Below are 134,315 nucleotides of genomic sequence, written 5' to 3' on the forward strand. Positions count from 1 at the left end.
ACAAATTGAAATTCATGAAAATTTTAAATTTTTTGTCGAGACATTATTCACAGAGTAAAAAGGCAACCCACAGATTGGAAGAAAATATTTGCAAATCATATGTCTGATAAGGGATAATTATCCAGAATACACAGAGAACTCCTAAAACTCAACAACAAAAACAAACAACCTGCTTCAAAAATGGGTAAAAGACTTTAATAGATATTTCTCTAAAGAAGCTATGCAAAAGGCCAATAAGCACATGAAAAGATGATGAAAAGATGATCAACTTCACTAATCCTTCAGGAAACGCAAGTGAAAACTGCAATGAGATATGACCCTACACCAATTTAGATGGCTACAATCTAAAACAACAGTAACAAAACAATGTGTTGGTGGTGAAGTGGAGAGATTGGAACCCAGTGCAGTGTTGGTGGGAATACAATATGATATAGTCACTGTGGAAAACACTATGAGGTTCCTTGAAAATTAAAAATAGAATTAGCATATGATCCAACAATTCCATGTTTGGGTATATATCCAAATGAAATGAAAGCAGGGTCTCAAGGAATATCTTCACACCCATGTACATAGAAGCATTATTCACTATAGCTAAAATATGGAAGCAACCCAACTGTCCATCACCAACGAATAGATAAGCAAAATGTGGTACATACATACAGTGGAAGATTTTTCAACCTTAAAAAAGAAGGAAATTCTGCAATATCCTACAACATGGATGAGCCCTAAAGACATTATCCTAAGTGAAATAAGCCAGTCACAGAAAAACAAATATTATATGATTCCATCTATATGAGGTACTTAGAGTAGTCAAAATCATAAAGAGAGAAAGTAAGATAGTGGTATTCAGGGGCTAGAGGGAAGGGAGAAAGGGGAGTTATTATTTAATAGGTAACAGAGTTTCAGATTTGCAAGATTTGTTGGAGGGGATGATGGTGATGGTTATATATCAATGTGAAAGTATTTAATACCATTACACTTAAACATAGTTAAGAAGGTAAATTTTACATTATGTGTATTTTAACACAATTTTTAAGAAGGAGGAAAAAGTCTGGCAGTTCCTCAAAAGGTTAAACTTAGAAATACCATATGATCCATCAGATGGTGGATCTACTAGACAAAGACAACTCTCTTTGAAATAACTGTCTTAAGGATGTTCAAAGAACTCAAGGAAGATATGGCTAAAGTCAAGAAAACAATGTACAGGGCTTCCCTGGTGACGCAGTGGTTGAGAGTCTGCCTGCCGATGCAGGGGACATGGGTTCGTGCCCCAGTCCAGGAAGATCCCACATGCCACGGAGCGGCTGGGCCCGTGAGCCATGGCCACTGAGCCTGAGCGTCCAGAGCCTGTGCTCCACAAACAGAAAGGTCACAACAGTGAGAGGCCCGCATATGGCAAAAAAAAAAAAAAAGAAAGAAAACAATGTACAAACAACATGGAAAATGTCAATAAAGAGATAGAAAACATTAAAAAAAAGAACCAAAAAGAAATCGTAGAGCTGAAAATTACGACTGGCAAAAAAAAAAAAATCACTAAAGGAATTCAAAGGCAGATTTAAGCAGGCAGAATAAAGAATTTGTGAACTTGAAGAAAAGAAATTATTGAAGCTGATGAACAGAAAAAGACTGAAGAAAAGTGAAAAATGCCTATGGGACTTATGGGGTACTATCAAACAGATCAACATACCTATAGTTGGAGTCCTAGGAGGAAAGTAAAGAGACAGAGAAATTATCTTAAATAATGGCTGAAAACTTACCAAGTTTGATGAAAGATATGAATAAAAACATCCCCAAAGCTAAACAAATTCAAACTAAGATGAGATCAAAGAAATCCACACCAAGACACATTATAATTAAACTTTCAAAAGACAAAGACAGAGAGAATCTTGAAAGCAGCAAGAATGAAGCAACTTGTCACATACAAAGGATCCTAAGATTATCAGTAGATTTTTTCATCATAAACTTTGGAGGCCAGAAAACAGTGGGCTGATACATTCCTAACTGCTAAAAGAAAAAAAAATTAACAACTAACAATCCTATAACCAACAAAACTGTCTTTCAAAAGTGAGAAAGTAATTAAGACATTTCAGGTAAACAAAAAATAACGTAGTTTGTGCCACTAGAGCTGCCTTGCAAGAAATTCTAAAGGGAGTCCTACAGGTTGAAATGTAAGGACATAAGACAGTAGTTTAAAGCTGCATGAAGAAATAAATCCTCAAGAAGTGGAAATATATGGGCAATTATAAAAGCTAGTATTATTCTAACAACAGTTTGTAACTCCACTTTCTGTTTCCTCCATGATTTACGAAACTAATACATAAAACGTTATTAGTCTAAATGCTAACATTATTCTAACTTTGGTTTGTAACTCCACATTTTGTTTTCTACATAATTTAAGAGATAAATGCATTTTTAAAAATTATTAGTTCATGTTTTTGGACACACAATGTATAGATGTAATTTCATGACATCAGTAACTGAAAGGAGTGGGGACAGAGCTGAAAAGGAACAGAGTTGCTTTATGTTATTGAATTTAAGCTGTTATAAATTCAAATTAGAGTGATTTCACATGAGGATGTTAAATGTAATCCCCAAGGTAACCACAAATAACATAGTTAAAACATGAAAGCAACCCAAGCGTCCATCGATAGATGAATGGATAAACAAAATATGGTGTATGAATACAATGGAACATCTTTCAGCCTTAAAAAGGAAGGAAATGCTGACACAGGCTACAACATAGAGGAACATTGAGGACATTATGCTAAGTGAAATAAGCCAGTCACAAAAAGACAAATTCTGTGTGACTCCACTCATATGAAGTGCCTGGGGTAGTCAAATTCATAGAAACAGACAGTAGAATGCTGGGGGCCTGGGGAAAAGGAGGAATGAGGAGTTATTATTTAATGGGTAGAGAGTTTCAGTTTTGCAAGATGAAAAGAATTCTGGAGATGCATGGTGGGGATGGTTGCACAACAATATGAATCTATTTAATGTCACTGAACAGTACACTTGAAAATGGTTAAGATGACAAAAATTATGTTACGTGTATTTTACCATAATAAAAAAGAGCAACGGAGTGGCTGAGTTCCTGAAAACAGGTGTGTGGGTGAGGGGACTGCTCAAACCTTCGGAGCTTGGAAGTATGAGCTCTGGAGTGTAGTCTTCCATGTGCTTTCATGTTGATGATTTTGCTTGGACCTCACAGTCATCTGTGCAGAAGGCAGACCCTTACTTCCCCATTTTAAAGATCAGAAACCTGAAAAAAAAAATGACCTCCACAGTGATTTTTCAAACTGAAGCCAAAATGGACCAAAGAATGTTCTGTGCCCACTGGCATAAAGAGTTTATGGCACATTTAGCAGTATTTTCAGCCTTTCCTTAGAGAGTGCACATAACAGAAACTGAGGCAAACCTTTGTTAGGACAAGAACAGCTCGGGACCCAGGCCAAGCATTGGCTGGAGCAGTGGAACATACAGAAGCCCTGGGCTAAGAGCCAAGGGTTATTGAGCACGTATGATGTTCCAGGAAATGCTTTACAAGGTTAGTTTTGTTCTATCCCCACAGCAACCCTGGGTAGTAGAACATACAGACTCCCCGGTTCTGCTAAGAGACAGAGTTAATTAGCTCACCACATTCGCTCATCTAGAAAGAGGTGGAATCAGGACCTGAGCTTATACAGGCCACTCGGGAGCCTGCATTCATAGTCTCCTCCCCAAAATGCCCTGAGCTGGCCACATGGGGGAGGCCAGGACCCTGATTTTGACATACATAACATGGCAGGATGAGCCAGAGGACCAGATCTCTGGAACGCAAAAATGTGAGTGTGAGCTGTGATTTATACATTTATATAAATATATATATATAAAACTATAAACTTCAGTTCACAGCCTGGTTTCACACTTCATCTGTGATAGCTGACTCCTGTTTCTTTCTATCATGTGTTTAGTATAAGTCTTTGGTTATATATGTAGCCTCGAAAAGTACATCCTGTTATTTTATCTGTAAGAATTTTTTATTTATACAAATAGCATGGACTTTAAAATCTCATTTTGTTCCCTACTTTTCTCGCCTGGTACTCAGTTTTAAAGCTGTATCAATGTTGATAAGCGTGTGTGTGCGTGCACTTATATGTCAGCAGCTATGTCAGATTCCATTGTATGCATCTGTCTTATTCAGGACACCTGCGAGGGAGACCCTGAGATGTGAGTGCATCTCAGAATGTGGATACAAGTGGTTCATTTGGGACATGACCCCTAGAAACTCCTGAGTGCTGTGGGAAAGTGGAGCAGGGAGAGAAGGAAATCAGTTTCTTCTCTAGCACTTCTGGCCTGCCTTGAACACAGGCAAAGGTGACTCCAGCCACCAGATGGAGCCCCTGGCAAAGAGGTGCAGGTACTGGCAGAGAAATTGTAAGTGCTGGGGGCATTGTGGGGCGGGGAGGAGGTACAAACAGCCTCTGCTACAGCATCATTCATGATCGTTCTGCTTTAGACAGACCTTAGCTTTCTGCTACCACATATAGTGCTGTATTGAATATCCTTGGCTCCTGCCCCCTTATGATGCTGTGTGGGAGGGTTCCTGAATATACGGCCCAAGAGTAGAATTACTGGGTCTAAGGGACATGTGTGCTGAGTTTCCCCAGCTCAACCAGACTGCTCTTCCCAGGCGCAGCCCTGTCTGACAGCCTCGCCAGCAGTGCATCGAGTTCCAGCCACACCATCACAGGATTAAAAACCATTTCTAGTCCTTTCCACCCATGGGGTCTCACCCACACTACCACCAGCACATGACAGAATCTCTTTCTAGTCCTGTACATCAGAGAGCTGGAAAGTGGTCTCCCACTCTGAAAACGAGTTAATTTCTTATGTTTATTAACTGTTTAGGTTTTTGCAGGACAAAGGAAAAGGTGGGTACTTCCTCCACACTACACACCAAAATAAAATGCAGTTATATCATTAAAAACAAATTATTAAAATTGTAAAAATATTTGAAGAGAACAATTTTTTTAAATGTGAGTTGAAAGTTGAAGTGTATATTTGAAAATTGCTAAGAGAGTAGATCTTCAAAGTTCTCTTCACAAGGAAAAAAATGTGTATGTGACAGATGTTAACTTTTTGTGGTGATCATTTTGCAATATACACATATATCAAATCACCTTAAACTAATACAATGTTATATGTATATCTCAATAAGACTGGGAAAAAAAGGTAAGTTTGAAGACCTTTCTGCACAAGACACAAAACCCAAGGGATGAAAACAGAAAAGAATGGCGAATTTGACCACAAAAAAACTGTTTAATTCTGTACAATAAAAGATACCTAAACAAAGTTTTTTTTAAAACACTGAGAGATGCAATGTAGGGAAATAGGTACAACGTACATAAAAGGAGATAAACATAAAAAATACATCAAATCATATAGAAAAAGAAAAAGAACCTTATGGGAAAATGGGTAAAATTATGAACAAACGATGCCCTGAAGAAGTTTTACAAATGGGCAGTGAGCAGCACAAAACACCTCATTGGAAATGAGGGACCATCAGTCAAATCCACTAAGACTCATTCATTTCTCCATTGTCAGACTCACAAGTGCTGCGTGGGCACGAAGCAGGGTTACAGGCTCTTGCCAGTTCTGTGGGTGGCAGTATAGATCCAGCCAGTCTTGGCCAAGGCACCAGGCTCTTGGGTCACACACAGGAGCTACATGCAGAGGGGAGACAGCCACACAGGAAGTCCCAGATGTACTCATTTCTCTCCTGAGAGCTTAGCAGAGTTTGAGCTCAAAGTCCCTTTACTGGTGTCATGCTCTAGCCTTCTGGAGGCTTCTAAGAGCTCCCCCCACCCTGAATTGGAGGACGGGCAGAGGAGCAATGAGGAGGTGGTCTCTAACTTGAGTGTCAGACCCCTGGCAGCTCTTACAGCACAGATTGCTGGGTGCGTTCCTGGAGTTTCTGATTCAGAGTGAGATGGGCTCAGAAATCAGGAGGTGTGGACACTATATTAAAGTATGAACAAAACATGGTTTTAATGACCGTATTAGTCTGCTTGGGCTGCCATGACAAAGTACCACAGACTGGGTTGTCTCACAGTTCCAGAGGCCAGAAGTCCAAGATCACTTGCCAGGATTAATTTCTCCTGAAGCCTCTCTCCTGACTTGTAGATGTCTGTCTCCTCTCTGCGTCCTCACATGGTCATCCCTCTGTGAATGTCTGTGTCCTAATCTCCTCTTTTCGTATCCTTATAAGAAGTCAGATTTGTATATACCAGTCAGATCACACTAGGACTCACCTAGTGACCTCATTTTAACTTAATTACTTCTTTAAAGGCTCTTTCTCCAAATACAATCAGATTCTGACGTGTTGGGGTTTAGGACTTCAACATATGAATTTTGGGGGAACATAATTCAGCTCATAACAGTGACCTCATCCAGAATTTCTTAGTCAGATCTTGGACTTCTTTTGCTCCCCTTGGCCAGCATATCCACTTACCTCTTTTCCTCAGGTCATATTTGAGTTACAAAAGAAAAAAATTTCAGAAACCTTGTGGGAATAGAGTCACCTCCAACACTACTTCTTTTTCTTTTTTCTTTTTTTTTTTTTTTTTTTTTGTGGTACGTGGGCCTCTCACTGTTGTGGCCTCTCCCGTTGCGGAGCACAGGCTCCGGACGCGCAGGCTCAGCAGCCATGGCTCATGGGCCCAGCTGCTCTGTGCCATGTGGGATCTTCCCGGACCGGGGCACGAACCCGTGTCCCGTGCACTGGCAGGCGGACTCTCAACCACTGCGCCAACCAGGGAAGCCCCTCCAATCAGATTTGATGTTTTGTTCCGACAAAATATAAAACTGTCCTGAAAACCATGCTTCTCTGGAGCATTTCCTCAGAGCTATTTGAGAAGCTGTCTTCTGGGCTATAGTCCCCAGTCTGGCTTGAATAAAACTCTCCTCTATTCTTGTTATAGATTGGTTTATTCATTGTTTCCAGTGACATCAGCAATCTTAGTGGGCACCCTGTCAAACCCCTTCATGTACAGATCAGGAAACTGAGGTTAGGAAAGGTGGAATGACTCACCTGAGGACACCAAGCAAATAAGCAGCAAGCACAGAAGGGAGGTCAGTCACCAATAGGTTAGCCTTGTTCACTGTGCTCAGATGAACTGTGCCAACTCTCTGACTCCTCCCTTTAAACCTTGCTGATTGAGGTGGGAGGAAGAAAGGAGGTGAAATATAAACATGACACGGAGAGTCCTTTTGCCTTATTCTCTGATCATATTTTGGTTCAGGGTACCTATGAATGCTTTCTTCAACTTAGATGACCCAGATGAAGCCACAGGTGTGCATGTCTGGTCCATCTCTGCTGGGGATCTGGGCGAGTCACCTAGTAACTCCCTAAATGGGCTCTGAACACATCCTCCAACTTCCAGGTAATGGGTCCCTGTCCTTCTGTCACCACTGAAACGGGAACTTCTCCAATGATTATAATCACTGCCAGTTATTACTGTCTATTACTGTGCTAGGTGCTTCATATTTATTAAACCATTTTATCTTCATGATAATCCAAGAGGGAATTACCATTTCCATGGTACAGATGAGAAAACTAAGAAAGCAGAGGGATTCTTTTAAATGTGCTGAGAGTGTTAAAGCTAAGACAGGAGGCCAGACCCATTCAACTGGGCCTGGACTACACTCATTCCCCCGCTCTGGGGACTGTGGCCTCCTGTCCCCACTCCAGCTGCCAGACATGGGCCTGCAGCCTTCCCAAAAGAATCAAACTTAAATCTTTTTTTTTAATTCCATGAACACATCACACCTGGAATCCAAACTAGACCCAGAGCCTGGGGCTCCTTGACTATCTAATAAAGAAGATTGATGTGATGACTTTGTTTCAGGGTCTTCATCTAATAAAGAAATGTAATAGATGGAAAAATAGAGAGAAGGAAGGAGAAGTGAGGAAGGGAGAGAGAAAGATACTGAAGCAAACCTCCCTCTACCAGCTTATCTCACTACCCTGGGGGTATTCATAGTAGTGCAAAGCAGTGCATCAATACATACATGCATACACATACATACACACATGCATACACATACAAACACATGAATGCATGTATATATGCAGGAGTGTGTAGACATGAATATATATGTAATGTATATATTTGACTCTAATGTATAAAACTAGTAAGGATTGGTTGTACATGATTGTGAGTCATTGAAATGGAAATGCTAAATGCATGTGAAAAGATGCTTCCTGAATGACAAATGCAAGTCATCCGTCTCAACCAGTGGAACAGGAAGAGGGGACACTTGGGCATCCCACGATCACCTGGTGGGATCTGAGTAGCTCCGGCTTCTCTTTTTCCCTGTCACTGGGGAAGGTCGTTAACTGTGCTGGGTGGAAAGTGCCCCACCCCGCCTCTGTGCCTTTGCATATGCTGTTCCTGTCTCCTGAAAACCTCATCCCCAACTCCCTACTCAACCCCTCAGTTCATCCTCTTCCTCCTTAAATGGCCCAGCTTAAGTCTTCCTATTCCAGGAAACTTTTTCCTGATCAACACAAGCTCACAATTCTTTTCTTGTCTGAAACCCTATACAATGAGTTCTTCTTTACTGTTATTTATTGTTGAGATTGTCATGAGGAGTTAGGGAGATAAGTTACATAAAAGCGCCTAGCACTAAGGCTAAAACATGATAGGTACTCAACAATGAAGACTGCTATGACTATGCTGGAAATAACATAGAACAGGAAGCAAAATAAAAGCAAAAATGTAAGTTTCTTGTAGAAATGTTTCATTTTAAAACATCTGGTTTTTTTTTCCCACACAATAGTAGTAAGGGTCTGGGTGAATGTAGGTTACGTGCTAGGCACAGTTCTGAGCACTTAGCATGTGCTGTCTTGTTCTGTCTTGTTTATTCCCCCACAGTCATCCTTGGAAATGAGTTCCACCATCATCCCTGCTTGACAGATGAGGGAACGAGGCACACAACTAGGAAGAGGGTGTATGGGGCTTAACCCATCCTCCAGACCACTCTGCACCCCCTTGCTCTCCCCAACACTAAGCACAGATCTTGTAAGGTCAGAAGGTTCACCTTCAAAATAGCATTTCCTTTTTAAAAATTTTTTTTTAATTTTATTGAAGTATAGTTGATTTAAAATGTTGTGTTAGTTTCTGCTGCACAGAAAAGTGACTCAGTTATATATATATATATATATATATATATATATATATCCTTTTCATATTCTTTTCCTTTATGGTTTATCACAGGATATTAAATATAGTTCCCTGTGCTATACAGTAGGACCTTATTGTTTATCCTATATATAATAGTTTGCATCTAAAATAGCATTTCCTTTGGTCCAAGCCCAAAGCCCAAAGCCCCTGGTGATTTTAAGTTCATGGTTCTGTTTGTATGACCAGCACAATTGAGAATTGCAGTGTGCCTGGGATTTCCCTTTAAACAGCATGCTTCCCACTGCCTAGCACAAAAGCACAACACCGGAGAACAACAAACATTATCAACAGCATTTTTTCTCTTGAGCGTATTCATTTTAGCAGTTCAAATTCATTTTTCAAGTTTCCTATAAGCAGTTTTAACACTTTTAAGCAGGTAAAATTCTATTCTTCTCAGAAAGTGGAGAAAAGTTCACCGGCAGAACCCAGGGAAGATCTGGGCTGATTCCAGGCTGGCGTTGGGTTAGCTGCAGTGCCTGATTCAGGGGCAACCACACTGGGCAACCGTCCATCTGAGAGATGAAAATCCCTCAACTGCTGCTGGGGTGAGTCTCCTTGGTGGCCCAGATGCATTTCAGGGCCCAGCGCTCACTCCTGGCAGAAGCACTGCCCTGCAGTGGGCCCAGGAGCTGCCTCCAGTTCAGACACGGCCAGCTCACTCAGGGATCAAGCAGGGGCCATTCTGGGCCCCCCCATTTAGCTCGATGAACCTTCAAGAGAAGGTAGGCCACTAGGATCATTTTCTACATTCCAGATATTTATCTGATATGACCTTTGAGCCCTTTATAAAGATATTCTCTATAGGTGCATAGTAGTAGTATTAAAGATCACCAATTAAGAGAAGACATTTTAATTAAAAACTAATATAGTCATTAGAAAGAATGTTTATATTTTGCTCATTAGAGGGAACAGAGATAGAGTTTGCTAAGGACCTAAGGACTCCTGGCCCTTGGTCCTCTCAGTGGCTTCAGAACCAAGATGGCCTCTGCCACAGTGTTCCCCAGAGCTGCTCCAATCCATCGACTCCTATTCAGAGGAGCGCAGAAAACCTGTCTATAACAGGTCTCCTAAAAGACAGTGAGGGGTTAAGGGGTCCCAGCTCATGCAACTAACTTATTCCTGCTTCTCTGTACCTTGATGGGTAATGGCCGGACCACAGGAAGTATTTGCAATGCCTAGAAAAGAAAGGGATTACAAATTAACACAATGTAAATATAATAAAATAAAATGTTATCCTAAAACAGAGAGGTGCACAACTGTTTCTCTTTTACAACGTGTCTCTGTCTCTAACTAGCTAGGTGACTTTTAACAAGTCACTTTATCCCCTCTCCTTCCGCCCCTGAGTTGTTCCCTCTGAAAAATGACTGAATTTGAACTTGATGGCTCCTGCATGCCCTTCAGTCCCCGCACTCCAGGGCACTCTGGGCTGCCCTGTGGGGATGATGGCTTCTTGGTGGCTGAGGCATCAAGTGAGAGCAGCATGGTGTGCCAGGTACTTGCAGCCACAACTTGATTTCATGTATTTCATGTATTTCATGTATTCAACTGTATTTCATGAGGTAGATATTAATATCCCCATTACAGATGAGAATACAGAGGTTTAGAGAGAATAAATGATTTACCAAGGTTCCTAGAGCTGGTTAAGTGGTAGAGCCTGGATTCAAACCTTGAAAACCCATGCTTTTGGCAGCTCTGCATTGAGATCCTGCCTCTATGCTAGACATTGGAGTAACAACCCCAGGTACACAGCACTTACCAGGAGCCAGACACAGTTCTAAGTACTTTGCATATACTAACTCGCCTAATCCTCACAACGGTCTCATGCCATTTCACAATTGAGGAAACTGGGGCACAGAGAGATTAAACAACTTGCGCAAGGTCACAGAGCTGATATGTATAGGAGGGATATTCATAAGCACAAACGATAACTTAGAACTGGGTTTCTCCTTTAAAATAAAGTATGGAAATACTATTTTTTTTACAACTACCTATAGAATATTGGCACGGAAATTTTTCCAATACCAAATCATCTACCTTTCAAAACTTCCTCCAATACTAAGATTCTGTTCCCCAAGAAACCTAGTCACAGCATCACCCCAGGACCCTCAGGTTGGGTATACTATAAAATACATTCGTTTCTAGAACAATTAATTTATCCTTCTTTAAGAGGGCTCTCCTAATTACGTTAATCTGCACTTTTTAAAAAAATGTGTAACGTACTTATCCAAAACTTGAAAGATGAATAGGATTCTATGACATTATAAATTGTTTATTTGTAGTATCCTGAACTGAAACTTAATAATTTCACCAAGCATAAAATAAGCTCTTGGGGCTTCCCTGGTGGTGCAGTGGTTGAGAGTCCGCCTGCCGATGCAGGGGACACGGGTTCGTGCCCCGGTCTGGGAAGATCCCACATGCGGCGGAGCGGCTGGGCCCGTGAGCCATGGCTGCTGAGCCTGTGTGTCCAGAGCCTGTGCTCCGCAACGGGAGAGGCCACAACAGTGAGAGGCCCGCGTACCACAAAAAAAAAAGCTCTTGTTTAAGTAAAATGCTGGGCAATCATTGCTTGGACAATCTAAGATCACCCTTTTGAAGTTTTTCAGGATTTAGGATTCAGAATAACATTTTTAAATGACTCAGTGTTTATACAATACCAGCCTAGGGAGGTGTGGGTAAAGGTGAGAGAGCAAAACACAGTGTTCATATATTTTATAATTATCTATTGAGTATGTACTAGATACTTGTGAATACAGTGATGAAAATATTGTCACAGCTCCTATCTTTGGTCAATGGAGGAGGCAGACATTAATTCATACATACACAACTACATACTTAGGTTGTATTACGTGAAACCAAGAAGTGCAGAGTCCTGAAAAAAAAAAAAAGTGCAGAGTCCTAAGAGAGCTTATAACTCAGGGAGGGGAGAGCTCCCTGAGAAAGTAGTGTTTGAGCTGAGATCTGAAGGATATATATCTCAGATCTTGGCTGGGAGATGAGAGCATTCTAGGCACAAAGTGTGCATTCCAGGTACATGTGCCAAGATGCACAGAAGAAGAAAGGAAGGGCTAGTGGGGATGGGACACAGAAGGAAGGATGGTTAAGGATGGGGCTTTAAGTAATGGTGTGGCTGGCACAGTGGCACATCCAATTCTACTCCCTCTTTCCTGAAAACAGAACCCCACTTTATTCAGGCAGTCATCCTGGAATCTCCTTCCCTTCTTTTCTGTGTGAGGTGTCCCATGACATCTTCTTTCTTGTTTTGTTACTCATTTGGGTGTGGCATATCTCCCAGGAGTTTCTTGAGAAAGAGTACCAAGGTGGATCGGTTATTAAGAACTTGTGTGCGGGCATCAGTGCTGTTCTGTTTTCCAGACATGGACTAACATCACATCTCCTTGCCACATGAGTAGAAGTGGCATGTCACCTTCATGCCACAGCACTAACTGCTAGTGTTAAACTGGCACTAACACAATGATAGGTGATGTCCAGGATGGTGGTTGTTGTGTTGGCCTGGATCATGAAAAAGGGCAGTGTTGCAGAATCTCCCCTACTCTCAGATTTACAAAAGGGTGTAGCATAAGCAAGAAATAAACTTGTTATAATAAGCCACAAAGATTTGGGGGATGGCTGCTACTGTAGCATCACCTAACTGATCCTAATTGATATAGACTGTATGTCTTCATTCTACTTTTATTATTGCATAATAGTTAATGATAGACTCCTTTGTTGGAAATCATTTCCTTCAGAAGTTTGAAGGCATTGGGGACTTCCCTGGTGGCGCAGTGGTTAAGAATCTGCCTGCCAATGCAGGGGACAGGCGTTCAACCCCTGGTCTGGGATGATCCCACATGCTGCGGAGCAACTAAGCTCATGTGCCCAACTGTTGAGCCTGCGCTCTAGAGCCAGTGAGCCACAGCTACTGAGACTGTGTGCCAACACTACTGAAGCCTGCAGGCCTGGAGCTGGTGCTCCGCAACAAGGGAAGCCACTGAAATGAGAAGCCTGCACACCACAAGGAAGAGTAGCCCCTGCTCGCAGCAGTGAAGACCCAACACAGCCAAAAATAAATAAAATTAATTAATTAAAATAAAATGTTTGAAGGCATTGGTCTATGCTGTCTGGCTTCTAATATTGCTAATGAGAAGTCTGACCCTATATTTACACTTGATCCTTTTTATATGACCTGTCCTCCTATCCCCCCTTTTAGAAGATTTAGGAGCTTTCTTTATTTTCATTTTTCTTTAACTTTACAATGGTATAAGTAGTTGTGGGACTTCTTATAATCAGTATGTTGGGCACTTGAGGGAGCCTTTCAATCTGGAAACTCATGTCCTTTGGGGAATTTTCTTCTATTATGTCTTAGATTGTTTCCTCTCCATCTTTTCCTATGTGCTGTCTTTCTGGAACTCCAGTATATGAATCTTGCATTTCCTAAAGTGTTTCTCTCATCTGTGTGTCTTTTGTCCCTAATTTCTATCTCTTTGTTTTTTTGTTATATTTTCTGGGACCTTTCTTTAATTTTATCTTTCAAGACTTTTAACACATCCTTTCATTTCTGCTTCCATGTTTTTAATTCCCAAGAGCTCTTCCTTATTACCTAGATGTTCCTTTTTATGACATATGGCTCTTGCCCCATGGTTGCATTATATTCTTCTTCTTTCCATGAAACTATATTTTTTCCTTCTTCATTTCACATTAACCCTGTTTCCCCAAGTTCCTTTTTTTTAAATAAGCTTTTTATTTTACAATAGTTTTAGATTTACAGAAAAAATTGTGAAGATAGTAGAGTTCCTATATAACTCACAACTAGGTCCCCTGTTATTAAACAGCTTATACTAGTATGGTGCATTTGTCACAATTGCAAGGCCAATTGTGCCAAGCTCTTTTTATTCTTTGTTTTGGTATTTTTCTTTCATGTTAAATTATTTTTTCAACTCTGCGGTGACTCTTGGATGACCATTAATACTTAAGAGTTAGGAAAATCCTGATATATAAAGTAAATGGGATTTTACTGGGCTTTAATAAATAAAGTCTTTTCAGTGACTAGGGTAAAGTCTGTCACTATATTAACATTCACTTTATTCAGTCTCTTAGTGGGCAGCAGTCCAAGGTAGGAAAAAATTAAAATTTTAGAAAAATTTTTTAAATTTTAGAAATGTTTTTCAAATGTACTGGAAACTAATACCTAATATGAACAAATAGAAGTAATATCTGAGGAAATATGGTTAATAGGGAAAACAAGAGGTCATTTTAAAGTAAATGTAGTTAATATACCCAGAAAGTGGTGCTTTAAGGCAGAGCCTTTATACCTCTTTTCTCCTATATCTACACTCATTTCCACTTCTATTCCTTACCTCTCTTTTTAACTTCAGATCCAAACATCCACTTGCCTATGGGACATCTCCACGTAGATGTCTAACATCTGCTTTCAAACTTTCTCACCTTCAGTCTTCCCCATCTCAGAAAATGGTAATGCCATTCACTCAGAAATTCAGGCTAAAGACCTTGGAGAATCCTTGATCTACCTTCCTCTCCCATCCCACAGTGGCAAACCCTATCAGTTCTATCTTCAAACTGTCTCTGGTAGGATGACGACTTCTCACCTCATCCAACTCTACCGCCAGCGTCTAACTAAGTCAGGACCTTTACAGTAGCTCCCCTCACCATACACCAGCCACACACTCATCTTTGGTATTTCTTGAACTCCCAAAATACTTTCTCATCGCTTGGTCTTTCCCCTACCTATAACAGTCTTTCACTGAACATTCATAAATTTCATTCCTTTATTAAAAGTTCTATCCAAACAACAACTCTTTAGAGAGGCTTCCCTGTCCACTTTCTGTAATTCTTTATCTGTATACATACTTTCCCTTTCTTCATAGCATTTCATGACATTAAGCCATATATTTTGTTGTTTATCTATTTATTACCTGTCTACCCACTAGAGTGTAAGCACCAGGAGGGCAGGGATGTGACATTTTTTGTGCATTTCTATGCTCCAGTGCCATAGGAAGTAAGTGCTCAATAAATAAATGTTGATGAATTCCACATCTAGAATTTTAAATACTTAACATGTCTAGAAATTAAAAATGATCACTGAAGTTAGATTTTAAATCAATGATCTGATGGGCTGAATAGGCCCAACTAAAGACAAAATGGTGGACTGGAATATTGACACCAGGAATTTTACCAAAATGAAGCTTAAAAGGACAAAAATTGGAAATTTTGGAAAAAAGTTAATCTATATAAAATTTAAATACATACATATAAAGAAAAAGGAGCTCTTTATTGTAGTAAAACATTCATACATAACAAAATTTACCATTTTAACCACTTTTAAGTGTATAATTCAGCACCATTAAGCATCCTTTTATGTGCTTAGTGACTATTTGTATACCTTCTTTGGTGAAATATCTGTTCAAATCCTTTGCTCATTTTTTAACTTGGTTGTTTGTTTTGTTGTTTTTGTTCAGTTGCAGGAGTTCTTTATACATTCTGGATATTAATCTCTTATCAGTTATGTAGTTTGCAAATATTTTCTCCCATAAATAAAAAACTGTTTTAAAGGTAACATAAATAATGAGGTAGAAATATTCAAAAAATTGTTCTAGAACTGAAGAAAGACATAATGCTTCAGCTTGAAAGAAACCACCTAGTACCCAGCAAAATAAATGAAAAATGTTTAACATTACTATATATAATACTTGTGTGTGTGTGTTGTGTTAGTCTCAGACTCTTGATAGTGATGCTCATGGTTAGGAATGCCTGAGACACTTGCCCAGGGCCTATATTACAAGCAGTCAGTCCCCACAGACATTTCCCTGACCTGAGCCAATGTTGTGGCTGGTCTGGTCCTTGTAGTTCTTATTATGATTGCAGGATGCACTTCAGCAAAAACCAACAGGGAACTTTAAGGAACAAGGTTTATTACTCACAGGTCTTGGAAGGTACACAGCAAGCTCCAGGACCACACTGTGAGGTCATGGAGAGAGAGGGAGGGAGGGATGGGGGGGGAGAGATAGAGGGAGAGAGAGAACCTAGCAAGAATCAGGGGCTCTGCCTTTGTTAGGGTCCAAGGTTGGGATGTGTAGGGTTTTGCAGATTCACTCTGTCAGAAGGAAGAAATCTTTCTCTACCCTTCTATGTTCTTCTGGCTGGTCTAAGAATTAAATTGACATAAAACAGATTAACAGGAGAAAATCACACAAAATTTTAATAACATGTATACATTGGAGAGACCCAGGAAAACCGGATAACTCACCAAAATGGCAGAAACCCTCACCTTACATATCATCTTCAGCTAAAGACAAAATAGGATGTTGGGGATAGCAGTTTGGGACTCCAAAGAGGGGGAAGGCAATTTACATGGAGTTGGAAAAGCAACTGTTTGGTAAACAAATGTTTGCTGGCCATGCAGAGACAGTGAGACAGAGAGGAATTTTAAAAAACACACTACTAGGGGCTTCCCTGGTGGCGCAGTGGTTGAGAGACCCCCTGCCGATGCAGGGGATACGGGTTCGTGCCCCAGTCCGGGAAGATCCCACGTGCCACGGAGCGGCTGGGCCAGTGAGCCATGGCCGCTGAGCCTGAGCGTCCGGAGCCTGTGCTCCGCAACGGAAGAGACCACAACAGTGAGAGGCCCGCGTACGGCAAAACAAAACAAAACAAAACAAAACAAAACAAAACAAAAACACACTGCTAGGTTCCTCCCTGTGTACACACCCAGTTCATACCATAGTTATCTATGGTGATAGCTCCCTTCCTGAAACAGGTCCTCTATCTACATTCTTTAGGCAGTTAGGAGGAAGGTCAAAGGTTCTCCCTGAGTCTTTTGGGCTTTGATTTTTTTCAGTTCAAAATAATCTGCATGCCAAAGAAACATTTTGGGGTGAGAAATCTTGCTCCTCTGTAGTCCCGCTTTTGAAACTTCTCTTAACTTTCACAGTCCAGAAGTTAAGTTGATAGACTGCTTTATATCTCATTGAACCAGTATCTTAGTCCTGATAATAGGTCAGTTCAGTTACTCATTTCAGGAAGCAGAGATGCAGGTGGGCTCCCAAAGCTAGGCCTATAGGGTGTGAGAAGTTGGGTATTTAATAAGAGGCATTTCTATGGAGACAAAAGAAAAACACTGGTTAATGATTGGAGCAAGTTATAAACTCACTGTCTGAGTGCGTTCTGATTGCTGCCAGTCCAGAAGATTTCTCAATGTCAGGGTTGAAGCATCTTTTGCAGTTTGAAATGTCTCTGAGGATGTCATCAGGTGTTCAGGTAAACTTTCTGAGTGCCTTACACAGCAATAAGCACAAAGATTGTCTAAACATGGGTTATTGAGGTAAGCTCTCTTAAGTTTATATCAAGTTGTTCAGTTTCAGTTCACAGGGCTTCAGGAAAAGGGCAGTTTTAGTTCTCAATGATTCCACGTCCAAAGTGGGAGAAAAACTGGAAACATTAGTTTGAAAAGTTGTAGTAAAAGATTTGAGTAAACTAGAAGAATTCAGGATCCAGACCAGCTAACAAGTGGAAAAGCAAAACCTTGAAGACAATTAACAGAACTAGAATCTAATATCCATGACTGTGTATTAAAGTTGTACTGAAAAACAACTTTTTTCTCTAAAGTCACCCTTTTTTCTAACAAAGGTAGCTGAATTAACATTTAATTTGTTTGCCAAATAAATTTAGTTTCATTAGACCTAGCCTGATTACTTAAATCAAGAAAGAATAGTGATTGACCATAAAGACTATTTTAAATTTGCTTTGCTGGAATTTTTCACAAGGAATTCCAGATTAAATTTTTTTTAGCCTATGGAGGCCAGGAAGCCATGAAGCCACACCAAGGACTTGCCATCTGACTTGCCTGTAATACTTATATATTTGGGTGAATTCCTCCTTCTTGTGGTCCCCAAAATATTCTGAGATTCTTGTGCTAGCCAGGAAGTGACCTTCCTTACTCACCTGGTAAGGCCACTGAGAACCTGTTAGCAGGGCACCAGGTTAACTTTCCAAGGGATTTTATGGCTCCCTGAAGTCAACCTCAGTTCCTTAAAGCTGTCTGGTTTTATCTGATTCTATGCACATTCTTAAATCTGACTTTCCAGCCAAAGCCATAGCCAAAGTTTCCAATTGGGTCCTGTTATAAGGGGAACATATTCTTAGTGAACTTATACAAATAACTATATTGCCATGAAAATAAGAATACTCACTAAGAGTCTCCAAATTCTGGAGCAATCAGGTAGGGAGAAAAAAAGATAAATGTTTCAATTCTACTTACAAATGTATAATTTACCAAGTAGCTATAATATTGTTAGCTTCAGAGGAAAGATTTCCTTATATCTGGAAAGCAAAGATTAAAAAGTCTGTAATAGTTCAGATGAAAAATCATAAAAATTATGATCATGTTCATCAGTTCATTCAGTTTGGTATAATTAGTTCTTATTGATCCTGATCTTTGTTAGCAGTTTTATGAAGCCATCAGGGTTTTCATTAGAGTTCTGTAATTTCTTACTCATTTAAGTATATGATTGAAAGTTATCAGAAATGTATATATGTAAAAAAATCCTTTCTATAAATCTTCTTGAATGTGAAGCATTTTTGTAAAAGCATCAGAGTAAAACAGTAACTCTCTATAAATGACAAAATACTTAAAATGGTATGGTTAAAGACCTTATTATAATGCAATTGACAAGGAAATTTGGTTATTTCTGTGACATACAACATTATAAAATAATAACTAGAATTGTGATTGATATTACACCAGGACATATTTGAGTTTTAAGAATTTTATATAATTTCTATAACATTTATATTAGTAACACTCATTCATACAATATAACCTAAGGTTTTTCTCAAATTATCACTCATTGGACAATGCTTTCCATGTAATTTAACATACCAAATAAGCCTAATAAGTTTAATAGCTCTCTTTGAGATTTTTTCAGGGGCTCTCTGAAAACCTCAAAGTTACCTAGAGGTCAAAAAGACTTCATCTAGAATTTGCTTTGGGGAAATTTGTCAAAGATATCAAAAGGTTTAAAACGGTCAAATAGGATCATAGGTCACTGTGAAAGAATACTTATTCACTTAACCAAAGTGACAATAAAATATTTCAAAGGCAAATACAGAAAATTACAACAGATTATTTAAAAGGTAAAGAAATTTTACAATCTGCTATCAAAAACAGATCAATATTGCAAGATAACTGTCCATTTAACAGAGAGAAAAATTCAAATTCTAGTTTTGCAACAGCTTAGTTTTAATATTAAAATTCATTCACTCAATTAAATTTATTATATTTATTCTAAATTTATTCTATTTTATTCTTAGCCAGTCTTAACCATGCGCAAAAATTTTTCTCAGGGTTTCTTTTCCATAAAGCTCTATAACACCTTTCTTTTGTATATTCAAATTTTGTCCTATGCTTTCCCTTTCTCTCTCTCTCTCCTTTTTCTTTTAACTTCTTTTTAGGACAAAATTATTTGTTTTCCCCTTAACAAAATGCATTTCCATTCCTTATACTTTTTTTCCCCTTACATATAAAGATGTTTTCCTTATTAATTTTAATAATTTTAATTATTTATATTAATTAGAGTTCTTAACCCTTAGAAGCCTTAATTTCTAGTGAAAACTAAGGAGTAAGCAGTTGTGACCTGTTTGTTATACCAATATTTTTTGGTTGGCAAACATGTGAATACATTTCATAATTTCTAGAAACATACATTTCCTCATAACATAATAATTTTTTAATATGGTACATGACATGTTTCTAATAAATCTAAACATATTTAGTTTTTCTGTAATAAGAAGACAAAAAGTAAGTATATTACTACTCATTTAGCAATTAATATTTCAGCAATTTATCATATTTGGAAATGATCTAGACATTCGATGAATTTTCATCATTTAATTTAACTTAGCAAAACTGTACAGTTTTGTTACCAAATTATTTTGGAAGCTGTTTTTAAGTTTTAGCTTATTTACATTTATCTACATCACTGTTCCCAAAAATTATGTTTAGATCACCCTTGAAAACTTCAGGAGACATTAAGACAAAGTCGATCAACATCCCAAGCTATTTTTCTTGCTGACAAATTTTGTATCAGAGATAACATAAACTTATTTGACTTTTGATAAACCTAAGTTGAATAAAAGTTTTACATTTAATGCTGACAACTCTATAAACACATGTCTATTTTTTTTTTGGGGGGGGGCCTCTCACTGCTGTGGCCTCTCCCGTTGCGGAGCACAGGCTCCGGACACACTGGCTCCGCGGCCATGGCTCGCGGGCCCAGCCGCTCCGCGGCATGTGGGATCTTCCGGGATCGGGGCACGAACCCGTGTCCCCTGCATCGGCAGGCGGACTCTCAACCACTGCGCCACCAGGGAAGCCCCCACATGTCTATTTTAATTGAACTGATAACCTTAAATTTACTTTTATTTGTTAAAGGTTAATCCTGGATCACATGAACTTGAAAAATATTTGGGTTTGTTTCTATTACATTTAAAAATATTTAATTTGTAAGCACTTTTAAGCAAAGTAAACAGAGGTCTTTTACAAATTAATTTCAATATTACTATCAGAGGTAGAAAAAAAATACCGTATCTCCAACACACACCACAGACATACAGACGCAACCAGTGATCTCATAGCTTCATTTTAAAACTTTAGTCATGAATCAGGTATTACAATATAAAACTCACTAGTTTATAAATAACAGTTGGAATAAGTTAAGTTTATCTGCTCAGAAGACTAAGGTTTTTTACTATTTGTGGAAGAGACTTAAGATTTGCATTTGTCCTTGAAAAATCTTTACAGAGACTATGAATTAGATTTGGGGGCAAGGAAGTCTTTCCAGCAGGTTGCACTTTTTTAAAGCTCTCTTTCCCTCTTTTTTCCCCCTTTGGATTCAGGTACTACCTGACTGAGGTAACAGGGCCCAGTCTCAGGCAATAGTGAGCTGTGTTTACATTTCTGATTAGGTAGAGATTACAAGACAATGTTTTCAATTTCCCCAAAGAACTGGGTTGCCACCTAAATGATATGAAAAGGCTGACTTGCTGGTTCAATTACATTTTCTTTCACTTGCTTCTTTATATCAAGGAGATTTCCAACAACTAAAATGGAAATCAAAATATTTCTATGTTCTAGAATTTCGGGGTTTATGTACCACATCTTTAAAAAATCTGCACAAGGCATTCAACAAAGGCCCTCTATCTGAGTGCATAAGTCAACCCTAAACCAGTTCACACTAGGGACAAAAATCCTCCGCCCCTGCTCCTGTCAATCCCCAGTTTTCACCTTACACTACGTGGGATCAGGCAACCCTATTGATTTCTTTTAGTATGTTCAATTCACGTACTACGTTGCCCAAAAGTGGATTTATATGGCCTGTCTTACAATACCAGGCAGGGGAAGCATTCCACAGTGAGACACAGAGTTCACTCCCACAAAACAATCAGGCAAAAGAGACATAAGCATTTTACATAAAGCCCATTCAAATATTCCCATTTTCTCCAAACTGAGGTAAATAGAACAGACTTGTTTGGGACCCTTTAATGTTGGGGGGATGAGTAGGGGAGTAAGTAACCACATCAGTGTTTGTTTTATATATCCCACTTCTTAATAATTATCAAATGATTTTCATCCCTCTGTGATGAATCCTATGATTCTTCCTTTTCTGATTCCACTTTATTCTGCCTCTAGCAATATTTGCTAGACATAGGTGTTGTGAGGTTGCCCCTGAGCAGAGCTATTTGCTTAGGTGGCAGCTGCCATTAAAAGTGCTAAAGAACTTCAGGCAGGGAAAACTTGACTCAGAGCAAAGTGTCAGGTTTGCTTTCTCACCACTCAAGTGGTTTGTTTTTCCTTGTTAGACCCTAGCTGATACATTGCTTCTAAAATGATCCCATCAATCAATTTTCAAAGAGCTGGCAGAGAAATCCTGGCAAATGCAAGCCAGAGCACGTCCCTCTTCTGTTCAGAACCCTCCAACAGCCCCCACGTCATCTGGGAAATGGCAGAGTCCTGAGAGCGACCTACAATCCCCATAAGACCAGGTTTCTTCCTCACTCCTAACCTCACCTCCTACTCTTCTGCCTTCTGGCTCAATCCAATCCAGCCAGATGGGCCCCTCATTCTGCCTTGAGCACTCTGAGAATGCTCCAACCTTAGGGCCTTGCACCTGTTAGTCTCTCTACCTGCAAAGTTCATAGGAGCTGAGAAATTTTTGTTGTGTGTAGCACAAAGGAAAATAGTATCAACTAGGTATCTGCATGGCTAGCTCTTTCATTTGCAACTAGTATTTAAGTCAAAACTTAACTTCTCAATAAGCTTTCCCTGGTCATACTATCTAAAATATCAACCTCTCAAACAATTTATGTCCCCCTTCCCTGCTTTATTATTTTCTCTCTAGCATTTATCACTATCTAAGACACTATATATTTTCCTTGTCTGTCTTGTTTCTTTCTGGTTCCCTTAGTAGGATATAAGCTCCAGGAAGAAAAAGATCTTTGACTATTTTGTTCACTTCTTTGTCCCTATCTCCTTAGGCTTATAGTGGGTAGTTAAAAATCAGTTGAAAGAGTAAATGAAGAGAAAATGTAACCTCATGAAAGAAGAACTGACTTATGAATAAGAAACAATGAGCCAACTGAATTGCTACATTCACCAAGAACAAAATACCACAAAACTACAGTGAATTAAAAAAAAAACATGGTGCAAACCACTTAATGGCAAAGGAATAGTATCTAGATTACACAAAGAACTCTTAAAACCGAACAGTTAACATAAAATCCAATTGGAAAATGGGCAAAAGACATAAATAGACATTTTACCAAAGAGGATATACAGACCTCTCTCATCCTTATTTGATAACAAATAAACATATGAACATTGGAAAATTCAAATAAAAACTACAGTGAGATATAATTACATACCTATCAGAATAGCCAAAGTAAAAAATTGTGACAACACCTGGTGAGGATGCAGAGAAACTAGATCACTGATATGTTGCTGATGGGAAAGCAAAATGGTACGGGCACTCTGAAAAATAGTTTGGCAGGTTTTGTAAAACTAAACATAAAATTACCATATGACCCACCAATTTCACTCCTGGGTATGAATCCCAGAGAAATGAAAGTTGATGTTCACACAAAAATCTGTACACAAATCTTCATAGGAGCTCTATTCTTAATAGCCTAAAACTGGAAACTACTCAAGTGTCCTTCAACATGTGAATGGCCTAACAATGACCTAACATCCATACCACAGAACACCACTCAGAAATGAAAAGGGAAACACTTTTGTTACATGCAACTTCCTGGATGAATCTTCAGGGAATTATACTGAATTTTAAATGCCAATCTTAAAATTTCCCCTATGGTATGATTCAATTTATATAAAATTCTAAAAATGCAAAATTATAGAAATAGAGAACAGGTTAGGGGGTGTCAGGGGACAGAGACTGAGGAGGGAGAAGGGGAAGTGGGTGTAGCCTTAAAAAGGCAAAATGAGGGATCCTTGTGGCAAGGGAATGCTTCTGTATCCTGACTGTATCAATGTCAGTATTCTGGTTTTAATATTGTACCATAGTTTTGCAAGATGTTATGATTGAAGAAAACTGGGTAAAGGGGACATGAGATCTCTCTGATTTATTTCTTACAATGCCATATGGACCTGAAAATATTTCAAAATAAGTAATCTATTTTTTTAAGTAATATTGTATCAGAATGGGCACAAATAAAATAGATTAATGGAATCAAATAGATGCTCCAGATACAAGCTCTATCAGGTTTGGTTTTCCAGAAGCAGACTACGAGACAAGGATATGTGTGAAAATGATTTGTTAAGAAGCATTCTTGGGAAAAACTGGTGAGAGAGATTGGTGGTAGGATCAGAAAACAAAGGAGGTGGTAGTAAGTTGAATAGTGACCCCCAAAGACATGGTCTTATCCCAATCCTAATCCTACATTGTAAATGTCACCTTATTTGGAAAAAGGGCTATAACAGGTGTAATTAAGGATTCTAAGATGAGATCATCCTGGATTATCCAGTTGGGTCCTAAATCCAGTGACAGTATCTTTATAAGAAACACAGAGGAGACATACACAGAGAAAGAGGAGAAGACCATGTGAAGATGGAGATAGAAATTAGAGTGAGGCAGCCACAAAAATATAATTTCCAGAATAATTAAAGAGCTAACTATAAACAACAAACTGAAGCATGGGAGGAAAACCTAAGTGTGGTGAAGATGGTCTTTCTAAGTAAGATACAAACCCACAGGCAATAAAGGAACAGACTGACACATTACATAAAAATTAAAAATATAGGTATGACAAAAGACAATGTAAACAACTAGACAGGAATTGGGCAAAAATAATTGTCACATATGAAATAGGAAAATATAAGATATTCAGAATGCATAAAGAGCTTCCATACATCCATTAGAAAGTGAAAAATAACTAATAGAAAACTGGGCAAAGAATATGAATTGATGATTCACGAACGGACTACAAATGCCAATAAACATATAAGAATAACCATGAATAACCAGCAGCATGGAAAGTAAAATTCAGTGAAGAGACATTTTATCTCCATTAAATTAAATTGGCCAGAAATTTCAAAAGATTGATAATATCCATCATGAGATAGAGTGTGGATACACTTTCAAACGTTTAAAATTGGTTGAGCCATTCTGGAGAGCAGTATGGCAGTATTTATCAACATTAACACGCATATTGAGTAAAATTCGACTTTGAGGAAACTTGTCAGATATACCCCAACACGCACAGAAAGACAATAGGGCACATCGATGTTTACTGTAACATTGTTTGTAATAGGTGAAAAAGTAGAAAAAACCTAAGTGTTCATCAATAGGAAAATGTTTAAATAAAATGGAAAGAGAAATATACATAACAAATTATTCCAATAAATAGGCTTCTTCGTTTATTAAAAACACAAGATTTATAGCCAGAAAAAGAATGGAAGAAAAGCAAATTGTAGAACAATATTGTCCCTATGCTCCTGGTTATATTTAAGAAATCCAACTGAAGTGTGTGTGCACACCACGTTGGGATACATAGGCTCTTGAAGGTGCCACACCAAGCTCCTATATGGCTTAATACCTGCAAAGCCTTAGGCTAGGCTTTATACACGATAAGTGCTATATAAGAGTTGTCTTTTTTTTTTTTTTACGATAATGCATTCCTGCATTCCTTATGTAATTTAAAAGTAAAGAATATGTTTGCGATTGCATTAATAACTCCCTGCACCCAACTGCCTGCCAAGCGCGAGGGCCATTTATTAAAATCTCTCCATCCTGAGAGCCCAGCACGGGGTCTGGCACATAATGGCCGCGTTGTGAACACCTGCTGTCGGGACCAGCCTGCCGCTTCCCACTCCTCCCCGCACCCAAGCAGACCCCAACTTGACCTTTCACCCCTAAACCTTCCTCAGCCAGCGCAGCCACCGGCCGCCCAGTACGCAGGCGCAAGAAGGCGGTGCCCAACACACGGCAGCCCCGCCTTCCGGGCGTGTAGACGTCACTGGGCCGCGCCGCGCAATATCTGACGTGCCTGTGGCCCGCTTTCCGGAAGGAAACCCTGGCGGCTAACTATGGCGACGGTCGCGGAGCAGTGGGTGCTGGTGGAGATGGTACAGGCGCTCTACGAGGTGAGCTTGGCGGCCCCAGGGGTCCACGACCACACCCAGCCCTGGGGAAGTGGGACGTTTTGTGTGGATTTTTGGTCTGAGGCCTGGGCGGGGCTGGCCCGGTTACGACCGGACCCCCGGCGTCCCTCGCTGGAAAGGCTCATAGGCGCACACATTTCCCAGTGGCAGAATGTTAGGGAGGCACGGGCGGGAGTCGGAGCCGGAGGACTCGTATTGCGCTGCTGCGAGCGCGGAGCCCTTTCCAGGTGCTGCTCGGATACAGGAGAGAGGCTAGTCAAAAACAAGAGTTGGGACTGATGGTAAAACGGAGTGATGAAAGTAGAGTGCATAATCAGTCTGGAGAGGTCCTAGGGAAGACAGGTTCTCGGAACTGTGGAGCAGGGAATAGGGGAAAGAATTGTAATAAGGTGGACTTTGTTTTTGTTGGGACGTGGGGTTAGAAAGGAAGCCGAATGATTTCGTTAGGTATGTGAAATAGTTTGTCATTCTTCCGCCTACTTCCCATTTTCTGTCTTGTAAAGATACAACTATTTTAGTAAAATTTTAAATAAAGACCAGTTAGGAGCTTTTTTGAAAGGCCAGCTATTTCAGGTAGGTAAAATAATACGAAATTTAAATGTCAGTCTTGGAGAATGTTCATTCTTTAGACATTTAGTGAGTTTCCATACACTGTGCAATGGAACTTTCTGCGTGTTCTCTGAGCTGTTCAGTACAGTAGCCCACTAACCACATGTGGCTCTTAAGCACTTGAAACGTGGCTAGTGCAACTGAGGGGCTATATTTTTCGTTTAATTTAATTTAGATGTGTATTTAAGTAGTTGAATGGTGCTAGTGACCATAGTATGGGACAGCAGAGATCTAGATGCTAGGAATGGTGCAAATGAGGGAACAGGTAAAAGCTCCTGTGCTTACAGAGCTTACATTCACTTAAAGTGAATCTGTTTTCTTTTCATAATTTTCTTAAAACTTAATATAGCACTTACTGGTAAGGGTGATGATGCAAGATGTATTATTGCAAAACCCATCAGGACTTTTTGAAAAAAAAAACAGTTAAGAGAGCAAATAGAGCTTAGGTGATGTCCAGCCTTAGGTAGATTATAGTGACTAAGAAGAACCACTAAAATTTAAGATATCTTTTTTTCTTTTTTAGAAATGAATAATTTCTACTATATATTGTTGCTGCCTTTTTGAAGACTGCCCTGTAACTATGTAACTTCTCATACCTTGGTATTGACCTTGAGTGAGATTTGAGAGAAGGTTTCCTTGATGTAACATTTCCTAGGGAAGAAAAGAAGCCACATTTGTGATTTTTATTAATTCAGTAAACATTTCACCTTTTTTTAGGATTTCTTTGTGGAGTGGAATGTTTAGTAACTTGGACTTATGTTTGTCAACTATAATCCAATTATTGATAAAACCAAAAGGATTTTTTTAGTAGAGTCTTCATTCTTAAATGAATTATAGTCAGGAGGGATCAGCAAATTTTAAAAATAGTCTTAGGTTTCTGGTTTTGCTTCTAATTTCTGTGCACAGTGTGTGCATAATTTGAGGAGTCTTGCTGTGTACCCATACATATGTAACATGTATGTAGTTTTAAAGTTATTTGTCCAATGACCTGAAAGTTTATTATGAAATAGTCAGCAGTTTCCCTGGTCCCCCCTTCTGAACTTTTTTAACTATTGTGAATCATCATTGCTTTCTTTTTGTCTAATGTTTGAAAATAATGTGTATTTACGTTTCTAAATACCTCTTTTTTTTAACATCTTTATTGGAGTATAATTGCTTTACAATGGTGTGTTAGTTTCTGCTTTATAACAAAGTGAATCAGCTGTACATGTACATATATCCCCATATCTCTTCCCTTTTGCATAAATACCTCTTTTAAATGACTTTCCGATGACAACCTATTATAATGTAGCACCCCATAACTGACCTATGGAGGTTTAGTTGATATCTGGAATCTTTTATATGCACTTACTGTATCTAGTTGTGTAAGACATGAAAATCAGCCTGGCTTTTATCCTGGAAATGTACAGTTGAAAAGAAGACCTGATGTGGATAATTTCATTAAGGTACCTTTATGGATGTTGACATGGAAAACACTACATACTTTTGGGGAACTGTGGTAGAAAAGAGACCTGCTATTTCTTTAAGTACTTATAAAGTCTTTTTTTCTCTTCCACGTTCCAAGGAGAATTTAAAGAGGCCTATTGGGGATACAGGAAATATAATAAGTTGTGCAAAAGTCTTTGAGAATTACGGAAACTGGTGTCCAAATAATTCTCAATCTATCCATGGTATGTGGGGGTTGTAGAAGGCTTGTGAAGCTGCGAAATGTTTGTTACAGTCACTTCCCACCAGTAAAAATATAAATTACCTGAAGGATCTGATAGTTGATATTGTTTGACTATTGGAATTCTGTGTCAGATTTAATTTTAAAAATTAATTTTTATTCCTAAAGATGTTTTTATTCCTAACGCTGCAGTTTTAGAGATTTTTCATGTAGGAGAAATTGCCTTCTGTTAGAAATGGGAAAAGGAATGAGTAGAAATGAAGTGAGCTTTGAAATTAAATTTTAAGAAGTAATAAATAGGTTAAAGGTCATGGGAGCAGTATATGCAGGTGAATTACATTTTATGTGCAGGTTTTGGAAATGTTTATTTCACTTCTTTTGCTTTTGTTTTTGACTCACTCCTAGGCTCCTGCTTATCATCTTATTTTGGAAGGAATTTTAATACTCTGGATAATCAGACTTCTTTTTTCTAAAACTTACAAGTTACAAGAACGATCTGATCTTACAATCAAGGTAAGAAGTTAAATCTCTGTTTTATTATTCGGTGTATGATTATAGTTGCTACATCTTTCAAAACAGGACTTGTGGTGGCTCAACTATAAATGTTAAAATATTTTCTGGAATGTAAGGAGATCAGGGTAAGTAAAATATGGGGAAGCCAGGGATAAAGTGAATACACAAAGGAGTACCATGTTACAGACCTTTATACTTTTCTAGGAGTGAACAGCAGTCTGGGAACGTACTAGATGCTGGACGGGAAGCATGGATGCATGCTGGATTTCAAATGTCCGTATACAAGAAAGACTACATGAGTTGCTCGGGAAAAGCACCACCATTTCTGAAGGCTGAATGAAAGTTTCCCCTGTGGTCTTTATAAAGGAAATTCAGAGTTAGAAAGAATCCTCCCCATCCCACTGCTCTCCACCTTCCCACCCCAAATCAAATTTTGATGTGTTCTGTATGGTAAGGGACCCAGCTCAAGCCCAAGCTAGGCAAACCTTAGGAAGCAGAAGTGTCGAGAGGACTTGCAGTCCTGCCCACTTCGAGTCTGTTAGTATGAGGGACCAAGGAGTTTGTGGAATCCCCTACCTTCTCACGCAGGTAGGAACACTTAGTAACTGTGCCCCAGGTGTGAGAGGAAGAGCAGTTTTGACTGCAGTGTGGTTTCTGTAACTTGGATTGTTTCCTTATCCAGCCTCTGTAGCAATGTGCCAGAATACTACTTAGGGATACAGAGACGGTGAGAGATGTTTTCCCACAAAAATGCCTGAAACTTTGGTTCACAAGGCAGCATTGAGTGTGGCACAGCGATGGAGCACTGCTCTTTTCTGGAGCATTCACAGAAGGAAGTACAAGTGGAATGGAATTACAGCAATGTGGCGATTGTTCCCCTGGTTTCACTGGCTGCCCCTGCTTTCCTGATCATTAATATTTGTCATGAGATGGTCAGGCAGTATCCCCCCTAGGGGATAGGGGATATGCAGCAAATGGTTCTTAGGGCAAATAAGTTTTGGAAACCTGGGTAAAGAAGACTAAAGAGGTGTCTCATTGCATGATTTCTTGTAACCTTTAATATGCCAGTGGAAATTTGAACCGCTGTTTGGAGAACTGCCCTAAACTTGACCATAGATCCCCACCCCCACCTTTTTTTTTATGAATACCTTGTGGGATTAGTGTGCCATAGAACACTCTTTTGATAGCATTGCAGTAAGATTGGGCGGTCTGGGCCAGAAATCCTGGCCAGAAATCTACTTTTTCCCCTTGGTATTTAGGAACTCCACGTGAATGATTATGAGGCTGTGGAATAGATTTATAGCCCAACTTTTTAAGGGGTTGATCATTCCTAATATTCTTAGTTTAAGTTTAGACAAGTCAATCCACACAAATATGCATTTTAAAAGAAGGATACTGAAACATAATTTTAGGGTAACCGTCTAAAAGCAGAACTTACCTAGAGCAAGATTCAGTAATCGCTGACATCTTACCCTAAAAGCTGTGGAAGAAAAAAAAACTATATGAGTGTTTCTAAAGCTTAACTTATGGCAGCAAAGAAGAAATGCCCTTCTCAGTTTTATAGGTCTGCAGAGTCTCTTTTTTTATTATTAATTAATTAATTAATTAATTTTTGGCTGCATTGGGTCTTCGTTGCTGCGCATGGGCTTGCTCTAGTTGCAGCGAGTGGGGGCTCCTCTTCGTCGAAGTGCGCAGGCTTCTCGTTATGGTGGCTTCCATTGTTGCGGAGCACGGGCTCTAGGTGTGCGGGCTTCAGTAGCTGTGGCTCGCGCGCTGTAGAGTACAGCCTCAGTAGTTGTGGTGCACGGGCTTAGTTCTTCCGCAGCATGTGGAATCTTCCCAGACCAGGGCTTGAACCCATATCCCCTGCATTGGCAAGCAGATTCTTTTTTTTTTTGGCGGTACGTGGGCCTCTCACTGTTGTGGCCTCTCCCGTTGCGGAGCACAGGCTCCAGACGCGCAGGCCCAGCGGCCATGGCTCACGGGCCCAGCCGCTCCGCGGCATGTGGGATCCTCCCGGACTGGGGCACGAACCTGTGTCCCCTGCATCGGCAGGCGGACTCTCAACCACTGCGCCACCAGGGAAGCCCCAGGCAAGTGGATTCTTAACCACTGCACCACCAAGGAAGTTCCCTGCAGAGACTCTTGACTACCAGGCAATCTTGAGTTGATTCTCAAATCTGTCTCTGTGGTAGCAAGTGGACAGTGTGCGTGATTCATACTTCAGGCTTGTTCAGGCTGCTGTTCAGTCATTGGCAGAAATAGATGAAGAATTTATTGGCTGATTTATTCAGCCAGCATTTTTCAGTGCCTGAGCATCAGGTGAATATGCTCCTAGCCATGCCCTATAATTGCCTATTAGGAAAAAATGCACAGAAGCATTTAACAGGAGTGTGAAAATAGAAGTATTGAGAGTGGGCCTATGTAAGGCAAAAATTGCTGTGGCTGTCATGTTCATCAGGTGCCTCATCTCATCCTGTACATCCAGACTACATTTTCAAAATTACATTGTTTTCTAGTTCAAGAAAGGATAAGAAACTCAAAATAGTCAAAATACTTGGAATGCGTGAAATAACAGCTAAAAGGAATAAAGTGATTTTTTATGAGAAATTTCCAAACAATTAAATCCTATTACAATAATTATTATGAGAGTCTTTTGGTATATTTCAGTTACTTCTGAATCCTTGCCAATGGCCTGTAGAAGCAGTGCTTTGTAGTCTAGTTGATCCCTTCCTGTGACAGCCATGCCTGTAAGAACTTAAGGCATGGCTGTCTGTCATATCTTGCAGTAGAGGCTGAGCTCCCTTACCTGCAGTCATGCCTCTCACCTTTGTGTTATAGACTTTTTGTTTTATCATCAGTAGCAGTTATACTTCCTGCTTCCCACAGTGAAAAATCCTGAACATAGAAATAAAATTTTTAAGAAATTTCCAGTCAGCCACAAAGCTTCATGGAAAAAGAGCCTTTAGCCTGAGATAAGGAAAGAGGTGAGGGGTTAAGTGCACAAAACTCAATAGTGATTCTGTGTCATTTCCAGGCACAGCAGCTGCTGTGTCTAGCAGTGTGTTCATTATGATGGTTCCATTACAACAAACAGCCTAGATTCCGCTAGAGTTGCTGTCCAGTAAGTAGCACTGTGCTGTATTTTAACTGCTTTTCTCCTGTAGGAAAAGGAAGAATTGATTGAAGAGTGGCAACCAGAACCCCTTGTTCCTCCTGTCTCAAAAGACCATCCTGCTCTCAACTACAACATCGTTTCAGGGTAAATTGGTTTTGCTAGTCAAGGGCTTATATTTGGTTTCCTGTAGGTAAACTCAACAAAGTATACAGTGGTTTATATAGTATTCCTTTTTTTTTTTTTTTTTTTTTTTTTTTTGCGGTACGCGGGCCTCTCACTGCTGTGGCCTCTCCCATTGCGGAGCACAGGCTCCGGACGTGCAGGCCCAGCGGCCATGGCTCACGGGACCAGCCGTTCCGCGGCATGTGGGATCTTCCCGGACCGGGGCACGAACCCGTGTCCCCTGCATCAGCAAGCGGACTCTCAACGACTGCGCCACCAGGGAAGCGCTATAGTATTCCTTTTTTAACTGAAATAAGATTTTTAGAAATTTCTGGAGATCAGAAACTGCTTTTTAATAGTCTCCAATTTGGGTTTCCAAGTTTGTCCCTTTTAAAAAATATATATATATATTTTTTAAAGTAATACACACACATAATATTTAAAATGAAAAACAGCATTCCTACTTTTTCCCACCTGGATTGTTTCTGATTTTAGATCTGTTGAAGGTTACCTTCATAACTATATATTAGCAGTATGCTTACATTACTATTTCTTGATTGATTAATGATAGGCAATGCCTGTTGACTTTCACAATATGAATTATGAAACTTCAGCTCACTTATGCTACCTACCTCCTGGCTTCCAATGTTTTATTTATTTTTATTTTTATATCTTAAATTTAAGTATACAGAAAATATCAGTCACATATGTATCTACCACCCAGAAGTAATAGGTATTAACATTTTGCTACCTTTAGTTTAAATCTATTTTTTAAAAGAAATAAAGCATTAGAAATGCAGTTGACCCTTGAACAGTATGGGGGTTAGGGGCCCTGACCCTCTGGGCAGTCAAAAACCTGCATATAAATTAGAGTCAGCCCTCCAGATACCCAGTTCCACCAGATATGTAGTTCTACATCCATGGATTCAACCAACCATGGATCATGTAGTACAGTAGTATCTACTGTTGAAAAAAAATCTGTGTATAAGTGGACCTGCACAGTTCAAACCCATGTTGTTCAGGGGTCAGGTGTATCACTAAAGAAATCCCTTCCCATCTATCACTTACTCTTGCCTCCCAGGCAGGATAACCACCATCTTGAAGTTGGTAGATGTTTTTCCTTTGCTTATATTTATACTTTTGCCACAGCATGCCTGTTGCCATGAAAGTGTTTAGTATTCTATTTAAAAATATGATGTAGGATATTCTTCTGAGTATGTCCTTCTACTTCTGGTCTGATCTGAGAGAGGCTTGTATTCTTCACTTTCGCGAATTTCTTTGCTCTCATGAAAGTTTTACTTGTCCTGAAATCAGACTTACCAATCATTAATGTTATGGTTATAAAATCCTTCCTACCACAAAGGTCTAATTTGCCTGTTTTCCATGTGACAGTCAGTTGTCCCCACATTATTAGTTGAATAGTCCATTTTTTACCTACTGATTGGAAATTTCCCTTCTTTCATATGTCAAGTTCCCTTATAAAGGATTTGTTTCTGGCTTTATTTCTATTCTTTTGGTATATTTATCTCTCCCTGTGCCAGAACCTCACTTATACCACAGCTTAATAATAGGCCTTGACTAGAGTGAGTCCTTCACCTCCTTGTTCTTCACAATTGTCTAGGCTATCCTTGACTCTTCACTATGAGTTTAGGTTTAGCTGATCAGATTTGACCCGAAAATGGGTTTGGGTTTGTGACTAGTAATGCATTGAATTTATGGATTAATTTGGAGAGAATTGGTATATTGCTAATACTGAATCTCTTCACCACGTACCTTGTGTGTCACTTGTATACTTAGGTCTTCTATGTCTCTGAGAGAAGGTACATAATGTTCTTCATAGAGATTTTGCTTAACTATTTTTTTCCTACTTTTTATTTGGAAATAATAGTAGATTCACATGCGGTTGTAAGAAATAATACAGAGAGATTTCATACACCCTTCATCAGTTTCCCCCAATGGTAACATCTTGCTTAACTATAGTACAGTATCACAACTAGGAAATTAACATTGCATATCTTTTCTTCGTCTCTGGGTTCCAGAGAGTTTTCACTTTTGTCATGAAGCATCATTTTCTTCTTGTTTCTGTGTTATTGCACTTGCTAGGATACCTACCATGCAGTGTTGAATAGGAGTGGTAACAAGGGCCTCTGTATCCTGTTCCTGATGGCTTTTAAGGGATAACCTGTATGGTGTTACAGGCCTTCCTTTCTCTTCCTAGTTTGCTAAGGGAACTTTTTGTTAGTTTTAAAGTCAGTGTTAAATTTTATTAAATATTTTTTAATCCATTGAGATGGTTGTGACTTTTCTCCTCTAATCCATTACTATATTAAATTATACTGATTGATTTTTTTACATTAATTAAGCATATACATAAATTTTTATGAGAAAAATTGCAAGCAACCGTGCCACTCATCCTCACCCCAGATTCCAGCTCTGTAGACTTGCAGAAAGATGGGAGATTTACTCTCTGGAAAGGCTAAATATAAATTGAAAGTCCTAAGAATGTGTGAGGAGGCAAGTGCCATTCTAAAAACAGAAAGCAAGTATATAATGAATAGTGGGATGCTAAGCCCGTTTCCTCCAACTCAGCTTTCAGAAAGTTGGAAATTAGATTTATATCCTCATATACACCTCACTGGAGGATTCCTCTCTGGTGAAACTCAAAGTCAAGAGAGTAAAAACAGAAAATTTTGAGTTGCGGTCTCCACAGATGAATAAACAAGTCTGTGTCTCATTATCATAGAGCGAAGCCCACCATCAGTCAAGAAGCCAGGCCCATTTACACAGTGCTTGCAATTAGCATTTCAGTGTCTTATTCTTAAAAATGGGTGGACAACCTTAAATTATGGTCCATTGATTTTCAACAGAATGCCAAGACAATTCAGTAGAGAAGGAATACTCTTTTTTAACAGATTGTGATGGGACAATGGGATATACACATGTAAAAGAATGATGATGGACCCTGACCTCACACCATGTGTAAGAATTAGCTCAAAATTAATCATGGGTTTAAATTTAAGAGCAAAAACTATAAGTTCTTAGTTTAGAAGAAAGAAAACAAAAGAGTAAATCTTCATAATCTTGGATTGGCCAGAGATTTTTAGATATGACACAAAAGCACAAGCAGCAAAAGAAAGAATAGACAAACTGGACTTCATTCAAATTAAAAATATTTGTGCTTCAAAGCCCACTACTAGAGAAATGATACAAAACCCCACAAAATGGAAGAAAATATTTTCAAGTCATATATTTGTTAAGGGGCTAGTATCCAAAATATTAAATATATAAAAAGAACTCTTACAGCTCAGGGATAAACCCTATTTAAGCATGACTGTTTGGTTAATTTTTATTAATTGTTGGATTCTTTTTTTTTTTTTTTTTTGCTAATATTTGGTATTTTTAGCATCAGTATTGAAAAATGAGTTTAGTCTTTTTCTTTTCCCTTACTGTGCTGGCCCAGCTTTGGTATCAGAGGTATATTAGTCTTATAGTTTTCCTGGCAACACTATTTGTTGTTTGTTCTGTTGAGCATAGATTTTTAATCATGAATTTAATGTCTTCAGTGAGTTTTTAAAGCTGTTCATATTTCCTTTTTGAGTAAGTTTTGGTTACTGCCATTTAGTAATTGTTCATTTCTTCTTTTGTTTTCAAATGCATTGGCATGAAGTAGCTCATAGGATTCTCCTGGGAAGTTATATGTAAAATATATACATATAACTTTGTATATAGATGTATATAACAACACATCTATAGGGTTTGTGTATCCATTGCAGGCATTTGTGTCTCCTCCTTTCTCACTCAAATTTGCCAAAGGTTTATTCTCTGGTTTAGTTGAGCCTCTGTTTTATTTTCTTCACTTTGGGCCTCTCCTGCAAAGGCACTGACTCTCCCTTCAGCACCGCTCTCATCAGCACCCATGTAAGGCAGCGTTCTCATTTGCTTTATTATTTCCTTCATCCCCAGTGTTCTCCCCAGTAAGGTATCCCACTGTAATACATGTATTTTGCTTTCTTTTATTATTTTATGTTATTAAAATCATATATGTTATTATTTTTATTATGTATGTATGCTTGAAACCATGTAATCTTAATGTTTTATGAAAGTATGTTTTTAATTTTGTGCTCTAGACTTCATTCTGGTTTTTTTCTTACAAGTTTTTAACTCAGCACTTATTTTTCAACAAATATTTGAGTGCCTACCATGTTTAAGGAATGTGCTGATGAGCATGTCCGATAAATCAAAATCTTAGTTCTCTTGGGGCAGGCTGACCAAGAGTGAAATAAATACAGTGTTAGCTGGTGCTGAGCGGTATGAAGAAATATCAAGCAGGGCAGAGAGGTGGAATTGCTAGATGGACTTCCTGTTCATTTCTTCCAACTGCTACATATTATTCTGTTGTGTATGGCCACCATGTTTTACTTAGTGATGGGTAAATTTAGTGATTTTCCTCGTGATGGATACCTAAGCTACCCCCACTCCCCACTGCCACAAAAAAACCTGGTGATTAAACCTGATTAATGTCCTCTTGTGGACCTGTCTGAGTCTCTCTAGGGGTGTGGGACCAGGAATTGGGTACTACTCTATATGCCTGTCTCATTTCCCTGTGGGACTTTCCTACATTGTGATTCTCCTGAGTTAGTATATGGGTGTTCATTTTCCCACAGCTGTGTTTGGTAACATTGTTTTATTTTTCATTTCTCTGATTATTTGAGCCTTTAAGTATCATTTGATCTACTTATTATTACCTACTGGTTTTTTTCCCTCTTGTGAATGCCTCTTCATATCTTTTAGTTCTTCTTCTATTTGATTCCCAGTCTATCTTTCGATTATCAAGAGTCCCCAATATTGTGTAGATTTTAATCCTCAGTCAGTTTTTGAGTAGTAATCTATTACAATGAGTCTAAGAAACTTTTTTTTCCCGATTTTAAGATCTCTGAAACAGGTATGAATCTTACAGCTGCAGAGTAAGATTACAGAGTCATTGTCAGCTGGGGGCAGGTGAGGGTATCATTTCTTGCACACTGATGAACTTGGTCATGGCTATGCTTACTGCCAGCACCTCAGTTGAGTTTTGTGTACTGCTGGTAAGTAAATCAGCTGATGGAAGGAGAAATGGCCAGATCCCTCCAGACAGTTGAACAGAGGCTGCTGGGACTAAGGCTTTGAACATTCCTTTGTCAAATTCCTACTGCCTTTGGGTAATAACAGTTTACTTTCTAGAAACGTGATTCAACTGCATAAAGATGAAACTAAGAGTTTAGTCCAGTAGGAAAGTTCCAGCATCAAACTTAGGGAATAGGTGATACTGACTTGTCAGGTAATCCCAGAGATGATAGCAGAGCATCCTCCTAAGCAACGCCAGGATCCTCCTGTCAGCAGGGAGTAGAATATGTTAGCAGGGAGTATGAATACCCATGATATCCATTACATAGCAGAGAGCACACAGAACTGCTGACTAGAATTTATGAATGTCTTGCCTGATTGATCTTGCTTATATTTTTCTTTTCATAGGTACAAAAGTAGAATGACAAAAATCTGTGTCAAGATAGCCCTTTCATTAAATATGAACTAAAATATAAACGATAAGAAAACATCATTGCATTTTATTTTATTTTTTTTCATTTGCGGGTGCGTTGCGTCTTCATAGCTGCGTGCATGCTCTTCTCTAGTTGCGGCGAGTGGGGGCTACTCTTTGTAGCAGTGTGCGGGCTTCTCATTGCAGTGGCTTCTCTTATTGTGGAGCATGGGCTCTAGGCACGCAGGCTTCAGTAGTTACGCCACACGGGCTCAGTAGTTGTGGCTCATGGGCTCTAGAGCGCAGGCTCAGTAATTGTGGCATACGGGCTTAGCTGCTCTGCGGCATGTGGGATCCTCCTGGACCAGGGCTTGAACCCATGTCCCCTGCATTGGTAGGCAGATTCTTAACCACTGCACCACCAGGGAAGTCCCTGCATCATTGCATTTTACTTGGCTGTGTCTTTCTTCCTTAGTGATAGATAAAATACAGCCGATGCCATCTTAGATTCATGAAATCCAGTATATCTCTTTATCACTCATCTGTTAATTTTGTCTTTGGTATCTTCATTGAACCAGAATTCTAAATTGGGACTTGGTCATATTAATCCATTTTAGCCTCATGGTTTGTGTGTTTTCATACTTGTTTCAGAAATCATTTCCTATTCCAAGGTCACAAAGACCTTCTAAATTTTCTTCTGTTCCAAAATACGTTTTAGGTTTTTTTTAATATGCCTGGAATTCATCTTTGAATATGGTTATTCAACTTTAGTTTTCTCCATAGAGAAAGAAATATGTGTAACTTAGTAGTTAGTGAGGGCAGCTGCTATCATTTGCCATATATTTATATATAGGCATACCTCATTTTATTGCACTTCACTTTATTGCACTCCCATAGATACTGCACTTTTTACAAATTAAAGGTTTCTGGCAACCCTGTGTTGTCAGAAGATGGTTATCATGTGTTAGCAATAAAGTATCTTTTAAAAATTAGAAAAAAGGGGGACCTTCAAGATGGTGGAGGAGTAAGATGTGGAGATCACTTTCCTCCCCACAAATACATCAGAAATACATGTACATGTGAAACATCCCCTACAGAACACCTACTGAACGCTGGCAGAAAACCTCAGACCTCCCAAAAGGCAAGACACTCCCCACATACCTGGGTAGGGCAAAAGAAAAAAGAAAAAACAGAGACAAAAGAATAGGGACAGGACCTGCATCTCTGGAAGGGAGCTGTGAAGGAGGAAAAGTTTCCACACACTAGGAAGACCCTTCACTGACGGAGACAGTGGGTGGCGGGGAGGAAGCTTCGGAGCCACGGAGGAGAGCGCAGCAACAGGGGTGCGGAGGGCAAAGCAGAGAGATTCCCACACAGAGGATCAGTGCCGACCAGCACTCAGCAGCATGAGAGGCTTGTCCACTCACCCGCCAGGGCGGGTGGGGGCTGGGAGTTGAGGCTCTGGCTTAGGAGGTCAGATCCCAGGGAGAGGACTGGGGTTGGCAGCGTGAACACAGCCTGAAGGGGGCTAGTGCACCACAGTTGGGAGGGAGTCCAGGAAAAAGTCTGGAACTGCCTAAGAGGCAAGAGACCATTGTTTTGGGGAACGTGAGGAGAGGGGATTCAGAGCACCACCTAAACAAGCTCCAGAGACAGGCACGAGCTGCGGCTGTCAGCGCGGACATCAGAGACGGGCATGAGATGCTAAGGCTGCTGCTGCAGCCACCAAGAAGCCTGTGTGCAACCACAGGTCACTATCCACACCTCCCCTCCCAGGAGCCTGTGCAGCCCGCCACTGCCAGGGCCCTGTGATCCAGGGACAACTACCCCGGGAGAACACACAACGCGCCTCAGGCTCTTGCAACATCATGCCGGCCTCTGCCACCTCAGGCTTGCCCCGCATTCCGTACCCCTCCGTCTCCCCGGCCTGAGTGAGCCAGAGCCCCCTAATCAGCTGCTACTTTACCCCGTCCTGTCTGAGCGAAGAACAGACACCCTTAGGTGACCTACATGCAGAGGTGGGGCCAAATCCAAAGCTGAACCCTGGGAGCTGTGCAAACAAAGAAGAGAAAAGGAAATCTCTCCCAGCAGCCTCAGGAGCAGCAGATTAAATCTCCACAATCAGCTTAATGTACCCTGCATCTCTGGAATACCGAATAATGAATCATCACAAAATTCAGGTGGTGAACTTTGTATAATTTTTTCTGTATAGCTTTGCTTTTACCATTTGTCCTAGGGTTCCATTTGTCCGTTTTTTCTTTTTTGTTTGTTTTCTTCTTATAGTTTTTAGTGCTTGTTATCATTGGTGGATTTCTTTTTTGGTTTGGTTGCTCTCTTTCTTTTTTTTTCTTTATTATTTTTAATTTTTTAATTAAATTTTTTTTTTTGTTTTTTAATAACTTTTTTTTCCCCTTTTTTCTCCCTTTTCTTCTGAGCCGTGTGGCTGACAGGGTCTTGGTGCTCCAGCCGGGTGTCGGGCCTCTGCCTCTGAGGTGGGAGAGCCGAGTTCAGGACTTTGGTCCACCAAAGACCTCCCGGCTCCACATAATATCAAACAGTGAACGCTCTCCCAGAGATCTCCATCTCAGTGCTAAGACCCAGCTCCACTCAATGACTAGCAAGCTACAGTGCTGGACACCCTATGCCAAACAACTAGCAAGACAGGAACACAACCCCACCCATTAGCAGAGAGGCTGTCTAAAATCATGATAAGGTCACAGACACCCCAAAACATACCACCGGACGTGATCCTGCCCACCAGAAAGACAGGATCCAGCCTCATCCACCAGAACACAGGCACTAGTCCCCTCCACCAGGAAACCTACACAACCCACTGAACCAACTTTAGCCCCTGGGGACAGACACCAAAAACAACGGGAACTACAAACCTGCAGTCTGCGAAAAGGAGACCCCAAATACAGTGAGTTAAACAAAATGAGAAGACAGAAACACAGCAGATGAAGGAGCAAGGTAAAAACCCACCAGAAGAACATAGGGGCAGGACAGGAATAAAGATGCAGATGTAGAGAATGGACTTGAGGACACGGGGAGGGGGAAGGGTAAGCTGGGACAAAGTGAGAGAGTGGCATGGACATATATACACTAGCAAATGTAAAACAGATAGCTAGCGGGAAGCAGCTGCATAGCACAGGGAGATCAGCTCGCTGCTTTGTGACCACCTAGAGGGTTGGGGTAGGGAGGGTGGGAGGGAGACACGAGGGAGGAGATACGGGGATATATGCATACGTATAGCTGATTCACTTTGTTATAAAGCAGAAACTAACACACCACTGTAAAGCAATTATACTCCAGTAAAAATGTTAGAAAATAAATAAATAAAATTTTAAAAATTAGAAAAAATATTTTTTCGTGTTTTCTTGAGATATAATTGACATATAGCACTGTATAAGTTTAAGGTGTACAGCATAATTATTTGACTTACACATCATGAAATGATTACCACATTAAGTTTAGTGAATATCCATCATCTCATATAGATACAAAATTAAATAGAAAAAATTTTTTTCCTTGTGATAAAAACTCTTAGGATTTACTCTCAACAATCTTCATATATAATTTAACAACAGCATTAATTATATTTGTCATGATGTACATTGTATCACCAGTACTTATTTATCTTATAACTGAGAGTTTGTGCCTTTTGACCTTCATCCTGTTCCCCCTCTCCCCACCCTGCCTCTGGTAACCATAGATGTGATCTCTTTTCCTATGAGTTTGTTTCTTTTTGAAACACACTGTTAGTTCCTGGCACACAACATGGTGATTTTTATATTTTTGTACATTTCAGAATGATTACCATGATGAGTCTAGTTACCATTTGTCACCATACAAAGATATTACAGTAATTATTAACTATATTCCCCACACTGTACATTTCATACCCATGACTCAATAACACACAGCACACCACGCATATATACCAAATCTTTATCTGTACATCTATCGATGGGCACTCAGATATTGCTTCCCCATCTTGGCTATTGTAAATAATGCTGAAATGAACATAGGGGTGCAAGAATATTTTCTAGTGAGTGTTTTTGTTTTCTTTGTGTAAATACCCAGAAGTAGAATTGCTGGATTGTATGATAGTTCTATTTTTAATTTTTTGAGGAGTTTCCATACTGTCTTCCATAGTGGCTGCACCAATTTACATTCCCATGAATAGTGCATCAGGGTTCCCTTTTCTTTACTTCCTTGCCAATATTTGCTATTTGTGGTCTTTTTGATGATAGCTATTTTGACAGGTGTGAGGTGATATTTCATTGTGGTCTTGATTTTCAGTTCCCTGATGATTAGTGATGTTGAGCATCTTTTCATGTGCCTATTGGCCATCTGTATGTTTTCTTTGGAAAAATATCTATTCAGATACCCTGCCCATCCTTGACTTGTTCCAAATCTTAGAGGTAATGCTTTCAGCTTTTCACCATTGAGTATATTAGCTATGGGCTTGTCATATGTGGCCTTTATTATGTTGAGATATGTTCTCTCTATACCCACTTTGTTGAGAGGTTTTATCATAAGTGATTGTTGAATTTTGTTAAAGACTTTGTCTTTATCCTTACTGAGATGTTCATGAATTTTTTTTTTTTTTTTTCGGTACGTGGGCCTCTCACTGTTGTGGCCTCTCCCATTGCGGAGCACAGGCTCTGGACACGCAGGCCCAGCGGCCGTGCCTCACGGGCCCAACCGCTCCACGGCATGTGGGATCTTCCCGGACCGGGGCACGAACCCGTGTCCCCTGCATCGGCAGGCGGACTCTCAACCACTGCGCCACCAGGGAAGCCCAATGTTCATGATTTTTATTCTTCAATTTGTTATTGTGATGTATCATGTTGATAGATTTTCAGATATTGAACCATCCCTGCATCCTTGGGATAAATCCCATTTTATCATGGTGTATGATCTTTTTAATGTATTGTTGAATTCAGTTTGCTGATATTTTGTTGAGGATTTTTGCATCTATGTTCATCAGTGATATTGGCCTGTAATGTTATTTTTTTTGTGATATCACTAGTTTGGGTATCAGGGTGATGCTGGCCTTGTAGAATGATTTCAGAAGCATTCCTTCCTCCACAGTTTTTTTTGGAATAGTTTAAGAAGGATAGGTCTTAACCCTTCTTTAAAGGTTTGGAAAAATTCACCTGTGAAGCCCTCTGGTCCTGGGCTTTTGTTTGTTGGGAGTTTTTATTACTGATTCAGTTTTATTACTGGTAATTGGTCTGTTCACATTTTCTACTTCTTCGTGATTCAGTCTTGGGAGATTGTACATTTCTAGGAATTTGTCCATTTCTCCTAGGTTGTCTATTTTTTGGCGTTTAGTTGTTCATAGTAATTTCTTATGATCCTTTATATTTCTGCAGTGTCTGTAACTTCTTTTTTCATTTCTGATTTATTGATTTGGACCCTGTTTTTTCTTTTTCTTTTTTTTTTTTTTTTTTTTGCGGTACGCGGGCCTCTCACTGTTTTGGCCTCTCCCGTTGCAGAGCACAGGCTCCAGATGCGCAGGCTCAGCGACCATGGCTCACGGGCCCAGCCGCTCCACAGCATGTGGGATCTTCCCAGACCGGGGCACGAACCCGTGTCCCCTGCATCGGCAGGCGGACTCTCAACCACTGCGCCACCAGGGAAGCCCTGGACCCTGTTTTTTCTTGATGAGTCTTGCTAAAGGTTTATTAATTTTGTTTGTCTTTTCATAGAACCAACTCTTAACTTCATTGATCTTTTCTATTGTTTTTTTAGTCTCTATTTCATTTATTTCTGCTCCAATATTTATGATTTCATTCCTTCTACCAACTTTGGGATTTACTTGTTCTTTTTGTAGCTCCTTTAAGTGTAAGTTTAGGTTGTTTATTTGAACTTTTTCTTGTTTCCTGAGGTAGTCTTATATTGCTTTAAACTTGCAGCATCACACTTCCCTCTGGTCACCAGAGCTACGTGCTCTGAGTGTGCCCTGTGTGTGTGCTGAGCGAGTCTTTCTGTTTTGGTGTGCTGACTAACTACAGTGGGTGCTTGGTAGCCATGGCTGGCCCTTGGTCCAGTTGGTTGCCAGACCCTGTCTTGTGCAGAAGTTGCTGGCCCCTGGTAGGCATGCCCAGATCCTGGCATGGCTGGCTGCATGGCCAGGGGAGTCCCAGTCCTGGTGCCAACCAGCTGGTGGGTGGGCCCAGGTCACAAAGTAGCTGGCTGTAGGGCCAGGGGTCCCAGAGCTAGTGTTGGCCTAGTGTTTGTGGGCAGGGCTAGTCCTGGATTGCCTGGGGCTCAGGGGGTCCTATGATAGCCTGCCTGCTGGTGAGTGGGACTGTGTCCCCACCCAGCTGGCTCCTTGGCCTCGTGTTTCCCAGTACTGGTGCTGACTAGCTGGTAGGCAAGGATCAGTTTCAGTGCTAATAAGCTAGAGTGAGGATTCAAAAATGGCACTCACCAATACCAGTGTTGCCATGGTATGATGATCTCCCAAAAGTGGCTGCTGCCAGTGTCTCTGTCCCCAGGATGAGTCCTATTTGCCTCCTGCCTCTCTGGGAGGCTCTCTAAGATCAGCAAGCAGGTCTGACCCAGGCTCCTTTCATAGTACTTCTGCCCTGGGTCCTGGAGTGTTAATTTTGTGTGCAGCCTTTAAGAGTAGAGTCTCTGGGCTTCCCTGGTGGCGCAGTGGTTGAGAGTCTGCCTGCCGATGCAGGGGACATGGGTTCGTGCCCCGGTCCGGGAAGATCCCACATGCCACAGAGCGGCTGGGCCCGTGAGCCATGGCCGTTGAGCCTGCGCGTCCGGAGCCTGTGCTCCGCAACGGGGAGAGGCCACAACAGTGAGAGGCCCGTGTACCGCAAAAAAAAAAAAAAGAGTAGAGTCTCTATTTCCCACAGCACTGTGGCTGTCCCAAGAAGAAGCTCCACTGACCAAATGTTTGGGACTTCCCTGGTGGTCCAGTAAGAATCCACCTTACAGTGCAGGGGACCCGGGTTCAATCTCTCGTCAGGGAACTAAGATCCCACATGCAGCGTTGCAACTAAGCCCATGCACCACAACTACACCAAGCCCACGTGCCTCAACTAGAGAGCCCATGTGTTGCCAACTACAGAGCCCATGCGCTCTGGAACCCCTGTGCCACAACTACAGAGCCCACACACCCCAGAGCCTGCATGCCACAACTAGAGAAGAGAAAATCTGCACACCACAACTAGAGAGAAGCCCACGTGCCACAACGGAAAATCCCACATGCCTCAATGAAGATTCTGCATGCCTCAGCTAAGACCCGGTGCAGCCAAAAATAAATAAAATAAGTAAATAAATAATTTTTCTTTAAACGCAAATGTTCTGGGGGTTCATCTTCCTGGTGCAGGACACCCAGGCTGGGGAACCTCCTGTGGGGCTCAGACCCCTCACTCTTTGGGAAGGACCTCTGCAATTGTAGTTATTCTCCCATTTGTGGGTCATCTACCTGCGGGTATGGGTCTTGACTATACCATGTCTCCACCTCACCTACCCATCTCATTGTGATTCCTTCTTTACATCTTTTTTTTTTTTTTTTTTTTTTGCGGTACGCGGGCCTCTCACTGCTGTGGCCTCTCCCGTTGCGGAGCACAGGCTCCGGACGTGCAGGCCCAGCGGCCATGGCTCACGGGCCCAGCCGCTCCACGGCATGCGGGATCCTCCCAGACCGGGGCACGAACCTGTGTCCCCTGTATCGGCAGGCGGACTCCCAACCACTGCGCCACCAGGGAAGCCCCCCTTCTTTACATCTTTAGTTGTGGAAGATCTTGTCTGCTAGTCTTCAGGTCATTCTCATCGATAGCTGCTCTGTAAATAGTCGTAATTTTGGTGTGCCCATGGGAAGAGGTGAGCTCAGGGTCTTCCTAGTCTGCCATCTTGGCCACTCCCAATGCAATAAATTATTATTTATTTATTTATTTTTGGCTGCATTGGGCCTTCGTTGGTGCACACAGGCTTTCTCTAGTTGTGGCAAGCAGGGACTACTCTTCGTTGTGGTGCACAGGCTTCTTGCTGTGGTGGCTTCTCTTGGTGCAGAGCACGGGCTCTAGGCACACAGGCTTCAGTAGTTGCAGCATGTGGGCTCAGTAGTTGCAGCACATGGGCCCTAGAGCGTGCAGCTTCAGTAATTGCAGTGCGTGGGCACAGTAGTTGTGGCTCGAAGGCTCTAGAGCGCAGGCTCAGTAGTTGTGGAGCACGGGCTTAGTTGCTCCGTGGCATGTGGGATCTTCCCAAACCAGGGATCACACCTGTGTCCTCTGCATTGGCAGGCGCATTCTTAACCACTGCACCACCAGGGAAGTCCCAATAAATTATTTTTTAATTAAGGTGTGTACGTTGTTTTTTAGACATAATGCTACTGTACACTTAATAGACTACAGTATGGTGTAAACATAACTTTTACATGCACTGGGAAACCAAAAAATTCATGTGGTTCTCTTCATTGCTGTACTTGCTTCATCGTGGTGTTCTGGAACTGACCCCGGAATATCTCTGAGGTGTTCCTGTATACACAATTTTCTTGAGTTCTGGATTCTTTCAATTGTCCGGTTGTCTGTTCTCCCTCAAGTGCCAAACCTGTTGTTAATGGGGGTCTGTAGTATTTGTTTCTTTCTGGTAAAGCACCATTGTCCTATTTCTAAGTTCACTTATGTAATTACTGGCTCTCACTAATAGTGTGGTTGTGGGTTTTGACTGGGAAGGGTTTTATTTTCCCTCCTTTGACTCTTCTGAAGCCTTGTTGTGGAGATGTCTTTCTGTATCGGTTTTATTTGCTTCTGTGGGGAACTTTGAACTGTCTTCAGCTCCAGGATTCCTGTGGTAAGTGCCCTGTCTGGCTTACTGCTGCAAGCCTGCATGGGGCACAGGTGTGAGCCTTCCACTTCTCATGGAAACTGTTTTCCTTTCCTGCCCCATGTGCTAGGCAGAAACAAGATGTCTACATCCCTACATCATGCTGGCAGCTTACCGACTCTGTCAGGGGCTTTGGGTGTACTTATTCCTGATAGTTTGATTTCTCTGTGTGTCAGAGTTTTCGTAGAATGGCCTCAACTTTCACAGCAGCAACCGTTAGTACACTTGTCTACGTGGATATTTTGTGTTTTCATCTTTCTGTGGGTGCCAGCACCTCCACATCAGGGAGGACTTATGAAACTAAAGAAGTCCTGGGAAGTGGGAAACTAAATAACACAGTAGATTATTTGAAAGAGAAGAAGCTCTTGAAGCAATAGGGAAAAGAGAAGAAAATATGTAATGAACACCTCTTATAATGACAAGTTGAGAGATGAAGAAACTGAGGCTTATGCAGGCCAGGTAACATCTCTGAGTTTCTGAAGTGGTCAGTAACCATAACACTGACGGGATCTACCTGACTCCACAGCCATGTTCTTTTCACCGAGTCTTGTATGAGTTCATCTGCTTTTGTGAATTCAAGTAGTCATTCTTTACCTTCCCTGGTTTCCCAGCATCTTTCGTTATTTTTCTCATAGAAAACCAGTTCTGTTAAAACATACCAGTGAGAGTGGTGTTTCCCAATCTTTTCTGACCACAGTGCATTTTACAGAGCAGCCCAGTGCACAGAGCAGTGCATGTGTAGAACAGTTCTGTGCCACCGTCCTTTCCCTGGCCCTGTTGGTGCATTTCCATTCCATTTGATTCTTATGGTTTACTTTAGGTGAAATAGGCTGGCTGTGACTAAGTAAATTGATCTCACAACCCTTTAATAGCTCATGTCTCATAGTTTGGCCAGTGTTTTTTTTGTTTTGTTTTTTTAAAATATTTATTTATTTATTTATGGCTGTGTTGGGTCTTCGTTTCTGTGCGAGGGCTTTCTCTAGTTGTGGCAAACGGGGGCCACTCTTCATCGCGGTGCGCGGGCCTCTCACTATCGCGGCCTCTCTTGTTGCGGAGCACAGGCTCCAGACGCGCAGGCTCAGTAGTTGTGGCTCACGGGGCCAGCTGCTCCACGGCATGTGGGATCTTCCCAGACCAGGGCTCGAACCCGTGTCCCCTGCATCAGCAGGCAGATTCTCAACCACTGAACCACCAGGGAAGCCCTGGCCAGTGTTTTTGAAGCATGACTTAAAGCTGAAGTATTTGTCAGCAGAGGACATAATAGGTTGTCTCCTCAAGAGCCCATCTCTTGTCTCAGCTGAACTCAATCCATGCTTCTCCTGTGCAACTGGCCACTCTGTTTCCCCCCTTTTTGGATGAGGAGGATTCCTTTTAAATGGTATTCCAGCATTAACTTTAGAAATTGGGAACAGAGCTCACTTATTCTTTTGGTGGCTTCCTGTAGGTAACATGTAATTTTTTAAAATATTTATTTATTTTTATTTATTTATTTATTTTGGCCGCGCCGGGTCTTAGTTGCTGCATGCGGACTTCTTACTTGCCCCATGCAGACTTCTTAGTTGCTGCATGCATGCGTGATCTAGTTCCCCAGCAGGGATCGAACCCAGGCCCCCTGCATTGCGACCGCAGAGTCTTACCCACTGGACCACGGGGGAAGTCCTAGTAACATGTATGTTTAAACCACTTAACTGTAAGATTGTTACTTGCTCTGCCTCTTCATACCTTTGATCTTGATCTTTTTCTATTTCCTCCCTGTTTGTCTCATTCCAGGTACTTTATTTAGCAACGTCTTTCTTAAGTGAGTTTTACAACTAAAGCAACGGTTTGCCATTCATCTGTTCATCTTGGAATTCTAGCTCGATTTCTTTTATTTAAGTACTACAGGGTGGCCTATTAAGAGTAGAATTGATGACCGAGTATCTGATTTTTAATATACTATCGTCTAATTTTACTTTTTAAGAATAAAAAGAGGGCTAGGAGGCCAGAATGCAAATAGAGTAGAATGACAACCCTTGTGTGTCCTGTCACCTTCCCTCTTCTGGACAGCTGATAATGTGTGTCCTGTAACAAGAATGACTGCTGAAGTATACCACGCTTATCTCTTTCCCCAGCCCTCCAAGCCACAACATTGTGGTGAACGGAAAAGAATGTATAAACTTTGCCTCATTCAATTTTCTTGGATTGTTGGATAACCCTAGGCTCAAGGTAAGTAGCACATATGCTGAAGTGGACAGATAACATCACTGACATAAGCATCTGGACATAAAATAAGAGACCAATGCAGAATATCAGAAGGGGCTGTGTAAGTACTTACTCTTTACTCTTTAGTGACAGAGCTGTAACCTAGTTTTCAGCAAAGGGAGGCAAGAGTGTCCTAACGTGGCTTAGCGTTGGGTGACAACCAGAGAACTATATGAACCAGACCCGGGTAATAGTTGGAGATGTGTCTAGGAAATTGCTTCATCTCCTGTTGGGATTGTGGGCCAGCAAACATTTTTTGAGGAAAGACCTGTGCCCACAAATGCCAGAAAGTGCGAATGCATTGAGTTAACCAGGTTTTAATGATCAAGCTAATATAACTTTTCCATGTTTTAAGCCGTATACCTAAGTCTTCCCATCCCTCTTTTTTTTATATCCTGTTAGAATTGTCTTAGTACTAAGAAAGGAAAAGCCAGGGTACTGTGGAGCTATGTGGGTTAAAGAATAGGAAATGTCATTTTTAAACTGTTAAAGATATATTATTACAGTCTAATTTTTTTTTTTTTTTTTTTTTTTACTTTCACAAAGGCAGCAGCTTTGGCATCTCTAAAGAAGTATGGTGTGGGAACTTGTGGACCTAGAGGATTTTATGGCACATTTGGTACGTTTCTGTCATATTTTTCAGACTACTGCTTTCAAGAATTAAGATTCAGTTTGATTTCAAAACTCCTCGGAAAATGTATCCTTAATTAGTTGTGGTAATAAGCTGGTGAACTTTCTAGATTTTGTGTTTGAAATCGTTGGTAGGAGATGCATTGGTCTGGGGCCGACTGTCCCTTGTGGAGAAGAGTCATAGGTACCTAAGGCACACTGTCTCAGTAGGCCGAAGCCTGAGAGCTCTTGGTGCATTTGCCCCAGGAGACAGTGCTGTGAGGAGACTGTTTCTGCTGTGCATGACTGTTGTAAGGGGAAGCATCCGGTTGTGAGTGGCTCTGCTCTTTGTAGTCGTGCAGGAACCCAGATTTTCCCTGTCTCGTTCCTCTAGGCCTGAGGGCACCATCTTTGTCTGTGTGGCCGAAGCCAAGTGATGAGTATGGGGGAGCAGGAGTGCAGGGCATTGGTACCTGTTTAGGTGGGCAGGTGGTGTTGCTCATCATTCTGCCCACATTCTGTTGGTGAGACCATAACCCAGGTCACATCTCCCAGCAGAGGGACTGGAAAGTTGCTCTAGCTGGGCAGCCACCACGTGCCAGGAGGAAAGTGAGAACAGATTTGGGGGATGGGGGAGGTCATAGACTGTGTAGCCCTTTTCTTTCTGGAATGAAGACAAAGGATCATTGATTTACTTGTGTGTGGATGACCTGGAGATGGGCTAACTACATATTAGGATGAGAGTGTGATTTCAAACACGATGAACTCCCTAAATCAGAGTCCTCAAAGAAGACCCTGGAACTTTATGGTGGTTTTTTTATTAAATGTATATTGTTCTTTGCTTCTGAAAATTTCAAAAATGTTGTTAAATAATTTTCCAAATGAGTATATTACTGGAAATAACATTCTGGTTTACAAAATGTCAGAGGGTGGGGACAATGGGGCCAGGGAAGTCTCTTTTGTCTTCTCTGCTCATTTTCATTTCTGGGTCTTTGTGTTTTTCACTTTAACAGTTAAGATGTTTTTATTTAAGGGAGCACCTTTCTTTATCCCTTAGCTAATTTAGTGGTTAAATTATTTTTATTGGAAACAGATGATGGGAGTTGGTGTCCAAGACTCCTACAGCTGGAAAGGATCTTTAAAATCTTGTATTCCAGCATCCCAGCTATTCAGAAGAACAGAAAGCTCAGAGAGGTTAAGTGACTTCCTCATGGTCACACAGCTAATTAGTTTCAGCCCTAAAACTAGAAAATAAGTATTCTGATTTGCAATATTAATGGCAAGATCAAAGATTTAAAAGAGCTCAGGTCAGAGGCTCCCTCTTTCCTCTAGCCTAGTGCAAACATGATTTGTTTGCCTGCTTTTTATTGGTAGGGTATTATTTCCTTCATAAGAATTAGAAACCTAGAAAAGGCATTTTTTTTACAAGGTTGTTTGTTGTAGTCTGATCAACAAGGCTTTCTTTCCATGATCTGCTTGCGGGTTAAAGAAATTGCTTTCTTAAAAGCCGCTCTTTCTAGTAGATCTTATTTGCATGTGTGGCCTTGGCTCTTGCTTGGGAGTTAATCTGAGAAGACCTATAAGAGATTTATTGCTAAATTTAGTGAAAAAAAAGTTTCAAATCTTCAAGACCAGTTTTCCCAGAGCTACGGAAATATGTTGTTTTAATTGCCCAGTCAGTTTTTCATTTAGATCACCTGAAATATGTGTAATAGGATGCTGTGTGCCTCCAAACTTGGGGGGGTCTTTAAATTAATGATTTTTCAATTAATTTTTTAAATTTAAATATAGTTGATGTACAATATTATGTTAGTTTCAGGTGTACTATATAGTGATTTGACATGCATACATTATGAAATGATCACCATGGTAGGTCTAGTAACCATCTGTCCCCAAAGTTATTACAATATTTTTGGCCATATTCCTTATGCTGTATGTTACATCACCATTGCTTATGTATTTTATAACTGGAGCTTTGTACCTTTTAATCTCCTACACCTAATTTTCCCCACCCCTGATCCCCTTTCCCTCTGGCAACCACCCCTTGTTCTGTGTATCTATGAGTCTGTTTTCATTTTGTTTTATTTTGCTTGTTTTGTTTTTTAGAGTCCACATATTAGTGAGATCATACGCTATTTGTCTTTCTCTGTCCAACTTATTTCACTTTTCATAAAACCCTCTTGATCCATCCTAAATTAATTTTCTTGATTCAATAATTCAATCCATGATATAAACCTCAAAGATTTAAAGAGATAGTGAAGTCTTTTCCCCACTGCCATTCCACCCCCAAAAAAGACAGCTACTATCAGTAGTTTCTTGTTCATTCTTCCAGGCTTTTTTCAGTGTGTGCAAACCACTTCCATACATTTTCCCCCCAGTTTGACAAAAATGGTAGCATACCACATACATGTGTTGTACTGTTCAAGTGCGTTGTAAATTTAAATTGGATTTGATCTTTCAAGTGTCTGAATGGGCCACCAGAGTCAATATAATGAACACATAGTTGTGTATTAGCTACTCTGTGAACTACATTATTGGTCACTGTGTCATCCTTATCCTAATGTAGTTGAAGTTTCAAACAGACTGTGGTATCTGGACAAAGATTGAAGGTTAATTTGCAGTGTGATGGTTTTGTAATAAGACACCAGACCTACAGCTTGGAGTAATATGTATTGTTTTCTGAGTACATTGTCCTTCCTGTAAACTTGTTTTGTTCCTTTTCAACAGTTGCCCATGCTTGCTTATCATCTTTTTTCCTTTCTTTATGTGTATATTGTATGTATTTTTACTTGGTTTTCCAACAGGGTATTTTCTATGTTCTTCCTTATTCTGGAACTAATCACTTAAATTACTGTAGTTGTATTAAATTACCTTGAAATTTCAGCGTTAGATAAGTTCAATAAGCTACTTGAGGTCAGCTAAGGCTATATTTTAAATCTCTAAAATACCCTCGGGACTTCCCTGGTGGCACAGTGGTTAAGAATCCGCCTGCCAATCCAGGGGACACAGGTTCGAGCCCTGGTCCAGGAAGATCCCACATGCCACGGAGCAGCTAAGCCTGTGCGCCATGACTACTGAAGCCCGCGTGCCTAGAGCCCGTGCTCTGCAACAAAGAGTAGCCCCACTCGCCACTACTAGAGAAAGCCTGTGCACAGCAACAAAGACCCAACGCAGCCAAAAATAAATAAATTTATTTTTTAAAAAAATAAAATAAAATAAAATACCCTCTATAATTAAATTATTCTAAATATTTAGGGTACATTTGCCCTTTGTACTGAGCATTAAAGCAGAAGTGAACTTCCCTTTCCTCTCATTTTAGTAGCTTGTGTGTGAGGCTCTGGTCTCTTTCCCAGGCCCACCAAAAGGTTGCTTTTGATTTTGGCTTTTTCTTTTCCTGGAAGTACTAATATCACTCAGGCATCTGTTTTCAGTGATGAAAATGCTCCCTGTTTTAGCTCTTTTCTCAACTTTTCAGATAGTGAATGAAAATCACTTATTGGAAAAGTAAATTTCCTTATTAAAACATTTTCTGTTTATTATTTCATAGTAACATATTAGATGGTACTAGATGATTAACACAGAAAAAGAAAATTGACAGTTGAATTAAAATTCTTCTAGTTTCTTAGGCTAAATGTTCTCCTGCCTCCTAAAGGCCCAGCAGGTTCTTAAAATAGTCTTGTGAGGACTGTGTGGATCAGAAGTTTTTCCACCTTCTCATCTTATCGTTTTAATGTGTAGTTTAGAATCAATCAAGTGATTTCATCAGGTTGTGGAGCCTTCCTTTCCTCTAAGGCTAATGGCGTCCCTGTGCACTTTGATAGTTTCTCTTGTTGAACCTCTCTGACTGTTTCATTTGTAATGCATTCAGATGTCATTTACATGTGGTTTATCCCTGTGCCTGGGATCTGCTTTGCATACATGATGCCTACTTGACTCTTTGGTCTTAAACTAAATCAAAAGACAATTAGTGGCAGAGTTTCGTGGTGAGAGATAGTGGCATGTAATTGTGTTCTAGAGCCAATAGTGAACAACTGTTCATTTGTTTATTTTTAAAAATATTTTCTCTCTGTTGCAGGACCATGACTGCATGTTTTAGTAGGAAGGGCATTTGGTCATAAAATTCCTAGATCTGCCACTTCTTCCTGCCAGTCATGGAATTGTAGTTTTCGCAGTGTAGGCAGGGAATGATCTTCATTGCACAACTTAGAACATTTTGGTAAGAATCACATAAGATACTGTGTGTGAAAACATTCTGGAAAACATTCAGCACTGTTTTTAATGTTCTAATGAGTGCATAGGTGATATTTGTACTTTTAAGGAAATTGTCCAAGTCTCAAGGGATTTTTAAAAAGTATGTAACACAAAAATATGGAGATTTTAAGAGAAAATATAGTTGGTTGTTTTTAAACTGTTCTAAAGTTGGGTGTTTTATAGTCTTTCCTCTGAAAAACGATCAAGAAGGCCATAATACCTCCTTTTATTCTGATAAATAGGAACTTGAACAAGTGGCTTTAATATAAGATAGTCCTTAAATATCCAGGATTTGGATAACTTAATTAGCAGATAGCGTACCCTTTTTCCTTCTAAAAGATTACTTTTTTAAATTCTACAAATATTGAGTTAATTGAACAAACACCAGCATGTTGCTTTTTCCATGCCAGACATTGTTCTGAGTGTTTTATAAGCATTCTCTTGCGGTTCTCCTAACAATCCTTTGAGGCAGGTAGAACTGTTAACCATTTGACAGAGGAAGGACTTGAGAAGCACAGAGCAGTTTTGGGCCTGTCCATGGTTCACAGCTGGCAATGAGGGAGCCCAGATCTGAACCCCCTGTGATGACTGCCATGGCCAGGCCTTGTGTTTGGTGTGGGGCGTCCTGCCCTGGCCTTGCCTCCCGTCTGTTACGTTCTGGTGAGGGAGCAGGTGCCAGAAAGGGCAGCAAGTGCTGAGAAGACACAGAGGCTTTCTGGTCACCTTCCTCCGTGGCCTCTTGCCTACCATATTGGTTCCTAGCAGTGAATTAGAGAATGACGCATGCAAATCTGTGGCACTAATTGTTGAAATGGATCATACACACAGAAGATAGGCATCCAAAGTCAAAGAACATGCCCTGGCAGTTTTTCTCTTTGTTGCCTCCCCCGTCCTTGGGTTATGAGTTTCTTCATTGCAGAGTAGCTATCAGACATCAAAAGAAGTTATGCAACTGTCCATGTTTACCTGTCACAAAACCTGCTTTGCAAGGCTGACATCAGCTAAAACCCAGTGTCTTTAGATAGGAGGAGGAAAGGCCCATCTTTTTTAAACTTTTGGGACTAGGCAAGAACCAATAAGTCATTGATTTACTGTACAGAGATTCTTCTTACCACTTTATGGCAATGACATAAAAATGGCTATGAGTATGTATAATGAGAATACTAACATAATTTTTATCAACTGGGTAGCTAACTCTAAAGCCCTAAAACAAAGCCAAGATTGTTCTACTGTTTTATTGCTAATCAATGAAGAGAGTCATTTAGAGCTACAGAATGACTTAAAATCCTTTTTTGTAGTTGGCAAAAACAGTTTGTCTGTATCCATAGCACGTTTTTTTCTTCTTAAAATGTGGATATTGAATGAGAACAATTCACTGTGGCTTGGGTTCTCCATCTGCTAGCTAAATTGTTGAGATTTGGGGTAGATAATTCCCAGTTTAGAGGCAGCACTGTAATTTGAAGGAGGCCTCCTACGGGGGACCTGCCCCCCCCGTCTCATCAGACGTGAGGGGCAGCAGAGTGGTGGGGACCCCTCTGTCGGCAGGTGCTCAGAGAGCACTAACACAGAGGAAGGGAAGACATGCCTGAGACACGCCCGTGCTCAGCCCCATGGAGGTAGCCGGCTCTCTGGTGCTTCGTTCGCTGCGTTCCTCGTTCTTGCCAGACTTTGCCTGCCACACTTCCCTGGCGGCATATCTTGTGGAAGGGCGGGCAGTCAGGAGCAAGATCAAGTCTTCGGACTTGGTGGTGTTGATGCCACAGATTGGATGCTTGAAGAGCTAAGCACGCTTTTGGTACCATTTTGATCAACCGGGATGCATTCTTCTAAATGTTACTGTGAAATCTCATATTTATTTAATGTTGATCTAATGAAAGTGTCACTTCTATAAAAATGACTCCCTGATTGGTAATGGAAATCAAATGGTATTTCATGTGTTTTTTATGTAATAAACTCTGTTGGTATACATCTTAACTTATAAATGGGAAGAAGCATGCCTAGTTGTTTATCATTACTTGATGGGATAAATTGGCATGGGATAAATAGTTCATTTTCACAATTCTGTATCATCCTTTAAGAAGTCTACAAATGAAGTGGTCTTCAGTTTATTTTATTATTTGGATATTGCTGCTAAATTTTCTAATTCCTCACTGTACCTCTCTTGCCATCAAATTGAGATTTAGTTCAGACCTTCTGTGTCTTCTCATCTCTCACTCAATAGCTGGCGCCCACCCCAGCAGCCTTTGGTTCACAGTCGAGGGACCTGTGTGCCCTTAGTCAGAAGTCACTGTGAACGTGTTGTAGTTCTGAGTGTAGAAGGGACCCAAGTGCTTCAGACCAGGGGACTGAAGGCACAGCTTAGCCTTGTAGCTGCCCTCTGGGCTCCAGGTTCTCCATTGACAGCTGCCAGATGCCTCTCTTAGCTGTCTCACTTTGTCAAGTGGCAGAAACCCTATATTTCTCTTTGATCCAGCGCTTATCAGAGTATTTTTATGTGATACGTACTAAATGTTTGATTAACAATTGAATGAGATTGTTGGACAGCCCTCATTTAACTACTTTTCAAAATATAGTCCTTTGTGAAGTTGTATCTTTTATAATTCTTAATTCTGTCTTTTACTAGTTAAAAAGCATCACAATAAGATTAACTTGCCTCTGATAAATCAGTGAGTGGGTTTACAGATTTTAGACACTTTATTCAAATGTTCTAAAAACTTGGTTGTTCCTGTTGCTGAGCTGACCTTACTCACTTGTTCCTCCCTGGAAGTTGGTGGAAATCTCACGCTTAACAACTAACCAGGTCTCTGTTGGAAATATTTAGTCCACTCAGTGTCAGCCTTGTATCCTGCTGGGTTAAGTTGTTTCTTTTGTACGTCTCAGTCCCTTAGGTCTTTTCCCTCTCCCTCTTCTCAGCAGGAATGTCTCTGGTAGGGAGGGGCATACTTGGAGGGAAGGCTGATGCTGAAGGGGTCTCCTGGAGCGAGGCTCCCAGCCACAGGCCCTCGACATCTGGGCCGGAGGGCTCTGCCGGGCCATCGGTCCTCTCCACCACCCCTCACTGGGGAACGTCTGTGTCCCCTGCCGCTGCCTCCACTTCTGAGTTCCCCTCAGTGGACATGGCGCGGCTCTGAAAGTCTGCCTTCACTCCTCAGAGTTCCTCGTTTCTCCCACGAAGCTCCAAGGCTGGAGGGGCCTGGCTGCATCCTTCCTGTATCAACTTCTGAGTTCTCTTTGCGCAGAGCCTGCGGTAAAACTCTGATCTTGTTCTCCAGACTTGGGTCCTGCTGTAGTTAAAAGAGCTAAAGAAGGTTTAAAAAATTTTTCTCTCTCTTGAGTTAATGCCTCCTTTTCAGACACTTCGAAGTTTTCCAGTTCACAGCCAGCTGGTACACTATTTATTTTAGACATCGCTGGTCCCTCCATCCCAGGGTGTGAAGCCTCATGGCTTAGCCTGGGAAGGTGAAAGGCTTTCTGGAACCATGATGTAAGAGAGAAAAAAAAATACCAGTTTAATAATTACAATTTATCCCTATAATTACATCAACATTCTTCTTAAGCTGCTTCCATAAAAGGACTGTATCTCTCTTTGTACTATACGTTTGAATTCACCAGTACACTTAAAAAGAAATTCAGACCAACTCAGTCCTGCAGAGTGATGGCAGGTGCCACAACTAAGTGCTGACCCAAACTGTTAGAGGAGTGACCACCACAACTGAAAAGGCTCTTCTCTCTCTTTTTTTTTTTTTTTCCTTTTTTTTTTTGCTCCTCTCTCTTGACGCAGAGTATGTGGGGTTCTTTTTAACTTAACTACTTTTCTTTTTTCTTTCTTTTCCTTTTAAAAGACAGTTGTCTTCAGACCTACTAGAGCATGGTCTTGAGGATATGGGGAGGGGGAAGGGTAAGCTGTGACAAAGTGAAAGAGCGGCATGGACATATATACACTACCAAACGTAAGGTAGATAGCTAGTGGGAAGCAGCCGCATAGCACAGGGAGATCAGCTCGGTTCTTTGTGACCACCTGGAGGGGTGGGATAGGGAGGGTGGGAGGGAGACGCAAAAGGGAGGGGATATGGGAACATATGTATATGTATAACTGATTAAATTTGTAAAATAAAAAAAAAAAGACAGTTGTCTTAATGCCTGGTTTGGTCACTTCTACTAAGATGCAAAACGGCGTTAATAAATTAATGTCATACATTGGTAAAGTCTTGGCCTTGTTGGTTGAGGGAAGTCAAAGCAGGTGAGGTCACTGGACCTTGAATTCTTATTGCTAGAGTGATATAAAAGCAAAACCTAGGGTTAGAGATGTCCCAGCCACATACTTATAGACAAATGAGCAGCTGATTCAGTTCACAGAGTATAGAAACAGTTTTGGCCCAGAATGATCTTAGACAGTATTAATAAGTAAACTGCTTATGTTCTTTTATTTATTCTTCAGTCAACGAAAAAGAATTCTAAGACAGTTTAACCATTTAACTTTCTACTCTTGAACTAGATGTGCACTTGGATTTGGAAGACCGCCTGGCAAAATTTATGAACACAGAAGAAGCCATTATATACTCATATGGGTTTGCCACCATAGCCAGTGCTATTCCTGCTTACTCTAAGAGAGGGGACATTGTGTTTGTGTAAGTAATCTTTACTGACATTTCTTACCAGGATTCCTTTGGAAATAATATTGGCCCTCCTAGAGAATTCCTTTGTTAGAGGTCATCTGCCTAAAAGAATATTGACTTTTTTTTTTTTTCATTTTTAAAGATATATATGTAGTCACCCAGCCAAGTAGTTCTGCAGAATTAGACCTCTACTGGAAGGATGCCTTTAGGTGTCGGTACTTTGTTATCTGCCATTATGATTTTATTTATGGATGTTGAGAAGGCCAAACTTATGTAGGAGGGGGCCAGCCCTCTGCTTTCCCTGTGCAGCTCTGTGACAGTGTAGTGTCCTTGTGAGTCCATGGTCGTAACCCACATAGCCACTCACACTACCTGATAAAGTCACTCCACTTCTCAGCACCCTCACTGCAACTCTTGGTCTCTGCCGATCTTGCTTCATGGCTTGTTAAGAATATAGAAGTCATGAGTTGCAGACTTCCTTAACTTTCCAGAAACAAATCTACACACTTGCATACATGTGCACTAGATGTATGGTGTTGCTTTTTACTGTGGCGGGGAAGAGCAGAGAAGAGTAGAGTGAGGGCTGGCATAGCCCAGGCAGCTGGTTGTACCTGTCAGAAGCACCTGCCACTAGCCTGAGCCTCTGTTATCCTTTGAGTGGACTATTAAATGCCTCTCTTAATTTAGGTCTCAGAGTGACTTTTGTTTCCTCTTTTCCTTTTTGACACCATAGCCAGACACTCCATTTAAGAGCTTCCATTGTTCCTAAAATAAATATCCAAGTTCTTATTATGATCTTGTACATTCTAGACTCCTGTTTTAGGCCCATTTTCTACCATTTTCCCTTAGGTGGTCATGCTGTGTAGCCTTACCAGCCTTATATGCTAGTTTTATCTCAAGGCCTTTGCACGTGCTAAGACCCTAAGTCCCTATGCCTAGAACACTGTTCCTCCTCTCATCTCCTACTTAATTCCTGCTCCTCCTACACATATACCACCTCTGCAGGAAAGCCTTCCCCAAGCTCTCAGACCAGGTCAAAACCCCTTGCTGCATGTGGAGAAAATTTTACAGCCAGAGGAGTTTGGTATCCTTGTGAATCCATGACCATGTAGGCACTTACATGCCTGTCAAAATCAGTTTCTCAGGCCTCCCTTAACTTATAAATGCAGGTGTGTGCATGTGTGCTCATGTGCACCCGTACCCTCTGCTCTTGGCACATCTTGCCTCACGCTCACTGTACTCTTTTATAGCACATTCAACAGTTTATACCAGCCCATTGCCTAGGATAGCATGTGCCATTTAGTGGTGCTCAATAAATACCTTCAGTAAGAGAATGAATGGAGGCTGGAGCTCAAAAGAGGGGTCCAAGTGACTGGACTTCAGAGCCCGGCTTACCTCAGTCCCTATACCATCCTGCAGCTTCTCACTCGCTGTCGGAGCACCTGTAGTGCAACAAGCTCAAGCACACGCTGCAGGGCTGGCTCTTCCTAGGGGTTTTCAGCACGCTTGTGTCCCATTCTTCCCCACAGCCCTGTGACAGTTACCTGGGAGCACTCCGGCACATGGCCTGGGCCCGAGTAGAATTGTTCCCCAGTGTGACCATGAAAATGAATGTTTCTATTAATTTCTTGCACATAGTTTAAAAAATCAATAATAATAAAGACTCATCACAAATTTGAGAGCCAGTGACTTAAACAGTGATTCTAGGTTTTTAATAAAGCATAGTTGCAGACAACTACAATACAGTGTCAGCCAATATCGCTTTATACAAGCCCCCGCCACAAATTCCTTTTTGAGTTTAAAGTCCAGAAAAAGTTTACAGTTACAGTTGAACTTGTATGCTTCCTTTGTCAGATAATAAATACTATATTGTCCTTTTGGTTTTCACTGCTAGGAAACCTAGTCTAAACTCACTTTCAAATCTTATGCCTGGTGTCTTAGAACTTCAGTTTCTAATGAGTCATTAGACAACTTAATGATTCCCTTCTACGTATTTTTTTCATTTTATTTTTATTTATTTATTTATTTTTTATTAGTTTCTGCTTTATAACAAAGTGAATCAGTTATACATATACATCTGTTCCCATATCTCTTCCCTCTAGTGTCTCCCTCCCTCCCACCCTCCCTATCCCACCCCTCCAGGCGGTCACAAAGCACTGAGCTGATCTCCCTGTGCTATGCGGCTGCTTCCCACTATCTATCTACCTTACGTTTGGTAGTGTATATATGTCCATGCCTCTCTCTCGCTTTGTCACATCCTTATACATAATTTTAAATATTCCACCTGAAACTCATTTGAAAGTAGGAACGCTAGAGGTAAAAATGGTGTTTAGTAAATTATTTGATAAATTGTTTTTGATAAATTCATTAGGCATAGACTCTACGTTTGATGTTTTATTTTCTTTGTTTTGTAGTAAACAGTGATAATGCTTTGCCAGTAGGTCTCAGAACAATGGTTGTTTATATACGTAAGTCTTTCCTTGTCACTCTGTCTTTATGTTACTTTGTGTACCCTTTTCTAATGAAATGTTTTATATTGAGATAATTGTGCATTCACATACACTTGTAAGAAATAATACAGAGATTTTATGTGCCCTTTACCCAGTCTTCCCCAATGGTCACCTCTTACAAAACTGTAATACAGTTTCAAAAGTGGGATGTTGACATTGATAAAGTCAAGATAATCCCTCTTGTTGCCACACCCATATCCCTTCTACCCTACCCACTCTTTAACCCCTGGCAGCCACTAATCTATTCTCCATTTCTATAATTTCATCATTTCAAGATTGTTGTACAAATGTAATCATACGGTAGGTGAAACATTTGAGGATTGGCTTTTCTCATTCAGCATTAATTATTTGGAGATTCTCCAGGGTTGTTATGTGAATCAAGAGTTTGTGCCTTTTGATTGCTGAGTCATATTCCATGGTATGGATACACCACAGTTTGTTGAATCATTCACCTATTTAGGATATCAGAGTTGTTTCTGGTTTGGGGCTATTACAAGTAAAGGTGCTGTAAATATTCATGTATAGGTTTTTCTGTGAACATAAGTTTTCATTTCTTTGGGATATATGCCAAGGAATGCAGTTGCTGGTCATAAAGTATTGTGCATTAAGTTTTTTAAGAAATTGCCAAACTTTTCCAGAGTGGCTGTATTATTTTACATTTCCATCAACAGTGTATAAGTGATCTAGTTTCTCCAGCATCCTCAGGAGCATTTGATGTTGTCACTTTTTTGGGTTTTTTTTAAGCCATTCTGATAGGTGTGTACAGATATCTCATTGTAGTTTTAGTCTATATTTCCCTGATGCTACCATACTTACTGTTTTTAGACTTTGGTCTTGGCATCAGGGTAATACTTCATAAAGTCAGTTTGAAAGTGTTCCCTCTTTTATTTTCTGGAGAAACTGTATAAAACTGTTGTTAATTCTTTAAATGTTTGGTAGAATTCTCCAGTAAAAACAGCTGGACCTGGAGTCTTTTTTTTTTTTTTTTTTTGGAGGTATTTTAACTATGAATTTAATTTCCTTAGTACTTGTAAGGCTATTCAAATATTGAGTGAGTTGAGGTAGTTTGTGTTTTTCAAGGAGTTGGTCCATTTCCTCTAAATCGTCAAATTCGTGTGTGTAGCATTGTTTGTGATAGTCCCTTATTATCCTTCTAATGTCTGCAGATCCCTGTTTCCTTCCTAACTGGTAATTTCTGTCTACTCTCTTTTTTGTCATTTTTGCTAGAGATTTGTCAATTTTGTTGATCTTTTCAAAGAATCAGCTCCTTGTTTCATAGATTTTTCTACATTGTATTTTTGTTTTCATTTCTACTGATTTCTGGTATTATTTCCTGCCTTCTGCTCATTTGCAGTTTAGTTTCCTCTGTCTAGGTTCTTGAGGTGAGAACTTCAATTACTGATTTGAGACTTTTCCTCATTTCTAATGTAGTAGTGCTATGAATTTCCCTGTCATCACTGCTATAGTTGTGTTCCACAAATTTTGATGTGTTTATTTTCATTTTTGTTTAGTTCATTTTTGTATTTTATTTCTCTTTAGACTTTCTCTTTGACCCATGACTTATGTAGAAGTGTGTTATTTAGTTTCCAAGCGTTTGGAAATTTTTAATTTGTTACAGTTTGTTTTATGGCTCATGATGTGGTCTATCTTGGAATATGTTCCACAGTCACTTAAAAAAGAATATTCTGGGGCTTCCCTGGTGGCGCAAGTGGTTGGGAGTCTGCCTGCCGATGCAGGGGACACGGGTTCGTGCCCGGGTCCGGGAGGGTCCCACGTGCCGCGGAGCAGCTGGGCCCGTGAGCCATGGCCGCTGGGCCTGCGCGTCCGGAGCCTGTGCTCCACAACGAGAGAGGCCGCGGCAGTGGGAAGCCCACGTACCACAAAAAAAAAAAAAAATTCTGGTAAATACAGAGAAAAGGCCACGTGAGGACACCAGTGAGAAGGTATTACTCCATGATAGGACACATGTGATTAATTTCCTTCTTTATACATTTCTGTTTTTCATATTATAGTATTCAATGATCAAACGTTACACTGACCATTATTTTTTTTAAGTCACTGATATGCAAATTAAAAACCAAAAAAAACATTCAAAACGTTCATTTGCCACTGCTATCCTTTAATCCACTAAGAGAGCGCTAGTTTTACGTGTCGACTTCCTAAGGTATACTTATATAAAAGTTTTAGTGAGACAAAAAGCAATTTACATATGAAACTTTATTTACCTTTTGAGGAAAAAAAACTTTTTTTGTCATTATCATTAAATAGAAAAAAATATATTCTGCTGAATGGAGTCTTCTATAAATGACAATTAGATCTTCCTAGTTGATGGTGTTATTGAGTTCTTCTATATCCTTGCTGATTTTCTGTTTGGTAGTTCCGTCAGTTGTTGTAATTTGTCAATTTCTTCTTACACTTTTATCGGTTTTTGTGTCTTTTGTAGCTCTGTTTTTTGGTGCATATTTAGGATAAGTTTTCCTGGTTAATTGATTGATTCTTTTTATCATTATATAACATCTTTCTCTGTCTCTGGTAATTTTCTTTGTACCAAAGTCTACTTTATCAGATTTTAACATAGGCACTCTGCTTTCCCTTTTGAATGTTTGCATTTATGTGTTTATTGTATGTAATATATATGTATACCCGTACTACCTATATTATTGTATATAACATACATACATATATATACATACATACATACATATATATAACTATATATATATATATATAACTACATGTATACACACACACATTCCCTTACTACCCATCTCATTACATCTCATTACATTTGAAGTGAATTTCTTGTAGACAGCATGTTTAATCCAATCTGCCACTCTCTGTCTTTAAATTGTATATTTTAGCCATTAACATTTAATGTAATTATTGATATATGGGATCTTAAATCTCCCAATTTTTATTTTTTGTTTCTTATTCTCTCTGTTTTTTGTTTTCTTTTTTCTTTTTCCTGCCTTTCTCAGGGTTAATTGAATGAGTTTTGGAGTTCCATTTTTATTTATCTCATTTATTTTATTTATTTGTTTTCGAGTGTTTCTCTTTGTATAGTTTTTTAGTCATTGCTCTAAGTATGATGTTATATGTATGCATAAGTTATCACATTCTACTGGTGTTATTTTACCAGTTCAGTTATAGAATCTTTTATCTTCCTTTACATCCCCTTACTCTCCTTATTTATAATACAGTTGTTTTAAGTATTTCCTGTAAACACTTTGAGAACCGCATCAGATAGTGTTACAATTTTTACTTCAACCATCCAAAATAACTTAGAAAACTCAAGAGGGGAAGAAAAGCCTAGTGTGTTTGTTCATACTTTTTACAGTGTTCTTTCTTCCTTCCGGATAATCTAAGATTCTTTTATTTATTTATTTTTTCTGTGTGGAGAGCTTTCTCTAACCATTCCTTTAGGGGAAGTCAGCTTGGGACAGAGTCTCTTAGTTTTTTTCATATGAGAATGTCTTCTCCCCCTCATTCCTAAAGGATATTTTTGCTAGTTTTGGATTCTTGGTTGCCAGGTCTTTTTTTTCAGCATTTGAAATACATTGGGACACTTTTTTCTGGTGTTAATGATTTCTGATGAGAAATCTACTGTCACTCAAATTGCTTTTCTCTTACATGTAAGGTGTCATTTTTCTTGTGCTGATTTCAAGATTTTTTTCTTTGTCATTAGCTTTCAGAAGTTTGACTGTAATTATATTGGCATTTACTTGTTTGGGTTTACCTGCAAGAATTTTGCTCAGCTTCTTTAATCTATAGTTTTAAGCCTATTCTTTAATCTATAGGTTTTCAGCCATTATTTCTTTAAGTACCTTTTTAGTCCCACCCTCATTCTCTTCTTTAGAACTCCACAGACTTGAATGTTGCATATTTTATTGTAGTCTCACAGGTCCCTGAGACTGTTCTTTTCTTTCTAGTCTACTTTCTCTCTGCGATTTACATTGACTTGATTTCCACTGTTAACATCTTTTAGCTCACTGATTCTTTCCTGTCTCCATTCTGCTGCTGACTTCATCCACTATGCTTTTTCTTTTGACTCTTTTGCTTTTTAGTTCTAATATCCCCACAGGATTCTTCTTTGTATCTTCCTTTTCTTTGCTGCAGCTTCCTGTTTTTTCATTTGTTTCAAGCATGTTCATAATTACTCATGAAGCATTTTTATCATGACTGTTTTAAAGTCATTATCAGATCATCCTGACAGCTCTGTCATCTTAGTACTGGCATTTGTTGATTGGTTTTTTTTGTTTTTTGTTTTTTTTTTCATTGTTTGATATTTTCTGGTTCTTGGTATGACAAGTGAAACATGAACAGTTTCATCTTATGCTGTTATAGTTTATGCTTTATTTAAACTTTGTGTTTTAATTGGCTTTCTCTGACAGTCTCCCAACAAGGGCAGGGGGGCACAGCTGCCTCATTACTGTCAGGTGGAAGTACAAGTCCAGGGTCCCCACGGGGCCTCCACTGACACTGAGGTGGGGTTATTTTCATTTCTTCTGGTTGTTGGTGAGAGTCCTGCTCTTCTCTGAGCCTCCCCTGACACAGCCTAAGCATAGGCAGGGGAAAGTGTCTCTCCCTGCAGGGGATTGGAAGTTAGGTCTCTCCACATGGTCTTCACTAACACCACAGTGGGAGCCGCTTGTTACTACCCAGCAGAGATACAAGTTCTGGCTCCCTTCTCTGACAGCTCCCACAGGGGTATTGGGGAGCCTTGGTATGGCCTTGTGAGGGCTAGAGTCTGGGTCTCCCTCTCAGCCTTTGCTAGTGTGGAGGGGACAGGCCCAGGTTTTTCTGTGGTTTGGCTGCAGTAGAGACATTTGCTGGGCTGCCCGCTTTCCTGTCCCTTTGGCTACAGAGAGCAGACTTTCGTCAGAGCTTTTCTGTCTCTGCCTGTTGGCATTTCCAGTTTCCCAGCTGCATCAGCTCTAAGTTAGGAAAATCCAGGAACTTGTTTCATGTCATTTCTCAGGTCCCTCGCTGGTTTGCCTTTTCTCTCCATTTTTCAGCGTCATCTTATGTTTGTCTTATACATGACGTCCAGGATTTTTGGTTGTACCCAGTGAGAAAAACAGGGAAAATATGCCTATTTTCTCAGAAGTAGAAGTGTTGCATGTACTTTTAAATAATACACTTAATTTAAGAAATATATCCTGCCCCCCATTAACTCAGTTTAGGAGATCTTACTGAAAATTAATCTGCATGACTCAGAGTTCTCCCCTGGGTTATGTAGAGTCAGTAACCCAGTATTCCTTTTGATGGCAAAGTAATGGCAGAGTGGTGGCCAGTCAAATCAGAGATGCCACTGATGGTGAGATACACCAATGTTTCATTTATTTTTCAGAAAGAGAAAAGTACTTTGAATAAACTAATATGCCATCCATATAGTAAGATGCATGCTGATTTCTCAGAGGTCAAAATATGGCAAGAGTTTGCTTCCTGGAACAGAATCAGTGTGGTAGTTATGTGGAAAGGCTTGCAGAGTGAAGTGCAAACAATAATGTATTAATGTTCAAACATGTTTTATTTATTTGCCATGTTCAGTTTAACAAGTGGATGTTGGTCAGCTTACAAAAGCAAGCATTCCTTTTCTGAGAATGTTGACAAGACCCCTTAAACCCCAGTTTGGTGGGTCTCTCTTCCTTGCAGAGATAAAGCTGCCTGCTTTGCTATTCAGAAGGGATTACAGGCATCACGTAGTGACATTAAGCTATTTAACCATAATGATATGGATGACCTGGAGCGACTATTGAAAGAACAAGAAATTGAAGATCAAAAGGTATGATTCTTAAAAAAATAAAAATAAATAAAAATAAAATAAAATTTTTTAAAAGGTATGATTCTTTTGAAGAAAATTACACAGTTCTTTTGTACTTTCTGACCAGCTAAATTATAAGTGAAATGGTAATTTGTCATGAAAACTTGCCTGTGGATCACATTTGGACATTAAATAAGGGTGTTTCTGCTTATTAAATGTACCTCAGATTAGAGAGTCAAGCCTGATAGTAATTGCCTCATCATTGCCATAATTATATATGGCAAATTTGGGGGAAGGTTATCTAGGCAGCTTTCTAAAAGAGAGAAAGAAAAACAGCATGCATTTTGGGGGTGGAGGGATGTACACTCAACTCTACAGAAGTAACAACAGAACTCATTAGGGCATTAACAAGATGTATCTAGTGAATTCAAAATAGGCTTATTCATATCAGAGTAAATCATGTATCAATTCACTGGAAGAAACTATGACGGCAGATCTTAATTTATGAATTTATGAACAAAGTGAAGACGCTTTCTCCCTACCCCAACCTCATCCCAGATCTCTGAGCAGCTGCTCCCTGTGGGAAGCAGCTGCCTCAAGCATGGTTTCCTTCTACCTTGCAACCTATTTACACTTCTTCTCAAGCACCTGTGTAGTCCCTTGGGACAGGGAGGGAATTAGGCAGGTGGAACTTGCTCCTTGTTGTTCTGATAGAGAGTGGAACAGAGGAAACATGTTCAAAGCATCACTGTTAGAATTAGCATTTATTTGCCCCTGACAACATGAACAGAGAAGGTAGTTCTGTGGTCTGTGGTTCTACATCAGGAACCACCATGTGTGGATTGTACTGGGAACCCGTTCACCACATCCTTTGTCTCAGACACCACTTTCAAGTGGACTTTCCCCGTGAAACTCGTCCGTTACTAGAGTAACTAATAAAAATGCTCATCACATCCTTAATTTTGTGTTAATTTCCATTTTTCCAGATATTTGCATTATTCCTTTTGGATTCTATCATCTTTGTTGAGGTGATAGCCTAAGAGCATCACTTCATGATTATACACATTCTTGTGATGAATATGCGTAGACTTCTGCTATTTTATGCTAGGTGTGCTATAGACAGTGTTTTATAATTACACAATTTACAAAAATCTATAGGGAAAATCTTAAAATTGAGACCATTCCACCGATGAATTCTTTCTACAGATTGTAAAAAGATGTCCCTTTTCTGATTCAGTAATGGAATGCTACCGTATTGAAAAACACTGCCTTAGAAAGTGTGACCAATGAACCATTCTGCTGTAGAGTTATTTCGCCAAGTTAGCATTGTACAAATTTGGAAGACAACATATTCAAGTTCTGTGTGTGTGTTGTGTAAGATTTATAATCTGTGGAACTTTTTTTTTAATGAATAACAAGAAATAAAGTTATCTTAAAATTTATTTCCATTTTATAGTTTTTACCTTTTTACTAGTTAATTTATACCACATATTCCTGCCAAGAGTAGGCTTTCTAAATTACTTTACATTTTGGTTTTTAGAAATAATTCTTTTTTAATTTTGTTTTCACAAAAATAATAAATGTTAATTTTTTTAGTATTTTGTACTTAGATGCTTATATTTCCTTTGAAAGTAAGTTAAATAATCTGAGTTTGGATCAAACTCTTTTTGTCAGTTTCCCAACTAATGGGGTTCATATGTTTTTTCATTCCTTTTCTTATAGAGTTCTTTTATCCCATATTAATCCTTCTTAAAAAAAAAAGACAGTTGATAAAAACAGCAGTTCATAGAAGAAATGCAGATAACTGAGCAAATAGAAAATAGTCTGACCTCACTAACAATTACAGAAATTAGGATAAGAGTTTTTGCCTGTCCAATTAGGGAAAACTTTTTATGGTAATAATCAGTGCCACACTGATGTATGTGAGGATACAAAGGGTCTTCCAAAAACTCTGAGGAGAGCTTCAGTTGGCACAGCCTTTCTAGAGGGTAAATGGGCAGGTATATTCTGGGATTCTTAAACATCCATACCCTCTGGAGTGCTATCTCTAGAAGAGAATCAGAAATGGTGTCAAAGATTGAAGGGTATTCACGTGATGTAAAAAAACAAAATGAGGGAAACAACCTAAATCCAACACTGTGGGAGCAGTTAAATAATTTACGGTATATCTACAAGGTGGAATATTAAATCTCCATTAAAATCATGGTTTAAATCATATTAAATAATGTGAAAATGTTCACAACATAATATTTTAAAACCTCACGTCCTAGAACGATTGCAGTAAAATCCTGATTTGAACAAGGTAATTTACAAAGATAAGTATTTACAAGAAAAAGTTACCAGTGTGTGGTGTAACGAGCTCATCTGTTAAATTCTTTTTTGTACTTTTCCATTTCCCAAGAATATTCCAAAAATAAAATATTCCTTCATTGAGTATTTTAAGATCATAAGAAAGATACTTTGTTTTTTAAAGTCAGGGAGAGGCGGGATGCCCCCATGTCCTCAGCTGTGACCTCCCAGCAGACCCACAGCCTTCAGGTTTGAGTTAGTGACAGAGTGAAGATGACCAAGAATGATGTAAACTTTTGCGCGCTTCAGCCGACACTTTTTTGAGCATTACATACAGCTGTGGGTTCTAAAATACCCCTTAAAGAATAGCTCTGATATTTGAGCTTCTAGTTGTTCATTAGAAGCTTAGAGGCAAGAAACCTTTGAGTAGAAAGGTGGCGGCAAACTCTGTCTGTGGCATTTTTTCAGTGCAGTGTACCTGAAACATCTACAAATTCAGCAGTGGGAGTGGTTTATTAGTGATATGACATCAGTGGGGTGTGGGAAAGTGTGTGTTACTTGAAAGAGTCCCTCTACTGCACCACCTTGGAACATCACTGGGTGAGGTCATAGTCCAGTTTTACTTGAACCAGTAGTGAGGAGTAAGGAAGGAAAAAGGTTTCATCTGTTTTTTGGTAAATAAGGGAGATCAGGGTTTGTCTGTTTTTTAACTTTTTATTAGGAAAATTTCTGGCACATTCAAAGGAAACAGTAGTATAATGAAGCCCCCTGTACCCTTCTCCCAGCTTTGTTTTCAGTATTCTGCCATTCTTCTATCATCTGAACCTTCACCTAACTCCCCACTCAATCTCTGTGATGATGATGATTGTCATCATCATTAGAGTTCTTTTTATTTTAGGTAAAATTTACAGGCCTTGAAATACATTAGTCCTAGTTATACAGTTTTGACCAGTGGTTATACCCGTGTAGCCCAGGTATCATGGCCCCCATCATGACATAAAACGTCCCCATCTCCCCCAGAAAGTTCCCTTGGGTCCCTTCCCAGTCATTCTGGGCTTGGAGGGTTTTGTTTGTGTTTTAGTATTCTCAGTGTCTAAACAGTTTGTGTTTGTGTGTGAGGCCTCCTAGTTGACTGTGTGACCGGAAAACATATCTGAGAGAAGAAAGCACTGTTTTTCATCCCAAAATAACAGGATCTCACACCTTGAGCTTGAAATTAATTTAGTTTGACTATCTATTTGTTGATTTATCATGGTGAATAAATCTTGTAGGGCGAAGGTGCTAGAGAGCACATAACAGATTTTGTATTTGGAGTCACTGAAATTTAAAACTTCTATTTTTTTTTTTCTTTTAAAGAATCCTCGCAAGGCTCGTGTAACTCGACGTTTCATTGTAGTCGAAGGGTTGTATATGAATACTGGAACTATTTGCCCTCTTCCAGAATTGGTGAGCAACCATGTTTATTTATTATTTTACTATTCAGACTATTTGGCACTTAGGCCTTTTGTTTATGACCATTTTTAATGTATAATGTCTGCATTGCTTTGCTTAATAGGTATCATAAGCACATTCTGATCATACTAGGGAAGTAGATTAACATTAAATGCGAACCCTGACCTTTAGAGAGTAATCAAGACTGAGTTTTAGGGGCTTCCCTGGTGGCGCAGTGGTTGAGAGTCCGCCTGCCGATGCAGGGGACACGGGTTCGTGCCCCGGTCCGGGAAGATCCCACGTGCCATGGAGTGGCTAGGCCCATGAGCCATGGCCACTGAGCCTGCGCGTCCGGAGCCTGCCTGTGCTCCGCAACGGGAGAGGCCACAACAGTGAGAGGCCCGCGTACCGCAAAAAAAAAAAAAAAAAAAAAAAAGACTGAGTTTTATAAAACCAACTTTATTGAGGTATAATTGACACATAATAAAATATACTCACTTTAAGTGTATAGTTTGATAAGTTTTGACAGATGTATACTCCCCTATCACCACCACCACAGTCAAGATATAGAACATTTCTGTCACTCCAGAAGTCCCTCATGCCCCTTTGTAATCAGTACCCCATTCCTGGCCGCAAGCCACTGTTAATCTGCTTTCTGTTCTGTAGTTTTGCTTTTTGTAGAATTTCATATAAATGAAATCATATAATATGTACTTTTTAAAACTCAGCTTTTTAAAAGGGGATACAGTAGACTGTCTTTAGAAACCATGGCTATTGAGATTTTTTTTTTTTAGGTGAAATTCACATAACATAAAACTAGGCATTTTAGAGTGTAGAGTTCAGTGGCATTTAGTACGTGCGCAGTGTTGTGCACTCATCAACTAGCTAGTTGTAAAACCTTTTTGTCACTCCCAGAGAAGACCCAGTACCCATTAAGCAATCACTCCGCATTTTTCCTTGCCCCTAGCCCCCACCAGTCTGCTTTCTGTCTATATGGATTTACCTATTCTGGGTATTTCTGATAAATGGAATCATATAATATATGACTATGGCTTCACTCACTTATAATGTTTTCATCATTTATCCAATTTGTGGCATCATTTATCAGTACTTCATTCCTCTTTTTTTTTCTTTTTTTCTTTTAATTTATTTATTTTTGGCTGCGTTGGGTCTTCGTTGCTGTGCGCGGGCTTTCTCTAGTTTGGGCAAGCAGGGGCTACTCTTCGCTTCATTCCTTTTTAAAGCTAAGTAATATTCCATTGTGTGGGTATATCACGTTTTGGTTTTTTTGTTAACAGATATTTGGATTGCTTCACCTTTTGGCATTTGTGAATAGTGCTGCTGTGAACATTCATGTACAAGTATTTGTTTGAATCCCTGTTTTCAACTCTTTCGTGTATGTAGCAACGTAATTGCTGGATCATGTGGTAATTCTATTTTTAACTTATTGAGGAACTGCCATACTGTTTTCCACAGTGGCTTGTACCATTTTACATTCCCACCAGCAATGGAGGAGGGTTCCAGTTTCTCCACATCCTTACCAATGTATACTTTTTTTTTTTTAATTTTTGCCATTCTAGTAGGTGTGAAGTATATTTGCATTTTGTAAATGGCTAATAATGTTGAGCCACTTTTCTTGTGTTGGCCATTTGTATATCTTTGGAGAAATGTCTGTAGAAGTCCTTTGTCCATTTTTAAACTGGGTTATCTTTTTGTAAAGTTCTTTATGTATTCTGGGTACTAGACCCTTATCAGGTATGTGATTTGAAAATATTTTCTCTCATTCTATAGGTTGTCTTTTCATTTCTTTGATAGTGTCCTTTGATGCATGAAAGTTTTTAATATTGGCAAAGTCCAATTTATCTAGTTTTTTGTTGTTGCTTGTGCTTTTAGTGTCATATCTAAGAAATACATTGCCAAATCCAGGGTATGAAGATACACCCGTCTGTTTTCTTCTGAGATTTTTATAGTTTTAGCTCTTATTTTAGGTCCTTGATCCACTTTGACTTAATTTTTATATATTCTGTGAGAGAGGGATTCAGCTTCATTCTTTTGCATGTGGTTATCCATTTGTCCCTGTACCATTTGTTGAAGAAACTGTTGTTTTCCCATTGAATGATCTTGGCACCCTTGTCAAAGTCAATTGACTGTAGGTATATGGGTTTATTTCTGGACTCTCAGTTCTATTCCATTTGTCTATATGTCTAGCCTTATGCCAATACCATGCTTAAGTACTTAATTCGTGTAGCTTTGTGGTAAACTTTGAAATCAAGACGTGAGTTCTCCATTTTTGTTCTTTTTCAAGATTATTTTGGTTATTTGGCGTCCCTTGAAATTCCATTTGAATGTTAGGATCAGCTTTTCCATTTCTGTAAAAAATGACATTGAGATTTTTTATAGGGATTATAGTGAATATTTAGATTGCTCTGGGAAGTACTGCCGTCGTAATGATACTAAGTCTTCTCATTGATGAACAAGGAATGTATTTCCATTTATTTCAGTTTTCTTCAGTTTCTTTCAGTATTGTTTGTGGTTTTTACTGTAAAGTCTTGTACCTCTTTGGTTAAATTTATTCCTAAGTATTTTATTCTTTTTGATGCTATTATAGATGGAATTGTTTTCTTAATTTCCTTTTTGGATTGTTCACTACTAATTATAGAAATACAGATGACTTTTGTGTATTGATCTTGCATTGTTCAACTTTTGCTGAACTTGTTTATTAGCTGAAACAGTATTTTTGTGGATCTTATTCTGTATATAAGATCATGTCATCTGTGAATAGAGCTAGTTTTGCTTCTTCCTTTCCAAGGATGGATGCTTTTCTTTTTTTTTCTTGCCTGATTGCTCTGGCTAGAACTTCCAGTACAGTGCTGACTAGAAGTGACAAGAGTGAGTGTCCTTGTGTCATTCCTGCTCTTTAAGGGGAAAGCTTTCAGGCCATCACCATTGAGTATGATTTTAGCTGTGGGTTTTCCATAAATGCCCTTTATCAAGTTGAGGAAGTTCCCTCCTATTTCTTATTTGTTGAATGCTTCTCTCATGAGAGATTTGGGTTTTGTCAGGTGCTTCTTCTGCACCAGTTGAGTTAATCATGTGGTTATCCTTCATTCTATTAATATGATGTATTACACTGATTTTCCTGTAATAAACCACCATTACATTTGACCATTAAAATCTGAATCTATGAGTCCATCAATTGAATAGGGATTCAAAATAAAGGTTTCATATCTTATTTTTTTAGTTTTTCATTATTTCTTGAGGAAATCTAGGTACATCCTAAATGTCAATGAAAGAGATGATTTGTTTTCCTCTCCTTCCTTTTGTGAGTGTCAAAGACTGATAGAATAATGTAGGAGAGATAGTCAGCCACAAGATACTAGAATTGTATGTTACGGGGTACAATAATAAAGCAGTACTGATGGGCAAATATACAGCCAATGAAACAAAATGTAAAGTGTAGGAACAGATCAAGTACCTAAAGTACTGAGTGTGTAAAATTAGAGGATACAAATTAGGGTTTGACAAAAGGATTCCTGTTTTGTTTTACTTGTCTATTTGTGTTCCAGTACTGTGATAATATTATTAAATATTTTCTAAAACATGGTTTTTAGAAACTATCTCACTCATATAATACCTCATATTAATGGATGGGAAAGAATCAGTATTGAGAAGATGTAATTCTCCCCAAATTAGTTTGTTCATTGTTAATGAAAATTCAGCTAAAAACCCAGTGAGGACCCCTCTCCCAATTTGATGTTGATTCACAACATTAGCCTGTAAGATCCTGATGGTTAAAAAATAAATTATCAGACTCATGATATGAGACATAAACCCATCTTACATATTTCTGTGCATTATTTCTATAGTTTCAGTGGAAAAAATCATAGTAATTAAACATTTAATAATTAAAATTATGATTCTGGCACAAGAGAAGATTACATGAGTCATGGAAAGATTTACGAGCCCAACTTTTCATGTTATATATATAAAAATTTAGTGGTTGATAATCACTGTATTTTAATTCAGCTGTGAAACTTATCACATACATATCATAAAGGGGTAAATCAATTAAACACTAGGGGGAAAAATCTGTACATATGTTCAGCCTCCCAATGTATAAACCAAAAAATTTATGAAATAATTAGAAGAACATATAGATAAATATGCATCTAAACCTTAGTTGGGAAAGGACTTTCTTATAAGCCAGAAAGCAAAGGGGGAAAAAAAAATTAAAAAACATATTAATGAAAACTTTTTCTGGATTAAAAAAATGAATCTAAATTGGAACAGTGCCTCTGAGGGAAGAATATTTACAACATTTCCCTAGGAGTTTTTATGTATAATCAGACCAGTATTTAACAGATAGATTACATGTCTGTACTCATAATGTCTTAACAGTTCCTTCTTTAAAAATTGGCATTGTGCTGTCTGTATTACTGAGTTAAATTGAATCATTTTAGAGCATCTAAAGTACAGTTATTTTTCATTATTCATTGTAGTTATGTTCTATAAAGTGTGTGTGTGTATGTGTGTGTGTGTGTATATATATATATATTTATGTACTATAAACCTGCTGCAGATACTGAATTACCAAATACTGAACTTTTGCTCCTAGGGCAAATACAGAGTTAGTTTTCTTCAAGCCTCTAGTCACAACATTTTCATCAGTCACTCAATACGTAACGTTGTTTTATATGTGTTTCTGTTTAAAGACACATTATTTAATATATATCGTTGATTTATTCATATTGAACTCACAGCCAACAGTACTATAACTCAGGCCTGAATGAAGCTTATGTAACACACACATTTTTTCCATAAGGCACATCACAGCCTTCTTGCACTTAGGGACTCTAGGCCAAACTTCAGCACTGTGCTTGGGGTCCATTTTAAACAACAAAATCACAAAGAAGAGCACAGAATGCGAAAAATTTGGCAGTAAACAGAATGTGAAAAGGACACTTGTTTGCAGTATAAGCTGAAGCAGTAGCCTGTTAACTCAGATGGGAAGGTGCATTTCAGGTGACTTAAAGTTTTTCACCACCCTGCAGATATGCCCTAAGTATTGATTTGAAGGTTACAAATAAATTTTAGCAAGTAGGCAGATTCACAAATATGAATTTTATGAATTTTCAGTATTTTAAAGTTGTGTTTATTTACCACTTAGGTTAAGTTAAAATACAAATATAAAGCAAGGATCTTTCTGGAGGAAAGCCTTTCATTTGGAGTCCTGGGGGAGCATGGCCGAGGAGTCACTGAACACTTTGGAATCGATGTAAGCTCTCCTTTTTTGGAACATTCCCTCGTATAGTAACCATGCACTTCCGTCTGGCTGGGCAGGTTTCATGGGCACAAGACAGTGTTCCTCATCGATGTGCAGGGTTTAGCTTTGGTGTCTGTCACTTCACTGAGCCCACAGAGGATTGGGTCAGCCAGACCAGGGTCCCTATCTTCCCTTGGAACTCAGTGGCTAATCATTAGAATACCATGTTCTGTTTACACGGTAACATTTGATCCCAGCTTTCAGTGTTTCTTCTCTAGAAACAGTTAAATTTGCCTTCCATTTTTTCTTTAAAATCAGTAAGAATTCTCTAAGTTGTCCTTTAGAAAGTATCAAAACAGTGAAAAGATGTTCTTTCTAATATTTAAAATTCTATATTGTTATTTGTGTGTGGGGGGGGGTGATTTATATTTATATATATAATAGAAATACCACCAGCATGGATTCACAAAGCCACTCAAGGTCCCAGACAACTGGAGTGAGTTTTTCATTGTTTCTTTTGCTGAAAGGAAATGAGCCTCAACTAGCCCCACTCTTAGTGGGTTTTGCTCCTAGAGCCTCGGAGAGGAACAGTGTGGGCCCATCTGCAGAACCTGTCCTCACCCACCACTGTGTCACCTGTCCTTACCCACTGCTGTGTGGTTGATGTGAAGGAAACTTTTCTCCAAATCTCGTGCATAAAAGTTTTGCAACTTGTGTTAAAATGTTGAACTATAAAAGATAAACTCACCTTAGATTATTTGCATCCCTCTACCCATACAGACCTAGAGAAAAATGTAGAGCAGAATGAATATCACACTAAGTTGACTGAAGCATACTCTTCAAAGACAAGCTGACATTTGGCAATGAAATGCACTGAAGAATTTAAGATAAATGGAAATGTAATTCAAGTAAAATTTACACCAGAGCAATTTTTAAGCATGAAAATTTTAAAGAAGAAAAAAGCACTATCTAATTTCACTGTTCTAGTTTTCTCACTGCTTCCAGCAGTTGTCTCAGAGGTAGTATTTATAATGGCTTGAGTAAGAGTGCAGAATGTATGACCCTCACTTGGACCCTAATTCAAACAAATACTGTGAAAAACAAGCTTTGTGAGACAGAGATATTTGAACACTCAGTATTTGATATTCAGAAATTTTTCATTTTTTAAGTGTGGTAATGTTTTTGAAAGAGTGCATATCTTTTAGAAATGCACACTGAAATATTTATAGATGAAAACATATAAAGTCTGAGATATGCTCCAAAGAAATGAAGAGGGCAGTAGGGGGCTTATACATGGAACAGGATTGTCCGTAAGTTGATAATTATTGAATCTGCTGATGGGAATTCTTTATACTTTTGTATATGTTTGAAATTTTTCATAATGAAAGGTTAAAAAAAAGAAGAGTGCACAGGTTTCCTTGTTGGATCTGTGGAACACTTGGAAAAACACAAGATATGATCTGACCAGTCATTATTATGGCCATCAGTGAGTAATTACAGAATGGCTACTGTATGCAGGATGGAACTTGGTGCTGGGGGCTGGAGCAGAAGGTGAGGACCAAAGGAGTGCTGAGCAGTTGAGGAGGTAGTGGGTACTCAGGAGCCCAGTGGGCACATTAGGTTCATCCACTGCCCAGTTGGTCCATTTTGGTCAGAGCCCACGATGGCCCATCGCCATCATGTTTGGATAAATTGATTTCATTTTTGAAAAGGTGGAAAAGGTAAATGGAATGTAGTACTTGTTCCAAAGTGTTCAAAACCCTGATAGATTTCTTTTTATTTCTTTCAAGTACCTTCTATGGAGAGGGCCAGCTGAGACCACTGTTTTAGCAAGGAAATGATCTTATCTTGTACCTCTGAATATGTTTAGTTTCAAACAACTTTAGATTTCATCTTTTATCTGTCTCTTCCACTGTGAATAAATTGTCGAATGATGGAATGGCAAAAAAGTATAAAGTGAGACATCTTCAGAGGTGGGCTGTGAAACATCGGTCCTTTTAACGATTGATTTTGTATGACTTACCCTTTACTTTCAAGGAGGTAGTTTGAATCCAGATGTTGACATGATTAGTGCTGAAATTTTGTCTCTAGGATTGACATTGGCCTTTTTTTTTACCCCCTCCTTTTCTTTAAATTGAGAAATAACTCCCACTGTCCCTCTTTTCTGACAGATTGATGATATTGATCTTATCAGTGCCAACATGGAGAATTCACTTGCTTCTATTGGGGGTTTCTGCTGTGGCAGATCTTTCGTAATTGACCATCAGGTGGGTTCTTGTTAAAAACAGAAGCAAAAACTGAAACCTGTTGCTCCATTGGTCAACTAAAAATGTAACTGCTATTACAGAATTTCATTCTAACTTAGTTTGTCACACAATTTTAATTTAGAAGTAGATTTGTTAAAGAATCATTCAAAATATTTACATTTAGAAATTATCTCCCTTTCTAAAAAAGTTTTGGTTTTGTTACATAACTTCTGTACATGCCTGGGTCTTACCACCTCACCATTTGTACGTGCTGTTTGATAGGGAGTGCAGAGATTTGGTACCTTTAGTTTTTTTAGCCAAAGAAAAACAAAGACAAAAAAAAGTGTTTATGTTTTATAACTTGTGTGTTTCTTCTCAGCGACTTTCCGGCCAGGGATACTGCTTTTCAGCTTCATTACCTCCCCTCTTAGCTGCTGCTGCAATTGAGGCCCTCAACATCATGGAAGAAAATCCAGGTATAACCTTTAAACACAGGAAATCAAAGATATTTCAAGTCATGTTAGCCATGCTGCTGGTTTGCCTTTTTGGAGAAAATAGCTGGAGGAAATGATTTCCCAGACAAAGCTCTGGCTCTGAAATACATTATCTGGCAATTTATGGGGAAAATGATGGTGAAAAAGTTGTCTCTGCCTCAGGGTTTCGGGTTAGAGCTTCTCTCGTGTTTCTGTAGATGAAGCCAGAGCCAAAGCAAAGCTCGCTCCCTTGGTGGGCAGAGATGCCAGAAAAAGGAGGGACTAGCTCTGGGTCAGTCATCATTTAGTTTATCAGGTTTTTTTGAGAAATTAGCTGAAGTATGCTAATTTTTGGTACTTACAATTTTATAACTGTTACCTAGTTTTCCCCATCAGCCTTTGATTCATGAGTTGGTGCTGAGGCCATACAGGTTTACCAACTATTAAAGCTTGCTTAATGGGCAGTCGACTCAATTTAAAATGTGGTTTTGGGCTGTGATAGTGCCTCCTCACCAAACGCTAAAAGGAAAATGGAAAAGCAGGCCTGGTGTTTGTAATTTTAAATTTTATATATTTCTAAAGATTCAGCATTGGTTTTAATTCAGAGAATCAGTAAAAGTGAGTGTTTCTGTGTGCACATTCATATACTTGCTTGTCAGAGACCCTGCCACTCCTGTCTCCTCAGATATTTCAGTTTGTGGATTTTCCTTAAAAGAAAGTGAAAATATCAAGAAGAGATCATAAACATTACTGCAGTGTCTATTTTTTTTCCCAAATTGTTTAGGGTCCAGAAATATTTAATATATTTGTACCCTTTTGTTCTTGGCCAGATAATTTATAGTATCTTAATAATAACAAGAGCCATTGTTTTGTTGTAGAAAACCTCATCCCAGATTTTGCTGAAAGTTGGGTGAGTAGGTGCCAGCTAGTATATGCCACAGATGGTAGTTGGGGACCTTCAGAGGAGTTACTGGCTGTCTATTTGTGTGTAATTAGTGGGCAGAAGGATTTGCTGCATTTTAAATTGATGAACTGGATCTTTAAAAACATTTTTAGATTAGTATATGCAGTCTTCCAAATGTACTATCAAATGTATTTGTTTCCTTCAGGTATTTTTGCAGTGTTGAAGGAAAAGTGCAAACGAATTCATAAAGCTTTACAAGGGTGAGTTTTCTATATTTTCAACCAACTCAAAAGTTTATCTGCACAACATTTAAACAACTTGTGAAAAATTTTGAATGTCACCTCTTTGGTTTTCAGTGCGTTTAATAGGCTTGAGTCAGTTTGTCTAAATTGCAGCTAAGAAACCAAAAACACAGTTCATTCAAATTTGTCGCTGTGTGTGAAACCAGAGCATCCATTTTGTCATTGTTTTAAAAAATCATAACTTTGTTTTTCTAAAAATGATACAAGCTCATTGGTAAAATATTACAGCAGTACAGAAGGTAACAAAGATGAAAAAAAATAACATAACATGCTGCCACCAGAAATAACCAGCATAAACACTGGAGAATTTCCACACATCTGTAAGAGTAAAAGGATGACAGTGGGTTCATACTGTCCATGCTGCTTTTTAGAAAATTACTGATTTATTTTAAGTTACCTCAAGAAAAAGAAACAAGTGAAATCAAAGTGAACCTTATGAGTGTTCTGTTTACTTTTGTTTTAACTACACAAGAGTAGTTCTTTAAGATTCCTCTAGAATTGAGAAAAGAATTGAGGCTAGTGACATCTTCAGGCAGATTTCTTATCTTACAGAAAATGATCTCCCCTTGCCTGTGGTTCCTTTTTGCCTTTCCAAGTTGAAACCTGCCTTCTCAGTCATGGAAGTCCTGTCCCTATTGCCAGATATGGAAACTAGAAACTTTTCTAAAAAGGACAGTTAATAAATAAGCAGGTCACAGATGTTCCAGATAAAGCAGGGGGAGAAATAATTGAAGTCTGGGTCTGACTTTCTGATCCTAACAAAAGTCCTTGCATGATTTATGGTAGAGAGATATTATTGTTTCCAGTTACATTGGCTTATGAAATACTAATAAACCAGTTCAGCCTAGCACACTGGAGTCACTGTCAGTTCACGAACACCTACCTCAGATGCCCTTTATTCTGAGTGTTAACTTGTTTATTTTTCCAGTCCAATCTCTACTTTTCCCAGCCCTTTCACACTTTTTCTTCTCTCCAAAATCCCTAACCCTCTGTCTCACTCCACCCACTTTGAGCTGACAGCCTTGCCTCGTGCTGTCACTTGGGAACTCCCTCATTTTCCCTCACAAACCTGCACACCTGCGGGTATCCGAACCAGTCTTCCCTCGTGTTATCGCCAAAGAAACGTTCCTCCATCCATCACAGCTCTTCTTTCTTAAGGACCGAGTGCCTTCGGTTGTCTCCTCTCCTTTCTCTTCAGTCTCTCCCCTTTCCTGAGTCATTTGATGAGCATTCAAGTACACTCTGCCCTATCTTGTCTTAAATTCTTCTCTCCTGTCACCCCATACTCCCCTCTAGCAACTAGCCCATTGCTCTGCTTCTCTTTGTAGCCAGTCCTTTTCCAGAGTTGTTTGTGCCCTCTCCACGTCCTCACCTCTCATGTACACTTGAAGCTACTGAAACCCACCTCTACTCCTGCACTTCACCCAGAATGTTCCTGTGACTACCGAGGGATGACGGTATTTTCTGATGTTAAAACATCCTTGCATTCCTGAGAAAGTCCCTCCTTCATTACAGTATATTTTTCTGCACCGTTAGTTAGAATTTTGAATTTTTACATCCATATTTATAATTTAAATGGGCCTATCTTTCGTTACAACAACCTTACATAACCTAGGAATCAATGTGTGGTAGCCTCAATAAAGTATTGAGCAGTTTTTCCACTTCCCTGCATTATGGAGCCATTGTATAAGACCAGGCTTGATTATTTGTTTCTTCAAAGTTGAGCAGGACTCCTCTGTAAGGCTCTCTAGACTTGGGGCCTTTGGGCTGGGCATAGTCTGTGATTCTCTCTCTTGTGTCTGTATGATTTCCCCTTTTTATTTTCTGTTTCTGTCGTTTTCATTCTTACGATAGTCTTTCCAGGATTTTGCCCAGCACGTTTTTTTAAGTTTGATTTTGTTTTTTACTCATATTTTGTTTTCTCTGATTGATCTTCTTTCCTTATTTCTCTACTTTCTTGTTTCATTGAATTGTGTTTTTTTACTCTTTCTTAGCTTTTTACATTTAGGTTATTGGTGTTATTTTCTAATAAATCTCTTAAGGATAAACAATTCAAAGGCAGTAAGTATTTTCAGTGTTCAGTTCTAAGTAATTTTTTTTAGTCTCCTCTAATCAGTGATTTGCTTCTCTCATCTCTGAGGTTGCATTTGGGAGAGGAAGTCAGTGGCCTATGCTACTTTGGGTCCTTGCTGGAATCTTGAAGAGCCCCTAAATTCTAACAGATAATTATTCATGTCCAGTGCTTTCCCCACACTAAGCACATGATGGAGACCACGTCTGAATTGTTGATTGTTCTATCCCTAGGACCTAGACCAGTGTTTAGTGTTTCCATTTGGTAAAATGGGTAAAATAATATGGTAAATAATGTGCTCTCCAGAAATGTTTTTTTTAAGTATAACAGGCTCTGAAACACAGCTTCTAACTTTCTGAACTCAAGTTATAATTCTCTGTCCATTTGGTTTTAGTTAAACTTTAATGCGACATTCAGCATCCAGGCAGCCAGAAAGAGGGCATTTTGTTTCATTCCTTCTCTCACCAACTTGCTCCACCTAACATGTGAGATGAGCCCATTTGATCAAATAATAAGCTCGATTGGGCTTATAGGTGCCTTGTTTGTATCAAGGAAAATCCAGGCCATTTAATTCATATGAAATGCAATTTGAAAAGTGATTTTTTAAGTTCTCCCTGAGAGACCTAAAACAATTAATACTTCTTGGTGTACAAGTTTAACACATTCAAAATTCACCTAGGAAATGGGTTTTGAAAGCATATTTCTTGGTTTCTACAGTAGTAAAACAACTGATCTATAAGGTTTCCCCATATTCCAGAAGCCCTAGACTCTAAGATTCCATGATTCGAATCTGCAGCCTGATTTATTGAGAGATCCTAGTGTGATGCATTACATTTAAAGAAAGTAGATACAGGGCTTCCCTGGTGGCGCAGTGCTTGAGAGTCCGCCTGCCGATGCAAGGGACACGAGTTCGTGCCCCGGTCCGGGAGTATCCCACATGCTGCGGAGCGCTGGGCCCGTGAGCCATGGCGCTGAGCCTGCGCGTCCAGAGCCTGTGCTCCGCAACGGGAGAGGCCACAACAGTGAGGGGCCCGCGTACTGCAAAAAAAAAAGACACAAATTAATGATGTTCAAGGGTGGTTTGAAAGGCAGGTGAGCTTAGCTTCCTCACTTCGTGTGATACTCGGGGCACAGGTAGTCATTCAGTAAAAGCTTGTTGAGTCCTAAACATATTTGAAGAATCGAATATGCTAGCAAATGCTTTTTGTGCTCATTTCATTCTAAAGGAAAAGCAAATCTTTGCAGGTAGAGCAGACTGAATGAAAGCCATTTAAAATGTTTAGCCCAATTTCACATAGACATGTATCACTATTTTTGTCTTAGGAGATAGGTCAGAAATCAAACCATACCTGGCTAGATTATATGGCCTACAGTTCTCATAACACTGCAATAATCATTTGAAAATGCAGACTTTCACCCCTAAAGAAATCTCCCTTCCTTCCTGAGAAACAGCAGATGTCTGTGCTGTTAATCCTAAGAGAGAAGAAAATAATTGTAATTCAAGAAAAATTTAAAATTAAACATGTACACAGGAAGACAGCTTTACAACCTAAATATATTGTTGGTGATCAAAGTATAAAATTTTAGTGTCAGAAATCAGAAATCATCCCTGTAGTTTATAAAAGACAAGGTACAAGCTAAAGATTTAGAAAATAAGGAAGCAGCATTACCAATTATAACATGTTATCCATGGTGGAGGAAACAGAGGTAACAGGAAATGCTGGTGCAGACACTTCCCTAAAGCGGGTGGTGAGGGAGGCCCCCAGAGGAGTGGCCCTGGCCCTGGGACCGGGCGTGTCTGGCGCTAGCCGTGCAAGAACAGGAGAGAGCAGGTGAGGAGAGGAAGCGACAGGGCAGAGGCCCAGGGCTGAGTGGGCCTGCAAGGGGCCCCTTGAGGAGGGGGTGGCCCCAGCCAAGGTGGGTGAGGCACGTAGACCGCGTCTGGTGGGAGGCTGGGGATGACGCACGTGTTCTCTGAAATGTGAGCTGGAGGGTCCCGCAGGACCGGGAATCCTCTCCCCAGCCATGCTGCAGGGTGTCCTGGACTAGGAGGCACTGCCCAGGGCGTGCGTTTTTACCACCCTTTGCCAGATCTGGAATCCCACCACGTGATGTTTCCCATGGAAGTCCCAGTTTCTGTCACGTTCATTAATGCAGACTTTGTAAAATTATTTATATGCGAGAAATCTGAGCTCGGAAGAGGATTTATGCTTGTGTGTGTGTTTCCCTTCCTCAGCATTTCTGGATTAAAAGTGGTGGGTGAGTCCATTTCTCCCGCATTTCACCTCCAGCTGGAAGAGAGCACTGGGTGTCGAGAAAGAGATGTTAAACTACTTCAGGAAATAGTAACTCAAGTGAGTATCCAGTTATTCAGGTGAATCTCTTCGTACCCTTCTACCCTGAACCCAGGCAATTTTTAAGGTCATTTTTAAGAATGCTCTCTTTGCCCTAAGAGACTGGGTACAGCAGAAGTTGTGGTTCCCCCTCGGGTGACATGGAATTGTTCTGATGCCCAGCCTTCCCGACACCTGTCCCTGCCCAGTGGAGTCTGTAGCACGTCTCTACTGACAGGCTGCAGGTTATTCCATTGGGTCTGTTTTCAGCTCACATTGAAGTTGTGTTCTTTGCCACATTGTATTAAAATACACTTTGCTTCCACTCTGAATAATTAGTCTTCCAGAAAACCCAGTTGCTTACTAGTTGCAAAGCCAGGCTTTTGCCCATGTAGGTGGGGATGGCATTGTGTATGGTGATGGCGCACAACACCGGACAGCTGACTCTCTGGGGCTGAACACCCAGCATAGCTCAGAAACAGGTCGAAATAATCTTGTAACCAAAAAGGAAGGAAGAGCCACTTCTTTACCATACCTAACTTGGGAGCTTGATTTAAATGTCTGACTTCTGAAAGTCTTACTACTAAGTGTACCTTAGTTATTAACTAAGAAACACATCACTAGGGAAGATCCCTTGGCCTTTGCTCTTCAGTAGAGCTGCATTCACCCAAGTCCTCTGTCCTCACTTTCCTCCTCCTAAAGGACGGTCAAGTGGCCCTGCAGCACTGAGCACCGAGGGTGGTGCTGCCTTGTACTTGAATCTGAAATACATGGAGTATGTCTTTGAGAATGAAGACAGGCTTCGCTCTGCTTCCTTGTCCTGCTTGTCCTGACGGTTCCTTTCAGAGGCCCCTTCCCTGAGTCCGTGCTGCCAGGCGTCAGGGTAGTAGTGATGGTCAAGTCTGCCGTGTGCCCCTGCCCGGCTGTGGCACGACAGGCAGTCACGTGGCTGCTCAGTATGGAGACTGTGGTGCTAAGCCAGCCGCTGGCTTCACCGCTGGCTTCAGCTGACCTGTCCCCTACGATGTGTGAACCACAGTACCTGCAGTCATTGATTCACGGAGAGCTTCTTGCAACTTGTGGATCATTGATTCGTGGAGAGCTTCTTGCAACCTGTGGCCTTCCAGAGTCAGTTGTCCTTAGAAAACGAAATAAAACCAAACCCAGAATATGAGACTCCTAATTAAGGAGACGTGTCAGATTATGAATGAACAGGCAGCCGTGGCTCTCGCCTCGCTGGGTGAGGAAATGTCACAGACGTCTCCTCGGGTGCAGCTCTGCAAACATGAAGAAAAACTCTTTAAAGGGGAAGAGCGTCCCACAGACCTTTTTTACTGCCTCGCTGTTTTTATTGTCATATTACTTAACTGTATAAGCTACAAAAGGAAGTACAGCATCCTTTTACTTAGAGCTCCTATACAAATGTAATACCAAAACAAATGTATAAATTAAATATAAGCAGAACAGACAAGCCTAGTAAGAGTCAAATTATGACATTACCTTCATGTGACAGCTGAGTTTGTTTTCTAACTGAGTTGCCAGGCGGTGTGACTGACGCTGACCACCGCCAGAGCAGCCTTGTGAAGCTGCATGTCCTGTGTTGGAGTCTGTGGTGGCGCCGTTATTATCCCAGAGCCTCCCCTCGAACCCCCCTCGGGGTGCTTCTCTACACACTTGGTGTCACGGGACGTGGGCCTTCTCTAGGTGCCAGGGTGTCAGTTCCAGTCAGATCCACCTCAGTTCTTTTCTCACCAGGTAGCAACAGCTAAGGTCTTACTGCTACTCTGTTCCAGAGGGAGACTCAGAAAGGGCATGTGAATCAAGTGACTCGATACTTCTCTTACATAGGTTATCCTCATAACAGAAAGAAAAAGTGAGTCTGGACAATTCACAGATCCTGAAAATTACATCTGTGGGCTCCCACTGGATATTGGCTGTCTTCAGAAAATCACCTTGAGAGTTGACTGAGGAGAGAACAGGCTCTGGGGAAGGGAACAGAATACTATCTGGAAACTGCATTTGTAGGAAGGAAGAGGAAAACCCTTAGAGTTTCTTTGCATCATTGCAGCTTCCATCTTAATAAGTCTTTTGTCCTGTTCCTCTTTGCTTTTTCTTTTCAATATTTGAAAGAGAAAAAGGATCATGACACCGTAGTTCTTGTTTAAGCTTTGCAGAGCTGAGCAGTTCTGCCAAATTTTTGTTGACTTCCTGATAAAACAGTTTTTACAAACTGAGCTATGGTTTATACCGTTTCTTAACTAGACAGGACTAGAAACAGAGCCAGTCCAGATGTTTGCAGAAGGAGTTAAGTTTTCCAAGTACACTTCCAGAATGTAGAATCAGCAAAAGACATTGCCTGCCGTTGTTTTCCATCTTTTCCTAGCAGAGGAAAACCTTGCCTCACAGCTTACAGAATGGCGCCTCTTCAGGCAAATACCTGCACCGCCACACGCTGGCAGTGATGGTTCTTTCCTTTACAGCACCCCTTGCTCTAGCTGGTTGTTTGTTTGTTTGTTTAAAAATACAATTCACGTTCCATAAAATTCACTCTTTAAAGTATACAGTTGAGTGGTTTTTAGTATCCTCACCAGGTTGTGCAGCCATCACTATCTGATTTCAAAACATTTCATCACCGCAAGGAGAAACCCTTATAAACCATTACCCTCGTCTGACTTTATGCTTTATTTTGATAGCGATTATTTAATTTTTTAAAAAATGTTGGCAGGTAGCTGATGTATTGGAGAGCTGTGCAGAATGTGACACCAGACTCTTCTGTGCTTGGTAGCACTGTGTCCAAGTGTAGCACATGGGAATCAGAGGTGTTGTTGATATTTGACGTGTGAACACTTCCTCTCTGAAATGATTCTGCTGGCGTTATAAAGTCCAGCTCTTGGTTAGCCTCCGGGGCTTTGTTGGTCCTGTTTCCCCTTGTCCTAACTCTGCTTTGCCTAAAGTGGTAACCACTAGTTACCTATGGCTGTTTAAATTAAGTCAGATTCAAAGTTCAGTGTTACATTTGCCCTAGCCATATCTCAAAGTGCCCGAGAGCCACATGGGCCCCTGACTGCCGTCCTGGACAGCACAGGGCGAACGCCTCCATCATTGCAGGAAGTTCTGTAGAACAGTGCTCTCAAGAGGATAAGATGATTCTGTGGTATTTTGTTTTGTCTTCTAGCAGTTATAATTGGGAAAATGAATGAAAACTACTATTGAGAGTAGCATTTCAGTGCACCTTCCTGTTTCAATGACCAGTGTCTGCAGTCCAGGTTGCAAATGTATTCCCTTTCCTCACACAGTGCATGGACAGAGGCATCGCGTTAACTCAGGCGCGCTACCTGGAGAAAGAAGAGAAGTATCTCCCTCCTCCGAGGTTGGTAGACTTAAAATCATGACTTGAGTCATTGTTTTCTACTTTCAACTCTGTATGAAATGTATTATGTTTTGAAATTTTTTGAAAGACCGTCACAGGCTAAGGAAGAATGTGTATTGTTAAAAGATAGAACATCACCTGTTTCTGTTCTTAACCTAGATGTTTTCCCATTTTAATTGAAAATCCCCTCAGGACTCTGTAATTAACTTAATGACACATCTGAGATCCCAAGAACGAACTGGGAGAGCCCAGGTTCTCATTGGTGACGACCTGCCACTGTGCTGTGGTAGCATGTGCTGGGTCAGCTGTTTCCGCCACCAGGATAGTCCTTACGGGGGTGGGGGTGGGCACAGTCTGGGGGGCGCTGCTCCTCCCACCTCTGGCCCAAGCGCTGTGCGGTACTTCATCTGACAAACACGTATTAAGCACCCAAGGAAAAGCAAAGTGACAGTGGGGAAAACCTCTACAGAGGTTCAAGCAGCCCTCAATGGGAAGGCGCCTCGACTCATGATTTAAAATCGGCGTTCATTCAACACCTGATTCTGTCCCCTAAGCACTAAAACAGTGTAGTCCAAGAAGGTAGACACCCAGAGCTTGAGGGTTTTCAGGGTCCTGACACAGGTCAGGGAGGTCACAGAGGAGGAGGGCATGGTTAGTTCTGGCCTGGGAGGGACTGAGGCTTCCTAGAGCAGGAGACACTTAAGCCGAGCCTGCAAAATCAAGCTGGGGTGGGCATCGGGCCTTCCAGCAGGATCTGCAGTGGCGTGGAGACATACAGGTGCATCTGGGGAGCCCAGAGCACAGGTTTGAGAGGCACCATGGAGAGGGAGCCTGGAAGAGTCTGGGAGAGACCCGCGAGAGCACACAAAGCGCTGTGCAGGCGTGGAGCACTGGGCTGGGTTCTGGAAGACTGTTCTGGCAGCAGCTCAAAAGCACCCTAAAGATCCTGCTCTCTCCGTTCTAATTACACCATCCAAAGTTGTGATCCTGTGTTTCGTGGGGACAGGGGCCACCGTCGTTTTGTGCCCTCAGGACTCTGGGCCCATCCCCACTCAGTGTGTATGTGTCCAGTGGCTGATGCAGATGTTTGCAGAGGGGGAGTGAGAGGGAGAGGGGTAGAAGTGCCCTGTCAGGCTGATACTTCTTGTCTTCAGTTTCCTGAAAACTTGAAAATTTCTGCCTCGCATCAAAGTATTGCAGAACTTCTATATGACGTATTGAATTACACTTATGAACAACCCCACACTCATTAATATGAGAAACGTTGACTTCCTGCTTTGGGCCTGATACTGCTTGCAGCGGTAGATTTAAAGGACAGAGTTTTCTGCCGGCCCTGGGCAGAGCCCTACTGCAAGGTTACCTTGACTAGATCGCTACTAGTCCAGGCAGGGAACAGCAAACTCCTGTAAATAGCAGATAGTAAAATGCTTTCAGCTTGTAGGACACAAGGTCCCTGCCACAATTACGCAGCCCTGCCGGGACAGTGAAAAAGTGGCTATGGACAGTAGGCCATGTTCCAGTAGAAGAGCTTTATTCACAAAAACAGGTGTCAGGCTGATGCTTGGTATGGACTCTCATTTGACTATCTTTTGTGTCCCTTATTATTATTTCTCAGCATTAGGGTTGTGGTCACAGTGGAACAAACAGAAGAGGAACTGGAGAAAGCTGCGACCACAATCGGCAAGGTGGCCCAGACTGTGCTGCTTTAGTCTGGGGCCTGGTGGCCTCTCACCACGCAACACGCAGACAGACCTGAGTCACTGCAGAGTGAGCCAGAGGGGGCCTGCGGGAACCAGACAGGGTGTCACTAGATGGTGTGGATATCAACTCAGTGTATGACCATGAGAAGGATGCTGGGTACTTAAATCCAAAAGCCCAAGAACTGATTTTCTTAAGAGAAAAACTAATGACGGCATATAACTGATATTTAAATTGTGCTCTTTAGTACTATTTAAACGTTTTACTAATACTAGATTTTATATTCTTTTTTTTGTTGTCATTGTTTAAAGATGGAGCTTCAGTGTATCTTCTTTCCCTTCTGATGATAAAGATTGTGAGCACTCCTTAATATCTCATAGAGAATTGTCTGTGCAGCATTAAAGCTTAGAGGCACTTCAGCATATATGATACAAAATGTATTGAAGATCTAATTCAACCACATCTTTTTCAGTCTTCGTCATGTGAAGCTCAATGGTAGCTAATATATAAAGAATACTTTATGTGTGATTATTATAAAGTTTTCATTATAATATATTTGAATCCTAGAATTTTTATATACACTAAATACTGATGTTGCACCATTTCTAACAGTGAATCTTAGCATCCCTAACCAGAGAATAGTCATTATACTTCCTAAGCGAGCAATAATTTAAATCAAATACTATTTTATTTTAGTCTAATTGACCTTTACATTTGTTATGTGTTGACTTCTAATCTGTTTTCAGAAGAGGATTATTGTGATGATCCCAAAATAGAAATCATGTCCTTGATATTTTAGAATATCTAGAATGTATTCTTTTTTGTATAGGGACGTGTAACTACAAGCTTTTTTTCTAAGCTAAAGAAAATGAGACCTTTGTTTCTTTTCAGCTTATGAATTCCAAATATCTAAAAAAGATGTGAAAGCACTAAAAATAAAATTTTTAAGCTGTGCTTCAGCTATCTGTTTTTTCTTTAGCAAACCAAGTTGGGTGGTATAAATGTTTGCGATATGTGCCATAAGGTAGTACATAAATATTACACTATTACTCCATCTCTATTAAAGGGAAAGGAATAAGATTATATTTAAAATGTCATTTTATAATATATGTTCATATTGACAAATGGTCTTCAACATCTTTTTAAATAACATATTTTTTTAATGTTTAGTTTCTATTTTGCTTGAGGTATTTTGTACATATGTGCCTTGTGGTTGCTGCTGCTTTAAAAGATACAGTACTCTTTGGGGGATGAATCTGTTTTGTTTTGTTTTTTAATGAAATAAACCTCCATTCCTGATAATCAGTCTTTTGCATATGTAATCTATTCAACAGAATCGTTTCTTGATTTTAAATTCTGCAGACCTAGGGTAGTATTCTGTGTGTGCGTGTGTGTGTGTTTTTGTCGTGGGGGTTTTTGGAAAATATTAATTTCTTAGTGCCTTTCTTCAATGTACAGTATCTGAAATTTCCTTGGTTCCTTCTGATTTAACCCTTGGCCACTTATGACTACAAAAATACCAGGCCTATTATTTTTGTAAACAGATTAGGATTGTAACTTTTTAGCTACTTTTATAATACTCTATAAGTCAAAATTGCAATAATCTAGTTGTTTATTGCTACGTTTAAAAAATGATTGGACGTTCCTGGAAAAGATGGTGGACATTATTTAACTTTATTAACATTATTTAATGCTCACACATTATTTAACTTCCATCCTCGAAACACATCAACACGAACCAAAAATAGAGTCTTTATATTAAAGCTATAGAGTGACCACAACCTGGTAATACACATCACAGAAAATATGTACTGGAAGCAATAAATTTGTATGAAACAAGCAAAATGTTGAGAAACAACAGTCATCTCAAACCTCAAGCAGGTTACAAATTGCTGTTTTAGAAATAGTGAGAGAGAGGATTCTGAAGTGCTCTATCAAGGGACCTCTGTTTAGAAAGGCAGTGTCTGGGTGAGCAGCATGGAAACCTTTTGAGCTGGTTTCCACTGAACAGTTGCCCCCAGGGGAGAAAGAAGCCACCCACAACGGCTCCCTTTCTGTTGTCCACAGGAGGCTCTAGCTCGGGAAAAGTGGGGCTTTGAGTCAGGTTAGGACACATGGACCCCAGTCCTAAATATAAAGCTTAAAACTATGAAACTTCTAAGAGAAAGCACAGGAGGAAATATTTTAAATCTTTGGTTAGGGAAACAGAGATACAGTACCAAAAGCGTAAGCCATAGAAGGAAAAATTGGTAAATTAAGCTTCATTAATTCATTGTTTACTTTGTTCTTCAAAAGATAGCTTGAAAGAAATGAAGACAAGTCACAGACTGTGAGAAAATATTTGCCAATCATATATAATAAAAGATGTGTATCCATAAATATAAAGAACACAACCCTAAAATAAGAAATCCAAAAGCATAATTTTAAAATGGTGAAAGACTTGACATTGCATCAAGAGAGACATTGAAATATCTAAACTCATGAAAACGTATTCGACCTCATTAGTCATCAGAGAAATGCAAATTAAAACTACAAAGAGATACTATTACACACTCACTAGAATGACTATAATCAAAAAGACAGATAACCAAACATTGGCAAGATATGGAAAAAATTGGAAACAATACATTGTTGGTGGAAAGGTAAAATGGTACAACTACTTTGGAAAAGTTTGGCAGTTTCTTATTATAAATTTGTCATGTGGGCCAGCAAATCCACTACCAAGAGAAATAAAAACACGTTTGTGCAAAAAATTGTACACAAGTATTCATAGCAGGATTTTATTTTGCTTTATTTATTTATTTTTGGCTGCATTGGGTCTTTGTTGCTGCGCGTGGGCTTTCTCCAATTGCGGCAAGTGGGGGCTACTCTTCATTGCAGTGCACAGGCTTCTCATTGCAGTGGCTTTTCTTGTGGAGCACAGGCTCTAGGCGCGCGGTCTTCAGTAGTTTTAACATGTGGGCTCAGTAGTTGTGGCTTGCAGGCTCTAGAGCGCAGGCTCAGCAGTTGTGGCACATGGTCTTAGTCGCTCTGTGGCATGTGGGATCTTCCCTGACCAGGGCTCGAACCCGTGTCCCCTGCACTGGCAGGCAGATTCTTAACCACTGTGCAACCAGGGAAGCCCTATTCATAGCAGGATTATTCATAATAGTCAAATGTCTGCGAACTGATGAATGAGTAAACAAAAAGCGGTATATTCATACAGTGGAATACAATTCAGCAATAAAAAGAAATGGATAAGTAAATCTCAAAAAAGAAAACATTTTGGTAAGTGAAGAAACCAGATGCAAACAACCACGAAATTATGTGATTCCATGTATATTCAATGTCCAGAGAAACCAATGTAAAAAGAAGATAAGTTAGTGGTTGCCTGTGGCTGGGGGTGAGAATGGGATCGACTGATGAAGACTGTCAGCCCCGGGGACCTTTCCAGGAGGTGTTCGAAAACCGGATTGTGGTGATGGGCGCACAACTCTGAATATACTAGAAACCGTTGAATCAAGTACGAATCTCTGATAATGAACATAACTACTAATGAACTGACTTTCTTGCAGTCATGACAGCAAATACTCTTCTTATCTGTGTTGTCCACGATGAACATTTGGAAGTCTGTGACGTGCACGGGGTGGCAGGCCTCAGCACAGAGGTGGTTTCTGCTGGGTTCCTCATCCCCTTTGTGATGTGCACGGTTTGTGAGTGCACGTGGCCCACGTGCCAGAACAGAGCAGGAGGCAGCCCAAGGCAAATTCGAAAACAGAACAGGGTCTGGTCCTAGCTCATTTACTCAATAGCCATGAGTCCTTGGACAAGACCCTACTCCTCACTGAACAAGTTCTTTCTGTGAAATAGAGAGTTGGGCTGAAGGACTATATTTGAATTATCTTAAATCCTTCTGCTGTCATAGTGTTTCCCAGGCCAAGTTGGAAAATTCTCCTTGGCTCCAGACAGACCTCTTGTCGCTGAGAAAGAACTACCCATACACACCTTTCCCGGAGGGGATATGGAGGCCCCTTTGTTCAGCCTCACACCAACCGATACCCTATTTTGATGAAAATGCACAAGCCAGAAAACTTCAGATATTGGGTTCCATTCCCCCGATTGTTGGTACTTATCCTCAGAGTGACTGTCCCCCTGAACCCCACGCCATCCCTCCCCTGCTTGATGGCTTCCGAGAACTTCCTTGGAGGCACCGTCCATGCTGCTCATCACCATGGGCCCCTTTTTTCCTCTCACCCTCATTTAGTCCACAGACCCCGTGACGTCTGAGGAGGCTGCTGAGGGTTCCATGCACAGTGCAGAGGAAGCCCTGGAGTCAGGTCATCTAGGCAAGAACCAGCATCACCACCTGCCATCCGTGTGAGCCTGGAGAGTGGCTTAAACTGACTGTGCCTCAGTTTCTCCATCTGTGAAATGAGAGTAATCGTGCCCCAGCCCACAGAACCGTTGTGAGAATTAGGTGAGATGATACATGCAAATACTTTAAATCGCACCTGATGTGTAGTAAGTACAAAATATGTGTTATTGTTATTATTAATGATAATAATGTGAATGAGACAAATTGGCAAAAAGAACTCAATACAGGAGTGCAGATCTCTTACCTCTTACATGATCCAGTAAGAAATCACTCCAGGAGGGCTTAGGACTTACATGACATCCAGGTCCGCGATTTTTCCTGCAACTGCTTTATGGAAGCTACCCCAAACACTGAAGACTGAAGGAGTATTTCTGTCCCTTTAATTCACATAACACGGCTTAGAACCAGCTTCCTGCATGTTCTGTTGACAATCCAGATCTCCTGGCAGTTAATTCCAAGCCCACCCCTCCATCTCCCACACGGGGGCTGATAGAAAGCTGAGAAACTGAGTGCCCCACCCACCCTGGGGGGCTGGAGCTGAAGAGAGAGACCTCTGTTCAAATTCCCGGCGTGTTTCTTTAGGCTCTGATGCCACTGAAAGTGAAAGAGGCAGGGAAAGTGTGGTGCGTTGTCGGGTTTCCCAGCTCCTTGCAGGTAAGAAAGACCTGTATTTGCAGCTTAGCCCTTTCTCAGCTCACAAGCCCAGAACTAGTAGAGGTCTGGAGGCCAGGCCTCCCAACAGGCTGCCTCCATGCAGGCAGGCCTGAGTCCCCTACCGGGATAGCAGAGATGTCTCTCTATCTGAGCATCCTAACACTGCTGCTGCTGAGCTGAGTTGAGTTAGAACAGGGCTGAGTTGCCATTTCCACGGCCTCAGATCCGTGGGTGATACATCATTTTATGCCTGTCACATCTGCCTCTTGCACATTCTTGATTTCTTTTGTTCAAGTGAAGAGAAAACCCTCCTTTGCCCTGTGCAATCGACCCACAGTCTCTGCTTGGAGCTGGGCACCAGGGGATTGGTGAGTGCACATGGCCCACGGTTCCTCCACATCTGTTTTCTGTCCCTTAGTGGCTGGGTGGCCTCCTGGCTCGTCTGACTCCCCAGCTTAGATGGATGTGCAAAGTCCTTATTCTTCATCCCTGGGGATGAGGAGCCTTGCTTCTTTGTTGTTTACATTTTTAAAATTACACAGTGATTACATATTCAAATTAAACATCCAAATAATGAGGAGGCATGAAGAATAAAACTTGAAAATCCTATTTCCGCCCATTCCACTCCCCTTCCCAGGGGTAACTCTTATTCACAGTTCATTGGAGATCCTTCAGGACCGGTTTCTATTTACATATATACCTATATTCAAATAGATTTTTTTAAATGCAGAACAACAGCCTTGTTCCTTGTTCTGACTTAACCTAGGAATGTTTCTATACCAGGCCCTCATTCCTTTTACTTTATGAAGAGTATTCTGTAGTTTGGATGTGTTACAATTTATTTGACTCATTTTCTTTCTGTAGACATTTAAGTTTCTCATTTTTTTCCTACGACAAACAGTGCTGAAATGAACATCCTGGAACATGTAACTATATGTGCCTCTGTGGGTGTTTCTACGTTGTGGATTTTAGAATTGGAATCTTGAGTCTAAGAGTTTGCAAAGTCTTTCTTTGGATAGATACCAACAAATAATTTTATCAGGTATCTATATGACAAGTTTTTTTCATTTCTTTTCTTGAGTTTGTTATCTTTCTCTCTACAACTATTTCAAATTTTTAGGCTATCAAGTCCTCCAGTCTCTTCCATTATAGTCTGGAAATTTTGCCTTGCTAAAAAGGTGTCCCACTCCAGAATTATAAAAAGGCCATCCTTTCTCCTTCAAATACTTCTTCGTATGGATCCATAGCTGCTTGGAGAGCCATTTGTCTTGCCTTGGCTAACGTCAGAACTTTCCAACTAGTGTTGATTTCTAATATGTTTTCGTATCTGGTTGGACAACTCTCCTATCTTTCTCTTGTTCAAAATATTCTTTGACATTCTCACATTTTTTCTCCTCTGGAAGAATGTTAGAATCAACTTATCATATTTTAAAATGGGCACAGTTGTATCTGCACCATACAGCCTTCAAACATGTTGATGGAGACCTTAATTCTCTCAGGCAGAAACTACCTGATGAGATCAAATGCTCCAACCAGCTGTGTTGATGGAAACCTCTTCTGAACATGCTAGAAGATCTACAGGGAGGGACTTCCCTGGCGGTCCAGTGGTTAAGACTTCACGCTCCCAATGCAGAGGGCACAGGTTCAATCCCTAGTCGGGGAACTAAGATCCCACATGCTCCACAGTGCAGCCAAAGGAAAAAAAAATTTTTTTAAAGAAGATCTATATTTATTCATCTTTGTCCCCTCTGCCCCCTGCATCAGTGCAACCTGACCCTCATTTACCCAGTAAACATTGAGTGAATAGATTCTAGAACAAGAGCAATGAGCTCTTGTTATAGACTCACGGCATTGGCTCTTCCTTACAGCCTTGTACAACCCTAAGCAAATAGCTTCACTTTATGACAGTTGGCTTTCTCATCAGTAATATGGTCACAGTCTTACAAGTCCTGCCTACCTCTCGGTGATTCTAGAACCAAATGTGTGCCATGCGGTGTCAGAACACTAACAGAATGAGCTAAGGTGAAACTCCCTGTCTAATGAAATGAAAAGGGGAGGAGGTGGAAAGACAGGTAAAAGTTAGACAAGAAAGAAAGTGTTCTCCTTGCACTGTTTGCTACCCATCCCCCAACCACCCACAGAAGGCTCTAGATGAGACAAAAGACATCCTGTTCTCAGGGTCCCTGGAAGTCTTAGGGAGCTGCCTGGGACCTGGGGGAGTAAAACACCTCAAAAAATGATGGATGAACCTCTGCTTCAAACATCTGACAAAATTGCAAAAGAGTGTATAGAGCCCAGACCCAGCAATGGCTCCTTCTCTCCTTATCCTTACCTGTCTCTGCTCCTCCTTGGCATTCTGTCTGTTGGAAATCAGACCGAGGAAAACGGTGGTCTTTAATTGAAAGCTTACAATGTACCAGATGCTGTTCTAAGCACTTTTTCATCCTCAAGGAAACCCTGTGAGGTGGGGATTATTGACATCCACATTTTATGGTTGAGGAAATTGAGGCACAGAGAGGTGGAGTGACTTGCCCATCCTCACACAACCAATAAGAGGTAGAATCTACATAGAACCCAGGTAGTTGGGCTCCAGCGACTATGTGTCCATCCACCAAATCACAATGCTTCTTATGCAAAATCACATTTTCTTTTTTTTTTTTTTTTTTTGAGGTACACTGGCCTCTCACTGTCGTGGCCTCTCCCGTTGCGGAGCGCAGGCTTCGGACGCGCAGGCTCAGCAGCTATGGCTCACGGGCCCAGCCGCTCCGCGGCATGTGGGATCTTCCCAGACCGGGGCACGAACCCGTGTCCTGTGCACCGGCAGGCGGACTCTCAACCACTGGGCCACCAGGGAAACCCCAAAATCACATTTTCAATGTGCTCTCTCTCTCTGTTGCTTACATGTATCTGAGGATCCTAAGAATCTTAGATATCCATCTAAGAGAGATATATTGATACTTATCTCCAAAGTAAGGTGTCTGGAGTGATGTTCAGCTAATGTCAATGTTAATTCATATTCAAAATGAAAATGCTTTGGAAACTATAACGTACTTTAAACATAAAAGATTTATTTGTTTTCCAAATCACTGTGCTGTATACCTGAAACTAATACAGTATTGTAAATCAACTAAATTTCAGTTTAAAAAATTCATTAATTAAAAAAAAAGACTTCTGCATCCTAATTCCAGGAATCTGTGAATGTTACCTTATTTAGAAAAAGGGTCTTTGCAGATGTAACTAATTTTAGGCTCTTGAGATGAAGAGATCATTCTGGAGTATTGAGAATTGACGGGGGCGTAACTAAGTCCAATGATAAGTATCTTCAGAAGAGAGACACAGGGGAGATGAGAAGACGTGAAGACAGAGATAGAGATCAGAGTGATGTAGCTACAAGCCAAGGAATGCCAAGGATTACCAACAGCCGTCACAAGCTGGTCATCTTACCCCAGAGCCTCTGGAGGGAGTGCAGACCTGCCAATATCTTGATTTTGGACTCTGGCCTCCAGAACTGTGAGAGAATAAATTACTGTTGTTTTATTACCTACCCACCCAAAAAAAAGATTTCTTGGTTTATATTTTTATGTACGCTCGCGTTTGTATTTCATATCTATTTCATTTTCAATATAATTTTTTCTGTTCAATGTATTTTTGTGTTCTTGTAATCTGCTAAAAAGTCTTATAAAATATGATATATTTAATTCCTATATAAGATTTATTAGATCTGTTTTTTTATTTGTCATTTATCTGTACCTATTTGAATCCTTCTATTTTGTGAATAGTATGTTGCTGTCATTTTTGAAATTATATCTTAAAATTTTTATTCTTATGCAACATTTTCAGTGTAATTACTACTGACTAGATGACTCTAAGTGAGATATTTCCTTTAATTTTTTGAAAGATATGGATGAGGCTATTTGACATTAGTTCTTTTTCTTTTAAAATTTAAAAATCAAATTATATTGAAGGATTTCTACCCCAAATGTTCCCACCTTCAGCCACACTCTCGTGAGGCAACCACTTAAACCTTTTTCTCTTTATTTCTTCTGGAGAACCAAACATTTATCTAAGTAATGTTATGTCTCTATTTCCTCATTTATCAGCCTTAATTAGGATCTCCTATTTCAAAAATATTTTGTACATATCTTTTCCCCATTTCTCTATTTGAATTACTACCTTTCACTTGTTCATTCTTCTAGGAGTTCTTGGTTTATGCCAGGTAATAACCCCTTATAGTTTCATGCAATTGCATTACTAGCTGACCTTTATATCTTAGCTGTCTCATTGAGCAGAAGCGTGCATTTTGATGTAATGAAAGCTATCAACTTTTTTTCCTTACAGTTTTTGCTTTTGAAGTTTAATTTAAGGACTTTTCAAAACTCTTAGCTCTCCGCTGATTTCAGATTTTTATTTTCACACTTAGGTCTTTAATCCAGCTAAAGTCTATCCCTGTATCAGGATTAGGTAAGGGTCAAATTTCATTTTTATTCTGCTTCACATCGTGAGATTGTTTTCCCAAATCATTCACTAAGCAAACTGTTGTTTCTCCATTCATTTATTCTTATAGTTTATCTTATATTAAGTCTCATACAAACAAGGATCAGTCTTTAAGTTATTATGTTCCCTTGGTCTGTTCATCTGTTCTCGTGTCAGTTTCACTGTCTATATTAAATTATCGTCTTTCAACATGTCTTAATATTTGGCAGGGCACACTCACCCTTTGTTTTCTCTAAAATTGACTTAACTATTCATAGATTTTTATTCCTTCATATATGTTTTAAAATAAATTTAGTTGAGTTCCTCAAAAAATATCCAAGTGGAATTGTCTGATATTGCATTTCATTCATAGATTAATTTAGGAAGAATCAACATCTTATAATATTAAATTGTCCAATCTAAGTGAATGGGACATCTTTGTAAATATTTATTCAGATCTTCAATCTCCTTTATTAGAGTTAAGTTTTCCCATAGAGGGATTTTTGGATTCTTGGATAATTTCTAGATATTTTATACTTTTAGTTATTGTAATTTGTATTTTACTTTTATAGTATTTACTGGTCAGTTTTGCTGGTGTAGGAAAGCATTGACTTTTTTTTTCAAATTTATTAGTAATTTATTATATTATAGAGTAAATGCTCCAAGTAAAAGAAAAGAATTTTAAGATTGGATAGAAAAAACTTAGGTATCTTAAAACTCCACATAATGTCCACTGTGTGTAAAGTGACATTGAAAAAGTAAGGTAGTATAAGATTGAGCAATTAAGGAAAAGCAAACTGATGTAACTACTGATATACTTACTGATGAGCATCATTAAGAAGTAGGACAGCAGGGATCCTTGTTCCCTCTTCTTGCCCCAAACATGGGCAGATGCCTAGGGGAAGAGCTTTCATAAGTGGATTCCAGATGCTTTTCTGTCTTTCCACCCAGACTGGCCACTACACTTCTGACTCTTCCAGGAAGCCACGTCTCCATCACCAAAACTGTTGGACTTGTGACTTGATTATTCCCTTCTTCCAAGGAAAGTTAGCCTGTTTGTCTTGGTTCCCTTTGTCCCTGAGTCTCTCAGGGGTGACACAGAGGGCCCACGTGAAGTCTGCACATATGCTTGGTTGTCTCACAGGAGAGGAATGCTGAGGTTGTGGGATTTATTTCAGTTTCTTTGATGTAGGAACCAAGCCTGCTTGTTGTCTCAATGGGAGAGATGAGCTCGTCTTTCCAAGTTCCTCGGTGCATTTTTCAATTCGATGTTACTGCTTCAATTCCAACAGATGTTTTCCCCCCAGGATTATCCTGCTGAATTGCTGAGTCTTGGAGGACTCCTCTTCTCTCCACTGTCCTCAAACCTTCTTCTTGTTCTAACCAAGAGATCAGAGTGGGTTTCAATGATTGATACCCTGCTGTGGTCAGGTTCTTGTAGTTCTCCAGCATCACATCTCTGAAAAGAGTCCAGTAAAGTCCACTCTTCCTGGGTGAACTCCACAGCCACATCAGTGAAAGTCACTGAGTCCCAAGAACAATTTCTCAGACACTCAGTTATCATCCTTTCTGCCTCTATCTTTTCCTCAGGAAGGCAGAAAGGGTCCTTAGAAAGGACACTATTTTCCATTTTCATTTCTTGTGGGTACTGAAAACAATTCATTATATATATGATATACACATCATATTTGTATTAGACACCACTGGTCAAGACTGCACCTGGACATTTGAAGGGGAGAAAGATGAAGTTTTTTATTCAGTTGACATGCTTGAGCTTCCTTGATGGATGTTGGAGACGCTTGAGGCTCTGGGCTTCCCTTTAATTTATCTCTGGCTTATTCCTTTATGCGTTCAGTAGATAATTAAGAAGTTATGAGCAGTTGAGAGCAGAAACATATTCAGAAGATGTCTTGGCATTATAATTCTAAGTTCCAAGCATACTCTGAACCACACAATGACCAGCATGACTACAGCACTGTTTTTTTTGTGTGTGTGTGTTTTTTTTTTTTGTGGTACGTGGGCCTCTCACTGCTGTGGCCTCTCCCGTTGCGGAGCACTGGCTCTGGACACGCAGGATCAGTGGCCATGGCTCACGGGCCCAGCCGCTCCGTGGCATGTGGGACCTTCCCAGACCAGGGCACAAACCCGTGTCCCCTGCATCGGCAGGTGGACTCTCAACCACTGCGCCACCAGGGAAGCCCCAGCACTGATTTTTTTTTTTTTTAATTATTTATTTATTTATTTATGGCTGTGTCGGGTCTTCATTTCTGTGCGAGGGCTTTCTCCGGCTGTGGCGAGCGGGGGCCACTCCTCATCGCGGTGCGCGGGCCTCTCACTATCACGGCCTCTCTTGTTGCAGAGCACAGGCTCCAGACGCGCAGGCTCAGTAATTGTGGCTCACAGACCCAGTTGCTCTGCGGCATGTGGGATCTTCCCAGACCAGGGCTCGAACCCGTGTCTCCTGCATTGGCAGGCGGATTCTCAACCACTGCGCCACCAGGGAAGCCCCCAGCACTGATTTTTATAAGTTGATTTTGAAAACTTACTGAATCATTTGTTGATTCTTTTGTTTTTTTCTAGTTAGATGTTCATTATACCTCTTATTTCTTTTTCTTTCGTTGTAGCATTGTCCAGGATCTCCAGAACAAGATTAAATGCTGGCAGTGGTAGTGGGCACGTTTATCTTGTAATTAGCCATAAAATAAGTTGGGAAGTGTTCTCTCCTCTTCTCTTTACTGAAAGAGGAGCAATCTGTAAAAATTGGTATTAATTCTTTAAATGTTTGGAGAAATTGTCTATTTGAAAACATCTGAAACCTGGGGATTTCTTTTTCAAGGGCTTTCATTACAAATGCTATTTCTTTAATGATTATAGAACTATTCATGTATCTATTTTATATTGCTGAATTTTGGTAGTTTGTGGTTTTTAAGGAATTGGTTCATTTCTTCTACATTATCAAATTTATGAGCATTGAGTTGCTTGTAGTATTTGCTTCTTATTATTTTAATGGCTGCAGGATCCTTTGTGACATTGGTGATTTGTGTCATCTCTCTTTTTGTCAAGAGGTTTGCCAATTTTATTGATTTTTTTTGACAAATTCGTTGTTTCATTAATTTTCTCTCTTGTTTTTATTTTCATTGACTTCTGCTTTTTTGTTGTTGCTGTTCGTTTTGTTCCTTCTGTTTGCTTTTTATTGTTGTTTTCTCCTTTCTTTTCTATTTCCAGTCTTTTGAGTTAGAAATTTAGACTACTGATATATTTTCTCTTTTCTAATGTAAGGATTTAGTGCTATAAATCTCCCCTCTCAGCCCAGCTTTAGATGAATCTCACCAACTTTGATATGTTGTATTTTTTATTGAATTTATGCAATTTTTTATTTTTATTTTTTAATTTCTTTTGAGACTTCCTCTTTGACCCATGGATTATGTAGAAGTGTATTGTTTAATTTCCAAGAATTTGGAAAGTTTTCTGTTGTCTTTCATCTACTGATTTTTTAAAAAAATATCTTTAGTAGAGTATAATTGCTTTACAATGTTGTGTTAGTTTCTGTTGTACAAGAAAGTGAATCGGCTATATGTATACATATATCCCCATATCCCTTCTCTCTTGAGCCTCCCTCCCACCCTCCCTATCCCACCCCTGTAGGTCGTCACAAAGCATTGAGCTGACCTCCCCTATTCAGCTTCTGACTTCTTGATTTTATTTTATTATGGACAGAAAACATACTCTCTATGATTTCAATTCTTTTAAATTCATTAAGGTTTGTTATATGACCTAGGACATAGTCATCATGGTGAATGTTCCATGAACACTTAAATAGCATGAGTATTCTGCTATTGTTGGGTGGAGTGTTCTATAAATGTCAGTTAGAGCTACTAGGCTGATGGTATTGTTCACTCATCTGTATTCTTGTTGATTTTATCTCTGGTAGTGCTACCAAATACTGCAAGTTGGGTACTGAAATACCCAACTACAATTGTGAATTTGTCTATTTCTCTTTTCATCTCTATTAGTTTTTGCTTCATGTATTTTGAAACGCTGCTAGGTGCTGCACACATACTCAGGATTGCTACATCCTGGTGGGTTGATTAATCCTTTATCATTATGCAATGCCCACTTTTGTTCCTAATAATTTTCCTTGCCCTGAAGTTTACTTTATTTGATATTATTATGGTCACTCTTACTATTTTCTAATTTCTATTTACATGATACATCTTTTTCTATCCTTTTACTTCCTACTTATCTATGCTATCTGTGAAGTCATTTTCTTAGTCTGTATATAATTGATAAATGTGTATTATTCACTCTATCTATTTTTAATTTTTTTCCAACTTTACTGAAGAATAATTGATCTCTTTTAATTGGTTTATTTAAATTAATCATTGATGTGTTAGAGCTTAAGTTCTGCCATTTGGTATTTGTTTTCTATTTGTCCCTTTGTTTCTCATTCCTCTATTTTTTTCTTGCTTTCTTGTAAGTTACTTGAACATTTTTTCTTTCTTTATTTGCAATATTCTTCTTTATTTGTAATATTTTTTCATATACCACTTTGTATAACTTTATTGGTGGTTGCTTTAGGTTAATTACCTATGTAATTTATCACCACCTATGGTGTCAGGGCTTTTACCCTTTTGAGTGAAGTATAAAAACCCCATTTCCATTTAGATCCCTTTACCCTACCCACTTGTTAAATATAATTGTCTTTAGTGTTTTCCACTATATACATTGAGCACCATATCAAATGGTGCTATGATTTTAGCTTCAAACTTAAAGTATAATGAAAGAAACTCAGAGGTGAAGAATAGTCTGTTGGGTTCACCTCTATATTTCTTCATTCCAGGGTTCTTTCCCTCTCTGAAGGTCCCATCATTTGTCTGCTGTCATTTTCTGTATTAGTCTGCTCAGGCTGCCATAACAAATACCACAGACTGGGGCGGCTTAAACAACAGAAATTTATTTCTCACAGTTCTGGAGCCAGGAAGTTCAAGATCAAGGTGTTGTCAGGTTTAGTTTCTCCTGAAGCCTCTCTCCTTGACTCATAGATGGCTGTCTTTGTTCTGTGTCCTCACAAAGACTTTTCTATGTTCATGTGCCCCTGTGTCTCTTCTTCCAGTAAAGACATTAGCCCTATCGAATTAGGGCCCCACCCTTATGACCTCACTTAACCTTAATTTTATCTTTAAATATCTTATCTGCAAATACAGTCTCATTGAGGATTGGGGTTTCAACACATGAATTCTGGGGGACACAATTCAATCCATAACGGTTTTTTTTATGTTTGGAGAGCTTCCTTTAACCAAACTTTAAATGTAGATCAGATAGCAACAGATTCTCCTAATTTTCTTTCATCTGAGAAGCCTTATTTTCCACTCATTTCTGAAGGATAATTTTGCCAGATATAGAATTCAAGGTTGACAGTTCTTTTCTTTTATAGCTTGAAAGGTGTTGTGCTGCTAGGTTCTGGCTTGATGGTTTCAGATGAGAAATCCGGTGTCATGAATTTGGTCTTCCTGTATAGTTAATGCATCATTCCTGTCTGATTGTTTTTAAGACTTTTTTTTTTTTTGTCTTTAGTTTTTCAGAAGTTTAATCATGATATGTCTTTGTTTGGACTTCTTTGGGTTTATCCTATTTGGGTTTCACTTAGCTTCTTGACTCTGAAGTTTTGTCTCTTGCCAAATTTATGAAGTAATTAAACGTTATTTCTTTTTTTTTTTTTTTTTTTTTTTTTTCTCCTCTATTAACTTTAATCACTTTTCAACATGCAGCCAAGAATGAAGCTTTGACAGCAAGCCATAAATTTACACAAGCAAGCATTGTCACTTTTCTGCGGTAGCAACACTGAGATAACACAAGAGTTGAGTATTTTCTTTCTTGTGCCTTTCTTTACTGAAGAGCAATAAAAAAAAAAAAAAGACCTGAAAGATTTATCCATACCTCAAATTCATTTGCCATAAATCTCTTGAAATTATTGCATTTAATTCAGCTTGGTTTATGGTAAATAAAAAATCAACTTAGTTCCTCAATTAGATTGGTAAATGCAGATTTTTAAAGATCACAGTGATGACAGAACTGGTACGTGTTTCATCTTAATACACCTGCTTATGAGAACAGACGTTAAACACTAAAAAGGATTTACATTTAACATGGGTCATTTGCCATGTGGGCAAATACTTCTGGTTTACTCAGAGCCAGAATCTTTATATGGTTCCAGAGGGACGCCTTGGCAGATTTTGCTGATTACTCATTGAACAGCTGAAACATGTATAGACATTATTTATCTTACAAAGCTTACCCACAGCAAAACACACGTAAAAATGAGGTAAATCTACGGGCAAGATTATGGTTCTTGGAAAGGTTAAAAGTCAACTCTATTTTTGGTAAGCTTTTCCTTGTGAGCACATTTTAAAAGCTGAAAATATGAAGTGCTGGAAGGCCACAAACTTAACAAGCATGTCTTGTCATCCAGTGAAACACGGCATTACGCTGCCATGCAAAATCTGCAACTTCTCCCAACAGGCCAATTCAGAGACCAACGTGGCTCTCCTTGAAGAGCAGAGACAAAGTTTTGACTCTCTTCAATGTGGCCTCTGCTTCCAGGACAGTTGTTTCTCAGTACATTACTCACGGAATAACACTGTACACACTCCTCCAAGAGCCAGGGAGGCTCTGACAGGCAGCCACCATATCAGCCTTCTGAGCCACAATAATAAAGTAACATTAACCCTGCATAAGGATGAATTAATTTCTTTTCTAAGAAGTCTGTATTTACAGTTCTCCGAGATAATCAATGGAAACTAAGACCAATCCTCATTAACAAAGAGCATGTTTACACCATTTTCCTCCTACTTCTCCCCATTTAGAGATATAGGCAGATACGGGAAGATGTGGCATTCTTCTTCTAGGAAACAGCTAAGACTCCGGTAGCAGTTTCTTTTTTCTGCAGAGGAGTGCCACTGAATACACTGCTAAACTTGAGGCAGAGGCTAAGCGGTTTGGTGGGAGCGGTTTCTGAGGGGAAGGCAATGTTTTCTCATCAGTCTGTCACTGTTATGGTTCAAGTTCTCCAAAGGCTGGAAATTTTGCCAGGCCCTTCTCCATCTCGGCGTATTGTTCTTTAAGCCTCTCCATGGCTTTTCTGTGCTCCTCGTCCACTTCAGCCTGTTCGCTGTGTTGTTCTTTCATGAAATCCTCCCACTGCATTATATGCTGTTTCTCACTAGCTATTAAATGGTCATTATGCATCTTTTTTCGCTCCTGTTCCCTCTGTTGGAGTCTACAGACCGAGTCAGTAGCTGCTTGCAGTCTCTGGAGAACTTGGTTTAAGTTGTCTTGCATTGTTTCCCTACACGTGGGAAGAGTATGTTCATTTGTTTCATGGATCATATTCTTCAAATTTTCAAGAACTCGCATTTCTCGAAGACCACGTTTTTCTTCAAATTCTTTCACAAAATAACGGGTTTCACCTTGGATAACTGGTCTGTGATCTAACAGTCTTGAATGAATTTCTCCGAGATCCTTGATAATGAGGTGGGCTGGCGAGCCCGCGGCCCCCAGCGAGTCCTTCTTCTTGCTGCCGCCGCCGCCGCCGCCCGGGGCGGCCTCACAAACCTCGGGGGTCTCCGTCCCTCCGCCGCTCATCCCGGCCAGCTCCGCCCACCAAACGTTATTTCTTTGATATAATGAAAGAACTATTTGAGTATTTTTTCAGCCCCACTCTCTTTCTCATCCCTTTCTGGGACCCTGATGATAAGATGTTATATATTTTAAATATTTAGTTACATATCTGTTTCACAGATCCCTGAGGCTCTGTTCATGTTTTTTTCAGTCTATACTTTTGTTTTGTTCATATTGTATAGACTCAGTTGATCTATCTTCAGGTTCATGGATTCTATCCACTGTCATCTTTACTCTACTATTGAGTCTACCACGTGAGTTTTTTTAATATTTGTTATTATATTTTTCAGTTCTATAATTTCCATAGAGCTGTCTTTTGTATTGATAATTTCTATTTTTTGCTGAGATTTTCTATTTTTTCATTTGTTTCAAGAGAAGTTGTAATTGCTTGTTGAAGCATTCTTATTAAATACAAGGATTTTAAAATCCTTATCAAATAAATTCAGCATCATAGTCATTTCAGTACTGGCATTTTTTAAATTTTAGTATTGGATTTTTTTTTCCTCATTAAAAGTATGGTTTTCCTGGTTTTGGGTATGATGAGTGAAATTTTATTGTATCCTTCACATTTTGGTTATTATATTAGGAGATGAGTGAACTTTTATTGTATCCTACACATTTTGGTTATTATATTAGGAGACTTTTAAATGGTATTTAAATCTATTTTATTAGACACTCACCCTTTTTAAGTTTAATGTCTAGGTTCTGGCCTATTTTTGTGGGCTGTAGTTCCAGTGACAGTTTAGTTTTCAGAGCCCTTGATGTTCTATTCTGGTCTGCTTCATTCTTTGGCATTTCTGGGGCTCTTGCTCAGTCCCTGCAGGTGTTGCCTGAAGGGGTAGAAGTTGCTTTCCTGGGTCACCTAGAGTGCAAGGCCACCGCCTTCAGCCAAGGGAGGTGGAGAGACTGAAGCCACAGGGCCTGGATCTTCTCATGCCATTGGATGGAGAGTGAAGCCATGCCAGGCTGTGCTGATGCTGCCCTGCGGTGGATCAGTCTACCCATCAGTCCCCAGAAGAAGGGGTGGAGGAGGCGTTGGGTCAGCCCAGTGTGACTTTGAAGGCAAATGGAACCCTCTGATGTGCCCCCTTGTGAAGTGGGAGTTAGCATTCCACCCCACCCCCCACCATTTTGGCTCTGTCGGGTTTCTCCTTTCTGGGTTCTTTGGCCAATGCCTTTCTTGTCTGTTTGTTTGTTTGTTTGTTTGCTTGTCTATGCACATTAGTGATTCCAGGTTTCAGGCCTCTCTGGCACCCATATGAGGCATATAGGAGATAAAAGTACTCACCACATCATCAGTCCTGAAGTCCTGAGGTCTCTAACTAGTCCACCTCTTCTTTCCAGCTTTCAGAATCCTTTATTCTTCTCTGTTGGATTATTTCCAGGCTATTTAGTTGTTTTTTTTTGGGGGGGTGGGGTGGAGGAGGGATAAATGAGCCTACACTTTCTTGTTCTGGAACTGGAAATGCTATTAAAGATTTTGCATTTGGAAAGAGGAATGAACCATTTAAATTGCATGGCTACAAGAGCCACTTCTGGGCCTTGGTACAGAGTGGGCACTCTGTAATCATTATTTGTTGAATGAATGAAAAAAATGGAGTTTTCATACTTTAATTTCAGTGTCCTGGAGGCATGTGTAAGACAGAGCCCCGTTTTCCTGAATTCTTGGACAAGTACTTCTCAGGGCTTTTAGGCTTCATCTTTCTGAGAAAAGACCACAATGAACTGGTGGCCTGAAAGTAGGAGATTGTTATTGTTCAAAAGCGGATGACACTACTATGTCCTTATGTCTGTCTATCCATCCATCCATCTGTCTGTCCATCCATCCATCCATCTGTCTGTCCATCCATCCATCCATCTCTCTGTATATATATAAAATCACCTCGAGGATCATTATTCTTTTCTCTTTTCCAAAAAGAAGAAAACTTGCTCTTCATTATTCAGACATACTTAGCATAATAAGTCAGGACTCGAAAACACCCCCTTAGCTAGAATCTTTCTTCAAGAAAAAGGCCAGTATTTAAGATACAGAACTGATAAAATTTTTGAAATTTTACTCTTAGTAACACCAGATTAACATGACAGAATGTCAGCATTTTTTAAAGATGTTAATGTTGAGATTTCAATGAGATTTCCTTCAGCTCATATTTCCTTTTCTCTGTGAATATTATGATGCCTCTCAGATGTGGCTTTTTAAATAAAAACATCTTAATGAAGCAGTAAATAATTCTACAGTGAAGGGATCAACTGTGAGGGGTGTGTTTCACAAAGGATCACACTCGCAGGTTTTGTTTTTGTAAATCTGAATTTTACTCCCCAGTGGATACCCCACTTTTTGTATTCAAGAGATGAAATACATAAGGAATTCATTAAGAAATCAGGCTTTGGTGGGACAGCTTTGATTTGACACTTTTGAAATATGATCTAGGTCACAGTGGTGAATGGTGCAAACCTCTTTTCTGGCAACGGCATCTGGACTTGATTATTTTAAATTAGGTTGTGGGGTGCTGGCATCCACCCCTCTGCAAAACTGCTACTGCAGACAGCCCTTGTTCACCGAGATGATATGGCAGATTAGATGAGTTCTGAATACTTAGAAATAAACTTTTATATTAATTCTCAACTTTGTTGTTTCAGTACCCTGTTTTTTATAAGCTGTTAGAATGTCACCTATTATCTTTCATTAGTAATGATGGCTTTCATGCCAACGATAAATTAAACCTGGAGCATTTTATTAATATTTAACTTCTTCCTTCAGAAGCATAAGTGACACTAACTAGGTTCTTCAGCGAATATTTATTAAACGAATGGAAAATTACCCTAAGGTAATTTACCATTAAGAACATGCAGTGGTGTTCTGGGAGGTCCGTGGGTGGCTTTGTGGCTACCTGCACACTTTGTCCCACGGGCTTCACTCCCTTTCCATCTCCAGTGTTCAGGAATTCAAAACCCAACTGTCGCCTTCACTCCACCCTGACTACAGTCAAACAAGAGGGTGTAAAATTGGGTTTAAACCCAGTTTTTGGCAGCTAATATGTACAGTTTTCTGATTTCAGGAATGTTTATATTTGAAAGTTGATTTTTCAGAATCAGAGTCTGGTTAAAAAAGAAAGAAAAAAACACACTTTAACATCTAAAGCGTTTACCAACTGTATTTCCTCTTATGCTGTTTCAGAAATAGTCACACAGCCATTTCTTAAATAATTTCATAGAAACCAAATTCCAAGTGTGCTTATGTTTCAGAAATGAATGGGTTATTTTGAAGAGCTTTCAAATTTGAAAGGGCTTTATAACAAATATTTTGGGAAGAGATTGCGCACCAAGAAGAAATGGAATGCGGATCTTCATTTGTACCCACACGTCAGGATGACACAATTGGATCCCACTTATTCTTCTCCCCAAGACTTAGCTTAAAAGCACCCAAGGATGTAGACTATTAGCATCTGTCACATTATATCTCAAAGCTGTCCAAGAAACTGCAACTCATTTAAACCACCCCCCCAAAACCCACTTACAGATGAGAAAAGAGACAGGGAAACTAACTTGCCTCTCGTCCTACAGCCAGGATGTCACCAAGACCTGTTCTTGACTTCTATTCACTCCATTTGCTATACTTTTCTCTCTATCACACAGCAATCGAAAATGGGCTAAAAATAGCCCTGGAAGATAAAATCCTGGGAAAACAATAATTTCCAAAAGGCCCTCGAATCTCCCCTAATTTCTAATCAACGTGACTTTCCTTTGTTCCACTGAACTGTAACATTCTTTGTGTCCCACTCACCACCTTCTACTTTTAAATTTGGGATTTTTTTCCCTTCAAATGATGTTGTTTGGGGTTTTTTTGTGGGGTTTTTTTTTTTTTTGGTGTATCAAAAAATAACTTATAAATCACAAAGTGAGAGAAACGCATTTATTTGTTAGAGAATAGGTGTTTAGAGTCTTGGGAACATTACTGATATTCCTGGGCTATTGTTTCCGAATCACTTTTCATCTGTTTCTGGACAGGCAGAGCAGACTCTTCCACGTTAAGAACAGAGGACTCTGGGGTTTTTCAGGAAGATAGAATTTCAATAAACGTCTCCCAGTTTCTTAGCTCTATGACCTCAGGCAACGTTTTGAGCCTCAGTTTCCCCTTCTGTGAAATGAGGTGGGACAAGCTGCTTCCCAGAGTTGTGGGGCAATTCCACAAGGCTTAAGTAATCAGTTACCAGACCCCCTTAGGGCAGAGCCCTGATTCCAGCGATGACCAGTCAGAATGGATGCACACAACCGACGGCCAATCAGAATGGCGCCCACAGCCAGCCTCAAACTGAGCTCTGACTAAGCGGGTCATGCAGGGCATCCAGCTTGGTGCTGATTGAATGTCTACTGACTGACTGTGGCTGAGTTTGGGCTCCCTCAGGAGCAGACCCTGAAATGAAGGTTAAAGTGACAGCAGTGTATCTGGGAGGTGATCCCGGGAAGCACCTGCAGGGGAGCGGGAGGCACTGACATCTCTCCAGGGATGGATATCAGTGAGAGGGTCACCCTGTGGACATCAGGGGCTCAGTCCTGCTGGGAACCTCTCAGTTGACTGCTTGGAGAGTCAGAAGGCTGGCTAGGGGCCCTACTCCTGCCCCTCTGGCTGAGGGCTGCTCAGCACATTCTAGCCCACTCTGCACAAGCTCCTGCAGCCACAGGCACTAGCTGTAGGTGTCACAGATGGGCAGACATGAACTCTGAGGGAATGTGGCATCCACAGCGTCTGCTAGGACTGCTATTACAGGTTTTGCAAAAGAGGACTCAGCATTTAGCGAGTCTCCAAGGGGACAGTGGTCACTTTCAGCAGAGAGTTAAACCTAGGACTTTGGAGGACCTGGAAGCGCCCTGCCTGGCTGTGCCGCCTCTCCCTGTTCTCAGCACAGTGAGCAGGCCTGGCCTGATGCTCAAATTCAACTCCAGGCACCGACAGCAGGCCTTCACCCCAATCAGTCATTGGGCGAGTTGCGCTCCCAAGGTAAGGAGCTCGTTACAACTGAGACAGACCCTGAAGGAGCTGACAGCTGGGGCAACAAGCCCTTCCTTCAAGGAGAAACTGGACGGTGTGTCTGTCCAGTACGTTCTAGAATTCCGGCAGGCAGGCTCTCAGCTGCCCAGGGCCACCCCCTCTGAGGGTCCTTCTTTGGAGAAAAAACCTCCAAGCACTGACATGTGAAGTGAAAGAACTGGCTCACTCCTAGGAGGCCACTAGCCCCAAACTCCCTCAGCCAGCTTCTCAGCACCTGACTCTTGAATACGAGCAGATGGATGAGGATCACCATCGTGGGAGGGACCAAAACAAAGGAACAAATCAAACATAATCAGGTAAAGAATTATTTACACACACATTCCTGTGGTTGGATATCATCAGAAATAGAAGAGAAAATTCTGCATTTGTGAGCTGAGAAGTATTATCAGAGACCAAAAAAAAAAACAGCCTAAATTAATTTTTTTTACAAGTTCAGTAGGTGGCATGGAAGATAAAGTTAAGGAATCAGGGTAAGAAGGGTGGAAAATATAAGAAAATTAGAGAATCATTCTAGGAGGAACAATATTGAATTACCAAAGGTATAGAAAGAAAGAACAGGAAAAAAAATGTTAAATGTTAGCGGATTCGCACTCACTTGTTTTTGTTTTTGTTTTTTTTGCGGTACGCGGGCCTCTCACTGTTGTGGCCTCTCCCGTTGCGGAGCACAGGCTCCAGACGTGCAGGCTCAGCGGCCATGGCTCACGGGCCCAGCCGCTCTGTGGCATGTTGGGATCTTCCCGGACCGGGGCATGAACCCGTGTCCCCTGCATCGGTAGGCAGACTCTCAACCACTGCGCCACCAGGGAAGCCCTCACTTGGGTTTTTTAAATTAAATGCTTCCGCTTCAGCCAAATGCTCTAGCCGAAGCTGAATTAAAGAATATGGGGCTTAGAGTTATCTACTTCCGCCCAAAACACTAGGGAGAAGTGATAATCCTAAACTTCCGTAGAGAAAAAAATACAGATCTTCTATTGTGACAGACACTGTGGATGTCCCCAGATCAGAAGCCTGCAGTATGGCCCCTCCTGGGGGAAGGATCATATCCAGGCCAGGCATGGTCAGTTAGGGCCCCTTGGTCAGTTACTGGACAGGGTGTGTTGTGGCACAGCCCTGACCAAAGAAATGCAGGGAGACATCTACTGGGACTGTTTAATCTTACTGCTACTCTCCTTGTTACTCGGGCTGTGATGTGTGGAGCTGGTGCAGCCATCTTATCCCAATGAAGAGCACCATTGCTGACACACTGAGGAGGGAGGGGCAGAGCTGGAATGAGCCTGGAGCCTTGAAGAGCATGGGAAGGTGCCAATCCAACCTTGGGATTGCTTCCTTCTAGACCTCTCCTTAAGGGAGCAATCAGTGTACTCATGCTACTTTTAGACAGGTGTTATGGTCTGGGAAGAATCAGAACCATGCACCCCAAAATATGACACTTTGGCATAAGGATTATTTTGAGCTGAAAGCAGTTGAGAAGCAGCAGATATAGGAAAGGATCTCTAGCCTCCCCCTATCTGCCTAAAAACAGGGCATAAGTTTCCCTTCATGAAGCTGTACCCCTCTCCCCTACCAGGAAGGGAAGAACCACCTTTATCGCTGGAGATGGAGGTGATAAGTCTGCATTAAAAAACCTTACTAAATAATCCTTATCTTTCACTACTTTCTCCCGTATATTTACCTCCCCAGAATTTCCTGCCTCTAGAAGCCTAAACCCCTCTCCTTTATCTAATTGCATCTCCACAGTTTATCACTTTGTTAAAATGACATAGAAGTCCCCAGGTCTAACCACCCCTTGGGGCCTTTACTTTTTTTCTGTAGAGGCCTCCATGTACACATAAAAATTAAAATTAACATCAAAGAAAATTCGTGTGTGTTTTCTCCTGTTAATCCGTCTTTTGCCAGTTTCATTTGCAAATGCAGCTACAGAAACTAAGAGGGTAGAGGAAAAGTTTTGCCTCCCCTACAGTTCCTTGCTACCCAAGGCAGCTTAATTAATACACATACAAAGAATCAGAAATAATAGTAGCATGGAACTTTTCAGCAGCAATATGAGAAGTTAAAAGAGTAAGAGATTTGTAGAGAGTGTGCATTTCCCTCTGTCCTCACAAGCACTTCCAGTGGGTACCCCATGGTTTCTCATTGTCACTTTAATTTACATTTGCTGATAGCCAGTGAGACTGAGCATTTATCACAGATTTATTGGCCATGTAGATTTCTTCTCCTAGGAACTGTCCACTCATTTTATACACTTTGAATTCCTTGTTCTTTGCTTACTGATGTGTAAATTTCCTTTTGTCTTCTGGTACTAATCCCTTATTCTCTATGTTGAAAATAACTTCTCAGTCTGTAATTTGGGGAGATTAGGGCTTGCATTCTGGCTGTGTCATCTTTTTTTTTTAAAGACTTTACTTTTTAGAGCAGTTTTAGGTTCATAACATAATTGAGAAGGTACAGATATTTCCCATATATCCTCTACTTCCACATGCATAGCCTTTCCCATTATCAACATCACTCACCATAATGGTACCTTTGTTACCGAGGATGAACCGACATTGCCACATTATAATCACCCCCAAATCCATAGTTTACCTTAAGGTACATTCTTTTTTTCATTTATTTCATTTATTTTTTTAATCGAAGTGTAGTTGATTTACAACATTATGTTAACTTTTGCTGTACAGGAAAGTGACTCAGTTATACCCATATATACATTCTTTTTTATATTCTCTTCCTAGGCTATTAAATATAGTTCCTTGTGCTGTACAGTAGGACCTTGTTGCTTCTCCATTCTATATATAATAGTTTGCATCTACTAACCCCAAACTCCCACTCCATCCCTCCCCCACGCCCCCTCCCTCTTAGCAACCACAAGTCTGTTCTCTATGTCTGTGAGTCTGTTTCTGTTTCATAGATAGGTTCATTTGTGCCACATTTTAGATTCCACATATAAGTGATATCATATAGTATTTGTCTTTCTCTTTCTGACTTACTTCACTTAATATGATAATCTCTAGGTCCATCCATGTTGCTGCAAATGGCATTATTTCATCCTTTTTATGGCTGAGTAGTATTCCATTATATATATATATATATATATATATATATATATAGAGAGAGAGAGAGAGAGAGAGAGAGAGAGAGAGGGTACACTCTTGATAATTGTACATTTTATGGGTTTGGATGAATGTATTGTGATATATGTTCATCATGATAGTATTATACAGAATAGTTTCACTGCCCTAAAAATCTTCTAAGCTCCGCCTCTTCATCCCTTGCTCTCTCCCCTTTCAATGACAACCACTAATGTTTTTAATGTCTCCATTGTTTGGCCTTTTACAGAATGTTGTATAGTCAGAACCATCCAGTATGTAGGCATTTCTAGACTGAGTTATTTCTTCCTTTTTTTTTATTGAAGTATAGTTGATTTACAATATTGTGTTAGTTTCAGGTATATAGCACAATGATTCAGTTATATATATATATATATATATGTCATATATACATACACACATATATATATGTGTGTGTATATATATATATTCCTTTTCAGATTCTTTTCCCTTATAGATTGGTTGTGTCATCTTTGAGACTGAACCAACTCCTTTGTGATCTTAGGCAAATTACTCAACTTCAGCCTCCTCTTTTCTAACCAGGTGATATAACCCAACTCACAGGATTGTTTGGGGCATTAAGTGAAATAAAGTATGTCAACAGGGTAGTAGATTAATATATGGAGGTAGCTTTTGTGATTTTTAGAGCAGGAAAGAACCTTAGAAATCATTGAGTCCATTGATCATCAAATCAAAGCTATTTAGACAACACTTACCAGGTACCAGGGACAGTTTTGAGAGTTTTACACATATTAGCCTATCTAATCCTCACAACCATGCTATTTGATAGATACTATTATTACCCCAATTTTAGTATGAGAAAACTGAGAAACAAAGAGATGAAGACACTTGCCCAAGACATCTTGGAGTGGGTAAGCAAGATAAAGCTATTGATACAATTTCTGCTCTTTCATCAACTGGGAGGAGTGCTCGTAACAATTCAGTTAAAAAAAAAAAGAATGTTGTTTAAACAGGAGATCATTTGAAAAGGACTGATAACCCCTCCTTAGCTATTGCAAAGAGATCTCAAGTTTCTAAAGAACTACTGGTTGAGACCTACACCAGGGTGCGAGGAGCCATGGACCCAGACCTGAAGTGTCAGCTACAGTCCTCCTCCCGAGCCCACAGCGCCCCAGGCAGTGTTCCTTGATCATTTCCCATAAGTTTGCAAGAAATGCCGTTGGATGCTGTAAGGAGGGACCACCCACCCTCATTATACACAACTGGGCTCTTCTGGGAAGAGAGTCCATAGCTTCCATCAGATTCTCAAAGGGGCTTATCATCCCAAACAAGGTTAATTTACTAAACAAGCTACCAGTCTAAATCTTAAGCTCCCCCCAAAAAGCTAAGAAACAGAACTTTCTTCTTTTTATTTTTACAATGAAAAGAGCTCCAGTTTCCCTGAGCTGCAGGGGCTCCTTGAGCAAGATTTACTCATGTGGATAAAGGAGAGTCAAGTGGTGGTGTAATGAGAGGGGGAAAAAAAATCCATTTTTTCACACTCTTAAGTTCATTTCCTGGGACCCTGCAAATTAAACTGACAAAAAAAAAAAAGAGGTTAAGGTGAGAAAAAGTTTATGTCATATACAAATGAGGGAGCCTCACAGAAATGAAATGGAAAAATGAGTGAAAGATTGTGGAAACAGAACAAAGGAAAGAGGGTTCATGTTTCTAGGGGCAGTAAATTGAGGGAAGATAAATATATGGGGGAAACTAACGGAAGATAAGGGTTGTTTTAGTAAGGTTTGTTTGTAGGGATCCATCTTGGTATTGACTCTGTGATAAGAATGTTCTCTGCTTAGTATGGAGAGAGCACTTTATCACTGGAAATTGATGACCTCCTTTTAGTTGAGAAGGAGGAGGTCAGAGCCCTTTCTGCACCTGCTGTTTTTCAAGTGTTTGCAGTGGTAGCGCAGTGGTTGGGAGTCCGCCTGCCAATGCAGGGGACGCGGGTTCGCGCCCTGGTCTGGGAGGATCCCACATGCCGCAGAGCAGCTGGGCCCGTGAGTCATGGCCGCTGAGCCTGCACGTCCGGAGCCTGTGCTCCACAACGGGAGAGGCCACGGTGGTGAGAGACCCGCGTACAGAAAAAAAAAAAAAAATCAATATGCCAAAGTGGCATTTTTGGGGTGGCATATTCTGCTTTTTCAGTGAGGGGTGTCTCCATCACTCCCCTCCCCACCTTCCCCGTCCCACCAGCCTTCTCCCAGGACAGGGTCATTCACTTTCATTAAGCAGGTAAACAGCCTGGAGATTTTTAACCAGAATGGATACTCTATGCAAACAAATGCCCTGGGGACTTGGATGAGCTCTGTTCAATGACCACAAGTTGTGAGGCCCTGGGATTTGGGCCCCTGGGGGGAGCTTCCCAGTGTCAAGGCCTCCGCTGCCCCCCCTTTCCCTGAACCATCAGGGGCACTGTTTACAGTCACTTAGTTCATTCCATCTTAACTGGAATTCAGGCTGGGCAGCTATATTCCAAATGTTTTCTTCAATGCTTTCGAGGTTTATTGCTGTAGAAAGAGTTTTCTGAATTAAACCCATCTAGGTTAAAATCCATTCAAGGTTTTAGCAGAGCTTGGTGAACAAATGCTAATTTGCCTATACGGTTACACTTAGGTAAGGAAACTCGGGCTTGTTGAATTTAATCCAATACCTGGCCCACAGCACTCCAAGGTCTGGAGGGAGTTTGTTTAAGCAATCCTATTTCTCAAAGCCGAAACATAAGTAAATTAAAATTCTTTACTGTATTGGGGAAATTTGAACAGATCACATTTTCCTGGTGGTACTATTTTCAAAAGGAGAACGATGAATCCAGTTGTGTGTATTTTACAAGCTAACATAATAATCTCCCTAACACCCTTCTGATGTATAAACAAACAAGTGTGGGTGCCCAAGGGGGAAACAACTGTGCATTTCAATATGAGGAACAAAATGGGAAAGACATCCTGTCTCTTCAACAAAGGGAGATTTCTACTTCATTTTGAGCAGGGTTTAAGGGTTACATTATAAAATCTTTTAAATAACATTTTATTATGATAGAAAAAAAAATATGTTCGTTGTATAGAAACTTTAAACTGTTCAGGAAAGCATCAAGGACAAGAATCACCCTTGAGCCTTCCCCACAAAGGTAACAAACTAATTATTATTAATACTTGCAACGAGTAACTTGATTAGTGATAGAGTTAGTTTAGGGGGCAGGGGAGTAACATTTAAAGAAGAAATGCTTGAAGATGGTCCACATAACACTTAAAATCAAAATAATAACAGTTTTATATATATATATATATATATATATATATATATATATATATATATATATATATAAAATATATACATTAATTCCGTGGGGTAGGTATTCACCCCATTGTATAAATGAGAAATATTTTTCTGAATGAATTTCTGCTGGCATCTTTATGAATTGTCCTATTTATAATGATACTGTTCCTGAGTGATTGGAGCAATAACCATAATTAATGATTAGCATTTAATGAGCCCTACACTTTGTCAAGCACTTATTTGATTCCCTCAAAAACCAGGCAAAATCTCTCACGAATAACAAACTTCTTATGACTAAAAATTTAATCGTTAGGTCAAGATTAATTAGCAGGATATTTTATTAAGATATTAGAAAAAATCCAGTGCCTTTGGCATGGAGCACCCGTTGAAATGGTAACTAGCGTAAAACAAAGGCTACCTCTGACTTTAGAACTGTTCTGCATCAGTTACCCACGCCAGGAGGGAGGCACCAGATTTTGGACCCAAGGGCTGACCAATGGAGCAGCCACGTACATAATGGAGTCTAACCCTTTGAATAAATAAATATCTGAAAGTCCATACGGGCACAAATAAAAACTTGAATAAGTAAATAAATGGGGAAGTAGCAACAGCTCTTTTTTACAGGTGAATTCCAGTTAACAATGGTATAAGGAACGTGGGGAAATAGAAAATCAACATTAGGTAGTAACAGACATAATAATCGTTGTAGGCAATATCCACCGATGGGTGTGAAAATTAGTGAGGAAAAGTTTGAGAAGAAATAGGATAGTTGCATTGTCTCAGAATATCCCCCCCTCCAATAACGACACTGCATAGTGGGGACCCCAACAGACAACCTTCCCCAGGGGACTGAGGGTGACCTCACCAAGGATCGGACAGACCCACATGAGGAACCCAGAGAGGGCACCTTGCACTAAGAAAGGTGCAACACCGCTTGGGTGGTTTTCCTGCTGAAAATGTGTAACCTCAACCTAACCATGAAAAAGCATCACACCCAAATCAAGAGGCATTCTATAGAAATAACTGACCAGTGCTCTTCAAGACTATGTTAAGGCCATGAAGGACAAGGATGACTGAGGAACTGTCCCAGAACCGTGGAGACTAAGGAGCCATGATAACTAGATGCCAGGTGGGATCCTGGAACAAAGAAGGGACGTAGTGGGAAAACTGGTGAGACTTGAATAAGGTCTGTAATTTGTGTAGTAGCATCCTTTCAACACTAATTTCCTGGATTTGATCACCATGGTTTGGACGATGTTACAGGAACCTGGGTGAGGGTATGCAGGAACACTTAGCCCTATTATACAAGTTTTCTGCAAGACTAAAATTATGTCAAAATAAAAAATATAAAGAAAAGAAGCAATGGCAACAGAGAGAATGGTTTCCTCCCACTTGAGCACCAAATCACGAGTCCCACGGGTGGCTGCTCTCCATGGCTGCCATGGATTCATGATCAGTGACCTGGCTGAATCTCTCATGGGCAACTGGAACAGTCCCAGGAGAATCAAGGTCAAGATTTATTTAGTCTCATGAAAAATGAAAAGGTGCCAGTTATTAGTATTAAGAGAACTGGCTCTTGATCACCAAGACTGGTGTATGACTTGAACAGAAAGTCGAACTAAGGAATCTTCAAAGATATGCCAACAAATTGACTAAAATGTGTTCATAATTTAAAATGGAAGACATGCACAAAGTTCTCAAGCTTGTGTTGAGATTGCTGGGGGGCAGCAAATAATACCCCTCTTTTCTTCTCCTGAATTCTGAACTAATTGACAAAGAAGACAATCAGTGATCAGACTACCAGTTTTACAAGTGTTAAAGTGGATTGGAGAAAAGGGTTTTTCCTTTACTTTCTAAGGGCTTTTTTCTTAATATCCTCCCCCAGCCCCATCCAGTCACAGGAAGATCTGAGCCACCACAGCCCCTGAGAAGGCAGAAGAGCCCAATGACCAGATCTGGAGAGACTGTTACCTCCAAAAAATCATGGATGATCCAGAAACCCTCGGCTTCCCCCAAACACCCATCAGAGAAATTCCCCTCTTCCCTTGTGCTGACTGGAGCAAAGGGGAAGAGATTCCTTGCTCCTGGGCTAAGCTCAGCATGCTGGGGGGAGAAAAAGGGAGGATGATTTCCCTACAGCTTATATCTAAAATTCTAGCCAAACTACATGAATTAAGGTTGCCAGGGGCTGGGGGAGAGGGATGAATGCAGAGTTAGTGTCTGATGGGGATAGAGTTGCAGTTTTGCAAGATAAAAAGAGTTCTGTGGAGAGATGGTGGTAGCATAACAATGTGAATGTACTTAATGCCACAGAACCATATACTTAAAAAATGGTTAAGATAGTAAATTTTATGTTATGTGTACTTTACCACAATTTTTTAATTTTTAAATTGAAAATGAAAAAAAAGGCACATGAGTTAATAACATGGCCACAAATCAATTATGACTTTACTGTACCAGTACTATTCAAAAGCAAAATGAAATGCCATCACTATGTCTGGATTTATGCCTGCTCTAGAGAGAAGCAGAAAATGGTGTCAGAAACTTTCTTTTAATTATTCTTTCTCCAAGGACTACAGCATAGGGAGGACCAGAAAAATATTTCTCTAAGCCTTCATACTTGCTTCAGGAGTGAGTGAGTGAGAGGATGCCGTAAGTTTCCCAGTGATGAACAGGGAAGAAGCTAACATGGGGTCCTAGCAAAGATAAAGTCAGTGGAGACAGTGATTGTGGGGAAATCATTCAGGATAGTCTTTTGGTCTACATCAAAGGCACAGATGATGGACCCTGATCAAGGTCGCATGGGGAGGTAGAGGGGGCACTGCGTCCCCTTCCCAAGATCCCATCTTGACTCCTCTGGATACAAAGTGGCTCTGAGACGGCTCCAGATGGAGACTGAACCCATGACCTCTCCGCATAAAGACATCATGACACCCACTACGCCATCTGGGGCTCATAAAACCACATTCTCTATCTTTTCTTGGCTCTCAGGCTAGTCAAAAGCTGAAGGGCAATATTTGGGACGGCTCTGGTTTATTCGTGGGCTTTAATTCAGAACACATTTCCACAAAGAGAGGCAGAACAAAGCACAATAGCACTAAAGTTCAATTTACATTCTCAGTCAGTGAAACAAAATGGAAATAAAAAACAGTTGTGCAAGAGTCATTTATAACTAAACTATGGCTCCAGAAGAGCCTTTCCTATAATGTCATGGAATAAAAGACATTTTTAAACCACCAGCAAGAAAAGCTTAAGTGACCAAAAAAGGAGAGGTGAAGGCTTTCTATTAAAAAAAAAAAAGATTAAATGAAATTAGAGCACCCATGACAGCGTGCAGTCTCTCTCTCCGAATTTGGCAGATATGAAGTTATTTCATTATTTCCTGATTTAAAGTGCTTTCCTCCTGGTGATGTTGGTTTCGGTGATGCTAGTCATTGGGAAGTCAGTGCTATCACAGGAAATTCTGCAGGTTTCACTTCACAGTTTGGCAAGACTCCTCCAAGACCACAGCGCTTGTCTGCCATCACATCTCTGTGATTTCCAGGTACACATTTGCCATAGTGAGTTATGTCTGGCTTGTTCTGCAAAAAAAATGTGCCAAGTGCTAGCAGATGGCTGCAACTGCAGCCACCATTGGCAGCTACGCAGTTAAGAACCAGCACACAAGCACGAGTGTTCTTACAGGATGGGAACCGTTCTAAGATTGCAGCGCTAACTAAAGGGGCTCCCTGAGTTAAATTTCAAACTTGATCTCCCACAGCTAGTCAGCAGCTGAACCAGGAGGCTCTTGACTCCACGTCTTGTACATCTTCTGCAAAGCTAAAAAATGAAAATTCTTAGAAGAACACACACAAGCCCTCACAAGAGCGGCCCATAAAGCTGCTCACAGCTCCTTGGGGGTGCCAAGCTGCCCTCATCACCAGGCCTTCATTTGTGCTGAATTTTCTTGGAAACATTTCTTTCTGAGTCCCCATGCTAGTTTGTCACTGTCTGTTTAGTGTTTCTTTTACAGGACCTTTCCCATATTATACTGTAACTATCTATTTATAGGCCTGTTTCCACAGTTGTACTGTAAACTTCCTAAGGATATGGGACATCCCTCAGCCATCCTTGTCTCCAGGGATTTCAGCCCAGTGCTTGGTGTGTAGTCAGGGCCTTGCGAAATGTTTATGGAATGAATTAATGCTCCATCCATACTAAATGCAGTAATTTTTCCAAGTTAGGTTTTTTTCTATTTTCGTTTTCCTTTAATTTGTGCATGGATACCTACTAAAGAAATCTACTTAGAAGATACTTTCGATAGGGTAAGAAAGAATTGGAGGGCAAACTTTTTGTTAGCTCCTCCAGAACCCAATTCATAAAGTCAACTCCTTTGCTTGCCCCTAAGAGAGTTTAGAATGGCTTAATACTTGGATAAACAACAAGGTCCTACTATATATCATAGGGAACTATATTCAATATCCTGTGATAAACCATAACAGAAAAGAATATGAAAAAGAATGTACATATCTATAAAACTGAGTCACTTTGCTGTACAGCAGTAATTAACACAACATTGTATTTCAACTATACTTCAATAAAAAAATTAAAAAGAATGGCTTCATACTTGTTTCCCAGACTCCCTTGCAGCTCAGTGTGCCATGGGAGCAGGTATGGCCAAAGATATGTCAGTGAAGGTCCCATGGGAGGCGTCCCCTTCTTCTTGCACTGAAGGTCACCGCAGCCACCTCCAAACAGGGGGCAGCAAATGTGAATCTGAAATCCATCACACCAAGGATGGAGGAGCAGGGAGACAGAAAGATCCGGGATCTCGGGGTACATCACAGAGCGGCTGAACCTACATCGGCAACTGCTATCCCCAGACTTCTTGTTCTGTAAGAAAAAGAAGCCCTTCTTTTTTTGAAGCCATATTTAACCCAACAGTGGCCTAATGTCTCTGAACATTTTCAATTCAACAAAAAATAGTGGAGCAATTGCTCTGAGCAGAGAGCACTGTGCTAGTTTGAGGGGAAAGACATAGTTTGACTAAGGCAAAGCATCAAGGAAGAGGCTTTCTGGAATTTATAGCAAAGCCTATTTGAGAGTATTGTCATGTTCCCAAGTCTTATAATATTTTGTTTTTTCTGCTATGACTTCCCAATATAAGGCTATGTATGTATTTTTTCTGAACAATTATAAAATAAGTTGTAGCTTTTATGACACTTTACCCCTGAATACTTCATAACGAATCATTTCCAGATGTAATCTAATGCTCAGTCCATATTCAAATTTCCCCAGTTGTCCACCCCAAACCTGTCCTATAGTTCAGCCATCCCCTACCTTTTAGGCGCCAGGGACGGGTTTCCTGGAAGACAATTTTTCCACGGACAGTGGGTGGGGTTCAGGGGGTAACGTGAGTGATGGGGAGAAGCAGATGAAGCTTTGTTCACTTGCCAACCGCTCACCTCCTGCAGTGCAGCCTGGTTCCGAACTGGTTCCTGCTGTGGACCACTACCTGTCTGCAGCCCGGGGTTTGGGGACCTCTGCTATAGTTGGTTTTTAGAACCACAATCCAAGCATTGCTTTCTGTTTTTATCTAAACTAGCCCTCCCAACCCCTTATATCTGCATGATATTGGCTTGTTGGAGAGACCAGGCCAGTTGTCATGAAAAGCATCTCACTTTAAGGATTTTTTCAGATTGTTTCCTGTTGTGTTTTATTTTTTTACTTTTTTTTTTTTTTGGCTGCATTGGGTCTTCATTGCTGCTCGCGGGCTTTCTCAGTTGTGGCGAGCGGAGACTACTCTTCGTTGTGCTGCACGGGCTTCTCATTGCGGTGGCTTCTCTTGTTGCAGAGCACAGGCTCTAGGTGCGCGGGCTTCAGTAGATGCAGCACATGGGCTCAGTAGTTGTGGCTCATGGGCTCTAGAGCGCAGGCTCAGTAGTTGTGGTGCATGGGCTTATTTGCCCTGCAGCATGTGGGATCTTCCCAGATCAGGGCTCGAACCTGTGTTCCCTGCATTGACAGGCGGATTCTCAACCACTGCACCACCAGGGAAGTCCCTGTTGATGTCATTTTATTGTTGCTCTGTCCCTGTATTTCCTATAACTGGAGTTATGTCTAAAAGTTTGGTGGAATTTGAGTTAAAATGTTTTTAGCCAGAACACAGTAGGACAGACATGTGGATATTTCTCACAGTTTCTTCTCATCACACAGATCCGTGTGCCACCTTCTACTCCCAGGCCAGCTTCTTAGCCATCGGTCTTGTGACTCCACTCCTTGTCCAGAGATGCACACTGTCACTGTGCTTGGTCTGATGCATCTTGCGGTCACCTCCATGCCTCTGTGTGTGCTGGGCTCTGTACAAAGATCATTTTTCTCCTGTAGTCCATAGTCGTAAGCATAGTGAACATGGCCCTTTTGTGTGGAAAGGACCTGGCACTTGCTTCTGATCAGTAAAATACAGCACAGGTGAAGGAAGGTCACTCTCCTAATTAGGTTGCATATAATAGTAACTTCCATCTGGCCAGCAGATTCTCTGTCTTGCTGACTTTGATGAAGCAAACTGTCATGTTGGAGAAGTTGATGTGGCAAAGAACTGAGCACAGCCTCCACCAACTCCCAGCTAGGAATGAGCCCCTCAGTTAAACAGCCCTCAAGGACCTGAAGCCTGTCAAGAACAATGAGAGCCCAGAATTGATTCCTTCCCCATTTGAGCTTCAGATGAGACCCCAGCCCTGGCTAACATTTTGGTGGTAGCCTCAGGGGAGACCCTGAGCCAGATCACTTAGCTAAGCTGCACAGGGATTCCCTAGCCACAGAAACTATGAGATAATAAATGTATATTGTTTTAAACTGATACGTTTTGGAATAATATATTAAATGGCAATAGATAATGACTACAACCCACATATCACAATTCCATATTTCAAGCCATTTAGTCTTCAAGGACCAGCCTAAATACTTTAGTATCCTTAGTACCCTAATGTTCTGAGCCCCTATTGAGCCTCCGTTGTCAGAACCACACAATTCATGATCCCAAACTACACCAGGACCATTAATACTATCCCTCCAACCAAGCCATATGTTCTTTGCAGGCAGGAGCCACATTTAAATGCTGCATTCTGAAGCATCACGCTGCATACATAAGAGATACTCACTGAACACTTCCTATTAACAACAGTAGCAATTATTATATTCAACAATCTGTTACAGTGTATACTCACTATAATCCTGGCTTACCAAATGTTGAGAGCTGTATCAGTAGCTATAATCAAACATGTCTATAATAAAGAGAGATGTTTGGCCCTGGAAAAGAAAACATTGTTATTTGGGATTTCCTCTTAGTTTTTACTTCTTGGGGAAACAATACAAATGGAGTGAGTTAGTGACAACGATGTTTTCCAGATGTTCTCTAGATATGACAATAAAAATATAAACAGGAGCCTTTTCTTATTTTTTTCCAGAGGAAACTCTAATCATAGGTTCATTGTTAAACCAATTGACCCTTCCCCCCACTCACATTTTCCCCTTAGCTTGGTGTGCCAAGCACAGGAAGGACTTAAAGAAACCATGTGTTGGTAAAGGTACTTCAGGGTCCCCAGTTCAAGATGGGGTCCTAAGCATAGTATTTCTTCCCTTAGAAATCCCATGAAATGGGAGAAAACTTACTTTTAAATGACAAATCCATCAGCTTGTTGAAAAACAGCCAAAGGGCTTATCAGGGAATCAAACGTTTTGCCTAATCGTAAAAAATTAGGCGGCAAGAGAGATGTTTGTCCCAAAACTAAAGCCCCTAGTTCATTTCTCAAGGGTCTGAACAATGCAGAGATCTGACACCATGGGTATTTTTCTCTTAGAGAAGCATGGGAGAGAATGAGGTAATTTTGGACTCACAGGAAATTGGAAGGAAAAATAAAGATCTCTCACCCCAAGGGTAAGAGATATATGAACTTACACCACCCCCTGAATAAGAGCATCCATTGACAGTTATGCAGCTCCCTGCCATGCCTACCTTCTCCCCAGCACACCTTCAGGAAAGGAGACTGATGGAAAGTCCTTAAGGAAACACACAAGAAGGCTCACTCGGATGCTTTCTGCCATTAAAATACGTGGAACATCCATGAGAGAAGGACCAAGATGAGCAAACACAACAGACTTGGAAGAAAACAGAGACAATAAAGAGAGTGGGATGTGCTTGACAGTCTATTGTAAGTAAACAAGGCATCAACAACACTTCCATCTATGGTCTCCACATTGCAATAGAGCCAGGAACCACATTCCCAGAATCTCTTTCCTTGGTTGGTTCTGGGACAGTGTCTGCCCATGAAAGACACGTGCAAGAGATTAGGAGGACAGAAGACGAGAGACCATTATTTAGAGGTAGCAGTTATAACAGAACATGTGAACAGATGTTGAACTCAGAGCATCTCTGGATTGCCCTACAGAACTACCCATCTCACTTTTGCAGAGTGAAATTTGGTGGGAGCTTCCAAAGATTTATGAGAATTGCAGCAGCATCCTGGGAATCTCCTGAGAATCACCAACTTCTGAGGAGCCAAGCTAAAATTTTTAATGGCTGCTTCACTTAGCTTTATCCCCCCACCTTTAAATAGTTATGTGAACCCCTAAATCTCTGTATTAAAAGCCTTAATACCTGGACAACATACATGACTTTTTTTTTTATACCTGAGAAAACCCTGCCCAATGTGGATTGCAATCATGATCCTTAGATTCAAGTGCATATACTGCGTCAATAAAACAAGAATGGGGGACTTCCTTGGTGACGCAGTGGTTAAGAATCCTCCCACCGGGCCTCCCTGGTGGCGCAAGTGGTTGAGAGTCCGCCTGCCAATGCAGGGGATACGGGTTCGTGCCCCGGTCTGGGAGGATCCCATATGCCGCGGAGCGGCTGGGCCCGTGAGCCATGGCCGCTGAGCCTGCGCGTCCGGAGCCTGTGCTCCGCAACGGGGGAGGCCACAACAGTGAGAGGCCCGCATACCGCAAAAAAAAAAAAAAAAAAAAAAAAGAATCCTCCCACCAATGCAGGGGACATAGGCTTGATCCCTGGTCTGGGAGGATCCCACATGCCACAGAGCAACTAAGCCTGTGCACCACAGCTGCTGAACCTGTGCTCCAGAGCCCATGAACGACAACTACTGAGCCCACATGCTGCAACTACTGAAGCCTGTGCACCTAGAGCCTGTGCTCTGTAACAAGAGAAGTCACCGCAATGAGAAGCCCACGCACCACAATGAAGAGTAACCCCCGCTCACCGCAACTAGAGAAAGCCCACGCGCAGCAACTAAGACCCAGTGCAGCCAAAAATAAATAAAATACAATAAATAAATTTATTTTAAAAAAGCAAAAAACAAGAATGGGCTGCTAGGAAAAAGGAGCAACTAGAGCAAAAGTTGCTAGAACTTTTAAAATTTATATATTATATATATAAAATTGTATAAATGTATGATTATTATAACTTGGGATTTCATCTGAAATTTCAAATTATTGATACAAAGTAGATAAAGATGGAATTATTTGTGGTCTATAAGGTAAAATCAAGGAAATTAGAGGTGAGAGAAAACTTGAGACATCAAAATATGTATATGTAAGTCAAACAAATTGGTTAGATTCTTTGAAGAAGAGAATAAAGTCAATAGGCAGATAAGGGACAATAAAGAAATAATTCATGTAAGAATATTTCTTAGAGATGAACAAGTTTTGAGATTTAAAGAATCCACCAAGTACCAAACAGAAAAATTTACAAGACACACACCTAGGTACAATTTGGAGGAACTACTAACATCAAGGATAAGGAGGAAATCCTAAAACTTTCAATGAAGATAAACAGTTTATTTCATGAACAACAAGAATTAGACTGAGGTCTCTATCTAGTGCTTTTTTTAACACTGGAAGATAAGGAAGCAGTGCTTTCCTTCTTAAGGGAAATTATTTTGAACTTAGATTCCTGTACACAGCCAAAATATCGATGAAATCTGAGCAGAGACAAAGACTATGTTGGACTTGGAAAGGTAAGCTTTTGATTGCAGGCAGCAGGAACCCTGAGGTAAGGCAGCGGTCACATGGGGTTGCTTCAGGGCTTAATGATGGCACTAGAGACCCTGTTCCTGTCTGTCCATCTCTCCATTCTACCATTTCTAGCATCTGCTTCATTCTAAGACTCGCTCCCATTAGGGTGTCAAGTTTCCTAATTTACATGCATCAGGAGAGAAAGAGTGGAAAATCTACTTCCTTCCCTTCAATCTGATGAAACTGACTCAAGCTGTGTGTGCCCTGAACAACATAACATGTGCTGATTATCTTAAATGAATCCACAAACTCAGTCATGTGGTTGAAGTGGGAGAGGGGTAAATACCTCAAAAGGGTTTTCTTGGAAGGAAAGAAGGAAAACGGGTACTGGATTGCCAAATAACAATCCACTACACACTCTTGTATCCCTTCCAAAAAAATAATTTAAGGATATACTCCAATAAAATAGAAAAGACCTTCAGGAAAAAGGATGACACCCAAAGTAGAATGGTGAGCAAAGAAAAGTAGAGATATATCTGATAGTTGTCAATGATATGGCTATAAAGTGGAACTCAGCTTTTGCATAAGCATTCCTTAAAAATTAGAAGCAAACATTGTTTTTCTAAAATAAGGTAATCTGGAATCACAATTCCCAATTATTTCAGCAAAATACAGGAGAAAGAAACAGTTAAAAGCCAAAGTCAACAAAAACACCAGAGAGTTTGTCTTGAAAGGTAGGAGAGTAACATAAATATCTTTATTCTCAAAATTATAAAATATATATATATATATGTCCAAGTAGTAGTGGTGAAATTATGAATATAGAAAAATAACAGATTCTTTCTCATTAACCATTAGGGAAAAGCATAACAAAACAACAAGGAAAAACAATTTCTTTTCTTTTCTTTTTTTTTTGGCTGCGTTGGGTCTTCATTGCTGTGTGTGGGCTTCAGTAGTTGTGGCCTGTGGGCTCAGTATTTGTGGCTGAAGGGCTCTAGAGCACAGGCTCAGTAATTGTGGCACACTGGCTTAGTTGCTCCGCGGCATGTGGGGTCTTCCCAGACCAGGGATTAAACCTGTGTCCCCTGCATTGACAGGAAGATTCTGAACCACTGCACCACCAGGGAAGTCCATCCATCATTTTGGTAAACATTTGTTTTCATAAACTTGAGTTTTGGTAGGGGCAAAGGGAAATATACTCTTGTAGAAGTGTAAATGTATAAGCCATCTGGAAGGGGATTTACTAATATCTCTCAAACATTCAAGCACATATACAATTGTTTTTTGTTTTTTGTTTTTTTTGCGGTACGCTGGCCTCTCACTGTTGTGGCCTTTCCTGTTGCGGAGCACAGGCTCCGGATGCGCAGGCTCAGTGGCCATGGCTCACGGGCCTAGCCGCTCCACGGCATGTGGGATCTTCCCGGACTGGGGCACGAGCTTGTGTCCCGTGCGCCGACAGGCGGATTCTCAACCACTGCACCACCAGGGAAGCCCCCACATATACACTTTTAACTAGCAATTCCCCTTCTAAGAAACTTTAAGAAATATTTGCACTTGTTCATACAAATAAATGTTGACAATGATCCATGGAGTATTACCTAAAATTAAAAAAAGGACCTATAAGCCCTCTAATAAAGGAACGAGTGAATTGTTGAATATCCATACCACAGAATCTTCTGCAATAGTTTGAAGCAGAGTTTGGTTAAGTTTTTTCTGTAAAGGGACAGATAGTAAATGTTGTAGGTTTTGGGTGCTTTATGGTTTCTTCTTCAACTGCTCAGTTCTGCCACTGGAATGCAAAAGCAGCCCTAGGCAATACTAAAATGAATGAGCAAGGCAGTGCTTCAATAAAACCTCATTTATACAAGAAAGCAATGGGTCGGATTTGACTACAGATTGCCTGCCTTTCATTTAAAAGACTTCATTTGATCTAATGTACTGATAAGAAAATGTTTCTATCATGTGTTAGTTTAGAGAATCAAGTTGGAAAACAATGTACTATATGGTGCAATTTTGAAAATTACATGTGCATTTACATATACAGTCAATTCTCATTATTCGTGACAGTCGTGTTCTATAAAGTGACTTCCAACAGTGAATTATCCAATACTGAACCGTTTGCTCCTAAGGGAAATACAACGTTAGGTTTCTGTGAGCTGCTGGTCACAATATTTTCACCAACTGCTTAATATATACATAACCTTGTTTTATGTGTGTTTCTACTTAAAGACACCTTATTTACATAATACATATTGTTGATTCATGAACATTGAACTCACAGCCAGCAGCACTGTAACTCATGGGTAGAGGAAGCTTATCTGACACGTGATTTCTCCATAAGATACATCACAGCCTTCCTGTGCTTAGGACACCAGGTAGCACTTCAACACCATGCTGAAATCACCACCAAATGCACAAAAATGAGAAAAATATGCTCAGTAGACCACGAAAAGGACACTTCTGTACAGCATGAGCTGAAACAAGATGACAGAATGTCACCTTGTAGACCTCAGCTAAGAGCATGGATTCAGGCAACTCACATTTTTGCAGTTCCTTGAATGTGCAAAACTGACCTTGAAAGTACCACGAGTATTGATTTTGAGGTTACAAATAAAACTTAGTGAGTAGATACATTTGTAAATACAGAATCCATGAATAATGAGGATTGACTGTATATGTTTGTAAACATAGAGAAAAACATTTTAGACAAAAACACTAGAAATAAAAGGTTTGCTTCTGGGAAAGAAAGGCGAATTGGGGAACACAGAGGGAGTTTCCATTTTTCTCGTCAACAGTTCTCAAGTGTTTTAATTTTTCATGAGTCCATATTACTTTTGTGGTTTTCAAAACGACTTAAGGCTTTTTAAAAAGTAATTGAGAATATGGCTTGCTGATCAAAATATTTGAAAGGTAGCCTAGAAATTAATTTAAAAATTTTAACAAGTACCCAAAAGTCTGTCAACTGATGAATGGGTAAACAAAATGTGGTGTATTCATTAAATGGAAATTTATTCAATAAATTTATTCAATAAAAAGAAGTGAAGTACTGATATATGCTCATATATGGACATATATGGACCTTGAAAATATTTTGCTGAGCAAAAGAAGCTAGTCATAAAGACCATATATTGTATTCCATTTATTTAAAATTCTAGAAGAGACAATTCCATGGAGATAGAAAGTAGATTAACAACTGCCTAAGGCTGGGAGGTTTTGGGGAAAATGGGGTTGGGAAATCTTTCTTTTAGGGGAGACAAATGTTTTAAAATTATATTGTGATGATAATACATTCATAACTCTGAATAAACAAAAACACTGAGTTGTACACTATAAATGGCTGAATTGTATGGTATGCAAATTATATCCTAATAAAGCTATTTTTAAAAATATTTCAGTGAGAGACTTCCCTGGGGGCGCAGTGGTTAAGAATATTCCTGCCGGGCTTCCCTGGTGGCACAGTGGTTGAGAGTCCACCTGCCGATGCAGGGGTCACGGGTTCGTGCTCCGGTCCGGGAAGATCCCACATGCTGCTCTGCGACTAGGCCCGTGAGCCATGGCCGCTGAGCCTGCGCGTCCGGAGCCTGTGCTCCGCAACGGGAGAGGCCACAACAGTGAGAGGCCCGCGTACCGCAAAAAAAAAAAAAAAAAAAAAAAAAAAAAAAAAATCTGCCTGCCAATGCAAGGGACATAGGCTTAATCCCTGGTCTGGGAAGATACCACATGCCGCAGAGCAGCTAAGCCCGTGTGCCACAACTACTGAGCCCATGTGCTGCATCTACTGAAGCCCGCGCACCTAGAGCCCGTGCTCTGCAACAAGAGAAGCCACTGCAATGAGAAGCCCGCGCGCTGGAACGAAGAGTAACCCCTGCTCACCACAACTAGAGAAAGCCCGTGTGCAACAATGAAGACCCAATGCAGCCAAAAATAAAATTAATTAATTAGTTAATTTTAAAAAATTTCAGTGAGTTATTTCCCTCCAGCTCAAATTTAACTTCTTGCATATTTACCTCAGATACCTCTGTGTTCTTTTCTCTGATTTTGTCTTCTTTTTTATCCATCTAATTAAAAGAGAGGATTTCAAAGTCTCTTAAAAGTCACATGCTGGAAAGAAAGAATTGTTAGCTTTGCATGATGGTGGTGTTTAAAGTGATCTTTATTTTCTACATTTTACCCTTTTTTTTTTGATAATACAAGTTTTTTACAGTGAGCATTTATTACTTTAAACACATTTATATTTTTCTTATAAGACTTTCCTATGGCAACTGTTTTGTATTTAACTTCAATTTCCAAATAAAAAAATTTAATATTTTTTTGAAATTTGTTTCTTTTTTTTTTCTGATTTGTCACTCTGGAATTCAAGAAAAATGTTTCTGGGTGCTTCCCATAATATGCTTTCATGCTCCAAGAGTGAGTCATTATATTTCTGAATGGAGCAAAGACAATAAAGATACAAGTTTAATCTTCTGATGAAGCGCCCTGGCACTGTGATTCAGTAGTTACCTTCAAGTGGGTTTTGAAGGTCTAAGCTCCGTCAAGGCCACTAAGCTCCATTATTTACTAAAGAGGGTGGGATCTACCCTTGGAATTTGTAGGAGACTAACAATAATGGTCCCCAATGAATCATGCCTCTTCATGTCCCATGCCCTCTGCTGAGTGACAGTGATACTCTCTCCTTATAAGTGTGGAATCTGTTTCTCCACCCCCTTAATCTGATTTGCTCGGACCAGCTGATGGTGACAGAAGTGAAAGAGTGCCATATCCAGAGGCAAGGGGCCTTGCAGCTCTCTCTCTTGCCTGGTAGAACCAGCAGGCCACCCATTCTAGCCTGTATTGGATGGAGGAGAACTGAGGTGCCCCAGCCCATAGCTAGCACCTAGGAGTAAGACCATCTGGGACCTACCTGTCCAGGTTACCCAGGAGAAACCACCAGAGGACCCACCTAGCCCATCCACAGAATCATGAAAAACAAATCATTGCTGTTTTAAGCCATTAAGCCATTTGGGGGTGATGTGTTTTACAGCAATAAATACTTGATCCAGTAATTGAGAACTTAAAAGGAGTGAATATTGGCCCTAAGGGAGAAACAGGAGTACAGAAGACCAGGGAACTTCTAGTTTGAGAGGTGGTGGAGTTCTGAGCCTGGCATGGTATCAGTCTCGGGAAGTGCAAATCTCAGTGCACGGGCAAGACATGCATCCTGCCATGGCCCAAGACTAGGGGACCATCCCAGCACTGCAGCCTCACACACACCTCCCACCTACTCATCTTCTGTTAACTGAATGAATTGGACCAAAGCAGTTATACTATGGACGTGCCATCTGGAATTTCCCATCAAATCACCTAAATGCAACTGAGCAACACCCTTGGACATGAACGACTGAACCCTCTAGCACAATCATGTATTCACACTGGAGGATCCTCAGACACCTAATGGGTGGGGGCTAGTTTTGTTGCCTTGTGTTGTCACCAGCCAGTGAATGGGGAGCTCCAGGGCCACCTCTGAATGCACAGTCTAGAGCCCATTTGAGTCCTCAAGGATGGAGAACATGGATGATGAACACTCTTCTGAAATCATTTTAGCCTTCTTTCCATTATATATTGAACAAACATTTAAAATTTCCTTGCTTCCTACTTTATCTAAGCCTCTCTTACCTGGAGCTTACTTTAACTGTCATGCCACTTACTACACTACGTGTATTATTTATTAGGGCTGCTATGATAGTTTTATGTGTTGACTTGTCTAGGCCACGGTACCCAGTTTTTGATCAAACACCAGTCTAGATATTGTTGTGAAGGTATTTTTTAGTTGTGATTAATATTGAAATCAGTAGACTTTGAATAAAGCAGATTATGCTTCATAATGTAGTGGGCCTCATCCAATCAGTTGAAGGCCTTAAGAAAGAAAGACTGAGATCCCTTGAGAAAAAAGGAATTCTTCCTCCAGACTGCCTTCAGACTCAAGTCTTCAATTCTTGCCTGTGTCTCCAATAGATACATATGTCCTATTGGTTCTCTTTCTCTGGAGAACTCTAATACAACTGCTGCAACATAGAACCACAGGTTTCAAGAACAGAAATTTATTGTCTCGCAGTTCTGGAAGTCAGAAGTCTTCCTGAGATCAAGGTGTTAGCAGGTTTGGCTCCTTTTGAGTTTGTGAGGGAGATCTGTTCTAGGCTCTTGACCTAGCTCCTGGTGTTTTGCCGGCAATCTGTAGCATTCCTCAGCTCGTAGATGCATCACCCTGATCCCTGTCTTTATGTTTACGTAGGGTCTCCCTATGGGGTGCCTGTCCCCAAATTTCTCCTCTTCAGCAAAGACACCAGTCCTGATGACCTCATTTTAATTTGAATGCCTCTTTAAAGACCCTGTTTTCACATATAGCCACATTCTGAGGTACTAGGGGTTAGAACTTCAACATATGAATTTTGGGGGACACAGTGCAATACATAACACTCTGCCATTATTTATAAATTACTCCCACTTTCCTCCTACAATCTTTAACTTTCCATAATTTTATTAATCCTCCCTATCTTCAGTGGGCATTTAGAATTTGTTTCCCCAGCAAGCACTACCCATGCTTAATGATATCCTTTTGCAGAAATACTTCTGCCCTATTGTGTGCTGGCAAAGGTGCATCCAAATGCACCTCTGCCACTGTAAAAGCCAGAGACAGCTTCTCACTATGACTGATGACAGTACAACCTGAAAGAGAGGTCTGTGCACTAAGTACATCAACTGGACACCCTCTCCCAGAGCTCAAGACACAATGACAGAAGGAGTGATTGGAGGTTATATATTTCAGCAGGGTCATATTCATCAGACTGACTCTATTCTAGAACTAAGGTAATGAGTGAGTCCTAGGGCATACATAACCCCATTGGTTTCCAATGATTTCCAGGCTCCCGTTTATTTCTTGATATTCTTCCATGCAAATTTCTCTTTGCTTAAGGAAACTTGAGTTTATTTCTGTTCCTTACAGAAAATCATCCCTAAGTAAC

General features: G+C 40.2%; 2 protein-coding genes across 2 annotated transcripts; one reads left to right on the plus strand and one right to left on the minus strand.

Annotated features, from left to right (window-relative positions):
* Positions 1–25,789: 25,789 nt before the first annotated feature.
* Positions 25,790–90,023, plus strand: SPTLC1 (serine palmitoyltransferase long chain base subunit 1). The gene is made up of 15 exons (XM_060101263.1): positions 25,790–25,890; positions 28,589–28,696; positions 31,864–31,958; positions 48,462–48,555; positions 49,138–49,210; positions 57,947–58,079; positions 66,233–66,362; positions 69,987–70,076; positions 75,229–75,336; positions 77,496–77,591; positions 77,950–78,046; positions 79,153–79,207; positions 83,557–83,674; positions 86,950–87,023; positions 88,639–90,023. The coding sequence occupies exons 1-15, from the start codon at positions 25,834–25,836 to the stop codon at positions 88,730–88,732; spliced, it is 1,422 nt and encodes a 473-aa protein (XP_059957246.1). The 5' UTR covers positions 25,790–25,833; the 3' UTR covers positions 88,733–90,023.
* A 13,916-nt stretch (positions 90,024–103,939) lies between these two features.
* LOC132492067 (biogenesis of lysosome-related organelles complex 1 subunit 5) lies at positions 103,940–105,857 on the minus strand. The gene has a single exon (XM_060101264.1). The coding sequence runs from the start codon at positions 105,841–105,843 to the stop codon at positions 105,253–105,255; it is 591 nt and encodes a 196-aa protein (XP_059957247.1). The 5' UTR covers positions 105,844–105,857; the 3' UTR covers positions 103,940–105,252.
* Positions 105,858–134,315: the final 28,458 nt, after the last annotated feature.

The sequence above is a fragment of the Mesoplodon densirostris genome, chromosome 6, assembly GCF_025265405.1.
Source record: "Mesoplodon densirostris isolate mMesDen1 chromosome 6, mMesDen1 primary haplotype, whole genome shotgun sequence".
NCBI classification, from domain to species: domain Eukaryota; kingdom Metazoa; phylum Chordata; class Mammalia; order Artiodactyla; family Ziphiidae; genus Mesoplodon; species Mesoplodon densirostris.

Coding starts and splice junctions, on each gene's coding strand:
- SPTLC1 (XM_060101263.1), top strand. CDS start 25,834: ATGGCGACGGTCGCGGAGCAGTGGGTGCTGGTGGAGATGGTACAGGCG. Junction 25,891..28,588: donor TGGTACAGGCGCTCTACGAG/GTGAGCTTGGCG, acceptor ACTCACTCCTAG/GCTCCTGCTTATCATCTTAT. Junction 77,592..77,949: donor CTTTCGTAATTGACCATCAG/GTGGGTTCTTGT, acceptor GTTTCTTCTCAG/CGACTTTCCGGCCAGGGATA.
- LOC132492067 (XM_060101264.1), bottom strand. CDS start 105,843: ATGAGCGGCGGAGGGACGGAGACCCCCGAGGTTTGTGAGGCCGCCCCG.